We start from the raw sequence: 114,213 nt of genomic DNA on the forward strand, positions 1-114,213 counted from the left end.
AGTTATTAATCTATCACCTTTAGCTGTGTGAATTAAATCAAGATCGAGGCCCAACCCAACATATAGCGAATAAACTCTTCAATATAACAACTTTACCCTTTGGGATGGGGAGTTAGAAGGGGTTGGGGAGGGAGGGATAGATGGGAAGAAGGATAGGGGAAGGTTAGCAGTGTGGTCAGAGGACACAGGTGAGAAGGAAAAAGAGAATAATAGGAAAATAAAGAAGAACTCCGAATGAGGACCAAAACAGGGACAAAAAGGGAAGATGAACAATGTGGGAGAGCAAGAGAGTGAGTGTAAGAGAGAGAGAAAGGAAAAAGAAAGAAGAAAAGAAAAGAAAGGAGATAAAAACAAATATTTGCAAAGAGTAGGGAAAAAAATTAAAGATAAGAGTAGCAAAAGAAAAGAAAAGAGGAAAAAAAACAAAATAATAAAACTAATTTTGGGAATAAAAAATAACCATGAAGATGAAGGGCCTCTTCCAGGGTATGTCTCTGCTGTCACAATAGACAACGTGGGCTGCAGTGTGCAGATATAAGTCAATGAGTCTCAGCAAGCTAGCCGCAGACCCATGAGATTCAGGCAGATTTCTGGCTGCAAGTCCCAAGTTGAGCTCCCTGTCCTCCTGTAGGGTTGAACTCTGCAGAGTTGTATTGCAGGTTCCAGCTGCCTTTCCCCTGAAGATAGTCCTCGTCCTGATGCGAGGGAAGATGACTCCAACTTACCCAGTACATTGGTCTGGTGGTCCGGTGTCCTCTGTGTCTTTGTAGTGTGGAACCAGGTGGTTGTACAGAGGAGTAGGGGTGGGGTGGGGGTGGTGGTGTCCAGTGGATTGCTGACTGAGTCCGCAGACCTGCCTGTCTGCAGCGGACTGATTTGGCGCGTTTCGCGCGACTCAAGACGTTGCTACTTTTTTTTGGTACCAGAGATGGAAGTCGGGTCCTTATGCTTGAGAGGCTGGCGGCGGAACCACTGAGCTAAATCCCCGGCCCCATCAGTTGATTTTTTAATACTTTTTTTCATAATTTTTTTCTAAGAAATTATTATCAGCCTTCAAAATAATGATTTTCAATAGGGCATAATTTTAACCCATAGGGGACTTTTGCCAATGTCCACAGGTATGTTTGGTTATCATAACTTGGGGGAAGGGTATGCTAAGGGTCTTTAGTAGCATCCTGCTAAATATTCTACAATGAACAGGGTATCCCTTAAGTAAAGACTTTTCAAAGCCAAAATGTCAAGAGCACCAAAGTTATGCAATCTTGCTTCAGAGTGACACAAATTAATTACCAATGAATCAAAGAAATGTATTTCTTTATAACAGTTGAGAGATTCAAAAATTCATGCTTCTGGCCAAACATAGACTCAGTGACACTGTTTGTAGAATGCTCCGATCACCAGTTTTATTAAATTTTAAATGATATATCTATATTTTCTTACATGTGGTCCAAAATTAAATGTTGCATGCACAGTTTACAAATATGTATTTCACAACTCCAATATCATTTCTTGAATCTTCACACTAAAAGTCAAAATTATATCTTACCACCACAACACATAGTAATTTACATGATCATATACACTTATTTATATGAGGCAACTGTGTCCTGAAATGAGTTCAGAGAATTGGCAGCCAGCTGCCTAAGTGAATCATTTAAAATAGTAACCTTAATCATTTCCTAATTTAAGACAGATTCAATAGTTTTTACTGAAAACTTCATAGATCTAATGATTTATTAAATGTAAACAACCATAAAGATAGTTTGTAAGAAAAAGAGCATATGGAATTGGTTCCTGGGCTTTAGGACCACTCAGGATGCAAATTACCAAGTCAGTTATATTTCCTGGCTTCAGTTTTCTCAACGGCAACATAAGTGTATGACTTGTGCAATCTTTTCTAAACTTTAAAATTTTGTGAGACTTTAAATTATGGATAATTTTTTGTGAATAAATTATGAATCTCTTCTGGATTACTTTCTTCTCAATAGTACATGGAGGAAATAATAAAGAAGTTCCATTATTCATTGTCCAATGGTTTGGCTTATATTTGTGCTGTGTGAGTAAATAATGGCCAGCCTGCAAGCCCCAGTGTTTGATAGGCACTGCCAAACAGAGTAATGTTTCCATGAAGCCTTCATTCAATTGTTGTATGGAATACAGAAGCCTAACTCTCCTAATGAGTTAATGGGACACTTTGCTTAGAAAGTATGTTTTCCTTTTCAGACTACTTTGCTCCTGTATTCCATGTGGTACATTTTTATATTTATTTAAAAACATAATTTCTTAAAACACTAGGATTCCATGATTGCAGTAGCCCTCAATCAATAGGGGTAAATTTGGTAGAAATTCAAGGGGATAAACCTTTCCTTTTTATGTAGAAAAACCATGTTCTTTGACTCTTCTGGTTACTAGTAAATTCTCAATTGTTTCCAGTCATTTAACCTTACAGTAACAATGGACAAAATCACCCCCTGGTGATCAACAAATGTTAAGTGCATCTTTAAAATAAATTCCTGGACCCATAAAAAGTTACTAGTTACCATCACCTTCCCCCAAATTTTCATAACAAAAATACATTTTGATTAAGCAATTACTATCTTGTTAACCATGTTTTCTCTAAATATATCTGTAGGGTGGTGTGTGTGTGTGTTAAAAAAAAATCACAAAAAATTTAGAGGTTTCTTCTGCCAGGCTTTGTTTTCTACCTCCTCTATAAGAGGGCCTAAAATGCTTTAAAAGCAGCAAATTTATTTATTTATTTTGGTGGAGAAACATTTGGAAAACATGGAAGAATAAGGAAAATGAAAAAAAAGCATTTGTGAGTTCTGGAGAGATGATAGGGAATTATTGAGTTTCCTGACCTCTTTGAAAGTTCAGAATGCTTCTGACTGACACCATGGCAAAGGCACCACGAGAATCTCACAGACTGTCTTCAAGCATTGGTCCTACATCTTCATTATGCTCCAATTTACTTGATTTAAAGAGCTGAATATTTCAGCTGTCATTTCAAGCAGGATAAACTGACCCATTACCTTCCAAATAAAAATTATCTTATAAATTAGCTATGCACTATTGTTTAACCAATGCGACTCTAAAATAAATCATGTAAAGTGTATCATGCTGCCAGGTTGTCACTTAATCTCACTCCATTGTACCATGCCCACTGAGTGTCTGGATTTCATGCACGTATGACCTGCATACAGCTCTTTTCATAACTTTTATGATGAGTTAGAGGCCTGTTTTTCTAGCAATCCAGCGTCGGTAATAAGTGACATCTGTGTAGACTCCCGGTTTGTTCCTTTGACCACAATTATCTCCCCAGCTCACGATTCCAATAAGATACCAGGTATCTGTAAGATCTTGTATAACTAATGGTCCCCCAGAATCACCCTGACAGTTAAAAAAAGAAAAGAAAAATAGAGAAAGAAAATCAGCTAAACATAAAGCTTATTATTTAAGATATTTTGATGAACTATACAATCTGTTGTCTGACAATGTATACATAATCAATATAGACTTATCAACTGATCAACTGAAACATGGATTTTGAAATTATTAATAGCTTTAAGGTTCACTCTGCTGCATGTTTTATATTAAAATTTAGTTTTGTTTGAGTAAACAACACATAGTTAAAAGCCAATAAAAAGAACATGAAAAGGCTTAGCATGGTCCCAGATGTAGACACTTCATGCTTAATAATTTCACATAATATCTAACTTCTTATCATCAAATAACATGCACAAATGGCTATTTCCAGCTTTACATTGTACACACTGATTTTCTATTGTGTAGGTGGGGGTTTATCTATTCAAGAGCACCCTTTAAACTCTCCCTCACAATATCATTACCTTGTAGATCTCTGATTTTGGATATCTCTTTGTAAATGTTATTTACTGATGAGTTGAGTAACATATTTTGATTCTTACCTTTCTTTGGCAGACTTTGATTTCCTAGAATTAATAACATGTTCCTTTTCATTTGGCTAATTTTCTATACATCTGTGGCAAATGTTTAATGTTCAAAAAATCTATCAGCATCTAACATAATTTTTATTAATATTTCATGATGTCATATAACATGTCAATTCTTTTATTTCCTCTGAAAATGTCCCCATATCTCCACATAGACTTTCGGTCTCAATCTTTATCTCTGTCTTTCTCTCTGTCTTTCTCTCTCTCTCTCATTTTTCACATACACACTTCTTTCCTTTCTTCTCTCTTAGAATAACTACTTTAAGCCTGGTGGGGAGCTGATTCCAAGACTCTCACTAGTCTTTTGTGTTGAATGCACAAATGTTTTGGGTCCCTTAATTTTCACTTTTTTGTTTTCCCCCTCATTTCACTGAAGTAACTTCTCAGGTGGTTTGCTAAGAAAGAGGGTATAAATTGGACATTTTTTGAATCATTGTTGGTCTAAAATTCTTTATTCTATCCTCATACTTGATGATTAGTTTCCATGGCAGGAATCTCAGGAGAAATCATTTCCCCTGGCTTCTATCTTCCAGTGCCACTATTGAGAAATTCTGTGGAAATTTGATGGTTCCTCCTTTAAAACTTGAAAGTTGTTCTCATTATCTCCAGGATTTGACATTTTATGATGATGTGCCTTGGGAAGAATCTCTTCAGTTATTGTGTCCACTACTATTTGGGCCCCTTTTCTCAGTAGGATGCACATAAGCTTCAGAACTGCAAAGCTCTGATTGTTTTAGAACATAGTCCCATGTTTTCTGTTTTCAGAACTTCTATTCATTTCATATCTGGCACTTTGATTTTATGTTCTAATTTTCTTATCTTCTCCTGTTTTCTTTTTTCTTTCCTCAGAAACTTTTTTGGTGTTATGTTCCAATTCTACTAGATTTTTAAAAGTACAATTACATTATTGCTACATTTCTGGATCCGACTCAACTTGATCTTTGGTTCTGGAGGTCAGATTGGAAGCTCTTCATGGAAAGAGAGTGAGGGCTGCTTCACACAATCACCATCTTTTCAACCCATCAACTCCTCTGTTCTCTGTTATGTATGGTGTTGCTGAATTCAAAAGGCCTCAGATTTGACTGCTGTGGAGAGCAAACTCCCTGACTCTTGAGTGTGTGTGTGTACGTGTGTTTGTTGGAGTGATACTCTGAGAAGATGGAGGAGGAGCTTTCTTGGTCAGTCAGGTTAGGAAGAACTGGGATGCTAAGTACTCTCTGTGAAGTATGTAACCATTCTCTTCTAGCTTCTAGCTCATGCCTGACCCTAATCTTCAAAATTGTCTGACCCTTTAAAATGTTGACTTTTATTTAAAATTGGTATCCAACCCTCCCTCCATCCAAGATGTTTGTTTTAAACTCACTTTGGCTAAGCCAGTTGAAACTCCTGCACTTTTTCCCTCTCTCTCAAAAATTTTGTCAAAAACTCGCTTTTCAGCTTTCTCTCTCTTTTTTTGTTCTTATTGGTTAATAATGTAAAAAAGTGAAATTTACAGATAGTCAGAAATGCATATTTTTTATTTGTTTGTTTGTTTTTGTTCTGGGGATCGAACTTGGGACCTTGCACTTGCGAGACAGGCGAGACAGGCAGTGGAACCACTGAACTAAATCCCCAACCCAGAAAAGCTTATTTTATAGGTAACAAGCAGTTTTTCAAAACTGTCTACTTTTGTATTTCTCATGGTCATTTTAATGGGTTTAGAGGAGAGGTGAATTTGAATGTAAAATTTCCATGCTTAGATATTTCAGTCTATGTATTTTGCAGATGAATAAGAAAGAGACCTAGAAAACCTGACCAATCTAAAATCATATCTAAGAAGGCAATAGAATAAAGGAGCTAAGAATTCTGACCCTTGGTTATACAAATTAGAACACATCAAAATCAATCTGAGAGTTATATAATGAAAAATCTAATTCAATCTTTATCAATTCAGATAGTTCCCAGTTTTCATCATGAATACCCATGATTCATATACTGTACATGAAGGTTTTCTGAGGCTCCTGGACCCAGTCTGGGCTCTGGAACTGTGTGTGTGTGTGTGTGTGTGTGTGTGTGTGTGCGTGTGTGTGCATGTCTTGGAAATAGATCCCAGATGTGGAGACCACTCTGAGCGAGCTTACAAATTCATAAATTGGCTTTTCATATTAAAAGTCTGAGTCTGCCTATTAGCCCACAATGGCTTGCCTGAAAAGCCAGCAGTTGGTGTGTGGGAAAGGAACAACTTCCCACACTAGTGGTTACAGTGGAGGTCTCAATGATCCCTCACGCTGTGACGTCTTGGATGGCAAGAATATAGTGCAGCTAAGGGCAGCATGACTCATACAGAAAACTCCTAAAGAGACAAAAATTAATCCATGGGAAGAAACACATTTCCCATTAATCAATGATCTGTTCCTACCAGAATATCTTGTTCCCTTGTTGCTAGAACCCTGCTTGTGTCAGTGCTTTCCACTTCACTGTTCCCTGCACTGTCTCTTACTCCTTCTAGAAGCTGCATGTTCAATAAATAGTGGCGAGCTCCAGCAGATGATGTCTTAGCCAGATAACAGCTTTGACCATCCAAGGCCCCCATTTATTTAGATCTTGTCTTGTGTCCTTTTTTTTTTTGGTACTGGAGATCAAACTCGGGACCTTGCTCTTGTGAGGCAGGTGGCGGGACCACTGAGCTAAATCCCCACCCTCTTGTGTCTTTTTAAAAAAAATCCATCCGTGGTACCCTTGGTCAGATGATTGGGAGGGCTGATCAGCCTCCAGTAGATCCCAGGACCTCATACATGATAGGCAAGTACTCTGCCACCTTAAGTATTCTCTAATAGTAGCAGTAATGGATGGTCAGCCTCTGCCTCTCTCTAAGTGCTGTTAAATAGTTTTTCAGTAGATGTGATGCCAATTATATCAGCTTAAGAATTCAAAATTATGATGCTGTCTCCATTTTCTTTACTTAGAAAATAGAGGATTTTAAAGTCCTCACAGTGAGGATCAACTGAAAATAAGATATAATAGATGCCTTAACAAGCAATATTCCTTACAATATGAGAAATATAGAAACACACACAATTATTCAAAACTCATACTGAGCATTAAAAATATATTGGGCTACCTGAAGTGAGGTCAGATGGTCATATTACCATAAGCATGGTGAGATTTATAACCTACATTGGTTTATCAGGGTTTGTCAAACTTCTTTGTGAACTAAAATCCTCTGTGGAGTTTCTTAAATGTAGATCTCAGATGCCCACGTCTAGAGAGTCTGTCCGTGCAGGGGAAGACACAGGACCTGCATTTTAATAAGGGCTCCAGTTGATTGCATTATGGGTCATCTGCAGAATACCTATAAATCATAAGTCTAGATAGACTGTAGCACAAATGCTATTGCTGTTTCCTTTATTTCTTCCCACTAATTCTCATTTCTTCTTAATTATTAACCACCCAGGAAAAATTCACTGAGCAAGGAGCTTTCAAGGTTGGAAGAATCAGGGCACAAAAGCACCAAGCTGCTATATCACAACAGAAAACTGTGAGTACCAGACAAAGGCTCAGGTAATGACACAGCAGGGTAGAGGCAGAGAATATAGCATGGATGGTCTTAGAGGCTTTCATACATATGTGCACATGCATGCACACGCGCAGACACACACACACACACACACACACACTGAAGTGTTAAGGTTTGTTAATAAGAAACTGTAAAATATGAAATTATAAACAACATAATATAAAAACAAAAACCAATATTTATTTTAATCTAATTTGTTAGTCAGAAATTCAGATGTTATACTTCACTCTCCCCACTCTCTCCAGTCACACTGAAGTCATACCTTCATCTGCTAATTTTATCTGCCATTTACCTCTGTCTTAGAGCTTCCTTCTTAGTCTAACTGGCCACATCTCACTGGGAGTAGCAATCCACGCTAACTGATCCACTGCTACCATCTCCAGTTTTTTTTCACTGTGCCAAATATTTTTTTTTACTGTGTCAAAAATGATTTCATGAGGCTCACAATTGATCAAACCACTCCTTTAGTTTAACAAACATCTAATAAGCCAAGAACTAGTTTGAGAACTTGTACATATTAACTAATTTAATATAAATACCTTGATTAAAACATTTAAATGGATTGCCATTGCCCTCAGAAAAGAGGGGCAAATAGTGAAGGTGACTGGCAAGGCTCCAACCAGCCTGTCCTCCCAGCCTCCCACCCAACCCTGGGCCACGGGGCTCTGAGTTCTGTGTTCATCAGTGATCCTCTTCCTCACCATCCTCATTTCCAACCTTCCTAGCTAACCTCTACTCCTGTCCTAAGAGCTAGTTCAACTACAGACACTTCAGCTTCATTCCTGTTAATCATTTTTGTTTCTCATTTACGCTTATAGAAGAGTGATCTTTTTCTTCCAGACACTCTTTCTTAGGGGTCTCTCGTGATTGCTCCTGACTTATCCCCAGCAGCCAGCACGGTTCAAGTACATAGTGCAACTCTTCAGCCTTTTTGAATAAATAAATGAGGAGATTAAACGGAATAGACAAAACAATGACCACGGAAGATTATGGGTTAATTTTCCTCTATGTTATGTTCCCAGTTACCAGAAGTTTTCCAAACACATCTACTAGTTTTTGGAATGCTTTTGAATACCACCTTCGGAGAGTTCTCCAATGGTTGCCTGAATAGCGGTTACAACCAGGGGTCTTTAATTTCATCAACTCTTGACTGAACTAAAAACAGCAGCAGAATCACAGATCTGCCCTAAGTTGTAAACACTTTTCATTTTTGGTTTTCATATCTGCAATCCTGATACATTGTCATTTGTACTTGTGTCTTGTCTGGCTAGACTTCTGATAGAGAAATTAACCCTTCCCCCTTAATCTCATATATAGGAGAAGAGATTTGTTGAGTTCTACGTCATTATTTGGTAAATTTGAGAATGATGTTGGTGCATGGATTTATTCTTCATCAGCAGACTAAGGCCCTCTCCCTGTGCACCCACTGTCAACACTGTGTTCCTGTTATGGATCCTTGTGCCTGAATCAGTGCCCTGATGACTTCTCTTTTTCTATGAAAAGAGCTCATTTTTGCAGTTAGGCAGGAATCTTCCTTCTACTCTTTAATCTAGGGAAGCCTGTCTATGTTCTCCAATCCCTGCTGAAGTGTACCCACTTCGTGTGGGAATTCTCATAGCCTGCCTACTCCAAGCCTCCTGATTACGACTTTCACTAGTTTCCCAAGGCATAGACGTCTTGCTGGAGTCCTGGCATTCTAGCTGCCTCTCTTGACATTCTTGGGCATTGAGAACAGACCTGTGCCAGATGCTGCTCTTGCACAGCTGACATACTACAGAACTCACTGCTCCTTTCTGACAGAGGTTGCTGTGCTATGTGAGACTCTAGGTCAGGCTTTCTGCCACCTGATGCCAGTGCCATTCCCATCATTTCACCATGTAGAGTCACCTCCTTGGAATTTTCAAGAGTCTCATTAAAAAGGAAGTGCCTTCAGGAAGAACACAACTCACATCTTTTTCAGGAAATACACATTCCAGCTGGATTGTAGAGGACAGAGAAGTCCCCAGGAAGAACTCCAGGATCCGACAACATGCCTCTCTATTTTCTCACCATTACCCTGACCTCTCACCTCTGATCCTCGATACACTGAGACCCCACAGAGGACTTGGGGTTTCCTCAAGTATGAATTGTAATTTCATAATTGTGGCTATGCTTTTTCTTTTTTCTGGAATATTCCTTCCATTTTCTGAAACTGGGTAAGTGCTATTTTTCTTCATGCCTCATTGAAATATTACTTTTCTGAGACTTGTCCTGAAAATATTCCCCCCCAAGGAAAAAGTATTTGCTCTCCATTGTGATATTTATGATACCACATCACAATTTATTGTACATAGTTGCTTCCTGTTTAGATTTTGAGCCCCTTGAGGGAAGGGACTGTTTTATTAATCTTTGTATTTCTGCTTATTAAGAAATTTTAATTTTGTTGATCAGTCTGTTTGATAGCATCAAAGGAACCCTCCTTATTTCATTTTACTCAATACGACATTGAAAAATATGTTTGTACTGTGAAGTTTACAATTAAAACCTTTTGGAGTTGGCATGATGTCTGTATTTTGTGCCAGTGTAAAGAATACAGAATAATTCCTGGGCCAGATAAAAATTCTGAGATGATGACATTGGGATGATTTCCTCTCTTTGACCTACCCTGCATGCATCATAGATGCCTTCCAGATACCCAGCACAAAGCATCCCGGACTTTATGTCACTGCCATACACGTACGGTTGCCTGCAGATGTCCTTACTGATGAGCCTTACTCTGGCTTCCCGGAGACTGTTTTGGGATTCTCCTTAGGAAAAAGAAAGTAGTTTTAGTTTTTCAGTCAGTATCCTTAGCTAATGCAAGAGAACAAGTTTTTTTTATTTTTTGATTTGTTTTTAGTCTTCTCCACTGTACAAATGTCAATTCAGCAAAAATATAAGCAGCTTTAGAGAAAAAATAAAATTAAAATACGGCACATTTAATGACAATGTCCTATCATATTTTTATAAATACTTTTATATGCAAGAAAAACATTTGGTCTCTGCTGTAAAATCTTTGTCTCTTTAATTTAAAACAGTTTATTTTTACAGGGTGGCATTCCACTTTTCATCAAGTTCTTACTTGTGGTTTCAGATTGTTCCCATAGACTTTGCATGCTTAGATAGTCTTCTCTCTTGCCTTCATAAAATTAATATCATAGTATGTTTATATTTTCCATTACATTTCATAAAGAGCTTTGAGATATATAATGGGATTAAATAATAATGGCTTCATCTTTTGCATAAATTCGGGGCTCCAAATTATAAACCAGTATTATGACAGGCAGACTCAGTAGAAAACTAAGAATAGCACAAGCATTATGGGATTCTTTATGTCAAACTATACACTGGTGAGGAAACTATGACAGTCTGGTAGGCAGAATTCTAGGATAACTCCCAAGATTGATGTGTGATTCCCTTTTTCCAATCTGTGAATATGATGGACATCATTCTTCCTAAGAGGTTAATGGTTATATGGCACAGATGTGGGTATTTTGCAGATGTAATAAGATCTGTGGTCTGATTGAATCTGATTAATCAAATGGGAGATTATCCAAGTTGGGTGTGACCAAATTAGGTAAGGCTTTTTTCATCAATGGTTTAGAACTTCCCCAAAGTCTAAGATGCTTTCTTAATGGAATTTAGGAAGCAAGGTGCCATGAGCTCTACAGCTGAAAGAAATGAAATTCTGTCAAAAACCAGTGAGCTCTGAAGACAGAATTGAGGCACAGATGAGCCCACCTTATAGTCAATACCATGATTGGAGTTTTGTGAGATTCTGAGAAAAGGACACACCTAAGCTATGTCTGAACTTCTTAGTCATGGAAACCGTGAGATAACAATAGAGTGCTGTTTTAAACTGTTAAATTTGTGGTAATTTATTTATGCAGTATTGTAATAGAAAACTAATATTTATACCATTTCAAGAATTTCAAGATCACTTTGAGATTTATTTCTGGAGAGGTGTTTGCAAATACATTTTTATAAATTCCCAGAAAATATAAGTGTAAAACTCAGCAATATGCTAAGGGATTTTTAAACTTATTCTGTCTTTTGAATACATTTTTTTTTGCCTATTACAGTATCAATTTAAAAGATCATGTACAGCTGGGTGTAATACCAGGACTTAAGAGGCTGAGGCAGGAGGACCATTAGTTTCAGGTCAGCTTGGGCTACATAGTGAGTTCAAAGCCAGCTACAACTACTTAGTAAGATTCTGTCTCAAAACAAAACAAAACGCCAAAAAATTAAAAAAAAATCATATCCAGTGCCTGGAAGGATAATGTAAATATGATAAATTTTCAGATGATGGTGTAAATTCTCAAATTTTTCAGCAAATTAGTTGGTAAAATATATTCTCAATTAGAAAAAGCAAAATTCGTAAATTCTGGACATTCCTGAACTTTTTCATATACTGTGGGAGTGTTCAATAACTTCAAAGTTTTGATTTCATTAAAGAATGAAGATTTATATCTTTATTTGTTTCTTTGTTTTTTGGAGAAAAGGACTCACAATATAGCTCAAGCTGACCTTGAACTCACTATGTAGCCCAGGCTGGCCCTAAACTTGCCGTGATCCTCCTGCCTCAACCTCCCAAGTTCTGGGATTACAGGCTTGTGCCACATGCCTGCCTCCAAGAATGAGGTTTTTATTTACCAGTGTTCTCTGTTGTTTTCTTATTTTCAATTTCATTCATTTCTACTCTTATTATTTCTTGCCATTGTATGCTTTGCTTTTCTGTATTGGTTTCTTGAAGTGGGAATTTAGTTACTGATTTGAGATATTTCTTCTTTTCTAATGGAAACATTAGCTACTTATTTCGCTCATTATTTTAGCTGCATCCTGCATCCTGCACATTTAGTTTTCATTCAGCTCTATGTATTTTAAAGATTTTTTCCTTGATGCTCCCTTTTTGTTTATGGTTGAGTTATTTAATTTCTATGCATTTAAAGATGCTCCTCTTATCTGTTACTGATTTCTGGTTTGAATCCATTGTAGTCAGAGTGCATACTTTGTGTGATTTCAATTCTCTCATGCTTGTTAAGGTTTATTTTATGAATCTGGACATAGCTTATTCTGGGGAATGACCCATGGATACTTGTAGTTAATGTTATACTGTTGGTTTTGGTTCAAATGTGTGCTAAATGCTAATATTTATAATAGAATCTAAATTGTGTTATTAACAAGTTATCATGGCAGATTTATATCTGTATAACCCTAAAATACTGGAATAAAACATTTTTCCCACCAAGCCACAGGAACTTTATGATATTCCTCCCATCATTGTGAAGATGGGCTGCAAACCCCATGATAAGATGTGTTTCCCTTCATAGAAAGTGTGGACAGAGGGAGATGTTAGGTTTGCCTTTCTACTGCAGTGGAGTCCATGTACAGTGGGTAATATTTCTATCATTAACAATATGACCTTAAGGCAATGCATATCCAGCACGCATGAGATATACCTAAACCATACAGGGTATCTGAAGAAAATATAGAGGCCATGATGCCTATTCCTATGTAGTGAAAGATCATTCCTAGTTCCTCAGTGGAGACTGAAAATTAGAGCCTTGTTCCTTATAGCTTGCTGTATGCAAATAAATTATATAAAGTTCTATATGTGCATTTTGTCATTTTCAGAGAGTCTCCTTTCATTTCAAGCTCAGAGTTAATTTTTTTTTTCTATTGTTATACATATTCTCTTGGAACACACTGCGGAATCCAGAGTAGGTCCTACTGAGAGTACCTGACAACGTTCCATAGAGGATTAAGTTAGTATATCAAGTTGAATCGCTTTAGAAAGGGCAAAATGTTTTGATGATTTATCTCTGCACTATTCTTACTTATAAATACCCTTAAATCACCCTTTCGGTATTAAAGCGAATTTTGCTGTGTAGGCATAGGAGAGTACAGTCAGTCCGTCCGGATATCCCAGACCTGCTCTTAGCAACCTTTGCCACTGTGTGGCGCCAGAATTCCTTCAAACAAAGCCAAAATGGGAAAACTAGGACCAAGAGATGCAAGGAGCCAGGGACTCCGAGTTCCAAGATGTCCTGTAAACTCCTGATTTTAGCCTTGTCTTCTGGCACCTACTGACTTCTAAATTACCATGATCAAATTTATTGTTCGTTTGTCTTTGTTTCTAATTTATTTAATTTGAGGCGAATTTCTGTGACTTGCTAAATAAGAGCCCTAACTAAACCAGTGGACCGCGCTCGCATCGCCGCGCGGGGGTCCGGCCTGGCGCGGTCTGCGGTACCCAGGTACCCACCGCCGTAGTACAGCTCCCCAAATCCCGTGATGTACACGGTCGAGTTCGGCCGGAAGGATGCGGAGACAGCCGGCAGGCAGATGCGGCGGACATCGTCCGAGAATGTGACTTTGGAGGCGAGCTGGACCACAGCTATGTCGTACTCTCTCGCCGGGGAGCGGTACCTCTCGTGCACAATAATCCTTTTGACGTTTCTTCTCATTAAGGGAGGGTTTATTGTTGTTCCGAAACTAACAGTCCATTGGCGTGGATTCACACTACTGGAAAAAATTTAGAAATTAACAGAACATATGAACTGTGCAGAAAATATGAACTATATTAGAAAATGCCATTCTGACAATACTTGGTTGCAATTTAAATATAGTTTGCTTTTAGTATTTTGAAGGTTTAAATATATATGGCATATCGTGTATCATATTATATACAATATATGGCATATTAGAGCTGAACTTTAATACCAATTTATTGAATTTTAGAACTGCAAAGCACATACAATGTCATTCAGTTATCCCTTCAGCAAATATTTATTAAGCATCCATGTGCTGAACATTACCAAAGTGACGGGGGTAAAGAGGTGGCCAAGACACAAGTTTCCAGCTTATGGGACTGTTAGATTCAGAACACAAAAAAAGATCAAAATAAATTAGAAAGGAGACCAGTAGCTTAAGCAATAAGGATTATTAATAAAATAAAATAAGGTAATGCATAGAGTACTGGGGATATTTTGGAAAGATTTTTGTTTTAAAACAACACATTTAGGCTGAGACATGGCTGACAAGGAACCCCATATCAGGAAGACAAATCTCCAGGGGAACCTCCTACAGCCTCAGGCCAGTGGGATTCACCTTAGGACCCAAAGGGAAGAATGTTGGGGTGAGGTGGAGAGGTCGGCCGGAATCAGAGTCTAGAGTTAACCCAAGTGATGAGGGAACCCACTCCTTGTTCTTGAACTGGGAGTTATGTAGTCTTATTTACATTTCAAGTCATGTGCAGTTCTCACTGGACACTGGATTATCCAAGGTCCAGAGTCAGTGTGGTAAAAGCTATCTGAAGATGATTGCAGTCATCTGCCAAAAGATGATCCAGTGCAGCTGACTTCTGGCTTGTGTGCTTGGATCATGGTACATACAGGAATTGGAAAGATCATTTTGGAATGATGGAGATCATCTGATGAAGATTTTATTTTATACTTAAGGAAAGTTAATCCCAGATTCATTAAACCATTTGTGTTATAGCTCGTATACCTGTCTCACTCTGCTGTTTTCTCTGGAAGGCCCACTCCCCCACCGAAGTATATCTGTTGATTACCAGATGCACATACTTAACTGATTAATTAGCTAACATCATTCATGAAGGATAAGCAGAAACAGATACCACCAATATAGAAACTTCTCAATCCCTTTATTTTTTAATGGTTAGCTTTAGCCGTAGAAAGAACATATAAACATATTGAGGTGGAAAGAACTGTCAAATATAACTTGGAATGGATAATTACTGTAAAAATGTGTCCATGAACTGTGTCAACTTAAAATGGTAATATAACAATAATATACTGTCTATGTGCTTTGTGTGGGCTTCTGCTGAAACCCCTTCTGTGTTAATATGTCCTTGTTGAAAAACACCAGGTGGGCCTGTTTCTGGAAAGAGTAAAAAACCAGCCTTGAAATTGTTTATGTAAACCCCCAACATTGAAACCATGGAAATTCCCTTGCTGTTTTGCCACTTCCTTGCTATACGCTGCTGTGTGACTTTGACTTGAACTTCTTACTCTGCAAAAGGTATATAAAGGAAAAACAGTCTTAACTTGAGGTCAGCCTAGAAAGACTCGTTTCCTGAGGCTGTCCATTGCCTGGCAATAAACTTCTTTTTGTTTTACCCAACCGTCCTTTCTCTGCAAGATCATTTCAACTCCCAATTTGCCGCAACAATATGAGCAGAGTTTAGTCTAATTTTGCAATTGTTAACTATGCTGGGATTATTATTTTAAAATTCTGTCTTCTTATAACCTTTTAGTGTGCAAAGTTAATCCAATGAGAAAAGCTAAGTAAAGATGGCTTGTAAAAATAATTGTTCATATACATAAATATATTGATGATTTGGCTTATAAGTCATTTTTATGAGTTTTATTGCTGTGAAACTGTTTCCTCAATGAAATCATGCCTAGGTGAACTTAACATAAATCAAGGTTTTTGAATTGAAAATGTAAAGATTAGACCTTGAATTGTATTTAGTTAAGTGTGAATGAATGACTATTCTAGAACTTTCAAACAGTGGTCTGATAATATTTAATATTGCTTGTATTTTATTACCTTTGTATATGACAAATCTTAAAAAAGTACCTTCCTTAGAGACCCTAAGTAAAGATTAAAAATAAGCTTTCTAAACTTCTAACTTGAGCCCAAATCATCATGATGGAAATTAATGGTGATAAACAAAATACATAGGAATTTAGATTTCAAAGTCAGTTGTAAAAACTCAAAGTGGTGACACCTGGCCCGAAAACAATCCCTAAAAGAGGAATCTTGGAATTTTGTGGATTATTATTAAAAAAATAAAAAAAGTGATAAGTTGTCTTAAGTGTTAATAAACTGAAATAATATCAGTCTTGGGGTAGGAAAGATTAAAAAATGTGTGTAATCCTCTCATGAATCCAGTGTTTGAAAGATGAGCTTTGGCATCAGAAAGATGTATGTTTTCAATTCCATCATCTTCCATTATGACTCTGGGCAAGTCTTTTGACTTTTCTTATCCACCTCAGTGAAAAAGGGCTAACCAAACTGGTCTTAACTAGCAGAATGGATGGAAGAATTATATGAAACAAATCTTGAGCACTTAACCAAATGTTTGTATCACAGTGGAGCTTAGTTATCAGTGGTAATCATTACAAAAACATCCTCAAGGGATGACTGTCTCTGCCTGAGGTCTGCAGCAGATGCAGGGTCATCCTTTGCTGTGGAATTCTTTTCAGCTTTGAGCAGGTATGTCTGTTGGCAAGTTCTTTCTTGATTTTCTAATTCTTTTTCACATGACAGTATTTCAGATCTACTAATACAACTACCATTTATATCAGAGCTTTCTCAGGATAACACTTTTGTCTCCTAAAATTAAGGGATATATTTTCCCTTTTCTTTACCAGTCAAGATTCTCTAAGATAATTTTATTTTGTCAGTTTCTCTTTATATGTATTGTCCAGGATTGAACTCACTGTCTTAGGTAGTATCTGACCCAAAGAGTCAGCTTTTCTCATTGGATTAATTTTTCACACTAAAAAGTTATAAGAAGATAGAATTTTTAAATAACATCTCATTTCTCTTGGGCTCTACTTATTTCAAATGCAGTTTAAATCACAATGCAGTCTTGGGGACAATAGACTCCAAGTAAGCTATCTTCTGACAAAGTTTTCTAAATAACTTTCACATGTTATTGTATATTTTTGCTTTTTGTACTGTTTTTTCACTCCATTTATACTTACTAACTAATGATTTACTAATTAATAATTTTATTGTTGCTCATTACTCTGACATGATTAAGGACTTTTTAAACATTACATTTTTGTTACTCAACACAACCATTTCCCTTCCACAACTTCTACACCGTCTGCCCATTCTGGAGTATATGCTGCCTAGGACATAAAGAAATGAGTTGTCTTTGGTAGGCCATGGAAGGTCGACCTCCCTAAGTGTCACCCTCTGAGTAGAATGGTTTTGTGAGTGAGCTACATGTTACCCTTGCATTAAACTTCTGTTATTTGTCTTTTCCAGAAGCTTCTTATTTAACTTGTCATATATGACATCAGTCATACTATCTTTATGGGTTTAATTCTTGAAAGTTTATTTTAAAGAAGGCACTGGTATCTTACTATTTCCTATCATCTATCTTTTATTTTGTTTTGTGAAATTATTTATACTTTGAGTTTCTCACATAAGATAGTTATGTGATATGTAAGCTTGTGTGTCTTTTTTATTTCACTTAACATTATGCTCTCAAGCTGCTCCATTTTCCTACACATGATTCAGACTTATCCTTCTTTATGACAGACTAGTACTCCATTGTGTGTAAATACTACATTTTCTGGACCCAGAGGTGGAGGGAGGAGGGAGGAAGAGGCGGTGAAGGGGAATAAAAAGAATAAGATGTGTTAAATACATGCACCTACCCTCTACAAATGTATGTAAACATTATATACTGCAGACATGTACTAATAAAAATATTACTTAAAAAATGTAAAACAAAAAAAAGCCACTGATAATTACTAAACGTTTGGAGGGGAACCAATATGACAGGGCCTCTGGAAGTTGGTGATGTTAAAATTTTATTTTAATAAGCAAAATAAAATGTATGGTTTGGAGATTTTCACTCATCTAATGTTTGGCCTGAGAAAGAGAATCTAAGAAACAGCTGTTAAGTGGATAAAGAAATAAAGACATTTTCAGATATAGAACTACTATCACAAAATTGGCTAAATTGGTGAAGAACCCATGAGTGGGAGATATACTGCCCAAAACTATAACCTGCAGAAAGGATTGCGGATTTCAGCCTATTCTTTTGAATATTAAGATTCTATAAGAGATAGAAGAAGGGAGGAGGGAGGAAAAGGCAAGTAAAAAGAACTAAGAATGGTTATGTCCATTTACTCCTCACAATGAATGTAATCATTAGGTACTAATAAGAATAAATTAAAAATATAAATAAACAAGATGGTATGTTATACAAACAACAGTGAAATAACAGTGGAAGGGGGTCAAGGGAGTCTCTAAAGAGCACATCATAGTCCACACAGTTCTTGAAGAATAATGAGAAGTACCGTACCCTCAGTTAAGGAGCGAAAGGAATTTAGAGAAGGGGAATAATGCAAGCACAATAATTTCCAAGAAAAAAGATAGATTTCCTGCAAGTGAAGTGTAGAATATGCTGTGTAGTCAAGAGTGTGTCACAAAAGCAAGATATTGTTACATCTCTAAGGATTGGTTCTACAGACAAATACATATATCATGAGGAATGTGAAACTAAGTTTTGGTGACATCACAGTAGTCAAACCCAACTCTGAATCTTCAGTTACATAGCACAGAAGAAATCAGTATTTATGCCTATTTTCAACTCAGGATACAACAAATTCAATTAGTTTAAAGTTCTGCATTCATCTATCAAGGTAATGTTCAAACAATCCACATTCTTTAAAATAAAGGAAATAAATATTTGACGTTGCTGTAAGCAATAAAGAAAATATTACATAGCAAAAAAAAAACATGTAAAAAGAATATTAAGAATCTACAGTCTTAATATGTATACATTCTACAAGTATTAAGTGCCTCTACATAGATTTATACTCTTAGATATATTGATTATGATAACCAATCAGATCTCCTAATACACCAAGGTCCAATAATTTGTCCAACTTATAGATGACCCAACTCTGCAGCTGGCTACGGTATGTTTTACTGCAAAACTGTCTTTCCATTTATTTTGCTGAGATACCCAAGAAGGCTTATTATCACCATAATAATTAGTACTGAGGAAAGCTCATAAGGTTAATCTACTTAGGAATCTAAAACTTAAAAACATCAATGATAAAAGATCTGACTATTATCTTGAAAAATAAAAATGAAAATTGCTATAAAACCAGAAATTTAATCTTATATTTCATAAAATTTATGTTGTGTAACAGTGCTCATGAGGAATAAAGATTAGTCAAGTGTTAACTGTTCAGTAATAGAATATACTCTTCTTTATCTCAGATTTGTCTCTTGTGGCTCTGTTGTCAAGAATCTCTCTTAGAACTAGAATAGCAAAAGAAATTCTGGGCAACAGAGACATGGCTGGGGGGTATCACAATCCCCAACCTGAACTATACTACAAAGCTACTGTGATAAAAACAGCACGGTATGGACAAAAGAACAGACCTGAGGATCAGTGGAATAGATTAGAAGATACAGAAGGAACTCCAGACATACTCAGCCACCTCATCTTTGACAAAGGAGCCAACCAACATCATTGGAGGAAAGATAGCCTATTTAATAAATGGTGTTTGAAAAACTGGATTTCAGCCTGCCAAAGATTAAAACTAGACCCATATCTATCACCATGCACTAAACTAAGATCGAAATGGATTAAAGATCTAAATATTAAAACAGAAACACTAAACCTGCTGGAACATAAGTTAGGTAGAACTCTTGAAGACATTGGCATAGGAAAAGACTTCATGAACAAAACCTCAGTAGCATGAGAACTAGCAGAAAGAATCAACAACTGGTATCTCATCTTATTAAAAAGTTTCTGCATTGCAAAAGAAACCACCAACAGAGCTAACAGACAGCCTACAATATGGGAAAAATTTTTAGCAGCTGTACCTCAGACAAAGGACTACTATCTAGAATATACAAAGAATTGAAAAATCAGACCCCCCCAAATTCAAAGACCCAATTCAAAAATGGGCATCTGAAATGAACAGACATTTCTCAGACAAAAAAGTAAAAGCCGCAAACAAATATATGAAAAAATGTTCAACATCACTGGTCATTCAAGAGATGCAGATGAAAACAACACTGAGATTCCACCTCACCCCACAAAAATGGCTGCTATCAAGAAATCAACAAATAAATGCTGGCAGGGCTGTGGTGAGAAAGGAAACCTCCTCCATAGCTGATGGGAGTGTAGACTCGTGCGACCACTGTGGAAATCAGTATGGAGGTACCTCAAAGAACTAAGACTAGAGGTCCCATTTGACCCAGCTATTCCCCTGCTGGGTATCTTCCCAAAAGAATTAAAAGAATCATACCACAGTGATATATGTGCACCCATGTTCATAGCAGCACAGTTTGTAATAGCTAAAGCTTGGAAGCAGCCCAAGTGCCCATCAGTTGGAAACTGGATAAAGAAGATGTGGTTCTTTTACAAAATGGAGTACTACTCAGCCATAAAGAATGAGAAACTAGAGTCATTTATGGCTAAATGGATGCATATAGAGGCCATACTCTTAAGTGAAATAAATAGGACACACATGTGTAAATACGGAATAGTTTCACTAGTGTGAGAAACTGATAGTGTAAACAAGGGTTAAAATGATTAAAATGAATAATTGACAATTTGAAATAGGAAAAAAGGTCCAAAGATGAAGGGGTGAAGGGAGGGGAAGGAGAAAGGAAAGGAGGGAAAGGAAAAACTATGAGAAAAGAAAAAAAAATGTAAATGATGTGTATGTAAATAGGGAAGGGAGGAGGGGGTGAAGGGCACACAGGTAATGGGGAAAAAATAAGAACCAAGATATGTCATGTACAGGTACAAACACCCAATGATAAATGTGAACGAATTGTATACCTAAAATGTACCAATAAAAGAATTTAGAAAGCAAAAAAAAAAAAAAAGAATCTCTCTTAATCCTTTAATATTCAAAGAAAACTCTTATGAATGAAGGTCCTGTTTTTATCATCTGGTAATTGCTCATTTTGTTGTGAATCTTTTTAATTTGAAAAGGTTTTTTTTTCCCATTATCTATCTTTTATTCTTTTTTTTTTGTATTAAATTCTTTTATTGGTACATTGTAGGTATACAACACAATTACATTTCTCATTGGGAATTGTACCTTTATATAATGCACCTTGGTTCTTATTTTTTCCCCATTCCTAGCCCACCCTTCACGCCCTCCACCCTTCCCTATTTACAAAGACTTTATTTCCATTTTTTCCATTTCTCATCATTTTTTCCTTTCCCTTCTTTCCTTTCCCCTGTGCCTCCCACTACCCCTACCCCTTTGAACCTTTTATTCCTATTTTACATTATTGATTATTCATTCTAATAATTGGTACATTTTAGGTATACAATATAATGACATTCATCATTGGAAATTTGTACCTTTACATAGTCTCTCTTGGTTCTTGTTTTTCACCCTTGCCCAGCTCTCCCTTCAACCCCTCCAGCCCTCCCTATTTATAAAAATTTTGTTCCTATTTTTCCATTTTCTCATATTAATCCCATTCCCTTCTATCCTTTCCCTTAGCCCTCCCACTTCCTTCCCCTTTGCCCCTTTTCTTCCTATTTCACATGACCTATTACACATTTAGTCCTTATTTACACTTTCAGTTTCTCACACCAGAGAAACTATTCGGTATTTACACATCTGTGTCCTATTTATTTCACTTAAGAGTACTGCCTCAATGTGCATCCACTTAGCTATGAATGTCTCTAATTTCTCATTTTTTATGGCTGAGTAGTACTCCATTTTATAAAAAATCCACATTTTCTTTATCCAGTCTCCAGTTGATGGGCATTTGGGCTGTTTCCAAGATTTAGCTATTACAAACTGTGCTGCTATGAACATGGGTGCACATATATCACTGTGGTATGATTCTTTTAATTTGTTGGGGAAGATCCCCAGCAGTGGAATAGCAGGATCAAATGGGATTTCCAGTCCTAGTTCTTTGAGGTATCTCCATGCTGATTTCCACAGTGCTTGCACCAGTCTACACTCCCACCAGCAGTGGAGCAGGGTTCCTCTTTCCCCACAGCCCTGCCAGCATTCTTTATTGGTTGATTTCATGATAGCAGCCATTCTTTCTGGAGTGAAGTGGAATCTCAGCATTGTTTTCATTTGCATCTCTCAAATGACCAGTGATATTGAACATTTTTCCATGTATTTATTTGCCATTTCTACTTCTTTGTCTGAGAAATGTCTGTTCATTTCAGATGCCCATTTTTGGATTGGCTCTTTAAATTTGGGAGGTCTGATCTTTTTAAGTTCTTTATAGATTCGAGATAGTAGACCTTTGTCTGAGGAAGAGCAGGTGAAGATTTTTTCCCACACTGTGGATTGTCTCTTCACACTGCTGGTGGTTTCTCTTGCTGTGAAGAAGCTTTTTAATAAGAAGAGATCCCATTTGTTGATTGTTTGTGCTAGTTCACAGGCGACTGAGGTTTTGTTCATAAAATCTTTTCCTACACTGATGTCTTCAAGGGTTCTACCTAACCTCTGTTCCAACTGGTTCAGAGTTTCTATTTTAATATTTAGATCTTTAATCCGTTTTGATTTTAGTTTAGTGCATGGTGAGAGATACAGGTCTAGTTTTAATCTTTGGCAAGTTGAAGCCCAATTTTTCCAGCACCATTTATTAAAGAGGCTATCTTTCCTCCAGTGAGGGTGTTTGGCTCCTTTGTCAAAGATGAGGTGGCTGAGTGTGTCTGGCATTGTTTCTGCATCTTCTAATCTGTTCCACTGTTCCTCAAGCCTGTTTCTTTGCCAGTACCATGCTGTTTTTATCACAGTAGCTTTGTAGTATAGTTGCAGGTTGGGGATTGTGATACCCCCTGCCATGTCTCTGTTACCTAGAATTGCTTTTGCTATTTTGGGTCTCTTCTTGCTCCAAATGAATTTTTGGATTTTTTTCTCGAGGTCTATGAAGTATGCTGCTGGGATCTCAACTGGAATTGCATTAAATCTATATAGCAGTTTTGGAAGTATGGCCATTTTCACTATATTAATCCTTCCTACCCAGGAGCAGGGGATGTCTGTCCATTTTCTGATATCATCTTCAATCTCTCTTTGAAAAGGTTTTTATATGTCAGTGTTATACATTTGATTTGATCAGTTCTCTGTGATAACAATTACCAACTTCCTGCATCCATTGAAGGTATCAGTTCCATTTTGCAATTAGTATGATTATTTATCATTAGCATGAGATTGACCCAAGCTTTTGGCAAAAACAGACACTAGTATTAAGTGGAGAGTGCTATTTGACAAGGAACTAATTCTACATGCCATTAGAATATAGTTTGTGTTAAGATGACTTCTGCTTTCTTAGTTTTCTTTATTTAAAACTATAGGACACACATGTGTAAATACTGAATACTTTCTCTAGTGTGAGAAACTGAAAGTGTAAATAAGGATTAAAATGAATAATTGATAATTTGAATTAGAAAAATGTCCAAAGGTGTAGGGGTGGTGGGAGGGAAAGGGGAAAGGAAAGAAGGGAAAGGAAAATTATGAGAAAAGAAAAAAAATGAAAATGAAATCTATGTAAATATGGAAGGGTGGAGGGGGTGAAGGGCTCATAGGAAATGGGGAAAAAAAAAAGAACCAAAATACATCATGTACAGGTAAGAGCACCCAATGATTAATGTAAACATATTGTATGCCTAAAGTGCACCAATAAAATAATTTAAGGACACAGCCCACAGCACAGAGGAGGCCTCCAGGTCAGCGTGCCATGGCTCCCAGCACAGAGGAGACTTGCAGGTCAGTGTGCCATGGCTCCCAGCCTTGAGGAGGCTTCTGGGTAGGCATGCCACAGGTCCCAGTGTGGAGGAGGCCTCCAGGTCACTGTGCCACAGCTCCCAGCCTGGAGGAAGCTTCCAGGTAGGGGTGCCACAGCTCCCAACACAGAGGAGGCCTTTGGGTCAGTGTGCCATGGCTCCCAGCCCAGAGGAGACTTCCAGGTCAGCATGCATAGCTCCCAGCACAGAGGAGGTGAGCCCCGCCGGCACCAGGAACCACACCCACCCCCCAACAAAATGAGAAGACAGGTAAACAAGCCTCAGAACCAGACTTCCAGATCACCTACAGTAACCCCAAAAGGAAATGACATGGAACAATCTGATACTCAACTACCTGGACTCCCTGAACTAGCAACGAAGGAGGATCTGGAAAAAGTGGAATCAGAAATAATTTCTTACGTAACAGCAAAGATTGTGCCCATAGGGCAAGACATGATTAATAAATCTAGAGAGGACACAGATAAAAAAATAAAGGAAGTGAGGAACATGATGGAATGCCAACATAGGAAACAAACGGAATCCATGAAACGGATGCAAACAGATTTCCAGGAGATTAAAAATTCCATTGGAAGCTTACACAGCTGAATGAGCCAATATGAAAACAGAATTTCTGATATAGAAGAAAAGATTGCAATCAGTGACCAGGAAAAGAGAAATTCTTTAAAATTCTAAGGGACCATGAGAAATCAATCCAGCAGCTGCTAGATGATACAAAGAACAATAACATAAGACTGATTGGAGTCAATGAAGAAACAGGAGAGAGTGCAGATGACATAAAAAAAACTTTTCACAGAAGTGATAGTAGAAAACTTTCCAAGCAGGGGAAAAGAATTTGACATACAGATAAGCAAGGCATATAGAACTCCAACTAGCCTTGATCAAAAAAAATCTACACATAGGCATATCATTGTTAAGAGTCCAGAAACCCAACAGAAAAACAAAATTCTACAAGCAGTTAGAGAAAAGAAACAAATCACATACAAAGAAAAGCCCATCAGATTCACAGCAGACTTCTCAACACAAACCCTCAAGGCAAGAAGAGCTTGGAGTGATGTATTTCAAGCCCTAAAGGAAAACAACCTCCAACCCAGATTGATGTACCCTACAAAACTATCTTTCCAAATTGATGGTGAAATAAGATACTTTTATGACAAACAGCACCTTAGGAACTTCATGAATACCAAACCACCACTTCAAAAAATTTTAGACAAAATCCTAGAAAAAGACAACAAGGATCACATCCCCAGGAAGCCCAGCAGAATGAATCCACCAGGCATGACAAGAAATTAAAAGCAAAGGGGGAGGATCCAACAAAAAGAAAAAGTCATGACAATGATAACTCAATACATATCAGTTATAAACATCAATGTTAATGGTCTCAACTCACCAATCAAAAGAAATAGACTGTCAGAATGGGTCAAGAAACAAGATCCAATAATATGCTGCATACAAGAAACACACTTAATTCAAAAAGAAATTCATAGGCTGAAAGTTAAAGGGTGGAAAACAATACTCCATGTGATGGGAACCCCCAAAAAAGCAGGAGTAGCTATCCTCTTTGCAGACCAAGTGGCTTTCAAACCCACACTGATTAACACAGACAAAGAAGGACACTATATCTTTGTAAAGGGAACAATCCAAGAAGAAGAGATGACAATCATAAATATCTATGCACCAAACACTAGTGCACCCAACTATATAAAACAAATACAAACGGACATGAAAAACCATATAAGCACTAATACAATAGTAGTAGGGGACCTCGATACCCCATTGTCACAAATAAATAGATCAACTAGACAAAACACAAGAAATGAAATTCTAGAACTCAATCACTCTTGAACAAAAGAACTTAACAGATGGTTACAGAGTGTTTCACCCCACAAAATCAGAATGCACATTCTTTTTGGCTGCATGTGGGTCATTCTCCAAAACAGACCACATACTCGCTCATAGAACATATTTAGGTAAGTGCAAAGGTACTGAAGTTATCCCCTGTATATTATTAGACCGTAATGTGAAGAAATTGGAGATTAATAGCAAAAGAAACTGCAAAAACTTCATAAACACATGGAAATTGAACAACACACTTCTGAATAACCAGTGGGTCACAGAGGAAATTAAAGAAGAAATCAGACAGTTCCTTCAAATAAATGGTAATGACAACACAACATACCGGAATCTACAGGACACAATGAAAGTAGTCTTATGAGGGAAATTCATAGCAGGGAATATGCATATTAGGAAAACAGAATGAGCCCAATTAAACAACCTGATGCTGAACCTCAAGCTTCTAGAAAGAGAAGAGAAGGAAAAATCCAAAGCTCATACAAGGGAGGAAATTATAAAGATCAGGGCAGAAATCAATACAATCGAGACTAAGGAAATGATAGAAAAAATTAATGAAGCCAAGAGTTTGTTCTTCATAAGAATAAACAAAATTGACAAACCCTTAGCCAACCTTATAAGAAAAAGGAAAGAAAAGCCCACATCCATACAATTAGGATTGAAAAGGGTGAAATTAGAACAGACCCAACAGAAATCCAGAGGGTCATCAATACCTATTTCAAGAGCCTATATGCCAATAAGATGGAAAACGCAGAAGAAATGGACAGATTCCTAGACATGTATGAATTACCAAAATTGAATGAAGAAGACCTAAAAATTCTAAACAACCCAATATCAATCAATGAAATTGAAAACATAATTAAAAACTTACCAACCAAGAAAAGCCCAGGTCCTGATGACTTCACCACTGAATTCTACAAGACATTTAGAATGGAACTACTGCCACTACTGTTTAAACTCTTAAACGAAATTGAAAGGAAAGCAATACTCCTGAAATGATTCCTGGAAGCAAGCATCACCTTGATCTCCAAAGCAGAGAAAGACCTAACCAAAAAGGAGAACTATGGGCTAATCTCAGTAATGAACATAGATGCAAAAATCCTTACTAAGATACTGGCAAATAGAATGCAGGAGATCATCAAGAAGATCATACACCATGACCAAGTGGGATTCATCCCAGGGATGCAGGGATGGTTCAACATACAGAAATCAATCAGTGTAATACACAATTTCAACCGAGCCAAGGACAAAAACCATATGATCATCTCAATAGATGCAGAAAAAGCATTTGACAAAATCCAACACGCATTTATGATAAAAACCCTACAAAAAAATTAGAATAGATGGTCTCTACCTCAATCTGATAAAACCCATCTATGGAAAACCAACAGCCAATATCATACTAAATGGTCAAAAACTGAAATCCTTCACACAAAAATCAGGAATAAGACAAGGATGTCCACTATCACCACTGCTGTTCAATATAGTTTTGGAAAGATTAGCTACAGCAATTAGACAGGAGAAAGAAATAAAAGGAATAGAGATAGGAAATGAAGAAGTCAAATCGTCATTATTTGTAGATGACATGATACTCTATATCAAAGACCCCAAGAACTCCACCAAAAGTATTCTGGACTTAATAACCAAATTCAGTAAAGTAGCTGGATACAAGGTCAACACCCAAAAATCAATAGCTTTCCTCTACAGGAACAACAGACTCACTGAGACAGAAATAGGGCAAGCAATTCCTTTCCCAATACCATCCAAAAAACTGAAATGCCTAGGAATCAACCTAACAATAGAAATCAAAGACCTCTTCTCTGAAAACTATAGCACTTTGAAAAGAGAGATTAGAGATGATATCAGAAAATGGAAAGATGTCCCTTACTCCTCTGTAGGAAGGATCAACATAGTGAAAATGGCCATACTTCCAAAATTGCTATATAGATTCAATGCAATTCCAACTGATATTCCAGCAGCATCATTCATGGACCTTGAGAAAGCAATCCAAAATTTCATTTGGAACAAGAAGAGACCCAGAATAGCAAAAGCAATTCTAGGTAACAGAGATATAGCAGGTTATATTACAACCCCCAACTTGAAACTATACTACAAAGCTACTGTGATCAAAACAGCATGGTACTGGCAAAGGAACAGACCTGAGGACCAGTGGAACAGATTAAAAGATGCAGAAACAATGCCAGACACACTCAGCCATCTCATTTTTGACAAAGGAGCCAACCACCCTCAGTGGAGGAAAGATAGCCTCTTTAATAAATGGTGCTGGAGAAATTGGGTTTCAACTTGCCAAAGACTAAAACTAGACCAATATCTCTCATCATGCATTAAACTAAAATAGAAATGGATTAAAGATTTAAATATAAAAAGAGAAACACTGAACTGGCTGGAAAAGAGGTTAGGTAGAACTCTTGAAGACATTGGTGTAGGAAAAGACTTTATGAACAAAACCTCAGTTGCCCATGAACTAGCACAAACAATCAACAAGTGAGATATCTTCTTACTAAAAAGTTTCTGCACAGCAAGAGAAACCACCAGCAGTGTGAAGAGACAACCCACAATGTGGGAACAAATTTTCACCAGCTGTCCCTCAGACAAAGGTCTACGATCTCGAATCTATAACAAACTTAAAAATATCAGACCTCTCAAATTTAAAGACCCAATCCAAAAATGGGCACTTGAAATGAATAGACATTTTTCAGACAAAGAAGTAGAAATGGCAAATAAACATATGAAAAAATGTTCAACATCACTGATTATTGGAGAGATGCAAATGAAAACAACAATGCTGAGATTCCACCTCATTCCAGAAAGAATGGCTGCTATCATGATATCAACCAATAACAAATGCTGGGGGGGGTCTGTGGGGAAAGAGGAACCCTGCTCCACTGCTGGTGGGTGTTTAGACTGGTGCAACCACTGTGGAAATCAGTATGGAGATACCTCAAAGAACTAGGACTGGAAGTGCCATTTGACCCCGCTATTCCACTGCTGGGGATCTTCCCAACAAATTAAAAGAATCATACCACAGTGATATATGTGCACCCATGTTCATAGTAGCACGATTTGTAATAGCTAAAACTTGGAAGCAGCCCAAATGCTCATCAACTGGAGACTGGATAAAGAAAATGTGGGGTTTCTTTTTATAAAATGGAGTACTACTCAGCCATAAAAAACAAGAAATTAGAAACATTTATAGCTAAGTGGATGCAAATTGAGGCAATACTCTTAAGTGAAATAAATAGCACACACGTGTATATACAGAATAGTTTCTCTGGTGTGAGAAACAATGTGTAAATAAGGACTAAAATGTATAATAGATAATGTGAAGCAGGTAGAAAAGGGGCAAAGGGGAATGAGAAATGGGAGGACTAGGGGAAAGGAAAGAAGGTAATGGAATTAATATGGGAAAATGAAAAAATGGAAACAAAGTCTTTGTAAATAGGGAGGGATGGAGGGGTTGAAGGGAGGACAGGGGAAGGGGGAAAAAATAAGAACCAAGAGAGTATGTAAAGGTGCATACCTCCAATGATGAATGTCATTATATTGTATACCTAAAATGTATCAATAAAAGGATATACAAAAAAAAAAGAATTTAAGGAAAAAAAACTATGAGGATTTAATTGATCAATACTAGGATGATGATTACTACTTCCTATATTCCCACCAACTTTTACAAATTAATATGCATATATAACATTTTAGAAAAAAATCTGAAATTTAAAAAATTTTACTTCAGTAATATTTGGGACATTTTCTATTCTCCAGAATTTGATAAAACATTGACCGTTTTAGAAGTAAAGGGACCCTATTTAGGATCAATACCTTACTTTTTAAAGCAGTGTGCCGCAGTGACTAGCCAGGTGTTACTAATCAAGGTGGCCCCACACTGATGGATGTTACTGCGCTGAAGGGAAGCTTGCCAAGGCCAGGCACCCTTAGGTGCAAGTTCTCCAGACATTATTCTGTTGACTACTAGTGGTGCAGCTCTTTTACCACAACCTGAAAGAGATGAGATTATTAAGTTATAGGGAACGTCTAATTTTCAATACAGAGAAACTAATAAAAGACTGTAATACAATATTTAAAGCTACTATTATGTAAGCATGCACTCCATCCTGTCCATTTTCTGTATTTCCAGGTGCACTATTCTGCTTGCAGTAAATAGAATATATTACCCACTGAAGCTTTGTTAAGCTGCAAAGGATTGACACACTTCAAATTAACCCTGTGGACTTGCATTATCAACTATCTAGTTACTCTGGGAGCTCCCAGTAAGATTACTATTTTCCAGTTTTAGGTGGTCCAGAGGTGTTACCTTGACAGGAAGTCCTTGCTAGAGGAACAACTCCCTCTGGCCATACGTGTAATTGCCTGTTTGTCAGAAACCCACTCTCCTTTTCTGAGTGACCACTTTCCTCTAAGGTGTGCCTGGATTAATGTAGCACAACTAGTTTCTCTTCAGGATGAAAGTTTCCAAGTTTAAAAGTAAACATTATGTTCTCTATTGTGAGAATAAACATGTATTCTATTGTGTGCATCAAACTTAGGATTCCTGCTAAGAATTAAACCAATTTATAGCACAATTTGCACTAAGAAATGGTAGATTTATTTCTTGCTCCAACTAATTAAGTATCAAAAAGAAAATTCATTTTACTGGTATTGATTACACTCCAAACATGGCATGGCCAGCTGTTTTAGAAAGCTTATTGCTCTGAGTTTAGAATACCATTTTTCCTCATCTGAAGGAATAGAGTACTTTCCACTTCCCATCTTGCTTCAAGTCTTGCTCATCTAATTAATTCTCCACACTGGAACCTGAGTGATCTTTCTGAAGTGTCTGAACCTTTCAGACATTTCATTGTCCTCCTGATAAAGCAAAAAAGTTTCATTGGGGTTCTGGTCCTTGATCACTATTAATCACAGCCCTCCCCTTCCTCTCCCAGTACTGCAAGTTCCAGCTGTGCTGATACTTTGTCAGTTATAAGAGATGACTACACATTCTCATTTGTCTTAAGATGTTTTTATGGACTACTTCCCATGCCCAGGAACTCGCTACTGGTCACTTGCCTTATGGCTTCACCTCTGTTTTATTTCCAGGATCATATTCCGACTCCATAAGATCAGGCTACCTAAATTTCTTTCCTTTTTTTTTCTTTTTAAAGTAACAGCTTTATTGAACTAAAATTTGCATAGTGTACAATTTACAAACTCGAAGTGTATGATTCAGTAAGTCTTACCATATTGACATAGTTGTACAACAATGACCACAATCAAATTCAGATCATTTTTGTTATCTAAAATCAAAATACTCTACCCACTACGTATCATCTCCCAATGCCTCTCCCTGAAATCTAGGCGACCACTGAGCTACTCTCTATCTTTATAGATTTTCCTATTCTGGGAATTTACTTTTCATTTCAAAATAGACCATGCTTATAGCAACAATAAAGAGCTTAACATATCCAAAGAAATAGAAATCTTGCAAAGTGAGCTCTCACACTGTTTTGGACAGCAGAAACATATTTAGATTATAATAACGCACTCTTTCTCTCTTTTTCTTTTTCTTTTTCTTTTTATCCTATTGTCTGTCTTTTATTTCATGCTTTATTTATATGTTAACTTTTTCATATAAGGGAACCCATGTGATGTTCAAGCTTGTGTGTCTGATTTTGTTCACTTAACATTATGGTCTCTTATTGACTCTCATAGCAGTATGTACTTTATGTGTTAAAGCATTTATCACACTATTGTAGTATGTCTTTCCCTATCTTTGAATTATAATTTTGAATACAGTCCGAACTTATTCACAATGATACCACCAGCTCCTGACATCTGGTACTTGGTAGATATTAAATGATATTTGTTGCATGAATAAATGACAAATACACAAATACCACTACTCAAATTCTTTGCAATTTTCTTTCAAAATGCAGGCCAAAGTGAATTGAAGTGGGTTAGTGAAGCCACCATCAGCTATGAATATGAGACCAGTAAGTAAACTTTAACCACTGAGTCTTAAATAACAGGGTTCATCACTTTCTCATTACCATTTTGTCATTATTCTACTTTTCTGCAGGAAGCACATTACATAAAATCGTTAAAAATTTAGAAAAACAAGTTCACTTATTCCAAAGCAGAAGTATATACTTTCTTCAAATTTCTCCAGAATTGTCATAATGTAAAATGTTTTTTAAACATAAATTTTTAAAAAATCAGTCTTAGAGTTAGGAAAAGAGAATTGCTATCTATTGTTCAATTATTACTCTTTTCCAAGAAAATATGGGCCACATTAGCTAGTACTTGAAGATATCTTTGCTGATGTGAAAATTGAAGTTATTTATGTAAGCTAACTAGACTTACATGCTTGGAAAATTAGCTTTCCTGTTGATGAGCTCATTGCTGAAAAACAAAATAAAATAAAGAATGATAATTCGATACTCTTACTTGGTCTCAATGACCAGGAATTATCAGAGGACATTGACCATATATGGATTCTAGACAATGTAGATCAGTCAGGAGAACAACCATCTAATATAATAACATATGTGTACATTTTGTAGAGATTGATAGGCAACCTCTAATAAGATGGATAATGTCTGAAGCAGCAAGACACAAATAGTGGATGATTAAAATCCACACATAGTTTCAATTAACACAAAACTGTGTTTTCCTACCAGTGCAGAGGAAAGCCTCTTTGGATTCCACTGTAGGTATGGGGGAAAAGGGAGCAGTAGATGCGCCCGGGTCTTAAAGGCAGCCTTGGCCAGAACAGGTCTGCTTTTGTTTCTTTTGTTACTTAAGATTTCACATAAACCTTTTTTCTTTTGTGAAGGTGAAGCAAGACTTAAAAAGGAGGAACAAAAAGTTTCTCCAACCTAAGCAATACCTGAACTGTAGTTCTTTGTTCTAATAGAGATAAAACCAGCAACTTTGTCCTTGTAAGTAAAATTTTATAATCCCCTGTTCTCATAATATCTTGTTTTTACCTGACGAGGGCCACTAGGATATGTTAAGTTGCAAAACTGTCATAACTTGACAAACTGTCTCTGTTCTGCTTGCCTATTCCCAGGTAGGCCAACCCCCTTTGACTGAATGTATAAAAACTGGAGCTTTTCCTTTGTTTGGGGCTCAGCCTTTGGATGTGAGTCTGCTGGGCCAATGTGCACCTAAAATCCTGGGATTAAATCCTCCTGTTTCACCTGTGGTTTCTCCTGTCTCTTACATTCCAAAGCGCAGGGGTTTAGAATGAAAAAATTGAAAATTGTCACCTAAAATATTTCTAAAACATAGTTTCTAAAGATCAAAATGCTTCTTTGAATAGTAAACTATGGTACATTTTTATCCAATATCCATTGAATATTGGTAAAAGTCAATTATTGAACAAAATTTAGGATTAAATTTTGTTAATTTGCAACAAGTTAAGAATCTGATTAAGGGAAACACAGACATTTAAATTTGTGTACATATGTGAAAATGTATTCAGCAAATATATACAACTTTTGTCAATTTTAATTAATGAAAGAGAAAAATAAGTCAGAAGATTATATGAAAACTTTATTGATGGTTAAGTGCAAAAAGACTTAATAAGCATATGGTAATAAACTACTTTACTTTATTCTATCAGTGCCATGTTTCTCAGTCTTACCTTGTCAGTGCCTCACTCCCCTTTGTGCAAAATAAGAGTTTCATTCTAACTTTCTGTAAATTGCACACAGGAAACTAGTGACAATGAACTTGATGAAGTAGGAGTTTTTCAAAATACTCAATTCAAAGACACCCAATACAACATGCCCAAGTCACTATGTGGTGAAGAATCAATTGCTGAGAACACATTCTCAGTGCATACTCTACAGAAGGAGCTCAGTTCTCTGACAAATGTAGTTTAAGCCAGTAAGTTTCTTGCTTCATTAAAAATTTAATTTGTTCTTAGTAGTGGAAAAACTGTATGGTGTTAAAATTCTCCAGTTAAAATCTCATCAATTCAGTTGCAGCAAGATGCAAAAGATCCACTTTCAGGAATGATACCAGGGCACATGTAATGGTTATAAGCATAACTAGATTCTTAAAAATTGAATTTTTGGGAAGAATGATCATACTTGGAGGTAAACTACTTCTTTAATAAGTAACTTATTTGTTAAAGATTTCTAGTTTTTACCTAGCATTTTTACTCCCCAAGTATAGAAATGAACAGAAATATTAACACTTCAGTCTTGAAAGTGACCACGCCAGCACATTTCTAAGTTGGGAGAAATCTAGTTATTGTTCAGTTTTTTGGGGGTTTTTTTGGTACCAGGGATTGAACTTGGGACCTTGCACTTGTGAGGCAGGCAGCAGAACCGCCAAGCTAAATCCCTGGCCCTATTGTTCAGTTTTACGTAATGCAAAAGTCATGGTGGGAAACAGAGCCTTCATCACCTGACATATAGATGCTGAGCTGCTTCACCACAGCCAGTGACTATTTTATTAATTATATATTTTTTATCAGTACTTGTTTGTAGTACATAATGATTACATTTATTGTGGGGAATTTGTACATGAACATAACACATCTTATTTCTTTTTTGTCTCCTTCCCCTCCCATCCTCCAACTCTTTGTCCCCTTAGCATTTGAAAATGCTTTATTTCCATTTCTCATTTTAAAATCCTTTTCCCTTTCTTTCCTCTCCATCTCTTGCCCTCATTTGAAAAAGATCTCCCTACTTCCTATTATCCATCCTTTATTTTTCTCTACTTTTGTAATGTGAAGAAGCTGATTTTAGCTTTGCTTTGACACACCGTATCTAGTGAAGAATCTGCCTTACAGTTATTTGTCAAAACAAAGCATAGCTTCTTGATAAATTTTGGATGAATCTTAAACTAAGGGATTATGTATAGGCTTGACCTAGAATGTCAATTGTTTTAAATTCTATTTTTCTGAAGTTCCAAGGTTACATATTTCTGTAGAACAATATTTTTGCATGTTTAAGAATTGCCTTAAGATGCTACTCTATGAGCCTTTCCCAAACACTAGTAAACACCATACAATTGAAAATTCTGGAACCTTCAAGGTTACTTTATTCTACTACTAGTCACTCACACGAATGGCTTCAGGTTTCTGAAGTATGCACACAATCTAATAGTTTCACACTAATCATGTAACCTCTTTGTTCACACAATATTTTTGTATATTTTCACAATAATTCTGTGATTTCAGGAAGCATAAACATTATCACTGCATTTTACAGATGTGAAAACGAGCACAAGGTATCGGCCACTTTTGGGGTCCTGTGGTAACTCAGTGGAGTTACAATTAGGTTCCTCTTAAATTAAGTTTTCCATCAGTTCATCTACTTTTTTGATCTAGTACAGTTACTAAATTAAGAGAAAATTTATAAACTGATCCCAGAAGATATAAGACCAGGCAACCAATGACTATTTCACGCCTCATTTCTAGTTTCAGATGGTTTGGTCTTTTAAATGTCTGGAAGATTTACTCATTATTGGCACTTAAGTACATCATATCATGTAACTTATCAGAATGGCCGCTATTTCACAAGCTAAATTCATGTGTCTCACCACCTCACAAAGAAGGTGGATTAAGCAGTTGACAGGCTCCTCCCTCCTGTTTGGGAGAGGTCTATAGCTTTACTTCCTGAGTAGCTGGCTCTTTGTCACATCAGCAAATGTGTCTGTCTGTTTCATGACTTCAGAATCTCACTTCCTGGTGAAGTTTCCTTGTGAAGAGTCAGCTAGACCCTTGGAAGGCTGGGCATCCTGCTTCATGTTTGTTATAAATCACTTGCTTGACTGTCTTAAATCTGGTGTGTGTTGGGATTTGTAGAGGAATTGTGTACTTGGCTACTTACTAGAAGCAGATGCTGAGAAAGCAGCTTAGCATACAAGGGTAAACGGGTTTCTGTCCAGCTGATTTCTCAGAATCTCTAACACGCTGATGTAAGGGGTGGATTTCCAAGGGACAAATATCATACACAAAATTTATAAAGTGTGTTTAAGCACAGAGCCCCTTTTTAATAAAGCCTATCAAGAAATTAGAGATATAAGCTCCTTTTAATTATTAAATTCCCCAACCTTTTTGCTTGATTATTACATCTATGAAGTTCAATTTTCCTACTTCATTGGAACATAGAAATTCAATCATATACTGCATGTAAGGAGCATAGCGATGGACCCTGATAAACATTCCTTCTCTTCCATTTAGGCAAGTGATGGTAGTGTAATGAGCTAAGGGTGATCAGAAGAGAGGAGTGGACTGATGGATAAATGGTTCCAGGGATATTTTTTCTAGTTTAGTGATTTTTAAAGCATTACTTATCTGATAGCTTCAGCAACACCATTTTCTCACAGGAAAGAAGCTAACAAAAACTTCATAATATGGCCATATATATATATACACAAATTTATCCTTTGTGTGTGTGTGTGTGTGTGTGTGTGTGTGTGTAGGTATTAGAGATTAAACTTGAACCCAGGGCCTTGAACATTCTAGACAAGTAGTCTACCAGTGAGCTGAATCCCCAGCCCTTTTTATGTTGAGGCAAGGTCTCACTTTGTTGCCTAAGCAGGTTTCTAACTTGCTACTTTCCTGCCTCAGTCTCCTAAGTGGCTAGAATTGGAGGCCTACACCACTGCAGTCAGCTAAGCCATACTTTGTAAAGGCAATAAATGAAATTTTTTTTTCAGAAAGTCTTATACCGCAATACAGTTCCCCACTCTGTCAACTGAGCTATCAAACGACGTTTCATACAGCAATACAAATATTGCTCAACCATTCCTTGGCATTTCCACTTGGTTAATCAGGGAGGCAGTGTCTGGGTCAGATTAACCCTCTGTTGGTAATAAAAGCTTGTCTTTATTTTGTGATGAATGTTAATCAACTACTTTCAGAGAAATCACTTGATACATCAGTCATGTTCTCATTACAGAATAGTACACCCTAGAACTATCACTTCTTTAAGCTGATTTTTTCCGTGTGAATTATATTCATCCTTTATAATTTTTGTGGTGTTAAAATTTTAACTCAGGTTCTTGAGCATGCTAGGCAAGTATTCAGCCAAACCAAGCTATATTCCCAGTCCTCCTCCAGGTGCGTTCTAGCTATTATTTAGAATGAAAATAATGACAGGTGAATTTGTGATTGCACAAAATGTGAACTTAATAGAGAAATTCACATTCCATAGAAAGGCACATACTTACCATTAACTTGAACTGATGAAATATTTATTGGCAAAGTTCTTGTATTCCTTATCTTCCGATTTAAGGTGCTATGGATTTTCTTCTCTCTTATTTTCCTCTGCCAAGTGGATGGGAACTGGAATACCATGATGATGTCTGCTGTCACACTATGTCCCTCTGGACTATGACACATACGAGAAAGGTACATAGTCAGATAATGCTACTGGTATTGTCCTACGTGCTTTCTTATGTCTTCTTCCCTGATTTGTGCCTTAATTGCTGAGAATGCCAGGTGTTAAACCTCCCACTTGTACATTCTTCTATATGACACTGACTGACTTAAGACCATTTTACAGTTCTCTTGTCCAGCCTTTGTATGTTTTGAGTGCAGATTTACCACTAATGTAAAGGCTTGTTGCAGAACTTAAGACTCAGGCATAAAAAGTCATCATCAAGATAAAAATCTCCGAGGGTTGAAAGAAACCACCACATTATCTTAGGCCAATCAGTTACATATCTGATACCTAGAGTCAGCTTTACATGGTCCATGACAGGTGATCCTCCAACCCTGGCACCATGGTTAAAATGATGGAAATGTCCTTCCCTATGGAGGCTGGCTTCTCTTTGGTCAGGTCTGATTTTATGAATTCTTTATTTTGAATTGAAATATGTCTCTCTTTATCTTCCATGACATAAGTCTTAGGTCTATCAGTTGGGGACCTACATAAAACATTAATTCCTTCTTCCATGTAAAATACTTAAAGAAAGCAATAATATATAGTTTTCCACTCTCCTCCAGATTAAACATGCCCAGTTTCTTGAATTTTTAATATAAACAGGTTCAACTTCCTTCACCTGTGGAACTGAGTTTTCACCTACTTTTAAAATAGAAAAATTGTTATTGTTCTTATAAAATTTAATTAATATACATTCAACTGCTTTGTCTCCTATTTTTTTGTATTTAAAACTATGAAACTTTTATTTTTGCTTAAAATGTGCACCTTCTACCAATTGTCAAAATATAGTCACAGTTAAGTACCTACCCCTTTGAAAAAATTTTTTTTTACCTCGGCCTTGAAATGGGTGAGATGAAGATTTAGTAAACGACAACATGATTTTCTTTTAACAGCACCTTGAAAAAATACACTGCACTAGCAAAGGCATTGAGAAGGGGGCAAAAGCCTTCAGACCCAGTGGTTTTAGGGCCCTGCGACACGTGTGAGGGCGTAAGGGGACACGGTGACAACGTTGTCATAAGTTAACGTTAATGCTTTGTGAGAAGGGATTTGGTTCAATTCTTTTACTTCAAGGAACAAGGCAGTGCCCTCATCAGCTGCCTGCTCTTTCCGCCCTGAGGCCTTCGTTTTCTTATTCTTGGCTTCTTTAGCCTCAGACTTTATCTTGTTGAGTTCGAAACCGTGTTGGGGCTGACTCAGGTTTTTCTGTTGGTAAAAGACGAGGGAGAGGTGCATGGGGTGGTTGCGGTTGGGGTTGGCCACAGGGGTGGTGGCCTGGAGCTCGCAGCGCGAGCACTCGATCAGCACTGAGCCATGCGTGGGCGCGATGGCCACCCCGCCCACGCTGGCGTCCAGGAAGATGTGCTCACTGTCCAACCAGTACTCGTCCAGGTAAGGCAGCTTCTCCTCAGCAGGGGACAGGAGCTCCTCAGACAGGGCGTCGCCTGACAGTGGCTCATCCCCTTCCCAGTGCAGCTCCTCCTCATCCACCAGGCAGGATGCGAGGAAGAGGGGCTGCTGGCCCGGATGTTCAGGCCAGGGGGAGGCTCGGGGTAAGCCAGGGGCTTCAGCACGGGTCAGGACAGGGTGGGGACAGCAGCTGCTGCACTCTCCCCAGCAGCTACGTGAGCACCTGCGGGTGCTGTGGAAGGCGTGGTGCAGAGGGCAGGGCTGCTTCTCCCGGGAATGTAAGCAAGCCTATCTTAGGGTACCTAACTGGAGTTGCTGTGAGGGAGGAGGCTTCGGGGGCAGAAGACTGGAGACAGGTTTGCCTCTTTCTCAGGGTGAGGCATGGATGGGACAGATGAGTAGCATTTAGTGTTGTCTGAGCCTGACAGATGAGTAGCATTTAGTGTTGTCTGAGCCTGGGATGGGAAGTGATGTCGCCTGGCTGTTGTTGGCCACGGCAGAGTTGTTATTCCGCTTGACCCGAGGACTCTGCCTCTTCTCCACCGCCCTGATCTTGCGCTCCAATACCTCAGTCATCATCGCTGCCCGCTGCTTCCCAGAGCGAGGGACTGGCTGCGTGAAGCGCGTCCTCTTCCTCCGTGTGGGCTGGAGGACCTGCACGGCCCCGGACTGGATCTTGGCTTCCATGCCTTCCTTGGAGCCGAACTCATCCTTGTCGGACAGTCTGTACAACGGGAGGATGTGGAGCTGTTCATCCTCAGGGACAACGCCCAGTGAGCGGTTATCTTCTCAGGTCAGAGTGCTCACCACAGTGCTCCCGTGGTTCACGTTGTGGATGTCCCAATGCGGATGTGCACAGAAGTCCAGGCAGGCAGTGACCCCGGGGAAAGGGCGACCTTCCTTTGCACCAAGCCGGCATTCTCGGGCAGCGTGTTCATATAATACCTGGTTTTGGTAAGCAGCAGGCGCATATTGCTTATAAATTGGAGCTAATTCTGTAGCCAGATTCTGTAAATTATCTTCCAGGTTCTTTTCCATGGCCACGTGTTCCTTACAGACTCGTTCCGGTTTCACATATCTTCTTTCTGGATTACATCCTTTAGTAATTCTTTCATTGTAGCTGTGTAGGGGAGAACTTGGATCCATTCTAAATCTTCTGGGGCTTGGGCTTCTACCAAATTTGCACCCATTGAAATGCATGCTCCATGAGCAGCCAAAAGAAAATGAAGCTCCACACCTCTCCAGGTCAATTTCTTGACATGTGCAGGTACGGTTTTCATTGAGGATACATCTTCGGTCTGTCGGGTGAGCATTGTATGACTTTAGGTTCTCCGTGAGCTCCGTGTACAGTCTGTCCGCCATCGGTAGTGGGATGCCATCCCACATGATGAGCACCACTATCACAGCCGTCTCGCACTGGTGGCCTGGGCGCTGCCAGACCAAACAGAGAACCTTCTCTTCCTCACTGCTTCTTCTGATTACCCACTCAGTGACTGGACACCCCTGAGAGCTCTTTCCTTCTTTTCCGGTGTGCACAACTTTTTCTATCCTTATCGCCTTTCCTTTTTGGCCATACCCATTCTCCATGATTTCCCTGACAGCAGCAACACTTGGTCCTGCCCCAGGTATGTATAATATGGGCCTTTGTCTTTTTGTATACCTCCATCAGGACAGTCGCAGGCTGGCACTTCCGGATCTTTTGTTGCAGCCACTAGGTTTTTGGCAGGGTTAATGAGGAACTTCATGGCATAATCATGAAAATTCTTCTGTGCACTGTCCACAGGGGAAAACTCGGATGCTCCAATACCAGGTGAGCAGACTTCCTCTTCCTCTTTCTCCTTTGGGGGAAACCACTGTGATTCCGCCTGAACTGACTGCATTCAAGTTCCTGAGAATCTGTGCTGGGTCTGGTAAGAGGGTTTCTGGAGAGACAGTGGGTGGCGCTGCCAGTCTCTGTGGTCTGAGGTGCTCTAGGGCATCCTGCAGAAACCGTGTTTGGTCAGTGCCGGCCACCAGGTTAGCACACTGGTTAGGTGGACAGGAGGGCGGGGGCAAGGGGTGAACTTTCAGGTTGCCATTGACTGTTGCCTGTACCTGAGGGCTGTGGGCTTTATACACACACACCTACTGGTGGGATTTGGCCTCAGGATAAAACACTGGAAGGGAATCCAGTGGTTTAACCTTCACCACCATTTTCTCCTGTGCTAATTCAGAATGTTGCTCAAATTTGATCTGACTGAGGGGAGGAAATAATTTTTTGTGTTGTAGGGTGGTAGTGGCTTGAGCCAGTGGTTTCAGAACTTTGGAAAAGGGAGGAATTTTTCCCAGGAGAAGAGGAAAATCATGTGGACCAAACTCACCAAATCTTTGAAATTTGGAACCAATCCAAATGTCATGTAACTTACTATACTCATAGGACATATGCTCCTGCTGCTTCTAATTGTTTTCTTGACAGGTTATGACCATGGGTTTCTTTTCCCGCCGATCTCTTCTGGGGGTAGACTTTGCCTTTTTCTGGGTTGTGTTCTTTTGCTTTCCTAATGATGAACTGTGATTGTTTTGCACACTTGAATGTGGTTTCTGTGGCACCGTGCCCTTCTCCTGAGTATGTTTTTGCTGTGCATTATGCGCCACAAGGCTTGTTGGTGGACTCTCAGCATTCTTGTCTTCTGGCTTTATATAATTTAATAATCGATGCAAGTTGTGTTAGCTGCGTTGCAACATCTTCCTCAATTTGGCTGTAAGATGTGTCCTGACTTGATGGATCTTCCTTGGAATTCAAAATTTCACTCCTGACCAGCAATTAGTTACAGTATCCCAATTTATAACTTGTTGGTGGCAACTGATGCAAATCATCAAGACCAGTCCCAGTTCCACAACACTTTTGTAAGTATTTGAAGAATTAGATTTTGGTATTAAAAAAGATATTGAATTTTTGACTTTTGGATGTTCGAGAGGCTTGGTGGGTGCTTGGTGAGTAGCAGAGCCAATCGGTGACTTGGACAGAGTGTTCTGGCCATTGAACACCGCTGTCAGGCGTGAACTTCACTTTTCCAGAGAAGGACAATGAGGAAGGCTTTGCGGCTCCCCATGGAAGTTAGGGTCTTGAAGGTCTTTTCTTATGGAGTAGAGGATGGCTTTGCAGCTGTTAAGCAGACTAGCTGTTCTCTGAGCTGTTTTTCCTCCTTCTCTGACTTGGATGGTAAGGAGTTCTCTGATAGGGCTTCAGAGAGTTGTGTCAGGGCCTCGATGGCGACCACTTACTCCAGCATGAGCCTCCTGTGTTTCATGAGGGAGAGGACTGTGGGCTGCATGGGGGAGCAATCTTGAGGGTCTTTACTCACTCTGTTCTAGGGGGTTTTAGGTTGGTCACCTTCACTGTGTGTGCTGGTCTGACTTTAAATTTGGAGAAACTTCAGATTTGCAATTAAAGCCAGACTTTTGGAAGATGAAGATGTAACTCTTGTCCTTGAGGTGTCACAGCTCGTACCAGAGACAGTGGAGCCCATGGCATTGTTATGGTTCTCAGTGTCTTTCAGGGGTTTGTAGGGATGGTTTTCCAACACCTTGCTGAATTCTTCAATACTGAATTTGTTAAATGATATGTTTGCTTCAGCTGCTAGACAGGGCACATTTTTAATGCCATTTCTTATGGTTTGTGCAAACAGTTTTGGAGGTTTGTTTGGCTTCTTATCCTCTTCAGGCTGTTTTGATTTTTCAGCTTTGGTGACATCTGCACTGAAGTTGCCATTGACATGCTCGAATAAATGCGATTTCTTGTTTTACATCCACCTCTCCACCTCGATACCTGTCATGCTTTTTTCATTTTTCGTCACATTTTCAAGGGGCTGTGTGTTTACTTCCAATCTTTGTTCTTCCTCATGACCACTGCTACTGTATTCCATGGATTCTGACTTGAGGCCATTTACTGGTTTGTTTTCAAAATCTGCCTTGGTGGGTGAAGACCTGGAGGCTCTTCTGGACTTGCCTCATGACCAGTCACAGGGAGACCTCAGGACTCCCTTGCCTCCTATTTTATACAATAAAATATCTAAGCTAATGAATTTTTTAGCTATACAAGCAAATCACTTTCTGAGACATTTTAGCTATTATGATCCATTTAGGCTCTGGAATATGAAGATAAATATAATTATAATTTTATGTCAAATTGACCGTAAATCACAGTATTTAACACTATTCATCAGATAGACTTTCTCTGGACCTCTACAAGAATTACATAATGATAAGAGCTGTAAATAAAAAAAATTCTTAAAATTGTGATAATGTGTTGAAATGCTATGGCCGATCAGAATTTGAAAATAGAGTGCATGAAATCTAGAAAGTTCCAGTATTCATATGCTTTTAAACCTCCTAAATAATCCTAATAATACTAGAAAATCCTGATGGAAGTCAGTAAAAATGTGAAGAACTCTAAATTCTAAGTAAGTCTACCAATAAGGCAGTAATAGTCTGCTGGTAAGAAAAGCAGTTATTTCCTACAAATGAACCCATGTCTGAACCTAGTCTTTTTCTTTAAGAAGATGAGTTCAGGTCTATACATGTTCATGTGTTTGTGTCTATGATATACATGCTGTGCTGCATAATTTTCAAAATAACACAACTGAAACCTCTGAGCAATTGCTGCCACTGATGTGAGTCTCCCCATGCACCACAACAAAAAGAATACTTATTTCAACAGGAACATATTTTTGTCTGGGCATGCCTCTTGTCACTAGGGCTTCAGAACATGTAAAACTTATGGTCTCATTTTGTAGCCAATTTTGCCTTCTTCATACTTTTGAAATGAGTTATCTGTCAAAAAGCATACAGCTTTGTTCTTGCTGCTGGGTGGGTTTTCCTAAGGCTGTGGGCTTTGGTAGATTCTAGGCCTAACTTCCAGGCCTTACAGCTAGTTGACAGATTTAGTTGCTGTTATGTGACTTGGTGTAACTGTCCCTTGGGGAACTCAATTCATCACTTTTCCTCATCGTCAAGTTACTGAATATTTTTAAAAAATACAAAGTGGTGGTCAGCCCTACATCTTGAGATTGTTGTGGAGATAATATTTATGAGAAATCCTAGCCAAGAGCCTATTCCATAGAGTCACACAATATGTAAGGGTCCTCATGTCTGTCCTTTGCCCTTGTGCTTTCAGGCTCATGACCACACCTCTGCCCAAGTATACATACGTCAGTCTGACTACTTGGTTCTTGATATAGTGCTTGCTTAAGGCCGAATCAATAAATATCTCATCCACCTGTTGTTACAGAAAGAAAGAAACTATGTGTTAATGAGATGTTTTATAATAGGACTGTATTGTTGAATAAATGTTAAAGCAACAGGAAACATTTTCAAAGGAGCAATATCATTTGGATCAGTGATTCTTAACCTTCACAGTACAATGGAATTATTTGCTAAATTAAAAATAAATTACGCATCCTGCAGCTCTTATCCCAGAATTTTGGTTTCAATTGATCTGGTAAAGACCCCAAGGCAATCATATTTTTAAAATTTCCCTCAGGGAATTCTAATGTCTGGGTCAGGTATTTGGAGTCAAAGATATCATCTCAAAATCTGTAGCACAAGGCTTTGAAAAGTGGTGAGGAGAAGCCAAACTCCATCCTGGGCTTGATCCTCTTCTGGATCATGAACAAGGAGACCTTGGAAAAGGTACTGAACAGATTTGAGCTTCAATTTCCTGACTTGTAAGACAAAGATACTGATATGTTACTCAAAGGTGAGGAGTAGACACATACAGTATAAAGGGCTGAGTATGTGTTTGTAGGCAACTGCTGGTGGGGCTCTAGCTCTCGTATTGTCATTGGTGGTCTCAACTTTCTCTCAGAAACTTTAAAGGAGTTCTAGGGCACAAGGAACGGGCATTAGGGATTTAGGAGAGAGAAATACTTTTAAATTGTTGTGGATTATAGATTTTGCAGTAAATAAGAAAGGAAGAAAGAGTGAGGTGATGTCGGAATATCAAGTCAAAGTGGTGTTACTCAGATTATGAGACCCAGGAAGAAGAGAGAGAGCAACTGCTTTTGGGCTTCTGTGCAGTTTTAACTGTCAGCCACAGCTCAGGATCTATCATGCCCAGAGTTTCCTTAAATTATCCCCTCATATTCACTTGGTGAAAACAGTGTGTTGTCGGAATGCAGGTCTGGTAATTCCTGTTGGAGATTAGGTGAGCTGAATGTGAAAAGCAAATAAATTCTGAAGGAAGTGGAAGGAAAACTAACTCTTTTCTGAAACACACACACACACATGCACACACACACATGCACACGCACACACACACAGGCACACACACTCACAGAGGGAAGGCTGTTTCCATGACCAAGCGACAAGCTATGACATCTTTAGCTCTATCAGGACTTCATGGATCTTCATTAGGAACCAAAATATTTATTACCTAGTTTAATCCTCATGATTACTCAGTGAAATAAGAATTGTTTTGATTCCTGTTTCACTAAAAGAGGAAACTGAGACTCACACATTTTGTGAACTTCTAGGCTTCATTCATGCAGATAGTAATCAACTGAGACTTAAACACAGGCCTGCTATCTGTAGGGTCCCAATCTCTCCACTTAGTCACACTGTCTCATTGTTAATGTGATACAAACTTATTTCAGTTTCTTTCCTTGCAAACATAGCAATAAATTTTCAAATAAGTAGTTCATTGACTTGAAGATAACCTAGTATAATAATTCTAAAGATATACATATGGTAATAGCCTCAAACAGAAGATCTGAGGCAACATTTAAAATATAGATAAATTGAGTGCAGAGCAGGCTTCTGGGTAGGCATGCTGCAGCTCCCAGCACAGAGGAGGCTTTGGGGTCAGCATGCTATAGTTCCCAGCACAGAGGAGGCTTCTGGGTAGGAGTGCCACAGCTCCCAGAGCAGAGGAGGCTTCCAGGTCAATGTGCCATGGCTCCTGGTGCAGAGGAGGCTTCTGGGTTAGTGTGCTGCAGCTCCCAGTGCAGAGTAGGCTTCCGGGTCTGCATGCCACAGCTCCCAGCACAGAGGAGGCTTCTGGGTCAACATGTGGTGGCTCCCAGTGTGGAGGAAGCTTTTGGGTTAGTGTGCCACAGCTCCCAGTGCAAAGGAGGCTTCCAGGTTGGTGGGCCAGAGCTTCCAGCACAGAGGAGGCTTCCAGGTCAGCATCCCAAACCTCCCACCTCAGAGGAGGGGGCGCCCCACAGGGGACAGCAGAACACCCCCTCCAGTTGAAATGAGAAGACATGTAAACAAGCCTCAAAAACAGACTTCCAGATCACCTACAGCAACCCCAAAGGGAGATGAGATGGAACAATTTGATACTCAACCACCTGGATTTCCTGAACTAGCAATGAAAGAGGATCTGGAAAAAATGAAATCAGAAATAATTTCTCAGATAACATCAGAGATTGTGCCCATAGTGCAAGACATGATTTATAAATCTAGAGTGAATACAGATTAAAAAAAAAGAGGAGTTGAGAAACATGATGGAATCCCAACATAGGAAACAAATGGAATCCATAAAACAGATTCAAACAGATATCAGCAGATTAAAAACTCCATTGAAAGTCTTTGCAGCAGAATGAGCCAATGTGAAGACAGAATTTCTGATATAGAAGATAAGACTGCAATTAGTGACCAGGAAAAAAACCACTTCTTTAAAATTGTAAAGGACCATGAGAAATCAATCTAGCAGCTGCTGGATGATGCAAAGAAGAATAATATAAGACTGACTGGAGTCAATGAAGAAACAGGAGAGAGTGCAGATGACATAAAAAAACTTTTCACAGAAGTGATGGCAGAAAACTTCCCAAGCAGGGGAAAAGAACTTGACATACAGATAAGTGAAGCATAGAGGACTCCAACTAGCCTTGATCAAAAAAATCTACACATAGGCATATAATTGTTAAGATTCCAGAAACTCAACAGAAAAACAAAATTCTACAAGCATTTAGAGAAAAGAAACAAATCACATACTAAAGAAAGCACATCAAAATCACAGTAGACTTCTCAACTCAAATCCTCAAATCCTCAAATCCTCAAGGCAAGAAGAGCTTGGAGTGATGTATTTCAAGCCCTAAAGGAAAACAGCCTCCAACCCATATTGATGTACCCTGTAAAACTACCTTTCCAAATTGATGGTGAAATAAGATACTTTCATGACAAAGAGCACCTTAGGAACTTTGTGAATACTAAACCAGCATTCCAAAAAAATTTTAGACAAAATCCTAGGAAAAGACAGCAAGGATCACAACCCTAGCAAGCCCAGCAGAATGAATCCACTGGGCATGACAAGAAATTAAAAGAACAGGGGGAGAATCCAATGAAAAGAAAAAGTCGTGACAATGATAAGTCAATGTGTATCAGTTATAGCCATCAATGTTAATGGTCTGAACTCACCAATCAAAAGAATTAGATTGGCAGAATGGGTGAAGAAGCAAGATCCAACAATATGCCTCACGCATGAAACACAATTCAAAAACAAACTCATAGACTGAAAGTTAAAGAGTGGAAAACAATACTCTATGTGACAGGAACCCGAAAAAAAGCAGGAGTAGCTATCCTCTTTGCAAATCAAGTGGATTTCAAACCTATAGTGATTAAGAGAGACAAAGAAGGACACTACATCCTTGTAAAGCAACAATCCAAGAGGAAGAGATGACAATCATAAATATCTATGCACCAAAATCTAGTGCACCAAACTATATAAAACAAATACTAGTGGACATGAAAAATCATATAAGCACTGATACAATAGTAGTGGGGGACCTCAAAACCCCATTGTCACAAATAGATAGATCAACTAGACAAAAAATAAGTAATGAAATACTAGAACTCAATCAAACTCTTGAACAAATGAACTTAGCAGATGTTTACAGAGTATTTCAACCCACAAAATCAAAATACACATTCTTTTCAGCGGCACATGGATCGTTCTCCAAAACAGACCACATACTTGCTCATAGAACATGTTTAGGTAACTGTAAAGGAAATTAAGTTATCCTCTGTATATTATCAGACCATAGTGTGATGAAATTAGAGATCAATAGCAAAAGAAACCACAAGAATTTCATAAACACATGGAAATTGAACAACACACTTCTGAATAACCACTGGGTCACAGAGGAAATTAAAGAAGAAATGAGACAGTTCCTTCAATTAAATGACAATGACAATACAACATATCAGAATCTATGGGACACAATGAAAGCAGTCTTACGAGGGAAATTCATAGCAGTTTATATGCATATTAGGAAAACAGAATGAGTCCAATTAAACAACGTGATGCTGCACCTCAAGCTTCTAGAAAAAGAAGAACAGGACTACCCCAGAGCTCATACAAGGGAGGAAATTATAAAGATCAGGGCAGAAATCAATGCAATGGAGACTAAGTAGACAACACAAAAAATCAATGAAGCCAAGAGTTGGTTCTTTGAAAGAATCAACAAAATTGACAAACCCTTAGCCAACCTTGTCAGAAAAAGGAAAGGAAAGGCCCAAATCCATGCAGTTAGGAATGAAAAGGGTGAAAATACAACAGACCCAGCAGAAATCCAGAGGATCATCAATACCTGCTTTGAGAACCTATACACCAATAAGATGGAAAACATAGAAGAAATGGACAGTTTCTTAGACACACATGAATTACCAAAGTTGAATGAAGAAGACCTAAAAATTCTAAACAACCCAATATCAATCAATGAAATTGAAAACATAATTAAAAACTTACCAACCAAGAAAAGCCCAGGTTGTGATGATTTCACTCCTGAATTCTACAAGATATTTAGAGAGGAACTACTGCCACTACTGTTTAAATTTTTCAATGAAATTGAAAGGAAAGCAATACTCCTGAATTCATTCCTGGATGCAAGCATCACCTTGATTCCCCAAGCACAGAAAGACCCAACTGAAAAAGATATCTATAGGCCAATCTCACTAATGAACATAGATGCAAAAATCCTTACTAAGATACTGGCAAATAGAATGCAGGAGATCATCAAGAAGATCATACACCATGACCAAGTGGGATTCATCCCAGGGATGCAGGGATGGTTCAACATACAGAAATCAATCAGTGTAATACACAATTTCAACCGAGCCAAGGACAAAAACCATATGATCATCTCAATAGATGCAGAAAAAGCATTTGACAAAATCCAACACGCATTTATGATAAAAACCCTACAAAAATTAGAATAGATGGTCTCTACCTCAATCTGATAAAACCCATCTATGGAAAACCAACAGCCAATATCATACTAAATGGTCAAAAACTGAAATCCTTCACACTCAAATCAGGAACAAGACAAGGATGTCCACTATCACCACTGCTGTTCAATATAGTTTTGGAAAGATTAGCTTCAGCAATTAGATAAGAGAAAGAAATAAAAGGAATAAAGATAGGAAATGAAGAAATCAAATTGTCATTATTTGCAGATGACATAGTACTCTATATCAAAGACCCCAAGAACTCCACCAAAAGTATTCTGGACTTAATAACTAAATTCAGTAAAGTAGCTGGATACAAGGTTAACACCCAAAAATCAATAGCTTTCCTCTACAGGAACAACAGACTCACTGAGAGAGAAATAGGGCAAGCAATTCCTTTCCCAATAGCATACAAAAAACTGAAATACCTAGGAATCAACCTAACAATAGAAATCAAAGACCTCTTCTCTGAAAACTATAGCACTTTGAAAAGAGAGATTAGAGATGATATCAGAAAATGGAAAGATGTCCCTTACTCCTCTGTAGGAAGGATCAACATAGTGAAAATGGCCATACTTCCAAAACTGCTATATAGTTTCAATGCAATTCCAATTGAGATCCCAGCAGCAAACTTCATTGACCTTGAGAAAACAGTCCAAAAATTCATTTGGAACAAGAAGAGACCTAAAATAGCAAAAGCAATTCTAGGTAACAGAGACAAGGCAGGGGTATTACAACCCCCAACTTGAAACTATACTACAAAGCTACTGTGATCAAAACAGCATGGTACTGGCAAAGAAACAGACCTGAGGACCAGTGGAACAGGTTAGAAGATGCAGAAACAACTGCAGACACACTCAACCACCTCATCTTTGACAAAGGAGCCAACCACCCTCAGTGGAGGAAAGATAGCCTCTTTAATAAATGGTGCTGGAGAAACTGGGTTTCAACTTTCCAAGGACTAAAACTAGACATATCTCTTACCATGTACTCAAGTATAATCGAAATGGATTAAAGATCTAAACATTAAAACAGAAAAGCTAATCCAGCTGGAACAGAGGTTAGGTAGAACTCTTGAAGACATTGGTGTAGGAAAATATTTTATGAACAAAACCTCAGTTGCCCGTGAACTAGCACAAACAATCAACAAGTGATATCTCTTCTTACTAAAAAGCTTCTGCACAACAAGAGTAACCACCAGCAGTGCGAAGAGACAACCCCCAATGTGGGAAAAATTTTCACCAGTTGTCCCTCAGACAAAGGTCTATTATCTTGAATCTATACAGAACTTAAAAAAATCAGACCTCCACAATTTAAAGACATAATCCAAAAATGGGCATCTGAAATGAATAGACATTTTTCAGACAAAGAAGTAGAAATGGCAAAGAAATATATGAAAAAATGTTCAACATCACTGGTCATTAGAGAGATGCAAATGAAAACAATGCTGAGATTCCACCTCACCCCAGAAAGAATGGCTGCTATCAAGAAATCAACCAATAACAAATGCTGGTGGGGCTGTGGGGAAAGATCAACCCTGCTCCACTACTGGTGGGAGTTTAGACTGGTGCAACCACTGTGGAAATCAGTATAGAGATACCTGGAAGAACTAGGACTGGAATTCCCATTTGACCCAGATACTCCCCTGCTGGGGATCTTCCCCAAGGAATTAAAAGAATCATACCACAATGATATATGTGCACCCATGTTCATAGCAGCACAGATTGTAATAGCTAAAACTTGGAAGCAGCCCAATTGCCCATCAACTGGAGACTGGATAAAGAAAATGTGGTGCTGTTTTTTAAAAAATGGAGTACTACTCAGCCATAAAAAATGAGAAATTAGAGACATTTATTGCTAAATGGATGCACATTGAGGCAATACTCTTAAGTGAAATAAATAGGACACACATGTAAATACCAAATAGTTTCTCTAGCGTGAAAAACTGAAAGTGTAAATAAGGACTATATGGTATAATAGATAATGTGAAATAGGAAGAATAGGGGCAAAGGGGAAGGGGAAGAGGGTGGAGTTGGGGAAAGGAAAGAAGGGAATGGAATTAATATGAGAAAATGAAAAAAAGAAAACAAAGTCTTCGTAAATAGGGAGAGATGGAGGGGTTGAAGGGAGGGGAGGGGGAGGGGGGAAAAATAAGAACCAAGAGAGATTATGTAAAGGTGCAAATTTCCAATGATGAATGACATTATATTGTATACCTAAAATATACCAATAAAAGGATATACAGTTTTAAAAAAACTGCAAAAAGGAAAAAATATATAGATAAATTGTTAGTATCCAAAATGTATTTTCATCTGTACCTAAATAAAGAAATCAAATTTGATTGTTCGGGTTTATATGCCAGAAATGAAACTATTTTGCAAGACATGTTTTTTCTAAGAGTATCATTGTTGTAATGATTTCATGTCACCCACAACCAGTACTATTTGTATCTAGAAGGGAAGTCTAAAATAAAAGAAAAGGGAAACTAAAAGAAAAGGGGAGAAAAGTGATTAGCTTTAAAAAGAAGAAAAGTAAATGGCAACTAGGTATAAAAAGAAGTCTGGCTTGTAACTAGTTTCAGGGTAAGATCCACCCACAATGGATTACTGGCAGTTTGTAACTTGATGGTGAAGGGACTGGATTAAGGTTTTGACTCTGTGGAAGACTATGTGCATCTAGCATTGCACCTGCTGAGAAGAGTAGCTAAACCCAGCCTCAATTTCAACTTCAAAAGGCTAGGTTTTCTGGGAAGATAGGGGCTAAAAGAAGAACACAAGCAGAATCTATGTGATCATGATGATTGAGAATTTTATTCTTTCTAATTCAAATCCCAATACCTCTCTCTAAATCAACCTTATTAATTAAGTCTGGGATGAAGCTTAATTAGGTGTCTTCAGGCAGTCCTGGGGGCACTTTGAGAAAGGAGATACAGGAACTGGTTAAAAAGGGTCCCTGTGCAAATCAATATACAATAGAGGGAAAACTGAAGAAAATGTGAATGTCAATTATTGCTGAATAGAGTTTATGTATAAATGAGCTTTCTTGAGACCCAGAAATCATGTTTCTTGGGATATTAAGATTTACACCATTGAAACATTATTTTTCTGTCACTTTAATGGCATCCCAAGTTCCTCGCAGTTTTGGAAAATGCTTTTTAAAAATTTTATCTATCTATCTATCTATCTATCTATCTATCTATCTATCTATCTATCTATCTATCTATCTGGTACCTGGGAACAAACTTAGGACTTTACACTTGCAAAGCCGGAACAGTGCCATTCAACTAAATCCCTGATCTTTTTTTTTCTTTGGTTCCGGGGATCGAACTCAGGACCCTGTGTTTGCAAGGCAAGTGTGGCACCACCGAGCTAAATCCCTGGCCCAATAATGCTTTTTTTAAAAAAAAAAATTTCAAATCTGTAAACCAGTTTGCTGTAAATTTATTATTTGCATAACCTAAGAGGCCTAGTGATATATACATCTATCCTACCTCGCCTTTCGGGGCATTTGTAGAGTTTTACTTTTGGAGTTAGTTTCCTTACACTGAACAAAGGATCCCTGCTCAGGGCAGTGCGGCTTTCTGCTGGATGATTTTGGAATGCTGAAAACTGGACTGAGATCAAGTTCTAAAAAGGCAATTGAAGGTTAGTTGGGTGTTTAATTAAAGAGTTAAGAGTTAAGGAGAGGCTGACAACTCAGATAAACAGATAAAGCCCAGCCATCAGCTCTCTTTCCCCATGCAGCTCTGTTTTCACATGTTGCTGCCTTTCCCTCTCAGCTTCTTCCCACCGGCTTCTTTCATAACAGTCTCCCTATTCCTATTGTGGATGTTTCAAGGTTGGGGCTGCAACCCTTGGATTCCTTCACTATTGAAGACTGGCAGATGGAATATGAAAGCTGTGACTTCCAACATATCACCAGAGGAGCTCCTAAGAACGGAAAAATCCAAAACATGCCATGAAAACTTTAGATCTGGTTGCTTTCTCTTAATTATAATGAGGATGTTACACAAAGGATGGTGCAGAAGACATTTTCTAAAAGCAACTATTATCCTTACCTTGGCCTTCTCTGAAGTTACATTGCCACAGGGATGGAACTCAAGGTAGAAACAGAGAGTGTAGTCAAATTGCACTGGAGCCTCCATTCACAGCATCTGCTCCTGGCCTGCCTGCTAATTTTCTACACTACAGCACAGTGTGGACCCAGCAGCCCTCATGTGACTGCTCAAGGGCCCTTTGCAGAAGATTCCTCTATTCTGTAGTACCCTCCGATCACCTGTTCTACTAGCTATGCTTTTCTGAATCACAATTATCCTTCATGGTCAATTGCAGATAGCACCTCATAATAATCTGAGGATAACTCTGTGTCCTCAGATTAACCTATCCTTCTCAGTCTGAGTTTTTAAATCCTTCTTACATCTTCTATTTCTTAGCATAGTTATTTATGTAAATAGGGTGTTTCCTTACTAAATTTCAATGCCTTTGGGTCTAGAGATAGTGATCCATGTTTCTATTTTCTGTGGTATCAGCATGATTCTTTGCATGTTATAGACAGGCAGCATGTTTTTGTTCAATGAATGAATAAATAAAAGAAAATGAAGATGTGTTCATCAGAAAGCCTTGCATTTTCTAGGAAATTTTTATAATAGTTTTAAAGATACTTGATATAAATGCTGGTAGAGCAAAAATGAAAATTGCATGTGAGTTATTCAAAGGGAGTTATTTCTTCTTGTGACCATTTTCAGGAGTTTGTTTCCTTGTGGAAAGCTCCCATGTCATGAGGATACAATCTTCTTAAGAACAAGAATAATTATCACTATTGCTTGCCAGCTGTACACCAAGTATGAATTCCCTTGTCTTTGAGCTCATTTGCTTTTCACATCACCCTCTGTAGCTAATGCTATTATTATCTGCATTATATGGATAAGGAAGTGACTTGCCCAAGTTGACAGCAGTGAGGCACAGACCCAGGACTGAAGCCCAGTCATCCAAATTCAGAGCTTTCTGGTGTCCTCTTGTCAGTTGGTGACCTCGAGTGAGCACACAGGGAAGTCTTTTTCAAGAACTTCTGCCCACTGTCAGGCAGTGAGAGCTGTCTAAGAGGACAAGAAACTGCAAAGCCAGCTCCAAAAATAAGGTCATCATCTTAGTAGCCTTTACTGCAATTTGCTACAGTTGTCATTATATCTATTTAAAACTCTAGTTATGTTTGATTGAAGAAGTTGGAGGTAAATTACTCTCTCAAGCCTGAATAGAGGATGGCCAGCCTGAGCCCTGAGTGCTGAGTGCTGACCGGTCTAACTCCCAAAGCTCTGAGCTGAGGGCTGTGTCTGCTGGTGAGAGAAGTTGGATGTGGTGTCATATGAGGTCTAGGGGTAGGGTGCTGTGGAAGTGTGACTTTCAGATTACCATAACCCAGGAGGTAATGTGATCAGCAGATAGAGTGTGACTTTTTGTCATGTTGTGTATTAGTCACTTCTTTCGTTGCTCTTGTCCTTCTTCAAAGTTTCCTTGTGGAATGCTGAAGGAAACAGACATCTGAGACCAAGTAATAGCAGTTGGGAATATATTGGGGAACCTTATATTGAGATTGGGAGACATGTAAATTTGAGAATTAAAAAGTTTGCGATTGGGCCAGGGATTTAGCTCAGTGGTTCCGCTGCCTGCCTTGCAAGCGCAAGGACCTGAGTTCAATCCCTGGTACCAAAGAAAAAAAAGAAAAAAAAAGTTTGCAATTAAAGATTATAAAATATTAACTTTCAGTGTGTCACAAAAATCTAGATCTGCAAATTACCATAAAAAGAAAAAAATCGAACTTGGATTTATTTAAGTTGTACTGAAGATACTTAAAACCAGAATACCATAGGAAAGTCATTTTTCAGAAGATTTATGTCCTTTCTAGGTTTGTTGCTCTTAAATCTCTAAATTTGATTATTCTATCTGAAATGCCATACACACTCACACACACACATACACGTGCACACACAGATGGAGATAGAAAGACACACACACACACACACACACACACACACAGAAATTTCTCTTAGCCCCTCCTATAGCATCTAATGAGGTGCCGCATTTTCTGAGTGATGAATGATAACCCACATTACCTGGCAGATCAAAGACTGCTATATTTACACATTTATTAAGAAGTTTAGAGGTGGCTCATGTCGGTTCCTTTCTCAGAAAACTTCCCTCAGAAAACATATTCATCCACATCTTTCCTCCAACTAAGGCTTGTTTATGTTGAATAAACATGCACAAAGACATCCAGTTGCTTCCTTGCTCTCTGTTGTGCGTGCTTCTACTGCTGCCTTCCCCATCAAAAGCTGAAGCCAGGAAACGAGGATGTGGACATCCTTACATAACAAGTAAATCCAATGTATTGCTTAAGAAAAGGAGGTCTATGGATTTATGATCTTTTGGATTTAAAAATTATGTAAGAGAAGAATTCATACAGGCTTTATCTCAGCTGAGTGTCTTACTGACAAGTAAAATGGCTCTGGTGAAAGAGAATGCCTCAGGAGCTACCCAGTCTCTGCTGTCATTCCAGGGGGGACCTTAACTTCTGAAGCTTAGTTCTCTTCTCTGTAAAGTGCAGATAGTAGGACCTCCTTGGTAGTGATATATTGCAGACTAGACATGAAATGTACAATACTTCACCCTTTCTGTTAGGATTCAGATGGAACACTTTGAAGGCAGAGACAGGGACATGCATCATTCATTTTAGTCATGCCTAATCTTCAGTTACAGAATGATCACATCTCTGAGCTCTCACTGAAGGACACAACCACTTTCTATAGCCTATTTGTCCAATCTCTGAATATGAAATTTCTTGCTAACCTCTTTATTATTTTTTTCTCCAAGCTTTGAAATTCCATCCTTTCTAGGAATAGGACCATAACCCAACTCCATGCATCAGACATCTTTCCTTCTTTTCTGTGCAAGTCCAAATTACAGATCACCTTCAACATTTGTGCTAAATTGAAGCTCACCTTGACCCAGTTGTTTTTTTCTCAGTAGAACTTCCTGCTGCAGGGTCCATGAGAGCCAAATCTCCCACCTTTGCCATTTAACTGAGTGTCCTGCTGGTAGACAGTGACACCTAGGTTCACACTTTTATTTGCAAACAATTTGGTTCACAAACAGAAGCGTTTGGCAAAACACTGTTTTGCAAACTTTGCATCAGGTGACAAACACAACTGTGGCCACCTTTCCCATACCTACACAAACGTGGTCATCTTTTCCAAAATTGTAAAACAAATTAAGTTTGTGAACTGAGGTACCACTACTTACCTTTCTTCATCTTTTTCTGTTTCTAAGTTCTTTGTCTCTACAACTCTGAATGCATAACCTTAAAGATATTTTGAGGATAATTTTGGGCCCTGTTTCTAGTATTTCTGAGAAGACAAAATTGCTTGGGCATAAGAGCAGATATTTTTTGGAGGGGACGTTGGTGGGGGAAGAAATCCAGTGTAAATTCCAGCTGTTGCCATTGCTAATGCTGATGGTGGTTGCCATCTTGTGTTAATTGAATAATAAAAAGAAAATAATGTATTGAGGATATGTACTTTACTAGGTATTTTGGGTAAATGGAAATAAAAGCACATGCATGATTCTTTGGATGACAAGCACCATGGAGGATGGAAGTTTATTAAGAACATGGACTCTCAAATCAGAACACGTGCTTTAACAACCTAACTGTATCATTGACCAACTGTTGCCTTGAGCAAATTAACCTTTCTATACCTTGATTTAGGGACAATGGTGGTAGCACCTTCATAAAGTTGTTATTGAACATTAGCTAAGATAATACATATAAGCCTCTCAGTGGGGTGGATGGCATTTGACGTATGGTTAATTATTACCATTATTATGGATTACAAGTTTATAATTATCACATATGTAATGATCCTATGATTTTAAATATTTTTCTTTATTCTCCAAGAGAAGTACTTTCTCAATCAGTATTACTCAAACTCATAAAATCTGAATAATAAACTAAAGCCATCTACCTATTTGTCAATCTCAATTTAAAACAATTCTATTAATGTAATTTTGTCATTACAATAATATGAAAGCCACACATATTCAGTAGAAGCTGTACTTTTATTTTTGAATTTTGTTCTTTTCCTGGGGCAGCAATATGCTGTATGATGCTCTTGCAATTCTGAGCAATGATATTCTACACTGTAATTTTAGCGCTATTTGATTGCAGATATTCAATAAATTTTATGAGATATGTAACACTTTATTATAAAAGAAGCTTTGCATTAGATGAATTTTCCCCACTGTAGGCTAATGTAAACTTCCTGAGCATGTTTAGGATAGACCAGGGTAAGCTTGGACTAATCTCTGATGTTTTTGACTTGAAGTATTTTAAGTTTTCAATAGGTCTACTGAGAAATAGCCTAGCTGTCAGCTGAGGAGCATCTTCACTGGTGTCTGGTTATTGTAGTTTTCTCTAGAGGATGCTCTGAGAGAAGAACCATGTCTGTCCCATTCATCAGGGAACCTGGATGAGTTTTAGCAGCATAGGAGCATAAACACTTTTATTATTGGATCTCCATTTGCATTCAAATCAGTGAAGCCCAAACTATGAGGAAGAGCAGGATATGCAACCTGTCTTTCTTGACCACCTAATTTGCACCCATACAGAAAAGAGAAAAATCTGGTTTTATTAGGATTTAGCAACAATAAACAGGAGTGGCTCAGGATGAGGCATGAGCCCATCCTGTATTTCTTTTAAAGCAAACTTACTGGAAGGTGGGGAGAAAATAACATCTGCCTTATTGAAAGAAGAGTAAAATAATATAAAACTTTTCCTACCATGAGAACCCTTGGTGACCTTATTTGAAATTCATCTGCACTTATTGTTCCTCATCGTACACTTTAATCCTTAATTATATCATGTCATGTTTTTCATTTTCAGGCATATTACTCATGTCTGCAAAGTGATTAGGACCAGGTGCCAAGAAATTCAATGACTTTAGTAATTATACCATATATTAAATTATTTACCTGATTATATTTGAAAAATAGGTTACTAGTTGTTGTCTAAAATGATCTTAGTTTGTTACAAAGAAAGATTAGTATTAACAAAACCTCAGTTGCCCGTGAACTAGCACAAACAATCAACAAGTGGGATCTCTTCTTATTAAAAAGCTTCTGCACAGCAAGAGAAACCACCAGCAGTGTGAGGAGACAACCCCCAATGTGGGAAAAATTTTCACCAGTTGTCCCTCAGACAAAGGTCTATTATCTTGAATCTATACAGAACTTAAAAAAATCAGACCTCCACAATTTAAAGACATAATCCAAAAATGGGCATCTGAAATGAATAGACATTTTTCAGACAAAGAAGTAGAAATGGCAAAGAAATATATGAAAAAATGTTCAACATCACTGGTCATTAGAGAGATGCAAATGAAAACAATGCTGAGATTCCACCTCACTCCAGAAAGAATGGCTGCTATCAAGAAATCAACCAATAACAAATGCTGGCAGGGCTGTGGAGAAAGAGGAACCCTGCTCCACTGCTGGTGGGAGTGTAGACTGGTGCAAGCACTGTGGGAATCAGTACGGAGATACCTCAAAGAACTAGGACTGGAAGTCCCATTTGACCTTGCTATTCCACTGCTGGGGATCTTCCCTAACGAATTAAAAGAATCATACCACAGTGATATATGTGCACCCATGTTCATAGCAGCAGTTTGTGACAGCTGAAACTTGGAAACAGCCCAAATGCCCATCAACTGGAGACTGGATAAAGAAAATGTGGGGTTTTTTAATAAAATGGAGTGCTACTCAGCTATAAAAAATGAGAAATTAGAGACATTTATAGCTAAGTGGATGCACATTGAGGTGATACTCTTAAGTGAAATAAATAGGACACACATGTATAAATACTGAATAGTTTCTCTAGTATGAGAAACTGAAAGTGTAAATAAGGACTAAAAGGTATAATAGATAATGTGAAATAGGAAGAAAAGGGGCAAAGGGGAAGGAAGTAGGAGGGGTAGGGGAAAGGAAAGAAGGGAATGGAATTAATATGAGAAAATGGAAGAATAGGAACAAAATCTTTGTAAATAGGGAGGAATGGAGGGGTTGAAGGGAGGGCTGGGCAAGGGTGAAAAATAAGAACCAAGAGAGATTATGTAAAGGTGCAAATTTCCAATGATGAATGTCCTTATATTGTATACCTAAAATGTACCAATGATTAGAGTGAACAATCGATAATGCAAAATAGGAAGAAAATGTCCAAAGGGGTAGAAGTAGTAGGAGGAGCAGGGGAAAGGAAAGAAGGAAAAGGACAAATGATGAGAAATGGAAAAAATGGAAATAAAGTCTTTGTAAATACGAAAGGGTGGAGGAGATGAAGGGAGGGCTAGGAATGGGGAAAAAATAAGAACCAAGGTGTATCATATAAAAATACAAGTTCCCAATGAGAAATGTAAATGTGTAGTATACCTAAAATGTACCAATAAAAGAACTGAAGAAAAAACCTCCCAACCCCCCCCAAAACTATGTGTTTGTTTCTTTTTTGTAAGAATATTTTTGGTTTATGTCTTGTACTGAGAAACTACTTTGAATATAGCAGTGCACAACTGAATAACTTTTGTTATTCTCTTATTATTTGATTATAAAATTTCATTTTATTTTTTCGTAAAATAAAAAATTTAAAACTAGATCCTTAATGTCATATTCAAAGGTGTTCTCAAGATATACTAAAGACAATATAAAAATTAAAATATAAAATAATAGAAAAAATATAGCTAAATATTTTATGAATTATAAAGAGAAAAGGACTTCTTGAAAAAAAACTCAAAATATTTACAACACAAAGAAAATTGAGTATGATTACTCTGGCATTATGGATTTAGGCTTTATGGTCAATATTATAAGACACAGAGAGTAAAAGGTCTATAAGCAATGTGCTATTAATATCTAGAATACATAAGAAACTCCTACAAAGCAATATAAATAAAACAAAAGATCTAAAAGAAAAACAGGCAAAGAACATGTACAGGTGATTTATAGAAATGAAAGTCTAAGAAGCTAGTAAATATAGATAATAGTGCACAAGCTCATTAATAATTAGAAAAATGCAAATTCAATCATGAGTAAGATACTATTTTAGTATATTAAGTTGGCAAATAATACTGAGAAAAAAAAAAACAAAGCCAAAGACTATAAACTGCTGTAGATTGAATGCTATGTATTCCCAGATTTCTAGTTTGAGACCCCATTCCCCAAGGCAATGACAGCCAATGGGGTTTGAGAATGTAATCTGGCCATGAGATAGGAAGGTGATCTTTTGTGATCCAGGAAGCAGGCCCTCACCAGACACCCGATCTGCTGGTGCATCCTAAGGCACCAAATGTTAGCAAAGATGTGGGGCCATGGGAATCCTTATGCATTGCAGAAGGAGTGAATAGTTGGTTCAGCTATCCTGAAAAGCAATCCTGCACCAATTAATCAAATTAAGTAGAGTGGACCCTCAAGTTATAACCAGCCTGACATATAGACAGCTTGGGTTATGACTAGAATTTTAGTTTTAACTTATGAATGATGTCTTGAATTATGACCGAAATGCTGGCCGCATGTGCTTCCAGATGGATGGACTCAGATACAGAGTTAACTCTTAAAGGGTTCTAGAAGGAACATTACAATATCCTTTCCTCTTGAGGTTAATTGAGAAATCCTGGGCCATGGGCCAGTGTCTCTCTAAGGACACTGAGATCTGCCTGTATATGGGAGAGAGGATTTTGTAGGCTCTGTAGAGGAGCCCAAGCCTTCAATTGACCAACCTGAGTTACAACGACTCCTCACAAAAGAATTGAGTTCATAAGTCAAAAGTCCACTGTATCTGCATGCCCAGTGATCCAGAAATTTGCTTCTGGAAGTACTTGCATGGGGCCATAAGGGAATGAGTAGGAGTCTGTTTAGGATAACATTTCTTGGAGTGCTAGGCATTTATGCAGGTAGAATGTGGATGATATAAACTATGACTCATCCTGTACCAGTTAATAGCAACAAAGTAGAAGTACACTTTTCAACATGGATAGATCTTTACAAAGAAGTTCTGAGTTAAAAATAACATGGAACAAAAATGATTTATATGCAGGATATAAGTTAAAGCATGTGCACATAAGAAACTATTTTTGCAAGAATGAATATAAATAGAATAGAAGAATAGTCATGAAACCCAGAATGCTATCTGTAGGGGCAGCTATATAGGCTTATGTTATGCAGATAGCAGAAAAGAAATCCATAGTGACAACCAGTGAAAGGTCTTGTGTATGCTCTGATGGTAATGCATGATCATGTAACTCGACTTTGATGCCTGAAGTATCTGCATTCCATTTACTATGTAATTATTGTGCTGGTCTTAGGGAAGCAGTGGCCTAGGGTATCTTGGACTCAGTTCTCTCATCTTTAAATGAGATGGTTGAGTTAGAAAAAATGATTCATCAGAACCACTGACTATTTAGACAGATGGATTCTCTTATTCCCCTGTCTTCACCTATTCATCTCATCAGATACTGCTTTCACAGGTCTGGGAGGTCCTAGAAATCTGCAAGATGATTTTTATGTGAGTGGTCTGAAAATCACATATTTGGAACTAAGGGAAATGATCCAAAAATTTCTTCACTTGCATTTTTATGCCAACAATAATTTTTGTCTGACTTACCAAATTTTCACTCATCTCCTGTAGGTCCTTAATTTGGCAGGTGATCTTTTGTCCAGAATTGCTGATGATGTGGAGATCTGAGACTGTAAATGTCCCATGATAATATTCCATTTTGTCACCTGTGGTGAAAACAAGAAGTAGCACATTAAGAGATCTGGGCAAACATTTCATGAGCTAAGACCTAACTATAATGGGGCTTATATTAATTAAATATATACTGAACTTTTTTTATAATTGAATTTCATTAAAAATAATGAAAATAATTTTTTTCATATTAACAACAGTAACTGACAGCTATTGTTTGTCTACCATGTTCCCAGGATTTCTGTGCACTTCACTTCTCTAATTCATTTGATTCTCAACCAGCTAAGATTGGCATCATCTCTTTCATACAGATAAGCAAGAGAGACAGAGTGGCTTTAAGTAACTTGCTTTGTGTTATAAAACTTTAAGCCCCTGGGTAAAGTTTTGAGCCCCAACAGTCTGGCTCTGGATATTGGAGATTTATTACTACATTACTCTTTGCTGAGTTGAAATCTAAAGACCAACTAAAAGCAAAAGCAGATGAACATCTTCATAAATATTGGTTTGTAATGAGAGACTCAGGCACAGCTGAAAGATACATGAGCAGAAGCCTACGGAAAAAGTTCTCTGAGGTAGCAGGAGGGAATGGGGTATAACAGGCATAAGTCTGTCAGGTCTCCACATGGCTATTAGGAAAGGCTGAAAAAGAGCAGTTCAGGTGTCCAAGGGATCTGGTAATCTTAGGAGTAATGCCCAGGAGAACAAGACTCTACAGTGAGTTAGCAGTAAAGAGGGGAGCCACCATGAAGCAACTTGGGTCCTTGGGCAGCTTGATTGGACTACATGGCTTTCTTGATTGTGTATCCAGCAAAGCAATAGGGTTCACAAGACAAGAATCTTCTAAACTAAACATCTCTGGACCCCATAATGCTTTATTTGTCCAAATAAATCTTTCCCTTCATCAAACTTTGCTCTCATAGTAAAGGGAACTTTTTTTTGCAACCAAATGAACTGATTTGAGATCTTTTGCCATTGGTATAAACTACAACTGTGTTATGGAGTCCAGAAATATGGTATTAAATCCTGTTCATCTCCTAAAACAGGTGTCACTCACTTTGAAGTCTGTAGAGGGTGGCAACAGGTAAGATTTCAGTAGGCAGCCTGAGCTAGTCATTTTAACGCATACATCTACGTGAGAATGACACTGTGAGGATTTGTCAAAAAATGTAAGTCATTTGTGCCCTGAAAAAACACATGAATTATAAAAAGGGAGAATTTCAAAATCCATTATTTGTAATTATATATATATTATATTAGAAAATAAAATATAATATCGAATATTGTTCTGGAAAGAGTAAAGTATTTTTTTCTAAAAACAAATGATAATATTGTGTTGTATTTATTGTGTATCCATCATTTTGAAGTTTATTAGACATGTGCTTTTCTTTTGGCCTAGAAATGCTGCTTGGCAAATGGTCTTTTAGAGCCAATTTTAATAATTTTTCAGTTTTTTATTTCAGTGTATAATAAATGGTAAGAGTTTTTTACTAGAAATTCTGCTAGTGAATTTTGTACAATGACTATTTTCAATATTTCATATAGATTCTTAAAGGAATACTATATTTGGAGGCCTACAGAGACAGGAAATTTTCTACTTTGCTTAATGCAATATCCTGAGCACTCAGAAAATTATTTGTTGTGACAGAAATTTTGTAGGATATAGGACAAAATATTCTGAACAGGGACAGTCACAAGTCAGAGAACATTTTCTTCTACATATATGAAAATGAAGATTTGTGGCAATATAAAATCAAGCTGAGTGAAATTCCTAATTTTACCTACCAGAGACTGAGAAGAGAGTCAGAAGACCAATGGTCACCCCCACCACGGTCAGTGATAAGACAACAAGAAGGGCAATCATCCATGGCTTCAGAGCTCGGTTTTGGGGGACGAATCCTACTGTTCTGCAAAAAACAGAGCCATTTGGTTACTCTCACATTTTAATGGTTACAGATTTTTTTCATTTTCCTTGCGTAAACCTTTGTTCTAACTTGACTTTTACAGTTTTTATATTTGTCTCCCATTTTGGTTGAGGTCATCTTCACATGAGAAGAGGTATTAAAAGGATCAGAATCTTGGAATGGTAATGTTGCTCCCGGTTCTTATTTTTAGAACTACTTGGTGACCCATCTTTGGTGGTCAGGCTTGGTTGCCCTTAGCAATAGAGCCCAAAGTAGTACATTTGCTTGAAAAAGGACTATTCTTCCCTTCCCCAGTGCTTTTTTACAAAGTGATTTTAAATATATTGCATTATTTACTTTGTTTTAAATCTTTATTGTGAAAAGTTTCAGACACAGAAAATGAGAATATTAGCACCATATGTTCATCCCATCATTATATTTTGTTATATTTAGTTCATTCTTTTTTACTGCTGCATTATAATGTGAAATAAGGTATCATGACTTTTTACCAAATCAGTATTAATTAGGATATGTCCAACATAACCAGTACATCATTATCACTCCTAAAAATTAGTAATTTTCCAATATCTTCTAGTACCAAGTCTACAAATTTGCTTTATGTTCCTCATTATTTTTATAGATGGTTTGTACAAACTGAACATAATCAAAGACTATGTCTTTTAAGACTTTTTTAATATAAAAGAATACTAATTCCTTTAACATTTTAAAATGACATTTGCTTGCTGAAGAGACCAAACTAGTAGTCCTTTTGAATACCTCTCCTTCTGGACTTGACTGAATGCTTTCCTGTGGTGTCAATTAACTTGTTCTTCTATCTCCTTTATTTCCTGCAAGCTGAAATTTAGATGAAAGGCCTTGAACACATTGGTTAAATTCATTTGTCAAGAAAATTTCAAATGTGTGCTTTATACTTTATATTGCATCTTATCAGGAAATGAGGAAATATTTACAATTATGGAGGAGAAAACAAGTCTGCTTTTTTTTTTAGCATCTTGTGATCAACAATTATGCCCATCACACTGTATCAAGTATTTGTTTGCATGAATATTTTCCTACAGATAACTGGAACTTCTTAATGGGCTAGATGGCTGGTCTTATCTTTTACCACTAAAACCTAATGAAGTTCTTGGTACAGAGTAAGAACTTTATAAATCTATGATAGTCAAGCAGGTATTGTATCAACTTTTCATATGATATAACAGAGGCTGAGGGAGAAGATGCCTGCTTTGTTAAAAGTCAAGTGGCTTGAGAGGGCTCAGGTCATCTAATTCTGTTGCTCCATTTCTATAAATTGCAGCTATAGTAAAGATTTTTACACATCTATTAGTTCATCATTTAATTTGTATATATTGGTAACCAAAATGATTTGGGAGCAAAAGATATTTCTTTTTAATATTTGATTCACAGAAATTTCTGCAATGCTTTTGCCAAATGAACTTTTAATAAATATTGGTTGATTTACAATAAAGCCTTTTTTAAAATATAAAACCCACTCTCTTACTTTGGGCATAAGTAATAAATTTATCCAGTAAACCCAGTGGAACTTGAGAGGCCAGGATTTTGTTATGTATGGAAGTTAACCATGTGAGCCCTATTTGATTAAAAAGAGAATCTGAAAAACTGGAGAACTTCTTGTGCAAGTATGCCCTGTGATGGACAAGATCTGATATAGTCAAATATAACAACAAACAGGAGCTCCTGATGTGATGTTACTTAACCTCTTTAATGGCTTGAAAACTAAATTCAGAAGTGAAACAAATTTTAGAGACTGTTCAGTATAATTTAATCACCCTCCAAATGAGAAAATATTCAAAAGAATATTTATCCCATATATGTGGTAGAACTTACAGTCTTCTCAAACTTGAGTCTTCTAACTTTTAGAAAACACAGTTACTTTCAGTGTCAGTTTGACTTTCTTTTTACTGTATTATTTGATAATATTTATTACCACTCACACATACTCAATTTTTGAACTTTTCATTTTCTCAGAGGTTCCTATCAATGTGGCACCAAGTCATTGAAAAACAATAAGAACCATGGGAAAAAGGCTAGAACTCAAGAACATTTACAAGCTTTGAAGTCTATTTTGCAATCATATATAATTCCTCTAAATAGAACAATTGGAAAAAGTAGATGACAGGTTGAATTCATTGTACCTAGACATAAAAAGTCACAAGGTTGCAGAGCGAACAATGGGGCCATAAGCAGAAGAAGGGTTCAATATCTGCTGATGCACTGTTCAGGTGCTGTGGCAGTCACATTACCAACCCCCCCAAGAGGAGCCTTAAGTACCTGGGGGAAATGGTTCCCAAAAAACTAGGGTAAAAAGTTGTCATTTAGAGTGTTTGTTCTTCAGCAAAAACCAGTAGGCAATATAGTCCATGCAATGTACGACATCACATCATAAGAGCAGCAGGAGGACTGTCAAATCTGTAGCTACTTGATCCTATATGAATAAACTTTGAATCTACTCCCAACTTTTATAGACATAAACAAACAATACATAAAATGTATCATCACATTGCCTTTTCTGGATAAGCCATGTTAATCATTTGCCTAATATCACCTCAGATTTTAAAAGAAGTACACTTAATAAAACCTTTTGGTGTCTAGACTCTGAGTAGAGATAAGGATATTTTATTCAAGTAATAATTTTAGGAATACAAAAGAAACTCTTAAATGGGAAAAGAATAAAAGTCAATCCCCTGTCATGGCCAAATTGGCTCTCAGCATTCTAGAGAAAGAGGAGGTACAGATGATCCTTATTCTTAGCAATACATTCTATAATCTCTATGAAACCCCATTTATCATGGCGATTACACAGTCATTAAGTTTTATTATTCTGTTTTTAGAAGGATGTATTCATAGAAAGTTTTCTCTAAGGTTCTATGAAAGAAAATTGGTAATAATTAGATGATTTTTGTGGTTTTACTTTCTGCGGTCTTGCAGACTAGAGGATATACCTTTGAATAATATATAGAGCAGTATGAATTGTTAACAGTCTGCATTGCAATATTCAGGTCCTTGAGGATTTTCATGTATGTGAATTCAAAAATGAGTTAAGCAGAGACATTGTGACATCCCTACCCCACAAAGATTTCCTAGAAAGAAGCCTTCCCAGAAAGGCAGCCATTCTGGTTGTTCCACCTTTGATCACATATCCTGTATCATTTTATCTAAAACTTCAAAGTTTTCCTCTTCGGGATTGTTTTTCCTGCTATCTTATAAATATATTATTATTATACAAATATAGATGAAAATGCTCATTTATAGATCAGTTATGTTTGAATAAGTCTTCATAAAAACATAAAATGTTTTTGAAGTTCAAAGTGTATGTTCTCATACACAAAGGAATTGTTGCACAGCTTCTGGGACAACCTACAAGTTTACCTACCTCTCATGTAACTTTAAAAAGGTACTAGATGTATTCCAAGGAGGCAATGTATGCAGAAAACTTTGCTCCTTTTTTCCTAGCCTGGAACTCAATCCTTAGGGGAAGGGGAAGTTCTAATGGAACCAGAAGCTCCTTCGTAAGAACTGTGGTTCCTCTGAGAAGCTCAGCTTTTTGCTGCAAGGAAAACAATCATTTCAGTGACTTCATGTCCTCTGATAAATAAATATCTAGCTTTAAATTTGCACGCATATTGTTTTAATTTTTAAATTAAATTTACATTTAAATTTTTAAATTTAATTTTTAAATTTGCATGCACAAATTTAGGATCCCTTATTTTCCTTCTGGAGAGAGGATTCCATTATATTAACAGCGCTAATGTGGAAGGCAGGAGGGTTTTGAAGAGGGACAATCAGGAAAAATGAATGGCCATATTTGGGGAAGTCTGTAGACTAATGGATTTTATTTAATTTGATACTTTTTTCATTCTTCCAAATGGACTCAGTGTATTTTAATTCTTGCTATCTATGTGTACACATATTTTCTTTCCCTGTGGTGTACAAGATCCTGAAGATAGTGAATAAGTCATATAGAACATTGGGGTATTTCTTAGGCATTGTTCCCAAGGAATGAAGGGTGGGACATTTTCCATATTCAAATAGGTTTGGTAATAAACAGTTTAAGTGAAGTTAAATAGGATCCTCACTTCCAAAAGTGTTAGAACCTGTAATGATCTCAAAGGAGAGTAAAGATGGGCAGGTTTTCTGTCCTGGTTTTCTATGTACTCCAGATACATAGTGCGGCTATGTACTGCTGATAGAACACCAGTACCTACTCTACATCACCCATCTCTTAGATACTTGAAAAAAAAATTTGCTGAATTGGAGTGAAATAAAAGGTTTTCAAATATCCTTTTTTTTGTCACCATCTCTCCCGATACTTTTTGGGATCTTGCATTCCACATAACAGTTTCAAAGATGTGTTCTCAACCCTATGTTGGTCCATGGCATACTTTTGTTGTTAAAAAGATTGATGAAGAAAGAAACTGAGAAATCTTAGTATATTCTCTGGTATCTAGTTCCCAGATATAAGTGACAGTGTAGGCAAGATTGAGGGCAAAGAGAAATGCAACATTTGATAAAATATCATTGTGAGTCCAGACCAAAGAAAATTTTCGGCAGAAAATGATGAAAATATTCAGACCAAGCTGAGTTGAGGGTGTCCAAGAAGAAAAATCAAGAACTCAGAAAATAAAAGACTTTCAATCCTCATCTCTCTCAGGAAATGCTGTTACCCTGGCTCCAGAGATGAAAATTGGGTGAACTGGAAAAAAAATCAGCATGACTGTGAGAAGTGTGAGGCTGGCAGAGGAGGGCGTGAAGCTGAGGGGACGGAGGCCAATTCTCCATGATGCTCTGAGGATGCATGTCATCACTGTGGAGGATCATGTCCTGATGGGACACAGCAGCTCCTGCTCATTACCTCTGGCTGCTGGGCTGAATTTACCCATGTTCTTGAAGACCTGTCTTTCATCTAGCATTTACCAAACTCTCATCAATGAAATTAACTTCAGGTTCTTATGCCTTCTAGGGAACCCTGTCAGTGATCAGTGAGTCTTTTCTAGTGATATCCTAAGATACACAAGGATTTAGCTCTTCATCTTGAGATCACAGTAAAATATAGAGTCATGGAGCTTATACATTGTATTAGTGATAGAACACAATCACAAGTAGTTTAAATGAATGAAAAATGATTGAACTGATTTATAATTAGTATAAAATAGTACAGCATGAATAAAAGCCAAATCTCACTGCCCAAACTAATTGAGTCCAAATTCCAGCCCTGCCACTTGCTAGCTCTGCAATGTGAGGCAAGGCACTGGCCTTTCTGTGTCTTGCTCTCCCCATTTGTAAAATGGAAATAAAATTAATAGTTATAGGATTAAATACATTAATACATACAAAATGATTGGCATACAGTAAAAAATAAACAAATGCAAGCTGTTGTTAATCTTTTTGTTTTTATTATTTTTACACACTTAACAGAAATCACTCATGCTGAGAAAATTACTATTTCAGTATGAGGATATATACTGTACCTAATTCTGGTACCAGTAAGATTTTGGATTTTAATGACATCTTGGAATTGCCCCCCCTGAAAGGAGCTCAGATAGATACGTGTCACGTAGTGTCCAGGATGTTTCTAATGAAACATGAATCAACAACAACAACAACAACAACAACAACAACGTGTTCTGCTGTAGCCCAGAGTGACACAACAAAAGGAAGATAGTATTTGACAAGAACAGTATAAGGAAATAAAGGATTGTTAACAGAAATTGAACAAAATTTATCATGAAATAGTTCTACTTTTCTTTTTTTAAAAATTAATTTTATTGGCACAATTTAAATATAAATAACAAGCACAATCATCAAAGGGACTTTGTACCTGCGCATTGTATATCTTAATTCCTTTTTTTCTCCCAATCCCCACCCTTCCCTTCAACTGCCCTTCCCTCCTTATTTACAAAAGCTTTGTTTCCATTTTTTCCTTCTTTTCTTGTTATTTTCTTTTCCCTGCCTTTTTCCCCCCTCCCCTTCACAGTTTCTTTTTCTTTTTGAACATTTTTTTTCCTAATTCACATTACCTATTTTACATTTTGGTCTTTATTTAACCTTTTAGTTTCTCATGCCAAAGAGACAATGTGATTGATATTTACAAGTGTGTCCAGTTTATTTCACTTAAGAGTATAGTCTCAAGGTGCATCCCCTAAGCTATAAATGTCTCAAGTTTATTTTTCTTTATTCTATTGTATAAAAAGAACCACATCTTTTTAATACATTTATTGGTTGATGGGCATTTGGGTTGTTTCCAAGATTAAGCTATTACAAACTGTGTCGCTATAAAAATGGGAGCAATATATCTTTGTGGTATGATACTTTTAATTGTTTGGGAAGATACTCAGCAGGGGAATAGCTGGGTCAAATGGGGCCTGTAGTCCTAATTTTCTGAGGAATCGCCATAGCAGCTGCACCAGTCTACACTCCCAGCAACAGTGGAGCAGGATTCTTTATTCCCCACAGCCCTGCCAGCATATGTTGTTGATTGATTTCTTGATCTTAGCCATTCATTCTGGGATGAGATGGAATGTCAGCATTGTTTTAATTTATATTTCTCAGATGACCAGTGATGTTGAACATTTTCCAGTATATTTATTTGCCATTTGTACTTCTTCATCTGAGAAATATGTATTCATCTCAGATGCCCACTTTTGGATCGGGTCTTTAAATTTGAGGGGTTTGATTTTTTTTAATTCTTCATATGTTCTAGATATTAGTCCTTTATCTGAGGGACTACTAGCTAAAATTTTTTCCCACTCTATTAGTTCAGTCTATTGGTGATTTCTTTTGTGGTGCAAAAACATTTTAATAGAATGAGATTCCAGTTGTTGATTCTTTGCACTATTTCCCATGTAGCCTGGGTTTTGTTCATGAAGTCTTTGCCTATCCCTATGTCCTCAAGAGTTCTACCTATTCTCTCTTCCAGCAGATTCAGTGTTCATTCCTGGAAGCAAGTATTATCCTGAAATCAAAACCAGAGAAGGATACAACCAAAAAAGAAAACTACAGGCCAATCTCCCTAATTAACCTAGATGCAAAAATCCTCAGTAAGATATTGGCAAATAGAATGCAACAAATCATTAAGAAGATCATACACCATGACCAAGTAGGATTCATCCCAGGGATGCAGGGATAGTTCAACACATACAAATCAATAAATGTAATACACCATATCAACAGAGCCAAAGACAAAAAATCATGTGATCATCTCAATAGACACAGAAAAAACATTTGAAAAAGTCCAGCATTAATTCATGATAAAAACTTACAGAAAATTGGAATAGATGGTCTTTACCTCAATCTGATAAAATCTATATATCAAGAGCCAAAATAATAATTGGTCAAAAATTGAAAGCTTTCACTCTAAAATCAGGACTAAGAAAAAGATGACCACTATCACCACTCCTATTCAATGTAGTTCTGGGAACATTAGCCAGAGAAATTAAAGAAGAAAAGGAAATAAAAAGAATAAAGATAGGAAAGAAGTTAAATTATCATTATTCACAGATGACATTATTCTCTACATAGAAGATCCCAAAAACTTCACCAAAAAACGTTTAGATTTAATAACCAAATTCAGTAGCATAGCTGGATACAAAGTCACCACTCAAATAGCACTCCTGTACACAAATAACAAACTCACTGAGAAAGAAATTAGGGAAACAACACCTTTCATAATATCATCAAAAAAATGAAATACTTAAGAATCAGACTACCAAAGGAAATAAAACCCTATACATTGAAAATTATAGTAGTCTGAAAAAGGAGATCAAAGCAGATATTGGAAAATGGAAAGATAGCTCCTGCTCTTGGGTAGGAAGAGCCAACATAGTTAAAATGGCCATATCCCAAAATTTGATACAGATTTAATGCAATCCCAATCAAAATACCATTAGCATATCTCACAGAACTAGAGAAAACATTCTTGAAATTCATTTGGAACCAGAAGAAATCTGGAATAGTCAAAGCAATTCTAGGCAACCAGGGCAAGGCAGGGAGCATCACAATTCTTGACTTGAAACTATACTACAGAGCTACTGTGATAAAAACAGCATGATACTGGCAAAAAGCAGAACAGAGGATCAATGCAACAGACTAGAAGATGTAGAAACAACACCAAACACACTCAGCCACCTTATCTTTGACAAAGGGCCAAACACTGGAGGAAATATATTCTCTTTAATAAGTGATGCTGGAAAAACTGGGTTTTTACATGCCAAAGACTAAAACTAGACCCATATTTCTCACCATATGCTAAACTAAAATCAAAATGGTTCTACTTTCCTTGATAAGATTGTACTCAAAGTTGTTATATGGTGTGTGTGTGTGTGTGTGTGTGTGTGTGTATTTAGCTTTAAGACATTTTTTGGCACAAGTTGTAGTATCAACTATTAAAATTTATAAGGTATGTATCAAATTGGAGGTTAAGCTTACATGTATGCAAAATGAAATCTACATCTATATTCATATCATCTAAATATATATATATCTATATATCTCCTAATAAATTACTTTTAAGGAGTGATCACCTATTCTAATATCTCTTATTTCTCCTTTATTTTTTTCACTTATGCATCCATTTACCCACCTACACATATTTGTTCTCCACAACATTCTATGTTTTGGGCATCATACTAGACTTAGAGAAATAGAAAGGAATAAGACATGTTCCTCACCATATGCAATTCATGGTATAACATTGAATATTTTGTCTCAGTCTCTGCTATTAGATTGAAAATGATGAAGTATTATATGCTTATTATCTGTAAATATTCAAAAATAGCACAAATAATAAATTTCTATTAGGTTAACAATTATGAGACTTACCTTTTGAAAGTTCTCTAATTTTCCATCCCTCTGGTACCATTTTCTATAGGGACTCTGGTATGCAAATAGAAACCTACTTTTTAGGGTCCGAAGACTCTGCCTTCAGATCCTGGTTGTGACTCGTGTTTTGAGAAACCCCTATGAGCTTCAGTTTTCTTACCTGTGAAATGCTGCTAATAACTACTTCCCAGACATGTGAATCCATGAGGTGAGTGAATGAAGGACTCTAGCACATAGTAAGCCCTGGTCTGAGCTAGGAGTTTTCATTCAGGTGATCTCACATAATTGCTGCCACAGTATGGCAGATTAGGACTCCCTTTTTGTTGCCATTTTGCTAATTAGGAAACAGGTTCAAACAGGAAAAGCAGCACAACCCAGAGCCAAGGGCACAGAATGCCTTGCCTGGTGGACTCCAAAGCAATTGTCCTGTTTGTAACCAGATCACCCTGATAATGGACTTGAGAACCTTCAGTAGAATACTACTCAAATGTTGCTTATATTATTTGTGTATCACCAGTGGGTCAATTTCCTGTCATTGTCCAGGACATTTTAGGACAGATCTATTAATGTGTTTGGGATAGAAAGTTGTGGATAGATTCCATGTGAAATTCAGTAACTGTGATCTGGGCCAATTTTCCTTCCTCCCCTGTAAACTAGGCCTAACTTATACCAGGATTGTAAATAATCAATAAGATAACACATACAAAATGATTCACATTTAGTAAATAGGTAATAAATTATATCTGTTATTATAATAATTACAAATATATCACTACCCACAAAGGAATTATGTATTTATCTGATCATAAAGTCCTATAATCTTAGTTTCTATGTACTCTAGGTCTGTCTGACATTCTACACCTTGAATCTACTAAATATTATTCACTGTATACCAGGCAGTTGGAAAAGGGAAGTACAATCAAGAAGAGGATGTTATAAATTTGCCTTTAAATCTCAATGATAACTAGGTGTATTAGCTCATACTTGTAACCTCAGCACTCAGAAGGCCGAGGCAGTAGGATTATGAGTTCAAGGCTGGTCTGCACTACATTATAAGACCTTGTTTCAAAAACAAAACAAAACAAATCTCAGTGATATGAACATGTATTTCAATCTATTGACTAGAGAGAAACCTACAGTATAACTAGTTCTGCGAACGTTTTACTCAAATTTTGAATTAAAGAATAGATTTTTTTCTCTTAAAAATTGTAGTAAAAGAAGTAAATGTAAGGATAACCTGTTAGTTAAGTTTCAAGTTTTTAAGATTTGGCTCCCCTGACAGATTCAAATTCTAGTTCTTCTCATTAGCTTGTGATATAGGGATAATTACTTTCTTCATCTACAAAGTAGAATTAATTAACTAATGTATATGTGGTACACAATAGGCACTATGAATTTATTGCATGGGCAATATTCAATTGATAAATTAGTAATTAGTTGAGTAATTAATAAGAAGAGTTTTAGAACACATTAGGTATGGTCACCCAAAAGTTGCTACACTAAAAACATGTATTACAGAGAAGCAGATCACATGATAGCACAAATAAGATGAATATGACTTTAATACAGCTTCCACATTGTGTTTCTTTTTAATACAGAAATGGGAACAGTGAAATTACTGTACAATATATTTTAGAATGAGTGAGACATAGGATGTCCTAGTAGTTATCATGCATTTGCTTTTCTTCAACTCTTTCACCAACTTGAGTGTGACCTGCCATCTCCTGCAGTCCTACAAATTCTGGAGTAGTGTGCCAGAAACTTGGCTTCAAGAAACCATAACCAGTCATTGTTTCTCACTGCCTCCTTTATTAACCTGTGTTAATGCTGTCCAATGCACTGACCACTAATCTTACTCCTGTAATTTACTTCCCCTAAGCTGTAAACATTTCCGTAAGTACAGTGTTCATTAGAAAAGAGTGCTTTTGCTGCCTATCATTATTAGTCTTAGTATTTTTAAAAGACTAATTTTGGGAATATGAAATATGAGCAGTTGGAGGTCTTATTTTTTACAAACCATGATTTCCATAAACTTGGGATATAAATTTTCTAAAACAATGAGTTTTAATAAGTAAGTAAAACATTAGTGCTAGATATTACATTTGTTTGTTCAGTAAATATTTATGGAATACTAATTCTGTGTGAAGCACTGAAGATCTTTTCTAAGTTTCTGTGACCATTTGACAATGGCTGTGCACTCTCTAAAGGACTAATACAAATGTGTGTCATATGAATGTGGATGTCCAGGGATGTTCATTAACCTAGTGGCCAATGTTTATCTAGTTCTCATCTCTGAAATTCCCTAGGTGGTGTTTTTGCCACCTCAAGAGGCAGCAATTAATAAGGAAGACTGGACTTTAAGGAGTTGAAGACCCAGGGATTAGAGCTATAATTCTAGTGTCTGACCCAGAGAAGCACCTTCAGATTCAATCTTTTGGGTGTTAATGACACCTGTCCTAAAGAATTCACAAAGCTGTTTAATGCTGAAATGAAATAAAATGGATTAAAATGTTTGGAAAATTAGTATATATGTAAACAATGGCGAAATATCATTATGATTGTTCAAAATCACTATTTTTATTACGCATGAAACTATGCCAAAAATCTTATATTTTCCTCTTCTTTGCATATGAGAAAACTCATTTTGGAAAAAAATCCAAACAAATCATGTTTTCCTTTTTCTTCAATATGTGACAGGAAAAATTTTAGACATGTTTTGTCCAATTTGGTCTCTTATGTTCTCATTCTCCTTCAAGGAAGTCTGGGGTGGTCTATAATGGAGACAGGTATTTTTGCAGCTAGTGACTTCCTAATCTGCATTAGTGCACAAGGACTGGCCATGAAGTAGTAGAAAAACAGCTAAAGGAAAGGGAATATAAAAAGTAAATTTGACAAAAGGAGTGCTTGCTGTAGTACAAATGACAATTTCCCTGTCTCAGAATCAGTCAGGATACCAGATAATGTAAGTTTTCATAAACTTCTAAAATCCCAACTATTAATTATTGAACTTGGCAACATGAATAATGGTGATAAGAGCTTTTTATGCAAAATAAAATGACTTTAAACAAAGAGGTTAATTAATCCAAACTGCTATAAAAGTTCTAGAAATGTCACAAGCTGATTAAATCCACTAAAGATACCACACCAACAGCCTGGCATGAGGCATCTAGCCACTGACATTACAGAAAATGAGACATTTGCAAAAGAGAGTTAACTTACCGATACATCATCAACAAGAGGAATATGATCTTGTAGGTCTGCACCCACTGAACTCGACCTTCTAATCGGCCTTATGACATCTCTAGCAATATTAGAGATGTACCACTGTAAGAAATAAGGAAACAAATTACAAGTAGTTGAAATGAAACTAGTTCAACAAGTCTGAACAGAGACGCCCCAGCCTATAGAGCAGCTTGAAGGAAACAGTTCCAACAAGAAATAGGATTTAGCCTTTTTTTTCTTTTAATGACTATTTTTTTAAGAAGAAGGAACTAGCCACAAGAATTTGAATGACAAATATTTTAGGAATGCACTGCAATTAAGGATTTAAAGAAGATTATGACTAGACATAAAAAATCTTAACAAAAACCACATAAAAGCTCTCAATAAAATAATCAAACATTCTGAAAACCCAGATTCATACAATAACTCAGGAAATAATCCTTAAATTCTTGTGAGACAACAGGAATCTCCGTGCCTTACAGGGGCATGGTGAATTTATTTATAATTAATGATTTCTTTTAAAATATCTTCCAAGAGTATAGATAAATGAATAGCTAGCCAGGTTTTCCTGAAATGAATTACTATGATAAACATGTATAGAGAAGCATTTATCAGAATTAAGAAAACTTGGGGCTGGGGATTTAGTTCAATAGTTCTGTCACCTGTCTTGCAAGCACAAGGACCCGAGTTTGATCCCCGGTACCAAAAAAAAAAAAAGAATTAAGAAAACTCAAAAGAGAAGCACGAAATACTTTCAATTAGACACAGATTATAGGTATATGTGCTCTTCATGAATGTTGCAATCTTAGAAATGAGATTGAAGCCTTATTAGGTGACACCCTGATTTTTGTCTCTTTCATTCTCCAGAGACAACTGTGTTATTAGGAATTTCTCCTCCTATAGAACATGCTGGGCATTTTATACACTGGGCATTTTATACACTCATGCACACACATATCCCTAGAAAAGTGAATTAAATTAAAAGCATCTCATAAAAAGTACCATAGACATTCTGTACAGAGTGGTTTTTCTTCACTTAATATTTTGAAGAACTTGCTATTTTGGAAGATCTCCTATTCTGTTTAACAACTAATTGAACTTAAAGAGAATTGATTATTCTCTTACAACCAAAGAGTACCATTTAAAGGAAAAAAAGTGCTTTTGATGAAGGTTTTCAGCAGCAGAGAAAGTACATTTGAAATAATCTAAGTGTGGCATAGAACATTATATATAGGAACTCTCAAGGGTCAGAGTGCCAGGATTCAAATCTTGACAGATTCTCTGATTGAAATAGAGGAATAATAATTGTAATTTGTAACATATTGGTGAAGTGAAAATGAGTTAAGATTTGTAAAATACTTAAAATACTACATGTGAAATGAATAGACACTTCTCAGAAGGAAGTACAAATTACCAATATATACATGCAAAAAAGCTTCGTCATCTCTAGTAATTAGAGAAATGCAAATTAAAAGAACACTAAGATTCCAACCTACTGCAGAAAGAATGGCAATCATCAAGAAATCAAATAATAAATTCTGGACAGGCTGAAGAGATAAAGAAATCCTTCTGCATTGTCAGCGGGAATGTAAAGTAGTACAACCATTATGGAATTCAGTATGAGATTTTTCAAAAACTTAAAACTAGAAATTCTATTTGACCTAGCTGTTCCCCTTCTAGGTATTTTCCCAAAAGAGTAAAGATATCATATTACAGTGATACATGCATACCTTTGTTTATAACAGTACAATTTATAGTAGCTTAATCTTGTTACAGTGCTACATGTCCACCAACAGATGACTGGATAAAGAAAGTGAGATATTTATACACAAAGAAATATTACTCTGCCATAAAGAAAGATGAGTTATCTGTAGGAAAATGAATCCACCTTTAGACCATAATGTTTGGTGAAATAAATCAGACACACAAGCTTAAGTATTGCATAGTTTCTCTTATATGAGAGACTCAAAATATAAATGACTAGTAAAATAAAATACAGATAATAGGAAATAGGGAGATAGATCTTTTGCAAAAAAGAAGGGAATCAAGGGGTGGAGGATGAGTGGAGGGAATGGAGTGGAAGGTGATGAAAGTGAATTGAGATATGTACTTGTACCAATTACCCATGAGGAACGTAATCATTATGTACTGCAAATATGTATATACAAAAATAAAAATTAAAGAAGAATAGTACATCATGTAATAAAAGCAGTACAGAAATATTGGCTAATTATTATTTGGACTTTAATTCATTTGCATGGGTTTAAAAGAGAAAACTTATCCTTAATGTCATGGCTTTTAGATTTCTAGGTTTTTGATTATAGGAGGGTAGAAGATTTAGTGGTTGAATATTAATGCAAATTCTGGAATCGAGTAACAACTCTTGGAGGTGGTGACCAGCTGTCTTTGGCCACCATTTTAATCTACTTTTTATGTTGTATCACCTCAAACAAACTACACTGTCCCAACTGATTTCTCTGATGTGGTGGGGACAAATACATAAACTATTATGGTTGTCAACAGTCACAGTTTAGTATTCATGAAATCAATTATTCTTTCAACTTATCTATCTGATTCAATAGATCTCAATAATTCATACATCTATAAATTATATGCAGTTATTTATGACTAACATTTATAATTGTGCTTGCTTTGGCAGCACATGTATTAACTTGTAGTTATAATTAAAATTTATTATAAAAATATCCTTTTGAAAATTGACAATGTAACTCAAATTCACTATGCTACCGGCTAAGTTAATGTGATATTATGATGAAAAATATTACAGCATACAAGGTTATTTAATGAGGCAATAGCGATATATCTTCATGAAGGGAAATATGATATTTCTCTGACCGAGTTTTTCTTCAACTGATGTTACTGTCCTCTTCTGCAGGACAAAATTCTAAAATTGATACAAGTGACAAATATTATACATTGAAAATGAAAAGGTGAAAAATATCAGCCAGCTTACTGGTAAAATGCTCATAGTAGCTCAGACTCTATCATCTTTGGTATTTCAGAAAGCCAATGTTTTAACCATCACAGCTCAGTAATTAATTGAACAGATGTTTTTTCTGTTCCTATGGATGTTTCTATGATGTATTTAGAAATTAGGGCAATTTTTTAAAAAGCAGAATCATCAAAAATCAAAATAATTTCCTTAGATATATCATACATTTCTTTATATTTGTTTTCTTTTTTTCACTTGTACTTTATTGATGGAAAGATAACTTCAGATAAATCCAAATTTCTGTGCTGCTTGCCTATTCTCTTGTACAAATAAACAGGGTTGGAAGAAAGCACATGAACAAACTAATCTGATTTCATTTCCTGACTGACACATAAGTGGGCACAGGCAGTCATGTTACCCTTTCCTAGGCCATTCACTTTACCACCCTTCTGGGCAACAGTTTCTCCCCTCTCACTTTTCTTTCAACCCCTTTACCTGCTCCTCCGTTCCTACTCCCAGCTGATGGTCTGGCTTCCTACATCTCTATATTAACCTGTGGCTGCCTTAATGAAGCACCACAAGCTTGTGGGTTAAAACGAGAAATTTATTATTTCACATTTTGGAAGAACATACTCAAAATTAGCAAGGCATGCTTTCCCTAGGAGAGACCCATTCCTTGCTGCTTCTAGCTCTGGTGGCCCCAGACATTCCTTGGATTGTGTTTGATAACTCCAATCTGCCTCCATCTTTCCATTGCTGTCTCCTCTGTTCCTTCAGTATTCTCTCCTTTTTTCTCTCTTTTTAATTTTTTTTGTTGTGATGAAATATACTTAACATAAAATTTACCATGTGTGTGGAATCATATAGGATTTGTTTTACTGTGACTGGCTAACCTCACTTAACATGAGGTCATTGTCATATTTCTTAACTGGGGCATGGTGCCAGATGAGAGATTACTTAGAGTCAATGTCCAGCTTAAACTCCAAGTTGGCCCAGTGGAGCTGCCTTGCCAAGCCCCTCAGCATGAAAGTCTCAGGAAAAAACAGCCCTTAACCGAAGCTTCTGTAGCTTTTTATTGATAGAGGCAGGAAGCAAGGATAAAGGACAAAGGAAGGACTTCTGTGCAAGAATTCATGTAGGGAACAAAGGAAGGACAGGGGAAGGTCAGGATGTTCTGTCACATAATTGGCCTTAGGGTCAATTCAAGTAATAAATCAGAGTATGGGGAGAAGAGGGCCAGACACACTACCTTAAGGTAATGTGTCTTGATCTTACTTGGACTTCTGGCCCTTAGGCTTTTTATCTCTAACCATGCATTCCAGGAAATTTGGGGCTTGTGACCCCCAAAGTCTCATCTCTTCATAGCCATCTCTGGCCAATGTCCCCCCACCCCAGATCCTCAAGGTCATCTATATTGTACCACATGTCAAAATTTCTTTGCTTCCTAAGGCTGAATAATATTCTAGGGTCTCTGATACATACATCTTCACATTACTCTGCCAATGAACTTGTAACTTCTACCATTTTTTGTGTGCATGTTTGTAGTACAAAATAATGATGTTCATTTTAAGGAACTAACACATGAATCTAACATGTCTTGATAATTTTCAATTGCTTTACTCCCTTCTTCCTTTGTTTCCTCTCTTCTTTCCCCCCCCCACCCTTTTCTTTCTATATCTTTAAAATCTACCATCTAGTTTTCTATCAGCTCTTATTTATTTATTTATTTAGTATTTTAGATTTTCATGTGAGAAAACAGGCAATATTTAACTTTCTGAGTCTGATTTATGTTGCTTAGTCTGATAATCTTGAGATTCATCTATTTTCCTCCAGATGACATGATTTCACTCCTATTCATAGCTCTTACATTTCTTCCTTTTGCCTAATTGCTCTGGCTAATGTTTCAAGTATATATTGAACAGGAATTGTGAGAGTAGACATTGTTCTTGTTGCACATAGGGTATATTTTTAGTTTCCTCCCATTCAGAATGATGCTGGCTGTGGGTTTATCATATATGGCTTTTATCAGTTTGAGGTAAGGTATGGGGGACTGCCCTATTGATTATGCCTAAATCAGGCTTTGAGCAGTGCAGGCTGTGAAGAGTTAATCCCACAACTGGCTTGTTTTGAGAAGCAAGTCAAGCTGAAACCTATGTGCTGAGGTCAGTATGACTCTTACCCAAATTCTGTTCCCAGAGTTAAAATCTTCTTTACTAAATAGACAAGGTTAATTATTAACCACAACCTATAGTTTCCCTGTTCTGTTCCTAATTCAAGAATGCTTTGTGTTTCCTTTAGAAGCCTTGCCTACATCACTAATGTGACCATAGCAACTACCCATTCTCTCATGTAGCCCCTTTACTTCAATCTATGATGTCACCAATAAATATCAATAGCTCTGGGTGTTCAGGGCCTTTGTTTGTTCAGTCTTGCTTGCACTAGCATTGGTCATCCTGGCTCCCCATTTCTCTGTCTCTTTAATTCTGTCTTTGAGTTTTTCTTTTAACCTTGTGTCATAGCACTGATCAGATAAGAACCCGTCATGGGGTCTCCTTCTACATCTATTTGAAATAGGTTTTTACTGTGATACGATGTTAGATTTTGTCAAAGATTTTTTCTGCATCTGCAAATATCATTGTGTACTATATGGTTCTTTGATTCTATTTATGTGGCATAGTACATTTATTAATTAAAGTATGTTGAACAATTCTTGCATCCCTAGGATACATCGTATTTTGGGGAGGAGAATTACTGGGGATTGAACTCAGGGCCTTAGACTGATCCACATCCCTAACTATTTTTATGTTTTATTGTGAAATAAGGTCTCTCTAAGCCACTAAGTTGCCAGGATGAATTTGAACTTGAGATCCTTTTGCCTTAGCCTCTCACATTGCTGAGATTACAGGTAATTGTCACCATATGTAACTCATAGTTTAAGATCTTTTTAATGAGTTGTTGAATTATTTGAAAAAATCTTACTGAGAAATTTTCAGTCTATGTTTTGGTATTAAGATAATGCTAACTCCATGAAAAGTTTGAGAAGCATTGATGTTAGTTTTTCTCCAAAGGTATAGTAAAATTCAGTGGTAAATCCACTCTGCCTTGGGTTTTTCCTAGTTTGTAAAATTTTATTGCTGCATCAATCTCATTGTTATTCATCTCTATAGGTTTGAATATCTTTTTGGTTCAATTTTGATAGGTCACATATGTGTAGGAATTAATTCAGTTTTTTAAGATTCATCAACTTATTAGAGTACAAATTTTCAAAATAATTTCTAATCTATGTTTCAATGTTCTACTGTGATTTTCTATTTTTTTCTGGTAACATTAGTTGGCTTTCTCTCTCTTTTGGTAAGTTTGGCTAAATCTTGTTCATTTTTTTTTAAAAATTAATTTTATTGGTACATTTTAGTTATACAATATAATGACATTCATCTTTAGAAATTTTCACCTTTACATAATCCATCGTGGTTCTTACTTTTTCCCCATTCCACTGCCCTCCCTTCAACCCCTCCATCCCTCCCTACTTACAAAGACTTTGTTTCCATCCTCTCATATTAATTCCATTCCCTTCTTTCCTTTCCCCTACTCCCACTTCCACTTCCCCTTTGCCTGTTTCATTCCTATTTCATATTATCTATTATACCTTTTAGTCCTTATTTACGCTTTCAGTTTCTCAAAATACAGAAGCTATTAAGTATTTGCACGTGTGTCCTATTTATTTCACTTAAGAGTATGTCCTGAATGTGCATGATTTAGCTATAGATGTCTCTAATTTCTCATTTTTTAAGGCTCACTAGTACTCCATTTTATAAAAAAAAAAAAAAAAACCCACATTTTCTTTATCTAGTCTCCAGTTGATGGGCAATTGGGCTGTTTCCAAGTTTTAGTTACTACAAATTGTGCTGCTACAAACACGGGTGCACCAGTCTACACTCCTACCAGCAGTAGAGCACTGTTCTTCTTTCTGCACAGCCCTGCCAGCATTTGTTATTGGTTGATATCATGATAGCAGCCATTCTTTCTGGGGTGAGGTGGAATCCCAGCATTGTTTTCATTTGCATCTCTCCAATGACCAGTGATGTTGAACATTTTTTCATATGTTTATTTGTTATTTCTACTTCTTTGTCTGGGAAATGTCTATTCATTTCAGATGGCTATTTTTGGATTGGGTATTTAAATTTTGGAGGTCAGATTTTTTAAAGTTCTTTATAGATTCTATATAGTAGACCTTTGTCTGAGGGACCACTGGTGAAAATTTTTTCCCAAATTGTGGGTTGACTCTTCACGCTGTAGGTGATTGCTCTTGATGTGCAGAAGCTTTTTAATAAGAACAGATTCCCATTTGTTGATTGTGCTACTTCACAGGCAATTGAGGTTTTGTTCCTGAAATCTTTTCCTACACCAATCACTTCAAGAGTTCTACGTCTGAAGTAGAACCTCTGTTCCAGCTGGTTCAGTGTTTCTGTTTTAATATTTAGATCTTTAATCCATTTCAATTTTAGTTTAGTGCATGGTGAGAGATACAGGTATAGTTTTCATCTTTGGCAAATTGAAACCCAATTTTTCCAGCACCATTTATTAAAGAGCCTATCTTTCCTCCAGTGAGGGTGTTTGACTCCTTTGTCGAAAATGAGGTGGCTGAGTATCTCTGGAATTGTTTCTGCATCATGTAATCTGTTCTGCTAGTCCTCATGTCTGTTTATTTGCCAGTACCATGCTGTTTTCATCACAGTAGCTTTGCAGTATAATTTAAAGTTGGGGAATGTAATACCCTCTACCATGTCTCTGTTGCCTAGAATTGCTTTTCCAAGTCTAGGGCTCTTCTAGGGATTACCTTGAATCTATATAGCAGTTTTGGAAGTATGGCCATTTTCACTATGTTGATCATTCCTACCCAGGAGCAGGGGATGTCTTTCCATTTTCTGATATCATCTATAATCTCTCTTTTCAGAGTGCTGTAGTTTTCAGAGAAGAGTTCTTTGATTTCTTTTGTTAGGTTGATTTCTAAGTATTTCAGTTTTTTGGATGCTATTGGGAAAGGAATTGCTTGCCCTATTTCTCTCTCAGTGAGTCTGTTGTTCATGTAGAGGAAAGCTATTGATTTTTGTGTGTTGACCTTGAATCCAGATACTTTACTGAATTTGGTTATTAAGGCTAGAAGACTTTGGGTGGAGTTCTTGGGGTCTTCTATATAGAGTATCATGTCATCTGCAAATAATGACAGTTTGACTTCTTTGTTTCCTATTTTTATTCTTTTTATTTCTTTCTCTTGTCTAATTGCTGTGGCTAATGTTTCCAAAACTATATTGAACAGGAGTGGTGATAGTGGACATCCTTGTCTTGTTCCTGATTTTAGTGTGAAGGATTTCAGTTTTTGACCATTTAGTATGATATTGGCTGTTTGTTTTTCACAGATGGCTTTTATCAGGTTGATCTAGAGACCACCTATTCCAATTTTTGTAGGGTTTTTATCACAAATGCGTGTTGGATTTTGTCAAATGTTTTTTCTGCATCTATGGAGATAATCATATGGAATTTTTCCCTGGCTCTATTGATATAGTGTATTACATTGATTGATTTGCATATGTTGAACCATCCCTGCATCCCTGGGATGAATCCCACTTAGTCAGGTTGTATGATCTTCTTGATGATCTTCTGCATTCTATTTGCCATTATCTTATTAAGGATTTTTGGATCTATGTTAATTAAGGATTTTTGCATCTATGTTCAGATTGGCCTGTGATTCTCTTTTTCATTTGGGTCTTTCTCTGCTTTGGGGATCAAGGTGATGCTTGCTTTTAGGAATGAATTTGATACTATTGCTTCCCTTTCAATTTCATTGAAGAGTTTAAACAGTATTGGCAGTACTTCCTCTCTGAATGTCTGGTAGTATTCAGCAGTGAAGCCATCAGGACCAGGCTTTCCTTAGTTGATAAGTTTTTAATTACATTTTTAATTGCATTGATTGGTATTGGGTCTTTTAAAATTTTTAGGTCTTTTTCATTCAACTTTGCTAATTCATACGTATCTAGGAATCTGTCCATTTCTTCTGTGTTTTCCATCTTATTGGCATATAGGTTCTCAAAGTAGGTACTGATGATCTGGATTTCTGCTGAGTCCATTGTAATTTCATCCTTTTCATTCCTAATTGCATGAATTTGGGCTTTTTCTTTCCTTTTTTTGATAAGTTTGGCTAAGGGTTTGTAAATTTTGTTTATCCTTTCGAAGAACCAACTCTTGGCTTCATTAATTTTTTGTATCATTTTCTTAGTCTCCATTAAATTGATTTCTGCTCGGATCTTTGTAATTTCCTCCCTTGTATGAGCTTTGGTTTGTCCTGCTCTTCTATTTCTAGAAGCTTGAGGTTCAGCATCAGGTTTTTAATTGGTTTCACTCTGTTTTCCTAATATGAATATTCACTGCAATGAATTTCCCTTATAAGACTGCTTTGATTATGTCCCATAGATTCTGATATGTTGTATTGTCATTGTCATTTAATTGCAGGAACTTTCTGATTTCTTGTTTAAGTTCCTCTGTGACCCATTGGTTATTCAGAAGTGTGTTGTTCAATTTCCATGTGTTTATGAAATTCTTGTGATTTCTTTTGCTATTGATCTCCAATTTCATTTCACTATGGTCTGCTAATATACAGGGGATAACTTTAATTCCTTTGCAATTACTTAAACATATTCTATGAGCGAGTGTGTGGTCTATTTTTGAGAACAAACTGTGTGCAGCTGCAAAGAATGTATATTCTGATTCTGTGCAGTAGAACACTCTGTAAACATCTGTTAAATTCATTTTTTCAAGAGTTTGATTGAGTCCTAGTATTCTGTTGCTCAGTTTTTTGTCTAGTTGATCTATCTACTTGTGATAGTGGGGTATTGAGGTCCACCACTACTACTATATTAGTGTTTAAGTTTTCATGTCTGTTAGTATTTGTTTTAAATAGTTTGGTGCACTAGTGTTTGGTGCATATATAGTTATGATTGTCATCTCTTCCTCTTAGATTGTTCCCTTTACAAGGATGTAAAGTCCTTCTTTGTCTCTTTTAATCAGTGTTGGTTTGAAATCTACTTGATCTGCAAAGAGGATAGCTACTCCTGCTTTGTTGTGTTTTTTTGGGGGGAGGGGGTTCCTGTCATATGGAGTATTGTTTTCCACCCTTTAACTTTCAGTGTATGAATTTCTTTTTGAATTAAGTGTGTTTCTTGTATGCAGAATATTGTTGGATCTTGCTTCTTGACCCATTCTGACAGTCTATTTCTTTTGGTTTGTGAATTGAGACCATTAACATTGATGGCTATAACTGATATGTATTGACTTGTCATTGTCATGATTTTTTCTTTTTGTTGGATTCTCCCACTTTGTGTTTAATTTCTTGTTGTCCTTGATGGATTCATTCTGCTCAGCTTCCTGGTGATCCTCCTTGTCTTTTCCTAGGATATTGTCTAAAATTTTTTGGAGTGCTGGTTTGGTATTCATGAAGTTCTTTATGGTGTCCTTTGTCATGAGAATATCTTCTTTCTCCATCAATTTTGAAAAATAGTTTTTCAGTGTACATCAGTCTGGGTTGGAGGCTGTTTTCCTTTAGGGCTTGAAATATGTCCCTCCAAGCTCCTTTTGTCTTGAGGGTTTGCATTAAGAAGTCTGCTGTGATTGTGATGGGTTTTCCTTTGTATGTGATTTGTTTCTTTTCTCTAACTGCTTGTAAAATTTTGTTCTTCTGTTGGGTTTCTGGAATCTTAACAATTATATGCCTATGTGTAGATTTGTTTGTTGTTGTTGTTGTTGTTGTTGTTGAGCATGGCTAGTTTGAGTCCTATATCCCTCACTTATCTGTATGTCAAGTTCTTTTCCCCTGCTTGGGAAGTTTTCTGCCATCACTTGTGTGAACAGTTTTTTATGTCATCTGCACTCTTTCCTTTTTTTTCATTGACTCAGATCAATCATATTATCATTCTTTGCATCGTCTAGAAGCTGCTGGATTTATTTCTCATCATCCCTTACTATTTAAAAATTTTTTTTTTCCTGGTCACTAATTGAAATCTTATCTTCTTTTTCTGAAATTCTGCCCTCACATTGGCTTATTCTCCTGTGTAGACTTTCAATGGAGTTTTTAATCTCCTGGAAATCTGTTTGTATCTCTTTTATGGATTCCATTTGTTTCCTATGTTGGGATTCCATTGTGTTCCTCAGCTCTTCTATTTTTTAAATCTGTGCCTTCTCTAGATTTATTAATCATATCTTGCACTATGGGCACAATCTCTGCTGTTATCTGAGAAATTATTTCTGATTTCATTTTTTCCAGATCCTCTCTTGTTGCCAGTTTAGGGAGTCCAGGTGGTTGAGTATCAAATTTTTCCATCTCATTTCTCTTTGTGCTTGCTTTTGTTGATCTGGAATTCTGGGGTTTAGACTTGTTAATTTGTTTTCTCTTTTCAAAGGGGGATGGGGGTGTGCTTCTGGTGCCTCCATGGCTCACCTCCTCCATGCTGGCAGCTTCTCAGCTCCTTGGCACTGGTTGCACTGGTATGGCAGCCTGGAAACCTCCTCCTTGGTTCTCGGTTTGGGATCACCTTCTCGGCACTAGGAGCAGAGCTATGGTGGCCCAGAAGGCTCCTCCTTGGAACTGGGGGCAGCTCTGCTCCTTGACACTGGGGCAGTGTTTAGGTCTCTTGCCCCTTTTTTCAAGCCATAAACTTTTCAGCTCATTGCTCCTTTGTATTTTTTGTTTTTAGTTTTAGTTTTTTTAATGACTGATCTAATCTTTATAGTGTCTTTCCTCCTAATAGTTTTAGGATTCATTTATTCTTGTTTTTTGTTTTTCTAGGACCTTGTTATGCATGGTTATTTATTTGGGAGCACTCTTTTAGAGACTCTTGGCTACCGTCTTCCCTCTTAGAACTGCTTTTTGTGCTCTACCAATTCTCAAATACTGTATTTGTTCCTTGATTTTTCAGTGACCCTCTGATTGTTCAAGAGTGAATTATTCGAGTTTCATGTGCTTGTGTAGTTTCTGTGGTTTCTCTTACTACTGATTTCTAGTTTCATTCCATTGATATATGATAGAAGATAAAACATTGTTTCAGTTATTTTGTGTTTATTGAGACTTACTTTATCACCTAAAACAAGGGTTACCAAATCCTAGATCACAGACCAGACTTACGGTGTTAGGAACTGGTCTGCACAGCAAGAGGTGAGAAGCTTTTGAGTGAGTGAAACTTGATCTATATAACCACTCCTCATTGTTCACATTACCACCTGAGTTCTGCCTCCTGTTGTTCAGCATTAGGTTCTCAAGAACCTAAGAAGTAGGAATCCTACTATGAACTGTGCATGTGAGGGATGTACATTGTGAGCTCCTTGAAAATATCAGGTGCTTGATGATCTGAGGTGAAGCTGAGGTAGTGATACTAGTGTCAGGGAGTGGCTGCAGATATAGATTAATATTAGCAAAGAGATTTGCCAGCACAGAAACCAGAATAAATCAATTACTTAAAGTCTCCTATCAAAATCTTATCAATTAGTAGCAAATGACAATTAAGCTTCATCTGGTGGCAGGATTCATGGTGGCAAGTAAGTTGATGTCCTTCAATTGTATAGCTCCATCTAATGGTAGGCTTTAAGTCAGAATCTGACACTTATTTTATTCTATGCATGGTCTGCATATTATTTTATTTACCATTTCCATCTGTGCCTCCTTCTTGCACTACATGCTTGTCTCCAATACAGTTTAGTAAGTCCACAAGCTGACCCTAGAGAAATGAGTGAAAACCAAATAATTTCACTGGAGAACTTTTTTTTTTGCTTAAATTCTTTTATTGGTACATTTTAGAGAACATTTTTGAAAAGTGGGGAAATCCAATGATGAGCAGCAGAAGACTCTAAGACTGCCAGCGAAAAAAAAGTTGCATTTAAAAGAAAATACCAAGTCCTACTTAAATTATGTGTCTATTGCAATAGGTGATTACCATTCTCCAAGTCCATTTTATATAATATGTGGCAACAAGTTATCTGATAAAGTTATGAAATCTTCAAAATTGCTTTGCCACATGGAGACCAAGAACCCTTCATTAAAAAATCTTTGGAGTTTTTTGAAAGAAAAACATGAACATGAAGAACAGAAGGAAATGTGTCTGCACTGAGACCATTATCCTTAGTGACCAAGTACTTTGTTAAAGCAAAGAAACTCTTTACTATTGGTAAAGAGTTTATTTTGCCTGCTACTAAGGCATCAAATACTACATATTTGATATGAAATTTTATGTGATGCTGCAGTTCAAAGGATGGCACATGTTCTTCTTTTCAGTAGTACCACAACTGAATGAATTTAGGAAATAAAAGGGCATTTTGAGGCACAATTTTAGGAAGGGTTAAGGAGACACCATGGTACACTGTCCAGGTTGATTTGCCTACCAATGTTGACAAGGTGACAGTGTTTGTTTTTTTGCAAATTATTTTCCAAGAGGAAAAATATGTGCATCAGGATATGTTATGTTCACTTTTATTGTCAACTAACAACACAGCTGGAGAGCTATTCAAGTCTGAATAACTACACATTAGGAAAGATGAATTGGTCTTTTTGAATTGGTATATGCATGGGTGGAGCAGCAGCTATGACTGGACAGCTTTCTGGTTTTACTACTCAGATTAAAGAGATCACTTTGGAATGTGAGTCTATGCCCTGTGTCATCCATATAGAAATGCTGGTTAGCCAAAAAAAGTCACCTGTGATTAAAATTATCAATCACATTAATGTATTTGCTGTTAACTCAAATCTGTTTGTGAAGCTCTGTAAGGAGATATACACAGAACATTCAGGTTTTCTCTTGTACACAGAAGTGAAATGGCTTTCTAAAGGTGGATCACTGGTCAGCATTTTTGAATTATGAGACCTGCTCCAGAGAGTTCTTTTATAAAAACAGTCACCACTGGCAGCACATTTCAGTGACATAGAATGAATCACAAAACATGTTTACTCATGTGATATTTTCAACCTCATCAGTGAATTCAATCTGTCATTTCAGAAAAGAATGAGTGCTCAAGTTGGAAAAGTGGCTGCATTCAAGCCCAAACTGGATTTAAAGGGGTGACAAGTGAACATAGGGCTTTTTGACGTTTTTTCAAATATTAGCAGAGATATTGAAAGAGATTGCACCAGGGCTTTATTTCTCTAAGTAAGTCACTTATCTCAGTTGTCAAAAAGACTTTGAGTATTACTTCCAAACAAAAAAGAACCATTAACTGTGAGGGAATGATCTATGACCTATGTGTGAATAAGCCATGCAAATCCACTTTGTCTCTGCTAGAAGATCAATTGCTTGAGATTAGAAATGATAGTGGCCTTTGAATTATGTAATAATGCACTTGAATTATCCCCTGTGCTCCTGGTCCATGAAACTAGCTGACCACTAGTTTTTTTCTCCATTAAACCAGCCCCTGATGAACAAAGGTTGGGGAATATTGATTATCTCACTCCCTGGATGTGGGAAACTTTATGTAATAATTTTAGTCATTATGGATTTTATGACCTTATCTTATACTTTGACACTCTCCTCAGTGATGTTTGTGTGTACATTTAGAGATGCCCAGTATCTCTTAGGTAATCTCATTGTTTCTTGTTCTTTTTTCATTATTACTGAGTGAATGTTTTACTACATCCACCTTGTCTTCAAGTCTTGATATCCTTCTTGATTCATCTTGCCTACTACTGAGATTTTCATTTGAGTTTTTTATTTGATTTATTTGGGTTTTTAATATAATTCTTTCTCAGAACCTCTATCTCTTTACTGAAGTAGTCTTTTATATTCTGTATTATTTTCTTTAATTCACTCAGTTATTTATTTATGTCCTCTTTGAACTCATATTACCCATTTTGGTAACTGATTCATGCAAGTGCTTATTTGTCTCATACTTGATCTCATTGATCATTTTAGCTATCAGCTTTTGGAATTATTGGCATTTCATCCATTTCAGTATTTGTGGGATTATCCCTTGGAAAGTTATACATTTTTCTCATCTTGTAGCCTTTTTTCTTTTGATCCTCATGTTTTTGTGTTGGAAATTTGTAGATCAGTTTGCTCTAGCACTGTTATGGAGATCTCTTTAGTAAGTGCCTTTTTCTCTGCGGCATGCCCTTAGGTTTGAGTAAAAGTCAGGATGAAAGTGTTCACTCAACTCATTCTTAGTACAAGGTTCAATCTCAACCACTACATTACAAGGAGAGTACAACCAGTAACACCAATGTCCAAAGAACCAACCACATATCAATATATAATATATCCAGCTTGTTTTCCAAGTTCTCTAACCCATAAAGATAAAGGAATTATAATAATATTGGATAGCCCAGGGGAAAAGAGAAAAAACAATTAAATTTAAAAAATTTTTTAAATGGAAGAGAAAAAAGAAAAAGAAAAATGGAGTTTTTCATGATTATATTAAAATGGAAGAAAGGGAGAAACAGGGGAGGCTTGAGAGAGAAAAGACAGAAAGAAAAGCATGGAAATAAACATGAATTGAAAGTGAGAGGAGATTCAGGGAGATTGAATACAAGTAGTGGGCTGGCCGAAACACAAAGTTAGGAGTCCCAGGTAAAAACCTTTGGTGGGGCAGAACCTGAAAAAACAAAGTAAGACACTATAGAACCAAAGCAACAACTATCAGTGAATACACATGTTAAAAGAGAAAGAAAGGAAAAAAAGATTTTAAGCATAATATTTCTATAGAAGTAAGGTGGGAGGCAGTAGAGATTTGAGAATGTGAGATAAGCAAAGAGAGATGAAGAGGGAATATAAGTAGAGAAAAAAAGTGAAAATGACTTCAATCAATGAACTAACAGAAACACAAATATAGAAAACCCTATGAAACAACCCTTGATGTAGGAGAACATAATACCTCACATTAAGACATGCTGGATCAAAAGGGGGTGTGCTCAAAATCTTTTAATATTTTAGTCCAGAATTCTCTACCTCTTTCCAAGTAGGAAAAGCCATTAAGAGCAGACAGGAAAAAAAAAAAGCAGGCAAGAGGCTGAGCTCTGCTTCTCTATAGTTGTAGAATATGTCCACCAGCAGTGGACTAGTTCCACCTCCAACTTTATCTCTTCTGTACCTGAGAATGAGGGCACTGGAAAGTCTGAGGGGATGGTCAGATTTAGAATATTGGATAAAGCTCCATACATTTTCAGAATTGTGGTTAGGTAGTGGATTTCCTTAAATGTATCAAGCTTAAGAAATAGAACAAATGAAGGAGGAGGAGGAAGAGGAGGAGGAGGAGCAGCAGCAGCAGCAGCAGCAGCAGCAGCAGCAGCAGCAGCAGCAGAAGAAGAAGAAGAAGAAGAAAGAAGAAGAAGAAGAAGAAGAAGAAGAAGAAGAAGAAGAAGAAGAAAAAGAAGAAAGAAGGAGGAGGAGGAAAAGGAGGAGGAGGAGGAAGAGGAGAAGGAGCAGCAGCAGGAGGAGGAGCAGGAGGAGAAAGGGATGAAGGGGAAAAGAAAGAAAGAAAAGGAAGGAAGGAAGGAAGGAAGGAAGAAAGAAAGAAAGAAAGAAAGAAAGAAAGAAAGAAAGAAAGAAATTCTTCAAAGTCTTTTAAATTGACTCTGAGTAGAGCCTCCCTTAATACATCCAGGCCATTTATAACTCTTTCTTAATCTTTATATTCTGCTTTCACTGAGCTTATAGAAAAGCTGTCTGTGAAAGCTTGCTGTCTTCTCATGAGCATGTATCCTGTCCTGGGCATACACATGATTGTAAGTTCTAGTATATGCTTGAGTTTTCCAAACCCTAACCCTAGAAGTATCTCACTCCCTAAATTCTGTATCCAGGCTTTCAGTGTCTATTGTTTACTACAACTTCTTAGCTTTGCAAAGTTTTGGAGCAACATCTTCCTTGCAAGTGCTTCTTTTCCTTAAAAGTGTTTTAGTCAAGAAAAAATAAATTCAAGTCTCAGACAGAGACAGGTGAAGTCAGACAAACACAAGTTTTTGAGAGCAAAGAGTTTTCTCTGATTGTTCACTGGAACCTGAAACTCATGATGAGAATGTAAACTGCTCTCCTCAAGCCTAACATCTGGCCAGACCATGTATGGTTTAAAAGTTAAGTTAAAACACAACAAACAAAACTCCTACCCATTTTTTGGGCATCTGAAATGAACAGACATTTCTCAGACAAAGAAGTAAAAGCAGCAAACAAATATATGAAAAAATGTTCAACATCACTCATCATTTGAGAGATGCAGATGAAAACAACACTGAGATTCCACCTCACCCCAGAAAGAATGGCTGCCATCAAGAAATCAACAAATAACAAATGCTGGTGGGGTTGTGGTGAGAAAGGAACCCTTCTCCATTGTTGGTGGGAGTGAAGACTGGTGCAACCACTGTGGAAATCAGTATGGAGATACCTCAAAGAACTAGGACTAGAGGTCCCATATGACCCAGCTATTCCCCTGCTGAGTGTCTTCCCAAAAGAATTAAAAAGAATCATACCACAGTAATATATGTGCACCTATGTTCATAGCAGCACAGTTTGTAATAGCTAAAGCTTGGAAGCAGCCCAAGTGCCCATCAATTGGAAACTGGATAAAGAAGATGTGGTTCTTTTACAAAATGGAGTACTACTCAGCCATAAAGAACGAGAAACTAGAGTCATTTATAGCTAAATGGATGCATATCGAGGCCATACTCTTAAGTAAAATAAATAGGACACAGATGTGTAAATACTGAATAATTTCACTAGTGTTAGAAACTGATAGTGTTAACAAGGGTTAAAATGACTAAAATGAATAATCAATAATTTGAAATAGGAAAAAAATTCCAAAGACGAAGGAGTGAAGGGAGGGGAAGGGGAAAGGAAAAGAGGGAAAGGAAAAACTATGAGAAAAGAAAAAAAATGGAAATGAAATCTATGTAAATAGGTAAGGGCAGAGGGGGTGAAGGGTGCACAGGTAATGGGGAAAAAAATAAGAACCAAGATATATCATGTACAGGTACAAACACCCAATGAATAAATGTAAATGAATTGTATACTAAAATGTACCAATAAAATGTACCAATAAAATTAATTAAAAAAAACAACTCCTACCCATTTTTAAAATAATACAAATATATTTACTTGTACAATCATATAGAAAACAAGCAATACATCACAACACTAAAAGGAACTTCTATGAAGCTAACACCTAACATAATATTTCAGCATTATTAATATCTTGAAGGAAATAATCTTCAAGTATTTGAAAGGTTGAAAATTGGAAGAGAATATAGAATTATTGAAAATGGACCATTAGTGACTTTCTAACTATGGGGCTACCAACAGAAGGGGTGCTTTGGCAGGTGTATAGTGAGCCCGCTTCACAGATAAGCTAGGGTTGGGTGATTTCTTGAAAAGGATGATAATTTATTCTATGAACTAAATGCCTGTGTCCTTCTCTCTCATTCACACACAGAGCTCTAATCACTAAGATTGCATTAGGACATAGGCCCTGTGAGTTGGTAAGGGTTAAATGAGATCATGATACAGTAGGGTTGTTGCTCCCTTTAGCAGAGTTTTCTTCCAGCCCTGTGAGGCCACAGGGAGGAGCCAGCCATCTGCAAGTCAGGAAAAGGCCCTCCCTATAGCCTGACATCCCTGTTGTGCTGACCTCAGGTTGCCAGTCTCCAGAACTGTGAGAAAATAAATTTTATGGTTTAAGCCTTGCAGTCTGTGGTCTTTTGTTATGGCAGGTGGAGCCGAGTAATATAACCTGAGAGAACATTCCCTGGATGGATATTTACAATAAATGACTTTATTATTTTCTCTAACTCTAAACCTCCATTCAAAAAAATCACCCCCAAAAACCAGCCTCTCCATATTATTGAAGTTTTCTTAAAAACTAGTCAATTTTTTTAAGGTCAAATGTACAGCTCTCATTTATAGTCTCTGCCCTTTTTAATCTTAGAATATTCTATATTGTTAAAAGTTATCCTTCATAAAATGCTTTCTCTTTGGTTTCCATAATAAATGATGTTTGGGTTTTAAAAAAATATTTCTCTTGACAACATTCCAACTTCCATCTCATGTCAGTTTTCTTGAGTATTTTTTTCTTAAGTGGTTGACCCATAAATTTCTATACACACGTATTCTAATTTTTCTACATTTAAGTTCTGCATTATTTTCTACCTCTTAGAATTTATGTTAATATGTTTATAATAACATACATTAAATTGATGTGGACATTGTTCTTTAAATGCTCTCTATTCATTGCTTAATCTCATGTCTATTTAGTTGGCATGATCTGTATATACTCTCCTTAGAATCTTTCTCACATTACACAATAATCTACATACCACATTTTTTCCTACCAAAATTAAACTAGTGTCACAAAACATAAACAATATCTTCCATTTGACCCATATATTCCCCTTCTAGGTATCTTTCTAAAAGAGTTAAAGACATCATATTACAGTAATACATGCATACCCATGTTTATAGCAGCATAATTTACAATAGCTAAATTTGAGAAGCAGCTTATATGTCCATTAACAGATGAATGAACAAAAAAAGGTGGTATTCACACACAATATAATACTACTTTGCCATAAAGAAGGATGAACTTGAGTCATTTGTAGGGGAATGGATGCACCTTGAGACCATGTTAATTGAAATAAATCAAACAAACAAGCTTAAATATCACATAGTTTCTTTTTAAAAAATAAGAAACCAAATTACATATGAAGAGCTAAACAAAAGAAAATAGGAAGTTGGGAACAAATCTTTCTTAGAGAGGAAGGGGATCAAAAATGGAGGAAAAGGGGAGAGAAGGGAAAGTAATGGATATAAAAAGGAATTGCAATATGTAATGTACACGTACCAACTCAACACAAGGAATGTAAACATTATGTACTGTTAACCTATACTAATAAGACAGTTTAAAAAACTTAATTTTTTTAGAGGAGGGATGTCACAGTGGAGTCATTAGTTCTAACTGAATTTAGTTTGAAATTAAATGGATAAATCACACTAAGAAGTTCTAGTTGAAGTGGACAGGTTGTGCTTGAAACCCACTTACTCAGCAACCCTGAGTCTCCTGAAAGATGGCACCTGTGAAAGTTCTTGTCCTTGAAATTTCAGGAGGAACTTGTTTTCCTTGTTCCATAGAGAAGAAAAGATATGGCTTGGTAAAATGATCTAGGACTATCATAGGCATGACTGTTAAATAGAATGGAAAGATGAGAATGTGTTAACGTGCTTATTCCAATCAAGGTTGCCAGTTAGTGCAGTTAGTTACAAGTATTTGTATATAAACACGGAAATATGTGTAAATTAAAAAATTAACCTGCAAAACTATTTTTCAATTGCCTGCAGTGATGAAAGATAAAATCACATTAGTTAGTGTACATAGAATGCAAGGGTAATCCTTTTTGTCTTAGCCTAACAACTTTGATAACTTTATTCAGTTGAGAAAAATCTCCCCTCTTTCTGCAACAATTCAATACAAAGGTGGATGATTGATTCAATTCTAATCTAAAAAAATGTACTGAGATATAATTTAAAAGTGTCTAAGATATGGGACATTATAGAATTTCTGAGTCTTGGTGATGCAGAATCCAAGAGACAGGAGAGACCAATAGGAAAGAGGAGAATTTATTTAATCAAATTAATTAATTAGATTTATTTTTAGGTGAACACCAGCTCAATGGGCTAAGGTCCAAAAGAAGAGCAAAGAACAAAGGAGTAGTTCCACTTTTTATATATTTGGTGGAAGGCATTAGTCTTTCTAGTGATATAACAAGTGAGTTTACATGAAACAGGACAAGGGCAGACTGTTTTGTAATTTAGCCTTGAAAGAAGACAGAGCCTTGTGAAACTTGTGAGAACAAGATGATATAAATTTTGTTCACAGGAGATAGTTTCCAATTTATCTGTACCAGAACAAGGAGTTATAGCTACAGGGGAAGGAAGGGGGCAGTGATCTGAGTGGGGGGGAGGCCTTCTCAAGGCTGAGAAAAACTGATTTTTCTTTAAAAACTGCTTTATTCCCCCCTTTGATGCTTCCTGTAACAAGTTTTAATAGAGAGCATCATCTTTATCATCATTACTCTTATCAATTTTTTCTTGTTACAGGGGGTGATCAGTACAATCTACTGAGCAAAGGTCGGTATTTGGTTAAGGCCAAGAATTAAGTAGTGATGTGTCTGTTTATCAGAGTCTCTATGGCTGACTGAATGTTTTTTGACAAGCAGGCTAAGAGGAAAGAAAAAATTATAACAAAGAGGATAAGAAACTTATATTGACATTGTGACTTTATCTTGACCCTCAAGCTTCGCCATGCATGAACTGGTCAGTTTCCAGAGTAATCAGAGCAGGGCTACCATTTCCTCAGGCTTCAGCCATATGTAGACTAGTCATCTTCCATGGTGACTAGAGAAGGGCTGTCATTTCCAGGGGTGTCCTGATCTTGCCACAAGATCAGCTGGTTTGGGTGGTCTGGATCCTGCTGGCTGGTCTACTCATCTTGAGCTGTTTGCTTTAAGCTGACTGTACTAGATCTAAGACACAGTTCCTGTAAGTTTAACAGCAGTGAGTATGGGCAGGATTATAGTATGAACCCATCCCATATGGGTCCTAGAGTTGGATAATATTTTATTTTATTGACTTAAACAAAGTCTCTATGCTTGATGGGGTGTATTGGGTCTGTTAGGCTTATGGGCATTCACTCTTGTCTTCTATAGCTAATTTAAAGCCTGCATCTTTTTTAGGGTATTTTTTTTTTAGTTTATAAATATCACCCTTAATTTGACTTACAATTGGGGGTGTCTGGCTGAATAGAATTTTATAAAGTACCCAGTTTGTTTGGTGGGAGTGCACTGGACTCAGAGGAGGACCATGGGGAAGACTTGATCTTATTTCAAGTGGGTCTCTTGACAATATTTTTTAGCAGTTGTTTGTCCAGTTCATGTATTTTATCTCTTTTGAGCTCTGTGGCTGGTAAGCTATGTGAAGTTTTTATTTTATCTTTAACATTTCTGTGAGCTCTTGGACTATCTTCACTATGAATGATGGTCTGTTGTTTGACCCAAAGGTCAGGGGTAGTCTAAATCTTGGAATGATGTCTCTTAACAGCACCTTGGTTGCCTCTTGTACATTTTTTTTTCAGGTGGGGTGGGCCTCATCTCATCCAGAGAAGGTGCAGACAAGCACAAAATATATCAATAGACACTGGACCTAGGTAGGTCAGTAAAGTCCATAAGCAAGTTTTTACATGGGGACATTCCTGTTTCCTGGATACTTGGGGGCTGGATGGCACCTTGCCTTGGGTTGTTTTGGGCACAGGTCAGGCAATGCTCACAAACAAACTCACTGATGGCAGTGAGTCTTGGAACATAGAAATGGTGATCTAGTAATGTTTTTAATGTTGTCTAATTCATGTGAGAATCCACGTGGAGTTATTTTATGAACCAGGGCCCGAATACTTTGGGGATGCCTAGCCTTTTATCAGCAAAGAGATGAGGGGCATGGCTAGGGTCCTTCTTTCAGGTTGAGGGGCTGTCATAATGGTTCATTTTGCTTTTCTGTCTGCTTTTTGGTTCTCTTTAGCTTCTAATGTTCCAGTCCATTGTTGCCCCCTGCAGAGTATAACAGCCACTTTCCCTGCATCAAGTAGCTGTAAATTTTTTCTTTGTATCTTCTTTTCCTCTAGCAGTCAATAATTCTTTTTCCTTTCATATGGCCCCATGTACATGTAATATTGCAAAGGCATATTTGGAATCAGTATAGATTTTAGGGGTTTTTGTCCTTTTCTAGTAAAAGAGCCCTTGTCAAGGCTATAAGCTCTGTGTTTTGGACTGAGGTCCCAGTGGGGAGAGGTTGGGCTTCTACCACAGAGTTCAGTGTCACCATTGCATATCTCACACATCAGATCCCTTCTAGCACAAGCCTACTTTTATCTGTGAAATATTCAACATCTGGGTCTCTGAAGGGATGATCTATGCGATCTCCCCAGCTTAAGAACATTTTCATAGTCATGGAGGAGGCTCTCAGGGGTTAGGGTTGGGAGGGCACAGACAGGCTGGTTTAGTTCTGTGCCTAATTTGCATTCCCCCTGAGTCACCTTGCAGCCTAGGTATTTGACCTCTTGCCAGCAGTCTTTTTCTTGGATACCTTATATTTAGCCCTCTAAAGAAGATGAAGGAGATTTCTTGATAATAATCCTTTCAGGTTGAAGCTGACAGAAAGAGCCCATCTATATACTGCAGTAATGTATTATTGTCCCCTGGTGTGATGAAAGCCTTGAGGTTGGTAGCTAGTGCCTCTTGAAAGATTGTAGGAGAATTTTTGAACCCTTGAGGAAGCCTAGGCCAGGTTAGGTGTTGAAATGTAAAGATAGGCTGGCTGACTGGTTCAAGGCACAAACTAAAAAAGACATCCTTTAAATCTAAGTAGGTAAGCCAGGCAGCACTTGCTAGAATAAGTCCCATTAGTGTGTACAGATTTGGCACTGTTGGGTAAATTGTCTCAGTGGCTTGATTCACAGCACACAGATCTTGTAATGGTCTATATTTACTTGTCCCTGCCTTACATACTAGCAGGATCAGGGTGTTCCAGGATGACTGGCATCTAGCAAGGATTCCATGTTCTAAGAGCTGCTTTAAATGTCTTTGAATACCTTTCATGACTTCCTGGGGGAGGATGTATGGTGAATGCAAATTGGAGTTGCTTCCAGCTTTAGATCTGTTATCAGCAGTGTTTTATTTACAGCTAAACTTGGTGAGTTGTCTTTAACCCATACTCCGGGAATGGAATCTCACTTGTAAGTCCACATGGCTCATCTATCTCTGACTTTTGTGACTTATATAAATACACTCTCTATTTTTCAGCCTTTGGGACAAACAATAAGGGTTAATACCATGGCTTTTTGTGGTGCCAGGCTTAAAGTTACATCTCTTTATGGCCCAAAGGTAATTTGAGCCTGTAGCTTTTGGAGTAAGTTTCTCCCTATCAATGGAACTAGGTAGTTTAGCAGATACAGGAACTCATGTTGGAATTCTTGCCCTCATATAACACATTGTTTAGGCTGGCAAAATGTCTCTTTTCTGGAATCCCAGTGGTTTTTATGATAGTCACATTTTCCTTGGATAATGGCACAATAGATTGCAGCACCACTGAGTGCTTGGCTCTACTGTCTGTTATAAAGTCCATCAATTGGCCCCCTCCATTCATTGTAACCATGGGCTCTTAGAGGTATGAGGAAATGGAGCCTGGTCTGGCCTAATCTTCATAACCTTCAGTTCCTACTAGTCCAATGAGTCCAGTGTCTTGTTCCTCCTGGGGGGTGATGGTCTTTAGCAGGAGATCTCCTACTTTTGGATCTCCTGCTTGCAGATCCCAACTCGGTTTGGCTCCTATTTTATCTATGTTTGTCTATGTCCCACATATTCCTGTATGTTGTATTGCCACTATCATTTACTTGTAGAAACTGTTTAATTTCTTTTTTAATTTTTTCCTCTGTCACCCATTGGTTGTTCAGGAGGGATTTAATCAATTTTTATGTGTTTATGGGAGTTTTGTGGTTTCTTATGTTATTGATCTCCAATTTTATTGCACTATGCTCTGATAATATGCAGGGGATAACTTCAGTTCTTTTACATTTACTTAGACATGTCCTATGAGCTAGCATGCGATCTATTTTGGAGAATGACCCATGTGCAGCTGAAAAGAATGTGTATTCTGATTTTGTAGGGTGGAACACTCTGTAAACATCTATTAAGTCCATTTATTCAATATCTTGGTTCAGTCCTAGAATTTCATTGTTAATTTTTTTCTAGAGGATCTGTCTATTTGTGATAGAGGGATGTTGAGGTCCCCCACCATAATTGTATTAGTGCTTATTTGGTTTTTCATGTCCATTAATATTTGTTTTGTATAGTTGGGGGCATTTGTATTTGGTGCATATATATTTAGGATTGTCATCTCTTCCCCTTGGATTGTTCCCTTCACAAGGATGTAGTGACCATCTTTATCTCTCTCAATTAGTTTTGGTTTGAAATCTAGTTTGTCTGCAAATAAGATTGCTATGCTGGCTTTTTTCTGGGTTCCTGTCACATGGATAGTTGTTTTCCATCCTTTTACTTTCAGTCTATGAATTTCTATTTGAGTTAGGTGTGTTTCTTGTATGCAGCATATTGCTGGATTTTGCTTCTCAATCCCTTCTGTCAGTCTGTTGTTGTTTTTTTTTTTTTTTTTGATTGGTGAATTGAGGCCATTAACATTGATAGTTATAATTGAGAGATATTGACTCATCCTTGTCATGATGTTTTACTGTTGTTGGCTCTTTTATTTCTTATTTTCCCCCCTTTCGCTTTAGTGTCTTACCTTGCATAGTGGCTTCTCTCTGTTGGGCCTCATGCAGTTGTGATCTTCATTGTCTTTTTATAGGATATTGCTTAAAATTGTTTGGAGTGCTGGTTTGGTGTTCATGAAATTTCTCAGGTGTTCTTTGTCGTGAAAATATCTAATTTCCTCATTGATTTTGAAAGATAATTTTGCAGGATACAATAGTCTAGGTTGGAAGTTATTTTATTTTAGGGCTTGAAATACTTCACTCCAGTCTCTCCTTGATTTGAGGGTTTGTGTTGAGAAATCCCCTGTGATTCTGATGGACTTTCCTTTGTAGGTGATTTGTTTCTTTTCTCTAATTGCCTGTAGAATTTTGTTCTTCTGTTGGGTTTCTGGGATCTTGACTATTATATGTCTAGGTGTAGATTTTTTTGATCATGGCTAGTTGGAGTTCTGTATACCTCACTTATCTGTATGTCCAATTCTCTACCCCTGTCTGTGAAGCTTTCTACTAATACTTCTGTGAACAGTTCTTTTATGTTAACTGTACTTTCTCCTGTTTTTTCATGGACTCCTATCAGTGTTATGTTATTCTTCTTTGCATCATCTAGCAGCTGCTGGATTGATTTTTCATGGTCCCTTACTATCTTTAAGAAATCTCTGTTTTCATGGTCCTTAACCACAATCCTGTCTTCCATATCTGATATTCTGTCTTCAGATTCTCTTAGTCTGCTCTGCATGCTTTCAATGGAGTTTTTAATTTCCTGAATATCTGTTTGAATCTGTTTCATGGATTCCATTTCTTTCTTATGTTGGGTGATCATGGTTTCCATTTCTTTCTTATGCTGGGCATTCATGGCTTCCAGCATGTTTCTGATCTCATCTTATCTGTTTCTGTTCTAGAGCCTCTAATCAAGTCTTTCACTCTGCTCACCATCTCTGTATTTACCTGGGAGATTATTTCTGCTTTGAATTTTTCTAGAGCCTCATTCATCTGTTTTGTTACTTCCTGTGCTATCAGTTCAGGGTGTCCAGGTGGTTGATTATCAAACTTTTCCACCTCATTCCCCCCAGAATTTGCCCTTTGTGGTGTGGAAGCCTGCATTTGTGCCTTGATTAAATTTCTTCTCATTTTTGTTTTTAGTACTGTCCTTGATTTAATTCCTGGGTTGATATTTCAAAATTGCTTAATGTAGGTATCTTTGTTGCTTGTGTTTAAAACCCTTGTGGAATGATTGCTTTTCAGAGGTTTCTTCCAGATATAGCTTGTGTTTAGGTTTTAAGACTCTAATGACTCTGAGACTATTTTGTTTTCCTTATACCAGGAAGGACAACTGATTAGATCAATCACAACATGTTAGCCCAAATGATACAATCAGCAATACCATAGCATCAAGACCAGCTCAACATATCTTTATAGTGAATAAACTCTTCAATATAGCAACTTTAACCTTCAGGATGGGGAGTTAGAAGGAATTGTGGAGGGAGGGACAGGTAGAAAGATCAGGAAAGATTAGCAATGAGGCCAGAAGACACAGGAAGGTCACACAAACTCTAAGAAATTGCTAAAGGCAAGAGGAAAAGGCAGAGTGAAAGAACAAAGATGTGAACAAAACCACCTAACAGCAATAGGGAGGCTACATACTTTATTTACTTTCCTTTAAAACTAATGATAATCAAGAGAAGAAAAAAGAGAAGAAAAGCAAAATAAAGGAGAAATAGGAATTCAGTCTAGGAAGGAACAAATAGGAAGATGAAGAGCAATGTGGGACAGCAAGAGAATGAGAGAGAGAGAGACAGAGAGAGAGAGAGAGACAGAGAGATAGGAGAGAGAAAGAAAAGATAAAAGAAATAAAGAAAATTAAAAATTTGAAAAGAGTAGAAAAAAGTAAAAATTAAGAATTAAAAATAAGAGAAAAAAATTATTTTTTCTTTTTTGCAAATAGCAAAAAATAAAAATGATGGGCCTCCTTCAGGGTATGTCTCTGCTGTCACAGTAGGCAATGTAGACAGCCATGTGCATACACAAGTCAATGAGTCTCAGCAAGCCAGTACCAAACCATGTATGGTGGTCTGGTGTGCCTTTACTGTAGAGATTCCCTTTATTGTTCCACTGAGCTTCAGTTTTCATTGAGGAGCCTGAGAGGCCCTCTTTCTGTTACTAACTTCTGCTCTACCTTGTGGTGCTCAGGACAAGGGCCTTTATAATTCCCTGTGCCTCTGTAGTGTGGAACCAGTTAACAGAAGAGCCAGGAGGCCAGAGGCAGTGTGTGGCAGGGGAGTGGGACTGGGCCTTGCAGGTGCCTGGGACCTAACTGTGGCATGGGTGGGGCCGAAACAGAGCTGGGGGCTTCCTGATTTAGATTCTTACATGATTTTTATGGCTTGTGTCTAGATGTTTACCCAGAGCCTCATGCAGTCTTAGAGGGGTGACTTTTCATAGATGATTGGATCTAGAGTGTGTGATGCTGGGATTAAGTATGTGGTGCTGGAATCAAGGGTGTGTGATTACTAAATTAATTTGATGATAGTTCTGGGAGTGGATAATAGGAAGGCCCTCCCTGGGTGTGGGTGCTACCTGCCCTAAGGGGAGGTAGCCTGAACAGAATATAAGGGATAGAAAGAGGGCTGCTACCTTTGCTTGTTATTTGCTGCTTGCTTCTTTTGCTACCTTCTGGGAACAAATAAAAGAATAGGGGATGCTAGGTGAGGACAATAGAAAGTTGAGATCTCTTAGTTCCCAGACTTGAGGCAATTTTCAAATCTTCCACCCATAGGGTGAAGTGGCTGAGTTCCTAGGAGGAAAAGCATGATTATACTATAGTTAGTTACACTGCAATGGTTCCTCAAGTGCTTCCTCAAAGGGATCTATAACAGTTTATTTACTGAGTGACTGTGTAAAAAAGGCTGGAAATAACAAGTTATTTTCAAGGTCTATTATAAACTGGATCTGCATTGACACTGATACTGGAGATACAAATTACCATTGTGATTCCTCATTAGTGTGTGAATTGCAGGGGCCATGTGGGGATTTACAGCTGTTATGTGAGTCCTGGAAATGAGATTCTAAGTTTGCAGTTGCTTTGTTTTAATACTTCAAAAGTATCACTCTATTGCCAATTTATTTGCAGCATTGTTGCTGAGAATCTGATGTCATATGATTCTTATTTATGTTTTGGTAGGATGCTGTTTTTCTCCTGGTAGCTTCTTATAATGATTTTTATCTTAATATTTTAAAATCTATTGTAATGCATCTTCCTTAATGCATTTTCCTCATCTCTCCCATTTGGAAGTCTAAGGCTTTTAATATAAAGTTTTATTTTTTCTTAAATTATAAACATGTTATCTTCATTATTTTCTAATATTTCCTCATCTCCATTTTAAATTTTTTTTACCCAGTTGACATTCTTAAAATTGGTACCCTAGAATTTTTACTTCTATCTTCCATACCTTTGAGAACTTTTTAAGCTTTTGATCTTTTCCTTCTAGTTTTCTAGGACAGTTCTTCAATTTGAATTTCCAACTCATTATTTCCAATTGCAACTATTTTAGTATTTATCTCATCAACTATCATTTTGTATTTCTATTCTTATATTTTCCAGTCTAATATTTATTTCTAGGTGTTACTTTTTATGCCTTCTTACTCTTGTATCAGATAATCAATGTGTGCAAGGACAAATAGCTCATTATCTTCCCTTATCTCTTGAAGCACTGATGTCATGATTATTTTACTTTTTTGTTCTATCTATTCTATGCGCCTGATTTAAGGATTATCTCCTCTCTTGGCTTCCTCTTCAGGAAGTTGTACTATTCAGAGTCTGATTATTTTAGAATATAATTGCCTGTTTCCTTGTAGGAATTAGGTGCTTTACTTGGCAGCATTAATTGTGAAGGAGTCAAAGGCCAGACCTTTATTTGTGTTAGTCAAAGTGAGGGGGTTTTGTTTGTTTTGGTTGAGAGTTTTAAAAAAATCTTTTTTATTTTATGAAAAAAAAATTTCATGATCAAATAATAAGAGAACAGCAATGCCTGGTGCACTGTGTATCATTGTTATCTTCAAAGTTGTTGCTCAGAATGCAAGACCTAAAACCAAAAGACTCTTACAAAAAGAAAACAATAGAAAACACAAATATTTCTTTTCAACACACTAAGATAAATTAGTAGTATAAATGTTTCAATATATGTGCAATTTTTTTCATTTTTAAAACAATGGAATTTGTAGTTTGGGGAAGTATTTGAAGTTCTCCCTATTTCCTGCTTATCTCTCTTCTATTTTGTTCTTTATTTGAGTTTCTCATGTAGAAAAAAAATCATGTGATGTTTGAGCTTGTGTGTGTATCTGCCTTTTTGAGAGAGGGTCTCACTCTGTAGAACTCAGGCTGGCCTTACTCACTATGTAAAATAGGATGGCTGGTTGGCTTCAAACACAATCCTCCTGCCTCAGAATCCAGAGTGCTGGGATTACAGGTGTGTGCCACCATGCCCTGCCAGTTGCCCATTTTTTGATTGGGTCTTTTATTTGCATGGGAGTTTTTTTTCTTTTTTCTTTTTTTTAGTTCTTTATATATATTTGATGTTTAGTCCTCTGAGGAATAGCTGGCAAATTTTTTTTCCCATTGTTTAGGTTTTCTCTTCACTTGGTTGGTTGTTTCCTTTGCTGTGCAGAAGATTTTTTATTTGGTAGGATCATATTTGTTGATTTTCAGTATTATTTCTTGTGCCATTGGGGTTCTGTTAAGAAAGTTCATGCCTATGCCTATGCCTTCAAGAGTTATACCTTCTTTTATATTTCAGCAGATTAAGTGTTTCTGCTTTAACATTTAGATCTTTGATTCATTTAGATATTAGTTTAATCCATGGTGATATCTATGAGTCTAGACTCCTTCTGTATGTGGAGTGGATTCCAGTTTTCCCAGCATCATTTATTAAAGAACTTAACTTTCTTCAAGTGTATGTTTTTGGCTCTTTAGTCATAGACCTAATAACTTTATGTGTCTGGGATTGTTTCTGCTTCTTCTATTCTGTTCTACTGATAAACATGCTTGTTTTTCTTCCATTACCATGTTATTTCAATCACTCTAGCCTTATAATATAACTTCAAGTCTGAGATTGTGATACCACCTGTTTTGCTTTTGTTACCCAGGATTGCTTTTGGTATTCTGGCTCTTGTCTGATTCTGTGTAAATTTTGAGATTTTTTCCTGTAGTTCTGTGAGAAATGACGTTGGAATTATGATTGGGATTACATACATTTTTACATCGGTTTTGGAAGTATATCCATTTTGATTATATTAGTTCTGCCAAATCAGGAAGGGGGATACTTTTTTCACTTTTTGATGTCCTCCTTAATTTTCTTTTTAGTCTGATATGATTATTATTGTAAAGGTCTTTTACTTCCTTAGGCTACAACCTAAGCATTTATTAATTTTTTGGATTCTATTATGAATGGTATTGTTTTTCTAATTGCTTTTTCAGTTAGCTCATTATTAGCATATAAGAATGCCATTGATTTTTGTTTGTTTATTTTTGTATCCTCCTACATTGCTGAATTTGGTTATCAAATCTAGGAGTCTTTTGGTGGAGTTTTTTGAGTCTTCTAAATAAAGGGTCTTGTCATCCTCAAATAATGATATTTTGACTTCATTTTTTCCTATACATACCCTTTTTCTTTTTTTCTCTTGCTTGATTGCTCTGCCTAATATTTCAAAGTGTGTGTTGAAAAGGAGTGGTGATAATGGACATCCTTGTTCCTGATTTTAGAGGGAAGACTTTTCCTCATTTAATATAATATTGGCAGTAGGTTGATCTTAAATGGCTTTTATCATGTTGAGATAAGGTCTTTCTATTCCTCTTTTCTTCAGGGTTTTGATCATGAATGGATGTTGAATTTTGTCAAGGGCTTTTAATGCATCTATTAAGATAATTATATGATTTTTGTCCTGGCTGCTGTTTATGTGATGAATTACATTTATTGATTTATGTATGTTGAACCATCTTTGCATCCCTGGGTTGAAGCCCACTTGGCCATAGTGTATGTTCTTTTTTTTTTTTTTTTTTTCTTAAATTCTTTTATTGGTACATTTTAGGTATACAATACATTTACATTTACCATTGGGTGCTTGTACCTGTACATGATGTATCTTTGTTCTTATTTTTCCCCATTACCTGTGAGACCCCCCCCCTCCACCTTTCCCTATTTACATAGACTTTAGGGTAGGGGAAGCGGGAGGGGAAGGGGAAAGGAAAGAAAGGAAAGGAAAAATTATGAGAAAAGATAAAAATGGTGTATGTCCTTTTGGATGATTTGTCATCAGTGTCTTCTTGAGGATTTTTGCATCTATGTTCTTTAGAGAAATTGGCCCATAGTTCTCTCTTTTGGTTGGAGCCTTGTCTGATTTGGGGAACATGATAATATTAACTTTTGAGAATGATTTTGGGAGTACTCTTTCCCTGTCAATTTTATTAAAAGGTTTGAGGAATGTTGAGGTTAGATCTTTCCTGAAGTTCTTATAGAATTTATCTGTGAATCTATCAGGTGCTAGGCTTTTTTTGGTTGGTAGTTTTTGAAAAATTATTATTACTACTGCTTCAATCTCATTGCCTGTTATTGGCAAGATTGTTCAAGATTTTTAAGTTTTCTTGGCTCAGTTTTGGTAATTTGTATCATCTAGGACTCTCTCCATTTCTTCTGAGTTTTCCAATTGTTTGGTATATGTGTTTGTGAAGTAGTTGCTGATGATTTTCTGAATTTTGTCAGTGTCCACTGTAATTTCATTTTTTTCATTTCTAACTACATTAATTTGTGTCTTTTCTTTCCGTTATCAGTAAGATTGGCTAAAAGTTTGTCTATTTTATGTTTCCTTTTAAAGAATTAGCTCTTCAATTCATTAATTCTTTTTATTGATTTTTTAAAGTCTCCATTTCATTAATTTCTGCTCTGATCTTTATAATTTCCTTCCTTGTACAACCTATGGGTTTGGACTGTTCTTGTTTTTCTAAGACCTTGAGGTGCAACAATGAGCTATTTATTTGGACTCATTCTATTTTTCTGATGTGGGCATTAACTGCTATACACTTCCTTTGTGGGACTGTTTTCATTGTGTTTCATAAGTTATTGTATATTGTATTGACATTATCATTTAATTCTAGGAGCTGTCTTATTTCTTAATTTCCTCTGTAATCCCTTGATTATTCAAGAGTGTGTTGTTTAATTTGCATAGTTTCTGAGGTTTCTGTGGTTATTGCTCTCTAATTTCATTACATTGTAATCTGAAAATAAGCATGATAAATTTTTTATTCCTTTGTCTTTTCTTAGGCATGCTTTATTAATTAGTATGTGATCTATTTTTGAGAAAGTACCATACCATATGCAGCCAAAAAAGAATGTGTTTTCTGTTGTTGTGTGGAACATTCTGTACATATCTGTTAAGTCCATTTGTTCCATGGTTTTGTTAAACTCTGATATTTTTTATTGATTTTTTTGTTTAGGTGATCTGTCTACTTGTGATAATGGGTTATTGATATCCCCAGCTCTACTTATGTTGATGTTTGTCTGATCTTTTATGTTCATTACAGTTTGTTTTATGAAGTTTGGTCTGCTATGGTTTGGTACATATATGTTTATAATTGTTAACACTTCTTCTTGAGTAGTTCCATTAACCAATATATAATGTCCTTCTTTGTCTCTTTTTGTCAGCTTTGGCTTGAAATCTACTTTGTCTGAAAATAGGGCAGCTAGAACTACTTGTTTTCAGATTCCTGTCACAGGGAATATTGATTGCCATCCTTTGATTTTTACTCTATGAATTTCTTTTTGTGTTAAATATGTTTCTTGTATATAGTGTTGGATTTTGTTTCTTGATAAGTTCTGCTAATCTGTGTCTTTTGATTGGTGAATTAAATCCACTTATATTGATAGTTATAATGTACAGATATTGATTTACATCTGTGATTGAATTAATTTCTTGTTTTGTTTTCCTCCATTGCACTTAATTGCTCTCTTTACACTATGTGTTCATTTTATTGGATCTTTTGGCATTGTAAGCTTCATTGTTTCCTAGGATATACCTGAGAATTCTTTGGAGTGTTGGTTTGGAGGCCATGAATTTATTTAAATTTTCTTTGTCATGTAAGTATGTTATTTCTCCATCAGTTTTGAATGATATTTTTGCATGATATATGTCTGGGTTGGAAGTTGTATTCCTTAAGTGCTTGAAACAATTTCATTCTCTCTTTGTCTTTGAGGTTTATGTTGAGAAATTTGTTGCAATTCTGTTAGGTTTTCCTTTATAGGTGATTCATTGCTTTTTTCTAGCAGCCTTTCAGATTCTGATCTTGTGTTGTATTTCTGCTAATGTATTTTTGGTATCTTAATAATTGTGGGTATGAGGTAGTTTTTCCTGATCATGGCTCTTTGGGTTTCTATATGTTTCTTACATAGATATAACTTATCTATATGTTAAATTATTTTTCCAGGTCTGGAAACTTTTCTGCTACTGATGGTGTAAATAGTTCTTATGCCCATTGTGCTGTCTTCTGATTTTTTTTTTTGCTAATTCCAATTACTCTTACATTAGGCCTCTTTAAGTCCTCTAGGAGCTGTTATATCCATTTTCATGGTCTCTTGTTGTTTTAAAGGTATGTATCATTAATTGATCATTGATCACATTCCTGTCTTCTAGGAAAGACACTCTGTCTTCACACTGGTTGCTTTTGTTGCCCATAATTTCAATCATGTTTTTAATCTCCTGAATTTCTGTTTGGAACTTTCTTATGGACTCTCATTCTTTTCTGTGGTGAACAGTCATGTTTTGTGTCTCTTTCCCCACTAGCTATTTATTAGTATTTCTGGACTCACTGATCATTTGTTTCTTTGTGGTCATTATATGATTAGTTATATCTTCTTTAACTTTGCCAAGCACTTTTTTAGAACTGTTTTACCCTTGTTGGTACCCTTTCAACCTGTCTGCTATATAATGTATAATTTCTCCCCTCTCATTTTCTTCATTCTCATTGCCTCCTGTGCCAATTTTCACGTAATTGAGAGTTTTTGTTCCCTTGGCTTTTCATATTTCTGTTTTTTGTTTTGTTTCATGGTGTGTGTGTGTGTGTGTGTGTGTGTGTGTGTGTGTGTGTTGAGCTTTGCAAATTCTTTGGGAATGAACCACAGTGTTGTTTATGATCCCCCCATACAAGCCATATTGGCATAGAGAGAAAGCCAATTGCTGACCACTAATATTTAGTCTTACCTATTGCAGTAAATTCAGTGACAACAATGGGATCAAATGTCAAATGGATACTGATAAACTATAGGAACCACTCACAAGCAGATCTTCACCAAAACAAAGAGGGCTCTGATTTTATTAAAGACAATTAGGCCTCCTTATATTGACATATAGTCATTCAGAGCACTGATTTCTGTTGAATGTTGGCAGCAGTACCAGAGCTCAAACATACTTCTAGATTAAATGCCTTCTTCTGCAGGATTGCCCTCTGATAATTACTCACACTGATCCTAGCTTCCCACAGCAGAATAGGCTGATCCCAGTCCTCCCAGATGACCCTAGAAGATTCCTACTTAGCTCTCACCCTCTCCAAGTCTATCTTTCAAGGCTGCCTCTCAGTCAGTCTTTGTAGAAGGATTTCAGTTCAGTACTGAAGTGAGACCCCTCCTGGGTGTTGGTCTCTTGTTCAGTCAGGTTGGGCTATTGGCTGTCAACTTTGTTGCCTTGTGCTGGGGACTGAGGGCAGGGCACTCAATTCCCAAGTCCTCTGGGTTCAGAGATGGGTCCCTGGCAGACCATGCCATGGGGCAGGGTGAAGGGGGCTTCCCAGGTTCTCTGGGCTCTGGATCCCTGATAGGCCACAGCTGGGGATGGGTCAGGCTGGTTGTGGAGTTTTTTACTTTGTTTTGTTGGTTTTCTAAGAAAGCATCTATCTATGTAATTCAGGCTGGCCTTGAACCGTGTAGCCCAGCCTGGCCTCAACTCTTGTCAGTCTTCCTGCCTTAGTGCTGAGATTACAGGCATGTGCTACCATGGCCAGATCAAGGTGAGTTTTAAGGAACAGGTTGGAGATGAATTCCAGGGTAGAGGGCCTTAAGATCACAATAATTGTCACTGTTCATTGTCATCTGCTGACTCTCCAGTTAACGCTTACAGGAGGAATGTACTGATAAACTTAGAGTGAAGCAGCAGTAGAAGGAGCAGTTTCTTTTGATGTTAATACCAGTCTGGAGGGGTAAAGTACGAGCAGAAAGCAGCTGAAAGCAACTAATAAGTGCTACCTTTTCCTGAAACTTCTCTCTTCAGCAAGATTTCTCCCAGATACTTCCAGAATTTGTGGTCTGATTTGCTGAGACTAGTTTTTGGCATGAGAAGTAGGTAAATATTGTTTCAAGACAATATAAGGTTTGTCAGTGTTTGGAGAACACAGAAGTCAAACTTAAAAAACCTTTCTCTTAACTGGTATCATTGCACTCTAGGCCTCAACCACTTTCTCTTCCCATACACTGTAGTTCAGGATGGTTTATCTACCAATTCTCATAGAATTTGTATTTCCCTCTTTCTTGTATAGTTTATCAGGGATGGATTTGTTTTGTTTCGAGGAGGGAGTACTTGTCCTATTCTACCTCATCATTTTGGCAAAAATATAATCTGCACACATATATACACACACACATGCACAAGCATGCACACAGTGTGGGTGCACTCATAATGATCCCATACTTGAAACGAAGAAAGGTGAAAGCCCTTTATAAGTGAATAGCTATATTTATTTATGTGTGAGATACAATTGAACAGTGTAAAGTGATGTACAAAACTTTAAATTTTTATTTGGTTAGGAGATTACTGGGGAGAGAGTGTTAGATTTTCCTTTATTCTCTATATTGGGAAACTGCTCATATAACTTTATATCTTGAAATGAAATTACAATTGCCTCTGTTAAAACTAACCTGGACCAGAAGATGGCAGCATAGTAGCATATTTGGTCTTTGTTGCTTTCCCTTTACACTAGTGTAGGCCACAATGACCTGCTGTTTCCCCAGTTTCTGGATTTAACTATAAAAAAATGACATTAACAGATTGTAATTCTTGTTTTATCTAGGTTGGCCACTTGTTTAAAATATAATTTGCTGTTTTTAATCTGTGTGACTATGTTGCCCTGATGTCCTTCCATTAGTTTGGTTGCCATTAATTTTATATTCCTGGGTTATAAGAAATACATTGCCTATTTAAATAACAACAAAAACTTTTTTGACTCTTTAATATTTACTATTAATTGGAGATGCCCTGGGATCTTTTTCTAAGGCAAGTTGAAAAGTCAGTTTCTGACCATTTCAGTCTCACTCGTGGTCCCTGACTGGCCTGCTATAACTCACACACACACAGTTTCTCCCCCTGTCCAGTGGTGAATAGGCCCCCAGAGGAAGGACAGTCTAAAATGACCATGCCATACCTGTCTAATCACATTCCCCAAAATGTTCACTACTTTAATAGCAATTAAAAATATACTTTGATCTCTTTATGTAGTCTTGTGAGTTGAGATTTGGTTTTATCTGGAATTGCATACTCAGTGTCTAGAATACTCAGTGCCTAACCAGACACTTTAAAAGTGTTTGTTATATGAACAAATAAGTGATTATGAAGTAGTTTCCTAGGATAATGTAGGTCAGTAATGTCCAATAGGGTTTTCTGTGACTATAGAAATGTTCTATATCTGTGCTGGTCAGAATGGTAGCCACTAGCCACATGTAGGTATTTTGTGTTTGAAATATGATTTGTAACACAGAAAAACAAAATTTTAATACATTTAATTTTAATTAATTTATATCTAAATAGCTTCACATGACTAGTGATTACACATTGGGTACTGCATCTTTTAGTACTTAGTGATGGTCTGCATGGTTGTTCTCACTCTGCAGTGTCAGTGGGTGACAGGTTGAGCTGTTATGCTTCAGCTGAATTCATAGACCACTTTTTCAGTGGTATCTATTCATGCATTCTGCAGATATTAATTAGACATACTCTATATTAATTAGCTATGCATGCAAATATTAATTATTTATTTTGAAGATATAAATTATATTAATTAGATATAGCTGGATATTAGTAAGATATTATTCATAATATATGAATTATTTTTTTGTAGTAACTCAGCCTTCCATGTCTCTTCTTCCAATTTCCTTCAATTAGGTATAGTTTTCAAATATATTAATTTTGGCTAGGATTCTGTAGATATGACCATGGTCTTAATAGATATTTATAGAATTTGTGGTATATCAGGATTATAAAAAAAGTAGAACAATATTTCCAAACTCATTAAAGGAAATTGTGAATGCATATTTTATTAATTTTTGAATTCTTTTATTAGCACATTTTCAGTATACAATACATTTACATTCTTCATTGGGATCTTGTACCTTTACATGTTGTATCTTGGTTCTTATTTTTTCCCCCTTCCCCTGCCCTCCTCTGAACCTCTCCACCCCTCCCTATTTGAAAAGATTTTGTTTCCATTTTTTCCTTTTCTCATATTTTTTCCTTTCCCTTCTTTCCTTTCCTCTACCCCTCCCACATCCCCTACCCCTTTGGACCATTTCTTCCTATTTCACATTATCAATTACTCATTTTAATCATTATTTACACTTTCAATTTCTCACACTAGAGAAACTATTTGATATTTACACAAGTGTGTCCTATTTATTTCACTTAAGAGTATCACCTCAATGTGCATCCATTTAGCTATAAAAGTCTCTAGTTTCTCATTCTTTATGACTGAGTAGTACTCCATTTCACTAAAAAAAAAACCCCATATCTTTATCCAGTTTCCAGTTGATGGGCACTTGGGTTGTTTCCAAGCTTCAGCTATTACAAACTGTGCTGCTATAAACATGGGTGCACATATATCGCTGTGGTATGATTCTTTTAATTCTTTTGGGAAGATACCCAGTAGAGAAATAGCTGGGTCAAATGGGACCTCTAATCCTTGTTTTTTGAGGTATCTCCATACTGATTTCCACAGTGGTTGGACCAGTCTGCACTCGCACAAACAAATGGCTGTACTCCTAGCATTCGTTCTATTCACTGAAGTGAGCCTGTTTACGGGATACAAAGAAAACTTCTGCCCAGCAAACCAGTAGGTGCAAAAAATGGAAGGACAAACTGATGCCAAAGAGCGAGCATGAGGATGTCACATTAGCGGTTACTTCTGGTTCT

General features: G+C 36.9%; 1 protein-coding gene and 1 pseudogene across 2 annotated transcripts; both read right to left on the reverse strand.

Moving 5' to 3' along the window:
• Window positions 1-1,319: 1,319 nt before the first annotated feature.
• Tmprss11a (transmembrane serine protease 11A) lies at window positions 1,320-75,928 on the reverse strand. Of its 2 annotated transcripts, XM_021262283.2 has the most exons (10): window positions 75,726-75,928; window positions 63,529-63,650; window positions 61,663-61,781; window positions 43,950-44,017; window positions 37,136-37,296; window positions 32,306-32,344; window positions 29,773-29,944; window positions 13,814-14,073; window positions 10,171-10,313; window positions 1,320-3,390 (listed from the first exon to the last, which is right to left on the reverse strand). In XM_021262283.2, exons 1-10 carry the CDS (start codon window positions 75,734-75,736, stop codon window positions 3,229-3,231), a joined length of 1,257 nt encoding a protein of 418 aa, XP_021117942.1. In that variant the 5' UTR covers window positions 75,737-75,928; the 3' UTR covers window positions 1,320-3,228. The 2 variants fall into 2 exon arrangements, with proteins under 2 accessions (XP_021117942.1, XP_021117945.1); XM_021262286.2 differs by lacking the exon at window positions 32,306-32,344.
• On the reverse strand, window positions 38,299-42,707 carry LOC106009793 (methylcytosine dioxygenase TET1 pseudogene; annotated as a pseudogene).
• Window positions 75,929-114,213: the final 38,285 nt, after the last annotated feature.

The sequence above is a fragment of the Heterocephalus glaber genome, unplaced genomic scaffold (assembly GCF_053883595.1).
Source record: "Heterocephalus glaber isolate CG9 unplaced genomic scaffold, H.glaber_assembly_v1.0 deba00001509, whole genome shotgun sequence".
Classification (NCBI taxonomy): Eukaryota; Metazoa; Chordata; class Mammalia; order Rodentia; family Bathyergidae; genus Heterocephalus; species Heterocephalus glaber.

Excerpts from the sequence above, each read along its gene's own strand:
- Tmprss11a (XM_021262283.2), bottom strand. Across the intron at positions 37,297-43,949 it reads AACCAAGTAGTCAGACTGAC|TCCAGAGGGACATAGTGTGA; the intron begins GTATGTATACTT and ends TATGTGTCATAG. Across the intron at positions 3,391-10,170 it reads GCATCTATGATGCATGCAGG|GGTGATTCTGGGGGACCATT; the intron begins GTAGGTCAAAGA and ends TTTAACTGTCAG.